This window comes from Hylobates moloch, unplaced genomic scaffold (genome assembly GCF_009828535.3).
Source record: "Hylobates moloch isolate HMO894 unplaced genomic scaffold, HMol_V3 SCAFFOLD_3, whole genome shotgun sequence".
Lineage (NCBI taxonomy): Eukaryota > Metazoa > Chordata > Mammalia > Primates > Hylobatidae > Hylobates > Hylobates moloch.
Window position 1 is genome coordinate 33,326,002 of NW_026652278.1, and position 121,896 is coordinate 33,447,897.

General features: G+C 45.9%; 3 protein-coding genes and 1 pseudogene across 5 annotated transcripts; 2 read left to right on the top strand and 2 right to left on the bottom strand.

Annotated features, from left to right (window-relative positions):
- Positions 1-145, bottom strand: part of LOC131383157 (UPF0764 protein C16orf89-like) — a 2,862-nt pseudogene extending 2,717 nt beyond the window's left edge.
- A 33,568-nt stretch (positions 146-33,713) lies between these two features.
- Positions 33,714-51,199, bottom strand: SCD (stearoyl-CoA desaturase). Its single transcript, XM_032180338.2, has 6 exons — positions 50,761-51,199; positions 49,946-50,228; positions 45,724-45,854; positions 43,592-43,797; positions 41,461-41,693; positions 33,714-37,777 (listed from the first exon to the last, which is right to left on the bottom strand). The coding sequence occupies exons 1-6, from the start codon at positions 50,785-50,787 to the stop codon at positions 37,578-37,580; spliced, it is 1,080 nt and encodes a 359-aa protein (XP_032036229.1). The 5' UTR covers positions 50,788-51,199; the 3' UTR covers positions 33,714-37,577.
- Positions 51,200-68,386: 17,187 nt separating this feature from the next.
- Positions 68,387-108,461, top strand: PKD2L1 (polycystin 2 like 1, transient receptor potential cation channel). 2 transcript variants are annotated; one of them, XM_032180370.1, is made up of 16 exons: positions 68,387-68,746; positions 69,273-69,408; positions 96,657-96,784; positions 97,555-97,808; positions 98,760-98,984; positions 99,155-99,383; positions 100,068-100,238; positions 101,220-101,401; positions 101,688-101,808; positions 102,960-103,058; positions 103,268-103,389; positions 104,906-105,032; positions 105,818-105,936; positions 106,200-106,323; positions 107,555-107,639; positions 108,132-108,461. In XM_032180370.1, exons 1-16 carry the CDS (start codon positions 68,675-68,677, stop codon positions 108,212-108,214), a joined length of 2,277 nt encoding a protein of 758 aa, XP_032036261.1. In that variant the 5' UTR covers positions 68,387-68,674; the 3' UTR covers positions 108,215-108,461. The 2 variants fall into 2 exon arrangements, with proteins under 2 accessions (XP_032036261.1, XP_032036253.1); XM_032180362.2 differs by having other exon boundaries at positions 69,295-69,408.
- A 1,461-nt stretch (positions 108,462-109,922) lies between these two features.
- On the top strand, positions 109,923-121,143 carry BLOC1S2 (biogenesis of lysosomal organelles complex 1 subunit 2). 2 transcript variants are annotated; one of them, XM_058436106.1, is made up of 6 exons: positions 109,950-110,006; positions 110,272-110,303; positions 110,391-110,507; positions 115,568-115,687; positions 116,394-116,498; positions 118,918-121,143. In XM_058436106.1, the coding sequence occupies exons 3-6, from the start codon at positions 110,465-110,467 to the stop codon at positions 118,947-118,949; spliced, it is 300 nt and encodes a 99-aa protein (XP_058292089.1). In that variant the 5' UTR covers positions 109,950-110,006; positions 110,272-110,303; positions 110,391-110,464; the 3' UTR covers positions 118,950-121,143. The 2 variants fall into 2 exon arrangements, with proteins under 2 accessions (XP_032036276.1, XP_058292089.1); XM_032180385.2 differs by lacking the exon at positions 110,272-110,303 and having other exon boundaries at positions 109,923-110,006.
- The last annotated feature ends 753 nt before the right edge of the window (positions 121,144-121,896 follow it).

Genomic DNA, 121,896 nt, shown 5'->3' on the forward strand with positions numbered 1-121,896 from the left:
TAGCTGGGCGTAGTGATGGGCGCCTGTAGTCCCAGCCACTCAGGAGGCTGAGGTAGGAGAATGGTGTGAACTGGGGGGGCAGAGCTTGCAGTGAGCCAAGATCGCACCACTGCACTCCAGCCTGGGCGACAGAGTGAGACTCCATCTCAAAAAAAATAAAAATTAAAATTAAAAAATTAAAAGACCATTTAAAGACGGGTGTGTGTGGTGGCTCATGCCTGTAATCCCAGCACTTTGGCAGGCCAAGGTGGGTGGATTGCTTGAGTCCAGAAGTTCAAGACTAACCTGGGCAACATGGCAAAACCCCATCTCTACTTAAAAAAAAAAAAAAAAATTAGCCAGGTGTGGTGGCATGCACCTGTAGTCCCAGCTACTCAGGGGGTTGAGGTGGGAAGATCACTTGAGCCCGGGAGGTGGAGGCTGCAGTGAGCCCTGATGGTGCCACTGCACTCCAGCCTGGATAACAGAGTGAGACCCTGTCTCGGAAACAACAAACAAACAAACAAATAAAAGTTATATATTATTTTTTCCTTCTTCTTTAAAAAAAAAAAAAAATTTTTTTTTGAGACAGAGTCTTGCTCTATTGTCCAGGCTGGAATGCAGTGGCACAATCTCGGCTCACTGCAACCTCCACCTCTCGGGGTCAAGCGATTCTCCTGCCTCAGCCTCCCGAATAGCTGGGATTACAGGTGCCTGCCACCATGTCCAACTAATTTTTGTATTTTTTTTTTTAGTAGAAATGGGGTTTCACCATGTTGGCCAGGCTGGTCTTGAACTCCTGACCTCATGATCCACCTGCCTCGGCCTCTCAAAGCACTGGGATTACAGGGGTGAGCCACGGCACCCGGCCAGACATATATATATTTTAAAGAAAACTGAAAATAGAAACAAACAAAAAATAATAGAAATATATATATTTACAGTTAGGGTTCCCTCAAATCTTTGCTCAAATTTTACTTCTTCAATGATACTTACTTTGATCATTCTATTATTATTATTATTATTATTATTATTATTGAGACTCAGTTTCACTCTGTCACCCAGGCTGGAGTGCTGTGGCATGATCTCGGCTCACTGCAACCTCCACCTCCCAGATTCCAGCGCTTCTCCTGCCTCAGCCTCCCGAGCAGCTGGGATTACAGGCACCTGCCACCATACCCAGCTAATTTTTGTATTACTAGTAGATATGGGTTTCGCCATGTTGGCCAGGCTGGTCTCGAACTGACCACAAATGATCTGCCTGCCTTAGCCTCCCAAAGTGCTGGAAATACAGACGTGAGCCACCACGCCCAGCCTGATCATTCTGTTAAATACTGCAGCCTACCACCTGCCCATTACTCCTGATTCTGCATTTCTCTCTCTCTTTCTAAGCTAGGAATTCAAGATCAGCCTGGGCAATAAAACAATACCCTGCCTCTAAAAACAAAACAAAACACAAAACCCAGAAAATATTGCATCCATAGAAGCAGACAAGATACAGTAAAAAAGAAACATTCTAGCAGAATCTTTGGAAATTAAAGTATGATAACAGGTCTTAAAAACTCAACAGGGCTGGGTGTGGTGGCTCACGCCTGTAATCTCAGCACTTTGGGAGGCCGAGGCAGGTGGATCATCTGAGGTCAGGAGTTCAAGACCAGCCTGGCCAACATGGTGAAACCCATCTCTACTAAAAATACAAAACTTAGCTGGGCGAGGTGGCGGGCATCTATAATCCCAGCTACTCAGGAGGCTAAGGCAGCAGGATCACTTGAACCTGGGAGGTGGAGGTTGCAGTGAGCCAAGATCGTGCCACTACACTCCAGCCTGGGCAACAAGAGCGAAACTCCATCTCAAAAAAAAAAACCAAAAAACAAAACAAAAAAAACTTAACTCAATAGAAGGTTTGTAAGATGAAGTTCAGGGAATCTAAAAAGCCAAGCAAAAGCAAAAGGCATGGAAAATAATATAGGAATTTTTAAAAATAGAGAATCAATTCTGAAGATTCAAGAGAGAGAACAAAGAAAATGGAAGAGGAAGATGAAATCATCAATTAATCAAAAAACATCCTCAGAAACGAAGGAAAAACATTTCTAGATTGAAATGGACTAGGAAACGTCTTTGATACTGGATGAAAATGGATCCATACCAAAGCACATCATCATGAAATTTTGGGAAACCAAGAACAAAGAGAATATCTTTAAAATATGCCTTTTTCACAAGACTAATAAAGAATGAGTTTCTCAGCTGGGTGCGGGGGCCCACGCCTCTAATCCCAGCAATTTGGGAGGCAGGGGCAGATGGATCACTTCAGGCCAGGAGCTTGAGACCAGCCTGGCCAACACTGTGAAACCCCGTCTCTACTAAAAATGCAAAAATTAGCCCAGCATGGTAGTGTATGCCTGTAGTTCCAGCTACAGGTTGAGGCACGAGAATCACTTGAACCTGGGAGGCTGAGGTTACAGTGAGCCGAGATCACGCCAGCACAGCACACTCCAGCCTGGACAACATAGTGAGACTCTGTCTCAAAAAAAAAAAAAAATAGAATGGGTTTATCCAAATCAAGGGAGTAAATCAAGAAAGAGGAACACAAAGGATCCAGGAACAGGGGATCTAACACAGGAGAGAACAAGGCTGAAGAGAATTCCCAGGACAAAAATTATGTATGCAACAGGTTGAGAGAGTAACCAGTCCAGATTGGAGCATGTGAGGGGGCTCCAGAAGAGATTTCTTCAAGAAAATGAAATTGAAAAAATATCTGATGTGACCAAGTGTATTGAGAAGAGATGTAGACAACTGGGGCGGAGGTTGAGTTAAATTAATATAATAAGTACATAGAAAAATACAACTATTAGGTCCAAAAAACACAAAAAGTTATGCAAGAGAGAAACATTACTCGGCTTACTTGGGTACATTACTTGGCTTATTTGTGAACAATATTTGCACAGCCACAGCAGTATAAACACTGACTTTTTTTTTTTTTTTTTTTTTTTGAGACAGAGTCTTGCTCTGACTCCCAGGCTAGAGTGCAGTGGCGTGATCTCAGCTCACTGCAACCTCCGCTCCCCGAGTTCAAGCAGTTCTCTGCCTCAGCCTCCCTAGTAGCTGGGATTACAGGCACCGCCACCACACCTGGCTAATTTTTGTATTTTTAGTAGAGATGGGGTTTCACCATCTTGGCCAGGCTGGTCTTGAGCTCCTGACCACTGTGATCCACCTGCCTCAGCCTCCCAAAGTGCTGGGATTACAGGTGTGAGCCACCACGCCCAGCCAACACTAGTTAATTAACCGAATTTTTTACAACACAAGTGTATTGAGAGGACAGAGAAAGTGAAGCATGCAGATACCATGTGAATGAGTGAGGATGTGGTAGTGGTGGCACTGGTGATGGTGAAAAAGATAAAATTCTCATCTTCTCTGTTGAGAAGTTCATAAATAATGTAAACATGTTTAATATGTAGTCATATAAGCCTTTAGAGATAAGTCATTTAGAGATACAGAGGTAAATGCCAGAAGGTTCCATTAAGAGAAGTTGAAAGTGGTTACCTTTGAGGAGCTGAAAATGGTGAGGAGAGGAGGCCGGGGCACTGCTATTTCAAAACAAGCCGTATGGCAGGGGTTGGGGAGTGGGGGGGGGATGGGGACAAGCCTTATAAGGCCATTTAACTCTTTAAATCATGTACAAGTATAACTTAGATATAAAATAAGAACAAAATACAAAGAGACTATAGGAGACTTTTCCAAGTGAACAGAGCCCATTGGGAGGCCCCCACCCCCAATCTATTTCTATGACATTGTCTTATGTGGTATCCCACCAATCTTCCCCCAGCCTAGCACTCAAACAAGCGTGCTGACAAGAGCAGAAGGGAGACATTGGTTGAGTCTGGATCTGCCCTGTCAGGCTCTTGTTAGAAGCTCAAGTCAGCAGCCCATTAACACAAGATTACTTCTCTCTAGGCAAGTTAAAGATTTTTCTACTGAAATCACAAATATCAAAACCAGACTGACTCAATCCTAATGTGTTTTTTCTTCCTTACATTCCACTGAACATCTTGATTCCAAAACCCATGATTCTAAGCACACCTTCTGCTCCTTTCTTGAGGTTTTCCTCTGTTCATTGCTAGAATGGCCTTGGAGTCCATCTGCCTTAGGTAGCACTCACACTTGCCAAGTCTTTTAACACTTGGATAACAAAATAGTTTGTTACCCTTTCACCTCACTCTCTTGCCTTCACTGAGGATAAAAGGCAGCGGTACTATTAGCTGTGCTTTTTTTTTTTTGTAAAGAATATTACCTTTACCTAACAAATTCTACGATATTTTTCCTTTTGCTTCACTGGCTATTCTACTGGCTCTGATTCTAAGGCTGGTCCATGACATAAATAAGGAACTGTTTGGGGAACAAAGCTGGAATGACCTTGGTAAACCAGGCATGCTCATCCACTCACTGCTTAGCACTCAAGGGAGAAGAATGTCTCATTTCAGATTAGTTCAAAACAAAACATTTCACTTTGTCCTTGTCTCTGACCTAGACAACCCTCTTATCTGTGATAAAGAAGGCATGCTTATGCTATTTTCCACTAAATAAAGCTAGAAGGGATATTTAATATCTTGGAAAGCTCTCAATAGTTTCCAAAGTTAGAATTAACAAATGAAATTTACTAGGGAAATATATATATATATAATATATAAATATATATTATATATTTTATATAAAATAAATATATATATTATATATAAATATATAATATATATAAATATATATATATTATATATATTTTTTGAGATGGAGTCTCGCTCAGTGGCGTGATCTCGGCTCACTGCAACCTCCACCTCCTGGGTTCAAGCCATTCTCCTGCCTCAGCCTCCCGAGTAGCTGGGACTACAGGTGCATGCCACCCTGCCCAGCTAATTTTTTGTATTTTTAGTAGAGACGGAGTTTCACTGTGTTAGCCAGGATGGTCTCAATCTCCTGACTTAATGATCCACCCGACTCGGCCTCCCAAAGGGCTGGATTACAGGTGTGATCAACCACACCTGGCCAACCAGGGCTATATTTAAAGTCCCATGCTTATGTTCAAAATATTAATTTCACAAACATAGGATGAGGAAGACTTAGCTTAACAGTTCAAGTGAAAAAAGCTATGAGTCTTGGATGACTACAAACTTAAGGTTTTTTTTATTTTTATTTTTATTTTTATTAGTTTTTTAGGCTTAATAAGTTGAGAGCAGGAAGTGGCTGGGGAGTGACTACCAAAATGTAAATACTTCTCTTTTTACCTCTGACAACACAGGCAAGATTGAGTGCATCTATCAGTTCACACATAAATATTTACTGAGGATCTAGTATGAGGAAGAGGCTGTGGCAGTAGAACGAAAGGAAAAACCCAAGGATCTTTGAATAGGTTGGACAGACAACATATACATAAAAATAATAGCAGTAATGATCACTTACATTTTAATAGTGCTTTAATTTATTATGTCTTTCATTTATACCACCTCTTTGTACTTCATAGCTGCCCTATGAGGTTGTAAGTCAAATACAGTTATCATTTTATTTATTTATTTATTTTTTAATTTTTGAGAAGGAGTCTCACTCCGTCGCCTAGGCTAGAGTGCAGTGGCGCAATCTTGGCTCACTGCAACCTCTGCCTCCTGGGTTCAAGTGATTCTCCTGCCTCAGCCTCCCAAGTAACTGGGACTACAGGCGCGTGCCACCCTGCCTGTCTAATTTCCGTATTTTTAGTAGAGATGGGGTCTCACTGTGTTGGCCAGGCTGGTTGCAAACTCCTGGTATCAAATGATCTGCCTGCCTCAGCCTCCCAAAGTGCTGGGATTACAGGCATGAGCCACCAAGCCCGGCCAGTTATCATTTTAAAGTTGAAAAAACTGAGGCTGAGAGAAGTTAAAGCAGTGATTCTCAAACGTTTAGCTCTCAACCCCTTTATACCCTTAAAATTATTTAGGTACCTCACACTACATACAAAAATGAAATCAAAAGGGATCGAAGACCTAAATGTAAGAGCTGTAATTATAAAAGTCTTAAAAGAAAACTAAGTGTAAATCTTTGTGACCTTGAAACAGACAATGGCTTCTTTAATGTGACACCAAAAGCACAAGCAACGAAATAAAAAATAGGTAACTGGACTGCATCAAAATTAAGAAGTTTAATGCTTCAAAAGATACTAGCAGCGAGGTGTGGTGGCTCACGCCTATAATCCCAGCACTTTGGGAGGCTGAGGTGGGAAGACTGCTTGAGCCCAGGAGTTCAAGACCAGCCTGGACAACATAGTGAGATCTCATATCTACAAAAAAAAATTTAAAAAATTAGCCGGGCTTGGTGGCACACACCTGTGGTCACAGCTACTTAGGAGGCTGAGGCAGGAGGATTGCTCAGGCCTGGGAAGTTGAGGCTTCAGTGAGTTGTGTTCAGGCCACTCCATTCAAGCCTGAACAACAGAACGAGATGTCTCAAAAAAAAAAAAAAAAAAAAACATAAAATAACAATAAAAACCTATTACTATTATAACAGTTTTTTTTTAAAGGAAAATAACTATTTTCCAAAGCAAACAAACATTTAGTGAGATGAGAGTTATTTTACATTTTTACTAATCTCATTAATGTCTGACTTAATAGAAGACAACTGGATTCTCATATCTATTGCCATATGTTGTTCGGTTGAAATAGATGAAGAAAATCTAATCTCATTCAAATATGTAGTTGGAAAAGGGAGGAGGATTTTTTTTTTTTTTTTTTTTTGAGATAGGGTCTCACTCTGTCACCCAGGCTGGAGTGCAGCGGGCCAATCTTGGCTTACTGCAACCTCTGCCTCCCAGGCTCTAGCGATCCTCCCACTTCAGCCTTCCAAGTACCTGGGAATACATGCACATGCCACCACACCCAACTAATTTTTGTATTTTGGTAAAGATGAAGTTCCACCATGTTGTCCAGGCTGGTCTTGAATTCCTGGACTCAAGTGATCCGTCCACTTTGGCCTCCCAAAGTGCTGGGATTATACGTGTGAACCACCACAGGGAGGAGGATTTCAATAGATAATTGTGGATATTCTTCTTTGATACTACACTAAAACTCAACAAGTGTAGTGTCACACACGTCCGTGTGAAGAGACCACCAAACAGGCTTTGTGTGAGCAACAAGGCTGTTTATTTCACCTGGGTGCAGGCGGGCTGAGTCCAAAAAGAGAGTCAGCAAAGGGTGATGGGATTATCATTAGTTCTTATAGTTTTGGGATAGGCATACAAAGTACACCCTCAAGGGCTGGGGGATAATATATAGTATCAGTTAGGGTGGGTCAGGAACAAATCACAGTGGTGGAATGTCATCAATTAAGGCTATTTTCACTTCTTTTGTGGATCTTCAGTTGCTTCAGGTCATCTGGATGTACACGTGCAGGTCACAGGGGATATGATGGCTTAGCTTGGACTCAGAGGCCTGACACTCCTATCTTCTTATATTAATATGAAAAACAAAACAAAATAGTGGTGAAGTGTTGAGGCAGCAAACATTCTTGGGGGTGGTATGGAGAGATAATGGGTGATGTTTCTCAGGGCTGCTTTGAGCGGGATTAGGGGTGGCATGGGAACCTAGAATGGGAGAGATTAAACTGAAGAAAGATTTGGGGGTAAGGGGAGATATTTTGGGCTTGTTAGAATGAGTATTTGTCTTATAGAATGATTGTTGATGGCCTGGATGCGGTTTTGTATGACTTGAGAAACTAAATGGAAGGAAGACACAAGGTCTGAATAAGAGAAGGAGAAAAATAGGTATTAAAGGACTAAGAATTGGGAGGACCCAGGACATCCAATTAGGGAGTGCCCAAGGGGGTTCAGCATAATTATTTGCTTGGTTGGTGAATTTTTGGGCTCTATCCTTGAGTTTTTTATGTTGTCATACACCAGGACAGATTGATTTAGGTAAAAACAACACTCTTTGTTTAAAAATATACAGAGTCCTCTTTTTTTAGCAGTGAGTAAGTCGAGGCCTTGGCAATTTTGGAGGAAAGAGAAATGCAAAGCCAGCAATTGTTTGTTAAAGAAGGATTAGAGGGCCGGCATAGTGGCTCACGACTGTAATCCCAGCACTTTGGGAGGCCGAGGCAGGCGAATCGCGAGGTCAGATGGAGACCATCCTGGCTAACATGGTGAAACCCCATCTCTACTAAAAATACAAAAAATTAGCCGGGCATGGTGGCGGGCACCTCTAGTCCCAGCTACTCGGGAGGCTGAGGAAGGAGAATGGTGTGAACCCAGGAGGCGGAGCTTGCAGTGAGCAGAGATCACACCACTGCACTCCAGCCTGGGGGAAAGAGCAAGACTCCATCTCAAAAAACAAAACAAAAAAAAGGATTATAAAATGGGGCTAGGAGAGAGTGAGACTGATAGTGTGGTGGGGAGAGGTAGAGAGTGGCATAAGAATGGGAACCAGAATAAGAATGAGTATAAAAGTAAAGAATAGGACTTCATTAGGGTGAAAGTATTGGAGGGTACCTTGCCACTGAAGATCTGTCCACTTCAAGAGAGACTTAAGGGTGGCGATTTGAGGTAAAACCAGGAGCCACTAAATACCAAGAGCCTGAGAAACTGCTTGGGTGATTTGACTAATAAAGGCCGGTCTGTTATCACACTGTATAGAGGTGGGAAGGCCAAACGGAGGAATTGTGTCTGACAGAAGGGAAGAAATGACCGTGGTGGCCTTCTCAGATCCTGTGGGAAAGGCCTCTACCCATCCAGTGAAAGTATCTACCTAGACCAAGAGGTAGTTTAGTTTCCTGACTCGGGGCATGTCAGTAAAGTCAATTTGCCAGTCCTGGGCGGGGGCAAATCCCCCAGCTTGATGTGTAGGGAAGGGAAGGGGCCTGAACAATCCCTGAGGAGCAGTAGAATAGCAGATGGAACACTGAGAAGTGATTTTCTTGAGGACAGATTTTCACGATGGAAAGGAAATGAGAGGTTCTAAGAGATGGGCTAGCGGCTTGTAACCTACATGGAAGAGGTTATGAAATGACGACAGAATAGAATGGGCCTGTGAGGCTGGAAGGAGATATTTTCCTTGATCCAAGAACCATTTGCCTTGTGTAGGAAGAGATTGATACGTGGAAGTTTCAGTGAGGAAGTAGGTAGGAGTGACCGATTAGAAGGAGAAAAACTGGCCGTGAGGGACAGAAGTTGGAATGCTAGCTTCTTCTTTAGCTACCATATCAGCATAAGTGTTGCCCTGAGTGATGGGATCTGATGCCTTTTGATGGCCCTTGCAGTGAATGACTCCAGCTTCCTTTGGAAGTAAAGCAGCCTTGAGAAGAGTTTTTATTAAAGAGGCATTAATGATGGAGGACCCTTGCATAGTGAGGAAACCTCTTTCAGCCCATATAACAGCATGGTGGTGCAGGATATGGAAGGCATATTTAGAGTCAGTATAAATATTGACGTGTAGTCCCCTTTGCAAGAGTGAGGGCCCGAGTTAAGGCAATGAGCAGGGCAGAGTGGTAGCCATAAGGATAGATGTGGAAGATAGTATAGCATGGCCTGCCTTTGCTGGTGTGTGGCGATTAGGCCTGGTGGAACTGCCATCAGTAAACCAAGTGTGATCAGGGTGAGGAACAGGAAAGAAGGAAATATGGGGAAATGGAGTGAATGCCAGGTGGATCAGAGAGATACAGTCATGGGGGTCAGGTGTGTTATCAGGAATAATGTGGGAGGCTGGATTGAAGTCCGGGCCAGGAACAATGGTAATTGTTGGAGACTCAACAAAGAGTGAGTATAGGCTGGGCATGGTGGCTCATGCCTGTAATCCCAGGACTTTGGGAGGCCGAGATGGGAGGATCACTTCAGGTCAGGAGTTCAAGACCAGCCTGGCCAACATGGTGAAACCCCATCTCTACTAAAAATACAAAAAATTAGCCGGGTGTGGGGCACACACCTGTAATCCCAGCTACTCCAGAGGCTGAGGCGGGAGAATCGCTGGAACCTGGGAAGTGGAGGTTGCAGTGAGCCGAGATTTTGTCACTGCATGCCAGTCTGGGAGACGGAGTGAGACTCCATCTCAAAAGAGTTGAGTATAGCTGAAGGAGCCAGGGAGCGGAAAGTATATGTGCCAGGTATGAGGAAGAAAATAGATTTTGGAAGTTATGAGAACTGTAGAGGGCGAGTTGAGCATAATGTGATTTTGAGGGCCTCTAAAAGTATCAAAGCAGCGGCAGCCGCCACACACAGACATGAGGGCTAGGCTAAAACAGTAAGGTCAAGTTGTTTGGACAGAAAGGCTACAGGGCGTTGTCCCGGCCCTTGTGTAAGAATTCCGACCACACAGCCCTGCACTTTGGCTGTGTGTAATGAAAAAGTTGGGATGAGTTAGGGAGAGCTAGTGTGGGAGCAGCTTTTAGGGCTGTTTTTTAAGGAATGGAAAGGGGAGTGGGGAAAGGATTTAGGATTTATGGGGTCAGCTAGGTTTATCTAGAACAGAATAATGGGTTGTAGAGGGAGGTATTGAGGATAGGAGAGTATATGGGTTTGGCACTCTGGGGTGGATAGGCAAGACAATTTTGTTGACAAGGCACAGATCCTGAACTAACCTGTAAGACTTGCCTGGTTTTTGGACAGGTAAAATGGGGGAATTGTAAGGAGAGTTTATAGGCTTTGGAAGGCCATGCTGTAGCAGGCGAGTGATAACAGGCTTTAATCCTTTTAAAGTGTATTGTGGGATCCTTTTAAAGTGTGCTGTGGGATGGGATATTGGTGTTGAGCAGGGTAAGGGTGATTAGGTTTTAATGGGATGGTAAGGGGTACATGATCGGTTGCCAAGGAGGGAGTAGAGGTGTCCCATACTTGTGGATTAAGGTGGGGAGATACAAGGGGAGGATGCAAAGGAGGCTTTGAACTGGGAAAAAGGGTGGCAATGAGGTGTGGCTGTAGCCCGGGAACAGTCAGGGAAGCAGATAATTTGGTTAAAATGTCTTGACCTAATAAGGGAGCTGGGCAAGTAGGGATAAGTAAAAAAGAGTGCATAAAAGAATGTTGTCCAAGTTGGCACCAGAGTTGGGGAGTTTTAAAAGGTTTAGCAACCTGGCTGTCAATACCCACAACAGTTACGGAGGCAAGGGAAACAGGCCCTTGAAAAGAAGGTATTGTGGAGTGGGTAGCCTCCATATTAAGAAAAGGACAGACTTCCCCTCCACTGTAAGAGTTACCCAAAGCATCTGTGATGGTCCAAGAGTCTTCTGAGGTGATTGGGCAGCATCAGTCTTCAGCCGTTAAGCCAAGAAGATCTGGGAAGGAGTTAGTCAGAGAGTCTTGGGCCAGAGTTCAAGCAGCTCTGGGAGTGGCTGCTGGGTGAGTTGGACAGTCCGATTTCCAGTAGGGTCCGGCACAGATGGGACATGGCTCAGGAGGAATCCTGGCCTGCGGGCATTCCTTGGCCCAGTGACCAGATTTCCAGCACTTGAAGAAAGATCCTGGGGGAGGCGGTCCTGGAGGAACACCTGGCCGCTGCGATTCAGGCATTTTGAAGTTCTTGTGTGCTGGAGATGTGGCTGGGACTTCTCTCACAGTGGAGGCAAGTAATTGCAACTCAGAAATACGTTGCCTCTACTCTATTACTGTACACCTTGAAGGCGAGGTTAATTAAGTCCTGTTGTGGGGTTTGAGGACTGGAATCTAATTTTTGGAGCTTTTTCTAATGTCGGGAGGGGGTTGGGTAATAAAATGCATATTGAGAATAAGACGGCCTTCTGGCCCCTCTGGGTCTAGGGCGGTAAAGCATCTAAGCATTGTTGCCAAACGGGCCATGAACTGGGCTGGGTTTTTATATTTGATGAAAAACAGCCTAAATGCTAACTGATTGGGAGAGGTCAGATGAAGAAAAATGAGCATTAACCTTGACTATGCCTTCAGCTCCAGCCACCTCTTTTTTTTGTTTTTTTTGCCTTGAAATGTTTATTTTTTTATTTTTTTATTTTTTTTGCACACAAAACAATAAACATTTTCTAAAAGTACATACAAACAAAAAGATGTATATCAAACATATTAGGAAGGTTGCACATGGGAAGACGGGGAATAGAAATGGGGGGTGGGAATTAAAGAAAATAAATGAGAGAGGGACTTTGTATGGATCAATGATAATAACTCAATCCTCTATTTGACAAAGAAGGAGAAGGAAGAGGAAGAAAAAGAAAGTGGGATAAAGGATCAGAAAGGGAGGAAAATAGAAAAAATTAGAGTATGACTCCAGGGTAGACCTGTTTTGTTGTCGCTTGGTTGGTTGGTTGGTTTGTCTGTTGTATTTTTCATATGTTTCACCATGTTGGCCAGGCTGGTCTCGAACTCCTAGCCTCAAGTGATCAACCCGCCTCGGCTTCCCAGAGTACTGAGACTACAGGAGTGAGCCACCATGTCCAGCCCCCACATTGCTTCTGGCCTCTGTGGTAGACCTCCCAGACGGGGCGGCCGGGCAGAGGCGCTCCCCACATCCCAGACGGGGCGGCCAGGCAGAGGTGCTCCTCACTTCCCAGACGGGGCGGCCAGGCAGAGGCGCTCCTCACTTCCCAGACGGGGTGGTGGCCGGGCAGAGGCGCTCCTCACTTCCTGGACGGGGCAGCCGGGCAGAGGCGCTCCTCACTTCCCGGACGGGGCGGCCGCGCAGAGGCGCTCCTCACTTCTTCCCAGACGGGGCGGCCGGGCAGAGGCGCTCCTCACATCCCAGACGATGGGCAGCCGGGCAGAGTCGCTCCTCACATCCCATACGATGGGCAGCCAGGCAGAGGCACTCCTCACATCCCAGACGATGGGCGGCTGGGCAGAGGTGCTGCGGCCAGGCAGAGACTCCTTCAGATGGGGTGGCGGCTGGCAGGTCCTCTCACTTCCAGAAGGGGCCGGGCAAGTCTCCACTCCGTGCTGCTCACCTCCCACACGATGGGCAGCCAGGCAGAGACGTTCCTCACTTCCCAGATGGGGTGGCGACCTGGCAGAGGCGCTCCTCACTTCTTCCCAGACTGGGAGGCCGGGCAGAGACGCTCCTCACTTCCCAGACGGGGTGGTGGCTGGGCAGAGGCGCTCCTCACTTCCTGGATGGGGCGGCCGGGCAGAGGCGCTCCTCACTTCCCGGATGGGGCGGCCGGGCAGAGGCGCTCCTCACTTCCCAGATGGAGTGGTGGCCGGGCAGAGTCGCTCCTCACATCCCAGACGATGGGCGGCCGGACAGAGGCGCTCCTCACATCCCACACGATGGGCGGCCGGGCAGAGACGTTCCTCACTTCCTAGACGGGGTGGCGGCTGGGCAGAGGCGCTCCTCACCTCCCAGACGGGGCGGCTGGGCAGAGGAGCTCCTCATAACCCAGACGATGGGCGGCCAGGCAGAGACGCTCCCCACCTCCCAGACTGGGCGGCGGCCAGGCAGAGGCTGCAATCCCAGCACCCTGGGAGGCCAAGGCAGGCGGCTGGGAGGCGGAGGCTGCAGCGAGCCGAGACCACGCCACCGCACTGCAGCCTGGGCAACACCGAGCACCGAGTGAGCGAGCCTCCGTCTGCAGTCCCAGCACCTCTAGAGGCCGAGGCGGGCAGACCACCGGAGGTCAGGAGCTGGAGACCAGCCTGGCCGACATGGCGAAACCGCGCCTCCAGCCAAAGGAGAAAAACCAGGGAGGGGTGGTGGCGCGCGCTGGCAATCGCAGGCAGCCCGCAGGCCAGGACAGGAGAATCACAGGAGCCGGACACAGGGAGTCTGCAGCGAGCCGAGTGTACTCCAGCCTGGGCCACAGAGGGAAGAAAAGAAAAAGAAAGAAGGAAGAGGGAAGGAAGGAAGGAAGGGAGGGAGGGAGGGAGGGAAATGTTTTTAATAGAATTGGTCTAGCAATCGTTCAGGATTTCAGTGTCCCTGTCTGGACACTGCCAACCCACAGCTGGAGGGGCATTTAAGGCACATCATTTTGTGATTAGAATTACAAAAAGTTTGATTAATATTGCAGCTGCAAAATTAACAGACACAATTTTCACTCATAATTTAAAACATTTTGTTTTGATGAAATGCTTTGCTTTCACAATAGAAGATCAATAGTACACAGTATATTGAACTCTGTAGCAAAATTATTTTTTGAGAAAGTATAAAAGTGAGAAATAGTGATTTCCTCAATTTGTTTATAGTCTTATCACAAAGTAGGCCAAAGTTCAGTATTAAATAAATAGATATCCTAATAAAAGTTTGTACGAGTTTTCCTAAGGAAATACATTCATAAGACTGTTTACCTTCTGTTTGACAGCAGTGACAGGAACATGGGGATTCCCACTCATGACGAGTCCCTAGCACTCAGCTCCTGGCACCCACAGCCTAGGTGGGCTGCATCACCTGGTAGGATGCAGCCTGGGCTTCTGCGAGTGAGGTTTCCTCACCTGTAACTCTGGTTCCGTGTTTGTGCTTAGCCTGTGCAATTCTGGTAAACACAGAAAACCTGCCTGTCCACCCCCAGTGCTGAAGACTGGTCAAGGAGGTGTTAGTGAGAGTGTTGTGTTCACCGTGTGGAGATCAGGCGGTGATTACCACATCTTCTTTGCTGACTTTAGTAACTGGGTGTCCAGAGAGGAGCGACCAGGAGTGGCCGAGCGGTTGCCTGGACTCAGCTTCTGATTCTGCAGCCGGGAGTCTGATGCAGGCCCAAGGGTCAAGGGGAGTTGTTCAGCACCTGGAATCGCCATGCACTGCTCTGTGGGCCGCACGACGCTCCTGCTGTGTTCTCCCAGGCACCAACAGGCACTTGGAAGGCAACTTTGCTCCTCTGGCCACCTGGAGACCTCTTGGTGGTGCAGATGGGACAAACTGGGGGCCTGTCAGAACACCCACTCATGCCAGGAAGGCCAGGCACCAGCCTGCTCTGATGAAGTCAGGATGGTCAGCCATCTCTTTAAAAGGAAATTGTTGGGCAGGTGGGGGAGAGCTAGTCGTGGAATGAAACTGTAAGCCATACCGGGTGTGAGGAGGGGAGGTGATAAAAGGATTATAGGGTGGGGGAGCAGAGGCTAAGTAAGAATTGGGACCTGGCTTGTCCTGGTGAGGAGCAGCCTGGGGAGAAGGGGAGAGGTCAGATGAGTCCATTGAAAAGAAGGATTCAAAGGACTCAGAACTTGGGGTGGAGACCGAAGGAACAGACAGGAGACAAAGAAGAAAGATTTGGGATGAGTCACATTGGGAGCAGAGACTAGGGAGGGACCAATGTGTAAAAGAATGCCTGGATGTCAGGCACCTCAGACCATTTGCCCATTTTATGACAAGAATTATCTAGATCTTGTAGGATGGAGAACTCGAAAGTGCCGTTTTCTGGCTATTTGGAATCATTGTCGAGTTTGTATTGGGGCCAAGTGGTGTTGCAGAAGAAAATAAGACACTTAGGTTTTAGGTCAGGTGTGAGTTGAAGAGGTTTTAAATTTTTGAGAACACAGGCTAAGGGAGAAGAAGGAGGAATGGAGGGTGGAAGGTTGCCCACAGTGAAGGAGGTAAACCCAGAGAAAAGAGAGGATAGAGACACGGAGAAGGCGGGTGGGGTGGCGGGGGGCGTTGAGCAGCCCTGGGCTGCAATGTGGGTGAGCAGCCAAAGCAGGTTTCCCCGCAATTGACTTGCCACTAAGGGAATGTGGGTGAATGACCAAGGCAGGCGTCCCCGCGGTGATCAGACACCAATGGAGTGTGGGTGAATAATCAGGCAGGCGTCCCCCCAGTGATCAAACACCAAGGGAAGACTATCTTCCCGAGTCCATGACTGATGCTGGAGTTTTGGGTCCACGGATAAAATGTGTCTCCTTATCTCTACTAGAGAGGAAAAAGAACAGGAATTGGAAGGACAGGGAGATTGAGGGGTAGTGAGAGAGGAAGATTGAAGGGTAGCGAGAGAGGCTGGAGAAGAGTGAAAAGACCACTTACCCAATTTGAAATTGGTGAGATGTTCCTTGGGCTGGTTGGTCTGAGGACCTGAGATCATAGGTGGATCTCCTCATGGAGTGAGGGCGAGGACAGGGGACTGTTCTCCCAAAGGAGTCCTCTTGTCCTGGGTCTTCAGCACCAAATGTCACATGTGTCCGTGTGAAAAAACCACCAAACAGGCTTTGTGTGAGCAATAAGGCTGTATATTTCACCTGGGTGCAGGCGGGCTGAGTCTGAAAAAGGAGTCAACAAAGGGTGGAGGATTATCAGTTCTTATAGGTTTGGGATAGGCGTACAAAGTACATTCTCAAGGCAGAGAGAATATTACAAAGTACCTTCTTAAGGGTGGGGGAGAATATATCGTATCAGTTACGGTGAGGCAGGAACAAATCACAATGGTGGAATGTCATCAGTTAAGGCTATTTTCACTTCTTTTGTGGATCTTCAGTTGCTTCAGGCTATCTGGATGTATACATGCAGGTCACAGGGGACATGATGGCTTAGTTTGGGCTCAGAGGCCTGACATGTAGTATCTTAAAGGTTAATTGCACTGGGAATTTGAAACCATGTCAATGAATTTTTTGTATTCCATTACATTGTAGTTCATTGGTCTGACTTGCATTTCTTTTGTTTTGTTTTTGAGACATGGTCTTACTCCATCACCCAGGCTGGAGGGCAGTGGCACAATCATAACTTCCTGTAACCTCAAACTCCTAAGCTCAAGCCATCCTCCCACCTTAGCCTCCCAAGTAGCTAAGACGTCACGTGCATGCCACCATGCCTGGCTAATTTTCTTACTCTTATTATTTTTAGAGATAGGATCTTGCTGTGTTGGCCAGGCTGGTCTCAAACGCCTGGCCTCAAGTGATCCTCCAGCCTCTGCCTCCCAAAATGCTGGGATTAGAGACATGAGCCACCACACCTGGCCTCATTTGCATTTTCAATGCACCTTTTATCCATGCATGATTTTGTAATATTTTGTTTTGGTCATTTGAAAAGTATTCATTCACTGAGTTATGCAAATCTTCTAAAATGTTGACACATTTTATTCTATAATATTTAAAAATTCACATTTGTGAACATCACCACTAATATAATCAGAAGAGTCTTTAATTATTAGGAAGCTGTCAAGCTTAGTACCACATGCAAGATTACCACAATGCTGAGTTTTGCTTGAAAGCTATTTTTTCTTTTCTTTTTCTTTTTTTTTTTTTTTTTTGACAAGGTCTTGCTCTGTTCCCTGGGCTGGAGTGCAGTGGCACAATCATGGCTCACTGCAGCCTTAGGCTCCCAGGCTCAAGTGCTCCTTCCACCTCAGCTGGTGCATGCCACTGTGTCCGGAATTGGTGGGTTCTTGGTCTCACTGACTTCAAGAATGAAGCCGCGGACCCTCGCGGTGAGTGTTACAGCTCTTAAGGTGGCGCATCTGGAGTTTGTTCCTTCTGATGTTCGGATGTGTTCGGAGTTTCTTCCTTCTGGTGGGTTCGGAGTCTCGCTGGCTCAGAAGTGAAGCTACAGACCTTCACGGTGAGTGTTACAGCTCTTAAGGCGGTGCGTCTGGAGTTGTTCGTTCCTCCTGGTGGGCTTGTGGTCTCGCTGGCTCAGGAGTGAAGCTGCAGACCTTCGTGGTGAGTGTTACAGCTCTTAAGGTGGCGCGTCTGGAGTTGTTCGTTCCTCCTGGTGGTCTCATGGTCTCGCTGGCTTCATGAGTGAAGCTGCAGACCTTCGCGGTGAGTGTTACAGCCCATAAAAGCAGTGTGGACCCAAAGAGTGAGCAGTAGCAAGATTTATTGCAAAGAGCGAAAGAACAAAGCTTCCACAATATGGAAGGGGACCCGAGCAGGTTGCCACTGCTGGCTGGGGCAGCCTGCTTTTATTCTCTCATCTGGCCTCACCCACGTCCTGCTGATTGGTAGAGCTGAGTGGTCTGTTTTGACAGGGCGCTGATTGGTGCATTTACAATCCCTGAGCTAGACATAAAGGTTCTCCACATCCCCATCAGATCAGTTAGATACAGAGTATGGACACAAAGGTTCTCCAAGGCCCCACCAGAGCAGCTAGATACAGAGTGTTGATTGGTGCACTCACAAACCCTGAGCTAGACACAGGGTGCTGATTGGTGCGTTTACAAACCTTGAGCTAGATACAGAGTGCCGATTGGTGTATTTACAATCCCTGAGCTAGACATAAAGGTTCTCCAAGGCCCCACCAGACTCAGGAGCCCAGCTGGCTTCACCCAGTGGATCCAGCACCAGGGCTGCAGGTGGAACTGCCTGCCAGTCCCGCGCCATGCGCTCACACTCCTCAGCCCTTGGGTGATCGATGGGACTGGGCGTGGTGGAGCAGGGGGCGGTGCTCGTCGGGAAGGCTTGGGCTGCTCAGGAGCCCACAGAGGTGGGGGAGGGCTCAGGCATGGCAGGCTGCAGTCCTGAGCCCTGCCCCGCGGGAAGGCAGCTAAGGCCCAGTGAGAAATCGAGCACAGTGCTGGTGGGCTGGCACTGCTGGGGGACCCAGTACACCTTCCGCAGCTGCTGGCCAGGGTGCTAAGTCCCTTATTGCCCGGGGCCAGCAGGGCTGGCCGGCTGCTCCGAGTACGGGGCCCACCAAGCCCACGCCCATCCGGAACTCCAGCTGGCCCACAGGCGCCCCGGTTGCCGCTCGCGCCTCTCCCTCCACATCTCCCTGCAAGCTGAGGGAGCTGGCTCCCGCCTTGGCCAGCCCAGAAAGGGGCTCCCGCAGTGCAGCAGTGGGCTGAAGGGCTCCTCAAGTGCCGCCAAAGTGGGAGCCCAGGCAGAGGAGGCACTGAGAGCGAGCAAGGGCTGTGAGGACTGCCAGCACGCTGTCACCTCTCACCACCACACTTGGCTAATTTTTTTTTTCTTTTTGGAGAGACTGCCCAGGCTGGTCTCAAACTCCTGAGCTCAAGTGCTCCTCCTGCCTCAGCCTCCCTAAGTGCTGGGATTATAGGCATGAGCCACTGCTAAAAGCTCAAATTTTATCATTGGGACAAATATTGCAAGTTGTTACCTTGAAGTAACAATTTTACTTTATTAATGTTCTTGAAACTGCAAAATACCAGTCTGAACAACCAGTTTGTCAGTTATTCTTTCAAACAAAAATGATATTACATGATAAAGGGGTTAATTCAGCTCACAACTATAATGATCACACTAATGTTTTTCCTCAAGACAACCACTGTTCTTTGACATGTAGCAGAAGTACTTTATAAGTACTTCCTACTTCCCATTTCATGCCACGGAATTTTTGAAAGATGTTCTTAAGGATCAAAATTTAATAAATTAATAATTTTTATTTTATCAAGAACATCTTGGCTGGGCATGGTGGCTCACACCTGTAATCCCAGCACTTTGGAAGGCCAAGGTAGGTGGATCACCTGAGGTCAGGAGTTCGAGACCAGCCTGGCCAACATGGTGAAACTACTAAAAATACAAAAATTAGCCAGGTGTGGTGGCAGGCACCTGTAATTTTAGTTACTTGGAAAGCTGAGGCAGGAGAATCGCTTGAACCCGGGAGGCAGAGGTTGCAGTGAGCCAAGATCATTGCATTCCAGCCTGGGGGACTGAATTCCCCCCCAAGTGCAGGGCAGTAAGGAATGTAATGCCCACTGGTACAGTTTGGTGCTACTACCGTGATTCCTATCAAAGTGCAAAGAATTTCCCACCATCAGAAGAAATGTCAACATGATGGTGAAAAAAGGCAAATAACGGCTTAATATCACCATGAACATCATTTTGGCCTTATGGATACCATGGACCACACATTGAAAACCTCTGCATACATGCCTTTCCCCAAAGCCACACATCTATTAAGTAATAGAACCAGTACTTGAAACTGGGTCATATTGACTCCTAGCCTAATGGTTTTTCTATCGCACCATAGTATGCAAAGTGAATGGTATAGATATGAAGTATAATAAGAACTAACATTAAGGGCTGGGCATGGTGGTTCACGCCTATAATCCCAGCACTTTGGGAGGCCAAGGTGGGCAGATCACGAGGTCAGGAGCTCAAGACCATCCTGGCCAACATGGTGAAATCCTATCTCTGCTAAAAATAAAAAATTAGTCGGGTGTGGTGGGCACACATGTAGTCCCAGCTACTCGGGAGGCTGAGGCCGGAGAATTGCTTGAACCCGGGAGGTGGAGGTTGTAGTTAGCCAAGATCACACCACTGCACTCCAGCCTGGCGACAGAGTGAGACTCTGTCTCAAAAAGCAAAACAAAACAAAACAAAAAAGCTCACATTAAAACCAAATAATTAAATTTCTACCAGAGGCCTACTTAGAAATGCAATTAGTATTTATCAGCCAGGTATGATCACTTTAAGCTCACCTAGTACAGATCATAAAGACAGCTTAAACAGATTTGATCAAAACCATGAAGAAATGGGAACTAGCTTGACAATCAAAAGAGATGAGATTGACATCCATTCCATAGACTGAAAATAACATAACTCCTATTACCTTATGTTTGGTTGAAGAGTTTTGATGTGCTTTATATCATAGCCTTAAAACTAGGTGGAACCTAAGAGGTATCTAATCCAGTATCTCATCCCTTTCGGGAACCTGCTTACAGAATCTTGAACGAGTTGAACAAATATAGTGAGAGAAGCAGCTTATTCCTCCCAAGACACTGTAGAACAGCTCAAGTTATTTGAGCTGCCTTCCCGTCCATAGCCACGCTTGCTCTCATTCCCACATAGTTTTATTCCTTTATTCAACCCTCTGGACAATGAGGAATAGGTCTATTTCCTCATCTGTGTTATATTCTAATATTCTAAGTCAGCTACCAAGGCCCCTCATAAACCTTCCCCCCGACCCTTTTTTTTTTTTTTTTTTTGGAGACAGAGTCTGGACTACAGTGGTATGATTGTGGCTCACCAAAGCCGCAACCTCTCAGGCTCAAGCAATCCTCCCGCCTCAGCCTCCCAAGTAGCTGGGACCACAGACGTGTACCACATCCCACTAATTATTTTTTATTTTGTGTAGAGACGGGGTCTCCCTATGTTGTCCAGGCTGGTCTTGAACTCCTGGGCTCAAGCAATTCTCTTATGTTGGCCTCTCAAAGTGTTGGGATTATAGGCATGAGTCACCATGCCCAGCGCTCTTTTTCAGTCTTAAAGTTTTCAGTTTCTCAACTTTCCTTTTTGTCTGGACCCATTCTAGGGTCTTTTATTTGTGGGTGGTTTTGTTTTAGAGGCCCAGGTGTGGTCTTTACCCATACTCTGGGCCTTGCTCCCAGTCTCGCCTCCTCCGTGCTGTGGTCCTGGGTCATCCTTCCCTTCTCTACTGATTGAGCCCTTCTTATATTCCAGGCAGTATGCTCTGGTCTGCCATTTAATCCCCAGGGCAACCCTGTGAAGTGGGTACCATCAACAGTCCCCCTCTTGTTGAAATTAAGGCATTCAGCTGGGCATGGTGGCTCATGCCTGTAATCCCAGCACTTGTGGGAGGCCGAGGAGGGCAGATCACCTGAGGTCAGGAGTTTGAGACCAGCCTGGCCAACATGGTGAAACCCCACATCTACTAAACATACAAAAATTAGCTGGGCATGATGCTGCACACCTGTAGTCCCAGCTACTCCAGGGGCTGAGGCAGGAGAATCACTTGAACCTGGGAGGTGGAGGTTGCAGTGAGCCAAGATCATGCCATTGCACTCCAGCCTGGATGACAGAGTGAGACTCAGTCTCTAAAATAAATAAATAAATAAAATAAAAAATAAAAAATTAAGGAATTCTAGTTTGAGTGTAGCAGGACAAGCCACAGACAAAACCCCTTAGACACCGAGTTAAAGAAGGAAGGGCTTTATTTGGCCGGGAGCATTGGCAAGACTCACGTCTCAAAAACCGAGCTCCCTGAGTGAGCAATTCCTGTCCCTCTTAAGGGCTTACCACTCTAAGGGGGCCTGCGTGAAAGGGTCGTGATGGATTGAGCAGGCAAGGGGTACGTGACTGGGGGCTGCATGCACTGGTAATTAGAATGGAACAGAACAGGACAGGGGTTTTCACAGTGCTTTTCCATACAATGTCTGTAATTTATAGATAACATAACCGATTAGGTCAGGGGTCGATCTTTAACTACCAGGCCCAGGGTGTGGCGCCAGGCTGTCTGCCTGTGGATTTCATTTCTGTCTTTTAGTTTTTACTTCTTCTTTCTTTGGAGGCAGAAATTGGGCATAAGACAATATGAGGGGTGGTCTCCTCCCTTATGAGGAGTTTGGATAATCGTACAGAGCTGTGTAAACATTACCTCAATGAACATATAGAACAGTTCCCTCATCCTAAAAGTTTCCTCATGCCCTTTTTTTTTTTTTTTGAGACAGCGTCTCACTCTGTCACCCAGGCTGTAGTACAGTGGCGCAATCTCAGCTCACTGCAACCTCCGCCTCCTGGGTTCAAGGGATTCTCCTGCCTCAGCCTCCTGAGTAGGTGGGACTACAGACATGCACTACCACACCTGGCTAATTTTTGTATTTTTACAAAATACAAAAATTGTTCTATTTTGTACAACAATTATTGGCTAGGCTGGTCTCAAACTCCTGACCTCAGGTGATCTGCCTGCCTTGGCCTCCCAAAGTGCTGGGATTACAGGCATGAGCCACCCAGCCCTCTGCCTTTTTGCAGTCACATATGTAATTTAAAAAAAATGGTACAATTATATATATATACACTATTTTTTTTTGAGATAGAGTCTCGCATTGTCACTTGGGCTGGAGTGCAGTGGCACAATCTCTGCTCACTGCAACCTCTGCCTCCCAGGTTCAAGTGATTCGCCTGCCTCAGCCTCCGGAGTAGCTGGGATTACAGGCACCTGCCTCCATGCCGGGCTAATTTTGTATTTTTGGTAGAGACAGGGTTTCACTACGTTGGCCAGGGTGGTCTCAAACTCCTGACCTCGTGATCCACCTGCCTTGGTCTCCCAAAGTGCTGGGATTACAGACGTGAGCCACTGTGCCCAGCATATATACTATTTTTTAACCTGAGTGTTTCTAAGATGCATTGGGGGGAAAAAGATGCATTGAACATCTCTTTATGGCAATTATATAGTTTTACAACATAATTTTAATGGCTGTATTCTATCAAATGAATGCTTTATAATTTATTTAACCAATGTCCTACTGTTTTGTACATATATAAACAATGTCCTGCTTCCTCTTAGTTTGCTTTTTTTTAAATTTTTCATATCTTTCTGATACTTCTTTGTCTGTTTTGCTAGCTCTGTGTCCTCTTTTTTTTTTGAGAGGGAGTCTCACTCTGTTCCCCTGGCTGGAATGTAGTGGCACAATCTCAGCTCACTGCAACCTCTGCCTCCCATGTTCAAGCCATTCTCCTACCTCAGCCTCTCGAGAAGCTGGGATTACAGGCGCCCGCCACCACGCCTGGATAATTTTTAATAGAGACAGGGTTTCACCATGTTGGCTAGGCTGGTCTTGAACTCCTGACCTCAGGTGATCCACCCACCTCAGCCTCCAAAGTGCTGGGATTACAGGCATGAGCCACCACACCTGGCCTCTGTGTCCTCTTTCTACCTTCCCAAGTTTTTTTCTTTAATTTTTTTTTTTTTTTTTTTTTTTTTCTTTTGAGACAGGGTCTTGCTCTTGTTCTGTTGCCCAGGTTGGAGTGCAGTGGTGCTATGTCAGCTCACTGCAGCCTAGACCTCCCCAGGCTCAGGTGATCCCCCCACCTCAGCCTCCCAAGTAGCTGGGATTACAGGCACGTGTCACCACACCTGGCTAATTTTTGCATTTTTTGTAGATTCGGGGTCTCACCATGTTGCCCAGGCTGGTCTCGAACTCCTGGACTCAAGCAATCCTCCTACCTTGGTCTCCCAAAATGCTGGGATTACAGGCATGAGCCACCGTGCCCTGCCCGAATCTTCTTATTCTATAATTTCTCTTTAGGTCATCAATTTCTCTCCAGCTCCACTATAAACCTTTTGGATCTCATCTCTCCTTTTCTTCTCGACACCAGATCCTAATTCCCAACTGTCTACTGGGTATTATATCCACAGGGATGTACTTCTTGCAATTCAAACGCCACATGTCAAAAACTGAACTCCTATTCCCTTTGCAAAATCTCTCTGCTTCTCTCTTTCTCTCTCCTTTTCGCTGCCTATTTCAGGTAGGGGAAGTGCTGCCCTTCCAGCCACTCAGGCTAGAAACCTCAAAGTCCTTTTCGGATTGCTGTCCTCACTCATCTCACACATCCAGTCAATAAAGTGCTATTGATTCTCCTCCCAAATGCCTCTCAGCTTGTGCCCTTCCTTTCCATTCCCACCGTGACTATCCCAGCTTTTGAGGTCCCATGACTCTTCACCGGAGTGGTAACGATAGCCTCCCAACATCTCCCAGCCCCCATCCCCCTGCTACTCTGCTCTGTTGCCATGAGAGTTAACTTTGCGAAACAGAGAGATTATTTTCCTCTCCTGCTTGAAAATATCTGATGACTGCTTATCACTTACAGAAGCAAGTCTAAACTTTCCACTGTCTCCTCCCACTCTCCCACCACACACCACCTTCCTGCGCCGGTTGCGTCAGCCTCAAACGTTCCTGAACGCTTTGCTGTTCCTGTGCTTTTACTCACGTTCTCCCCAGTGACTGCCCAATCTTTAGTGTGTTTTGCTGACTCCTGGCGCTCTGCCTCTTCTGTAAGAGGGGTTTTTGCACGATTGCAGACAGGAATAAAAATGAGCTCTGCCTACTGGGCCGTCCTGGTTAGCAAGGTCTACACCACCTCAAAGGCAGCTATGGACTAAGAGCCCACAAGGAATCTCGGGTTATGAGGGAGGGGCTGGTCTTGGAGACAGCTAAAGCGCCTCATTTGTCTTCCCAGCAGGGAAGCGATGGGACCTCGGCGGGCAGGGAACGCGATCTCCACCCGTCTGGAAAACTCTCTGAGTTCTGGAGCACTGTTCGCGGCCGGAGTGAGTGGCTGTCCGCATTTTCCCCATTCCAGGGTAGGGCAGACTGAGGTAGGAGAGCAGAGCCCCGAGGCCGACTCCCCGGAAAAAAAAAAAAAAAAAAAACAACGAAAAAAGGCTCCCGCCGACCTGTGATTCACAGGAGCAAGAGGCTGGAAGGACCGCGCCTCCTGATTGGAGCAGACAGAATCAGACAAGCTTGGGGGCCGCTGATTGGCTCCGGCGTGGTCAGGCGCTGGTGGGCTGTTGTAGGTGTAAATAGCTCTTGAAGGCCCGGGTCTGTGACCGGCAGTAACCCCGGCGAGAGTGGGTGGAGAGGGAGGCCCTTCCTCTCCATTCATGTCAGCTGCCAGCCAGGCCCGGGCAGGCCGGCCCTTTAGCGGAGGGGACTGGGCAGGACAAGGCGATGGGTGTCTTCGGAGATCTTAAGCTTGGGCTGAAAGTTAAACACTCACCCGCAGGGCTGAGCCAGAGCTGGCACCTCCCACACCGAGCCCCTTCCTATCTGCGCTCAGCTTTGACTGTTTAAAAGTTTAATGTGATGTTCTGGGTGAGGACCGAGGCGTTGGAGGTCGCTAGGAGGGTAGTTTTGTGGAGCCGCGTTAATGGCTGTAGTGGGTGTACCTTAGTGACCACAGGGAGGTGGCAGCCTGTCCTCGCTTCCTCCTGGTCACCGTATTCTATTTGCAGAAAAGGTAAGAATGGAGGCTTAGGATAGTCTTTCTATTAGAGATGCAACTTCTCCCACCCTCTACTCCAGGGGAGAGAGAAGTCCTTGGGGAACTGGCTTTCTAAAAAGTAGGGAAGAGGAAACGGACAAATGGGTACACATTAAGAAGAGGGTGACTCTCATACATTGCTGGAGAAAATGTAAAGTGGTGCAGCCACTGGAGAAACAGTTTGATGGTGCCACAAAAAGTTAAATATCAAATTAGCATCTGACCCAGCAACTCCACTCCTAGATATAAACCCTAATAAATTATAAACGGGTACTCATATTTGCACTCAAATGTTCATGGCAGTGCTATTCACAATAACCAAAAGGTGGAAGCAACTCCAGTGTTCATCAATTGATAAATCAGTAAACCAACTGTGGTATATTCATACAATGGAATATGAATAGGTAATAAACAGGAATGAAGTACTGATAATATGCTCCAACAGGGATGAACGTTGAAAGATTATGCCAAGAGAAGGAAGCCAGACACAGAAGGTCACATATTGTACGATTCCATGTAAATGAAATATCCTGAAGTGGTAAATCCATAGAGACAGAAAGCAGACTGATGGTCACCAGGGGCGGAGTGTGGGTGGGAAGATGGGGAATCACTGTTGAATGGGTTCAAGTTTTCTTTTGGGGTGAAAATGTTTTAGAACCGAAGGTAGTGTTTGCACAATATTGTGAATGCACTAAGTGCCACAGAACTGGTCAATTTAAAATGGTTAGTTCGGCCTGGTACGGTGGCTCACACCTGTAATCCCAGTACTTTGAGAGGTTGGGGCAGGCGGATCATCTGAGGTCAGGAGTTTGAGACTAGCCTGGCCAACATGGTGAAACCCCGTCTCTACTAAAAAAAAAAGAAAGAAAGAAAGAAAGAAAGAAAGAAAGAAAAAGATGGGCATGGTGGCAGGTGCCTGTAATCCCAGCTACTCAGGAGGCTGAAGCAGGAGAATCGTTTGAACCCGGGAGGCGAAGGTTGCAGTGATCTGAGATCATCCCATTGCACTCCAGCCTGGGCGACAAGAGCAAAACTCTGTCTCAAAATAAATAAATAAAATAAAATGGTTAGTTTAGCCGGGCGCAGTGGCTCATGCCTGTCATCCCAGCACTTTGGGAGGCCAAGGGAGGAGGATCACTTGAGCCCAGGAGTTTGAGACCAGCCTGGGCAATATAGGGAGACCCCTGTCTCAGTAAATAAAGTGGTTAGTTTTATATTGTGTGAATTGTCTCTCAATTAAAATGTATCTCTCTCTCTCTCTCTCTCTCACACACACACAAACAAACTGACAGACTAAAAGGTGAGTCCTTCCTGCTGTCCATAATTCTCTAAGAAAGAAATAAGAAACAGCAATTCTGAGTCCTCTGCTGCCTTTCACTTCCACTTTCCTCTCTGTTTTTTGAAGTCTGGCATGGTCCTGGTTACTGACTGCTCCCCATGGAAAATGGCCAGGAGGGAGAGGGCCCCTTCCACCCCTCTGAGAAGGTCCTCGCCTGGGCCCAGAACCACTGTGAGTCAGCCCAGCATACACACACTGAGCCTTTGTGAGCGCTCTGCGGCCAGGGTGTAGCTGGCTGGGCGGGACTGGGTGGGGGAAGGGCAGGTCCTGGTCCTGAAAGTGGGAAGGCTTCTGCCTCCAGCAACCCCAGTATGGAATCTCAACTCCTTGGAGCCTGCAATTAGGGCCTGTGGCATTTGTTCCAAAGTCAGTGTACAAGAATCAGCTCTTTGCCTGCGGCACGGAGAGTTAACTACAGGTCACAAAATATGACTCCTACTCCCTGTGACATTTCACACAGTTTGTAGCAGTGACAGAATTTAGAGCAAGACATGAGCTCATTCTGTCGTTTCCAGTGCTGACTGTTTAGGGGCAGGGAGACATTTCTGAAAGAGGAAGATGCTTTTGAGGAGCTCAAAACCTTATAGGAGGGTGAAGTGTGGTTTAGGAAAAGTAGACAGGAAATGTTGGGTATGTATCTATGGCTTAAGAGGAAAGCTTAAAACCCAGGTGTGACTGAATGTTAAGACGGGTCAGGAGGTGGAGTGAGCTGGGTTCTTCTGGAACAGTGGGTGCATCTGCTGTTTGTGCAAAAGTTGAGCTCCCTGCCACTGCCACCCAGGGAGGAGGGCCACATCACCAGGCTTTGCCTCTGAGTATAACTGAATATTGCCAGGCATACAGTTGGACATATGACAGATTACGACATATTTAGTTTGTCATCTACTCCACACCCAGTAGAGCCAGTAGTTAAGACCATAGCTCTGGAACCAGATCATAGCAACATTACACATTTTCTCACAGCTTTTTCTCCAAGTGCACTCAGTTACCTCATCAGTAAAATCTAGGTAATAATAACACCTGCCTCTGATGCGGTGTGATAACACACTGCCAAGCATTCAGTACAGTGCCCAGCTCTAGTAAATATTGTTATTGTTATTATGATTGTATCCACAAGTCTGATGGACTCAGAACTTTAATTTCCCACTCAAAAGGAAGTTAAGTCTGTGTTTATGCAGTTGCCTAAACCCCTTTAAATGTAGAACATGGTATCTGGATTTTTCCAAGTAACTTGGTACAGCCAAGTTGTCATATTATACTCCAGTTTATAGCAGCTTGCCTTTTCTCATGTGGCTAGTCTTTGTCCCTTTGAAGTTTGAGACTAGAGACTACATCACTGCATAATTAAGAGAACATGGACTGGGCGTGGTATCTCATGCCTGTAATCCCAGCACTTTGGGAGGCTGAGGTGGGCAGATCACTTGAGGTCAGGAGCTCGAGACCACCCTGGCCAACATGGTGAAACCCCATCTCTACTAAAAATACAAAAATTAGCCAGGCATGGTGGCAGGTGCCTATAATCTCAGCTACTTGGGAGGCTGAGGCAGAAGACTTGCTTGAACCCAGGAGGCAGAGGTTGCAGTGAGCAGAGAACGTGCCACTGCACTCCAGCCTGGGCAACAGAGTGAGACTCTATCTCAAAAAAAAAAAAAAGAGAGAGAGAGAGAATATGGAGCACTTCCTTTAATCAAAAAATTTATTTTCATCAGTACTTCCTTAATATATTTGGGTTTGCGTCTCAGCTACAACTAGTGGTAAAACATTAAAATAGAGGGCTTTTTTCTTATATAATTTTTTATCAAGATATAATTTATATACCATAAAATTACTCTTTTAGTGTATGATGCAGACATTTTTAGTATATTCACAGAGACATGCAACCCTTACCAAATCTAACTTTAGAACATTTTCATCACTCCCCACAGAATCCATGCACATTGGCAACCCTTCCCCCAGTCTCTAGCAACCACAGATCAATGTTCTGACTCTAGATGTCCCATTCTGGACATTTCATAGTAAATGAAATCGTATGTTATATAGTTTTTTGTGTCTGACTTCTTTGCCTTCTTTGACTTTGAATAATGTTTTCAAGGTCCATCCCTATTGTATCATGTATCAGTACTTCATTCTTTTTTATGGCTAAATAATACTCCATTATATGAATATCCCACATTGTGTTTATTCATCTGTTGTTGGGAGTTTGTGTTGTTTCCACTTTTTGGCTATTATATAATGCAGCTATGAACATTCATGTGCACGTTTTTGTGTGGACATATGTTTTCAATTCTCTTGCCTATATACCTAGGAGTAGAATTGCTGGGTCATATGGTAACTATGTTTTTAACCTTTTGAGGAACTGCTATACTATTTTCCAAAGCAAATGCACAATTTTAGATTCCCATCAGCAATGCATGAGGGTTCAAATTTCACCACAGCCTCACCAACACTTATTAACTTTTTTAAAATTATAGGGCTAGGGTGTGGTGGCTCATACCTGTAATCCCAGCACTTTGGGAGGCCGAGGCGGGAGAATTGCTTGAGCCAGGAAAGACCAGCCTGGGCAACATAGTGAGACCCTATCTCTTAAAAAAAAAATTATAGGCATCCTAGTAGGTATGAAGTAGTATCTCATTGTGTTTTTTTTTTAAAAATTTTTTAAATGTTCAGCTCTTATCTGTACCAGGTTATTGTGGTCCTAAAGTAGTTTCTTGATGACTAATAATGTTGAGCATTTTTCATGTGCTTCTGGTCATTTGTGTATATTTTTTTGAAAAATGTCTGTTCATATATCAACTACTTAGGAGGCCAAGGCAGGAGGATCACTTGAGCCTGGGAGATCAAGGCTGCAGTGAGCTATAATTATGCCACTGCACTCCAGCCTGGGTGAGACCCTGTCTCAAAAAAAAAAAAAAGAAGTTTTAAATTTTGATAAAGTTCAATTTATCTATTTTTTTTTTTTTTTTTTTTGAGTTTCATTCTTGTTGCCCAGGCTGTAGTGCAATGGTGTGATCTCAGTTCACTGCAACCTCCACCTCCTGGGTTCAAGCAATTCTCCTGCCTCAGCCTCCCAAGCAGCTGGGATTACAGGCATGTACCACCACGCCCTGCTAATTTTGTATTTTTAGTAGAGACGGATTTCTCTGTGTTGGTCAGGCTGGTCTTGAACTCCTGACCTTAGGTGATCTACCCGCCTTTGCCTCCCAAAGTGCTGGGATTACAGGTGTGAGCCACCACGCCCGGCCTATTTTTAAAAGTTTTGTTGCTTGTGCCTTTGCCGTCATATCTAAGAAACTATTGTCTAATCCAAGGTGGTGAAGATTTACACCTATGTTTTCTCCTAAGAGTTTTATAGTTTTTGTTGATCCATTTTGAGTTAATACTTGTACATGGTGTGAGGTAGTGGACCAACATTCTTTTGCATGTGGATATCCAATTGTCCCAGCAACATTTGTTGAAAAAAACTATTCTTTCCTCATAGAATTGTCTAAGCATCTTTGTCAAAAATCAATTGGCCATAGATGTACGGGTTTATTTCTATACTTCCAATTTCATTTCATTGATCTATATGTCTATCTTTATGCCAGTACCACACTGTCTGCATTACTGACCCTTTGAAGTAATTTTGAAATCGGGAAATGTGAGTCCTTCAACTTTGTGCTTTTTTTTGTCATTTGTTTTTGGCTATTCTGGGTCCCTCGAATTAGAATGAATTTTCCCATCAGCTTGTCAATTTCTCTAAAAAAAAAGGAGCTGGAATTTGACAAGGATTGCCTTGAATCTGTAGGTCAATTTGGGGAGCATGACCTCCTTAACAATACTGTCTTTTATCCATGAACATGGGATTTCTTTTTATTTATTTAGCAGGCCTTCTTTAATTTCTTTCAACAGCATTTTGTAGTTTTCAATGTGCCAAACTTATGTACTTTTTTTGTTAAATGTATTCCTATTTGTTTTATTCTTTTTGGTGTTGTTATAAGTGGAATTCTTTAATTTCATTTTCAAATTATTGATTGCTAGTTTAGAAATACACTTGATTTTTTGCATATTGATATTATTATATCCTGCAACCTTGATGAGCTCAATTATTAGCTTTAATACGTGTATGTGTGTGTATTCCTTAGGATTTTCTGTATACAAAGTCATGTCATCTGCAAATAGAGATAGTTCTTCCTTTCCAATCTAGACACCTCTTCTTTTTCTATCCTGGCAGACATCTTTAGGAACTATCTTGGTTCTTCTAGGGAAACGTGAAAAAACTGGTGGCCATTTGGGCACTGGGAATCTCATTTCTATGCTCTTCCCCATTATTATCTTAATCTATTTTTTGCCCTTTGGCCCCATGCTTAATCTTGATTCCTAAACAGAACCTTAACTTCCTTATACCTTCCCATATGAAACATATCAAAATCAGGGTTCATTACTTTGTCCCCCTAAGAGCTCTTACTCTACAAATCACCCTTTCAGGTAAGCTCATCACATGTTCCTTCTCTGTCTTGAATTCAGTTGACCATGTTGATCAACTCTTTTCCACCTCTCTGATATATCTTTTTTCTTCTTCCTCTTTGGAATTTTGCAGCTAATAATAAGAAAATAGCCCCAGGATGAATAACAGAGATGCAAAATACAGATTCTCCTGGAGGAAGCATAGAGGTGTGTTTAATCAGAGGGCGCTCAGCCAATTGTGAAATAAGAGGAAATAAGAAAGTAGCAAAGGCCACGTGTGGTGGTGTGCACCTGTAGTCCCAGTTACTTGGGAGGTTGAGGCAGGAGGATCGCTTGATCCCAGTAGTTCAATGCTGCAGTGAGCCATGATTGCACCACTGCACTCCAGCCTGGGTGACAGAACAGGACCCTATCTGAAACAAAAGACAAAAACTAAACAGAAAGCAGCAAAGAGAACAGTGAGGATAAATTGTATAAATCGTATAAATTGAGGCCGGGTGTGGTGGCTCACACCTATAATCCCAGCAGTTTGGGAGGCTGAGGTGGGTGGATCACCCGAGGTCAGGAGTTCGAGACCAGCCTGGCCAACATGGCGAAAACCCATCTCTACTAAAAATACAAAAGTTAGCTGGGTGTGGTGGCAGGCACCCGTAATTCCAGCTACTTGGGAGGCTGAGGCACAAGACTCGCTTGAACACGGGAGGCAGAGGTTGCAGTGAGGTGAGATCACACCACTGCACTCCAGGCTGGGTGACAGAGGGAGACTCCGTCTCAAAAATTAAAATAAATAAATAAATATATTGGATCCCAGTTAATGGGAAACAAAGTAGAGACTTGGAAGAAACTGTGCAGTTACAGAATGGCTAAAAAAATATTCTGGCTTGAACATGTTAAGAAAAATAAAGAGAGAAAGGGACTCATGGTAGAAAACCAGATATTGAGGAAAATGTCACCATTAAGGTCTAGCAAGGCCTCCATGTACATAGACTTTTGAGTTTGGATACTCTGAATTACTCTGAGAGACTCGTGCTTCTTGTCCAGGGTGAGGGCAACCTTAGATTAGAAAGCAAAGTGAGCTGGAGAACTGGCTCTGGGGAGCTCTCAGAAACCCAGGTATTGCTCGAGGTGGCTCCTGATGGAATATGGAGCTTCTTCAAACTGTAAGAGTCTGCCCTTCTTTTTTCCATAAGAGGATTATCAGATAAAATATAGTAAAAGCTAGGCTGGCTGTGGTGGCTCACGCCTGTAATCCGAGCACTTTGGGAGGATCGCTTGAGCCCAGGAGTTTGAGAACACCCTGACCAACATAGTGAGACCCACCTCTTCAAAAATAAAACTAAAAAAAAAATCAGCCAGACATCATGGTGCATGCCTGTAGTCTCAGCTACTTGCGAGGCTGAGGCAGAAGGATCACTTTTGCCCAGGAGTTTGAGGCTACAGTGAGCTACAATCACACCACTGCACTCCAGCCTGGGCAACAGAGCAAGACCCTGTCTCAAGAAAAATAATTTTAAAAGTATTAAAAGCTAAAAGGAAAAACCAAAAACCAAAACCGTTTCCACTTTGTGCACCTGTGAGCATGAAGCCCTCTGCTCCAGGAACATACAAGCCTTTCCTTGGATTGGTTTTCCTTTCTTCCTGCTGCTGTGCATATCAGCATTCTCAAGAAGCCATTTTACTCCCTAGAGGTGACTACATTTCAGAAACAGGAAAAAGATGGACTGCCCAGCCTGGGTTGCAAGGTAAAGAACTGCTTTTGGCTGGGCGCAGTGGCTCACACCTGTAATCCCAGCACTTTGGGAGGCTGAGGCAGGTGGATCACCTGAGGTCAGGAGTTCAAGACCAGCCTGACCAACATGGTGAAACCCCATCTCTACTAAAAATACAAAATTAGCCGGACATGGTGACATGCGCCTGTAATCCCAGCTACTTGGGAGGTTGAGTCAGGAGAATGCTTGAATCCAAGAGGTAGAGTTTGCAGTGAGCCCAGATCACGCCATTGCACTCCAGCCTGGGCAAGAGCAAAAAACTGCTTTCCCAGGGAGTGCTTCTCCTGCTGGTCTCTTCCTCTCCCAGTGTCTTTATCTTAGGGCTATGTGACCAGCCACGTGACACAGCCGAGAACCCTGGCACTTCCCCAGGGCCAAGTTGCCAGCTGGTGTTAATGTGTTTGATTTAATGGCAGCAGACTCCTGGCTTCCTGCTTCCCAGAGTTTAACCTAAAGTTACCTTTAGGACAGCAGGGCAGGTTACTGGGGTATGAGTCAACCATTGTAACTTCTACTTCTTTTATGCTCTTAAAGGTACAGACATAGATATGAGCCAGAGATAAATCCCAAGACTTTGAATCACAGCCAAAAGAAACTCCCAGACCCAGTGCAATCAGATTCACTTCACTTTTATTATGAACAAACACAATCTCAGATTAGTACAATTAGCTTCAGAGTTGATATTAATAGAAATTATTCCAAAATTATTCTTGTCACAAGTAACTACTATATCCCACATAAAAAGGGAAAAAATCCCGCCCAATCACAGAAAAGGCATCCTCTGTATGTTTCCGTGGCAATGCGTTGTTTATGCATTCTCAAATTTTGTCTGGCTAGTTATCCACCGCTTCTCCAATGGATTCATTCAGTTTCTTGGAGAACCATATAGACTAATGACAGCATCTGGGACACACGGACATATCAAGTTCATGGTGGACACTGCTATTACAAAAAATACTCAGGTCTTAAGAATTCCTGTGCTGAAGGATCCCAAAATGCTTTCTAAAAAGCATTAGTCACGCCTCAAAACTGCCCTTTGAGGTAGGTCAGTATTATTATCCCCATTTTAACAGAAGGAAAACTGAGGCACCTTATAGTTAAGTGACTTGCCCAGGGTCACACAGCAAGTCAGTGGCACAGTGGTAGGAGAGGCCCTGGCCTTAACCACCAGCATAACATGGCCACCTTGCTTTTTTAACCTTCATGATGACCTATTTGAGCTACACTTACAGAGAATACACCCAAGATACTAGCAAACCAAGGAGAAAATTTTCCATTTTAAATGCTACAACCATCTTTTAACCTAAAAAAAAAAAAAAATTATAAATCAAATACATTCAAATTACTTCCACCCTCCATCAAATGTGGGCACTTAAGAAAAGCAGCCCAAACAAAAGTTTCCAGAATGAAGCCCAGAAGGGAATCCTGCAAATCGTGATACTGATAATCCTCCACTCAGGCCCCTTTTTCTACCAGCCACTTCAGTAGGCTCTCAGGTGCAAAGGGATTCTGCAGAGAGAGTGAGGGCAGGCTCATATGCAACACTGTGATTAGAAAAGATGTAAGGCACCCGAGTTAAGTTGTCAGCACACCCCCAAAGCAAGGACTGTTAGAAATCTGGACTCTTGATCAGATCTGAGTTTATCATTAATGTGTCACTTGAATTGAGCTTTAGAATCTTGAAAATAGTGTTCCTTACTCAGCAGACACACCCCCACCCACACCCACAGCCACACATACATTGGGGCCCTCAGCCTGAGGTGCCATCCAGCCTTATGTAGGGTCATGGTACAGATCAGATCCATGGCACACGATTACAATAGGAAGTGAAAGTTGTTTTTATTGTTCATATATTATCAAGCAGGCATCTGATGACCTGTGGAATTAGAAATACCAGGACATTTCCAAGGGGTAGGTGCACAGGTCAACAGAACTAAACTACAGTGATCTTCCCTTAGATTCTTTTCTACTGAGGTGAATAGCTCAAAAGACAGGATGCCTGTAGTCCAGGCTAACCCCTGCAGCCTCTATGCCATTAACACAGGAAGGCCCTCCTCCCTTCCAGCACTGGGGCTCAACAGTGGACTGAGTGTTTGGTAGTGTACATTTCCAATCTTAATAGAGCAAAGCCAGGCTTCTGCTTTGATGACTGAGCTACAGGGACAGGAGTGGTCCAAGGTTCTCAAATTCTGTTTTTGTTTTTTTCCACACTTCTATACTATTGTCTGCCCTAGGCTGTAGGGAATGCTGCTTAGTTTGCTGAACAGACACTGTGTTCAGCAGGGTTTGTGGTATCTCAGCCAAAGCTTTGCAGTTCACCCTGACTCCAGGGAACAGGGCCTCCTTTCGAGGTGAGGCACTTGGGTTCTTGCCGTTGCTTCTTCCCAGTGAGAACTGTTTCCTTCTACTTCTACAAGCATTGCACTGCCAGCTGAGAGCACTGACTCAGGCGGGGCATCCTTACAGAGCAAGCAGGGGGCATTCAGCATGCTCTCTGGTTCTGACCCAGAGAGAGGGGACTGAAAATAAACCCTCTTTTGCTCTGTGGCTGGCCCACTGGCTCAACGTGAGTGCTTGGCTTGGCTGTGCCTCATGAGAGAGGGTGGGAGAGAGAGGCTTTCTGGGCCAGAGATGTTTCTGGGAGGGTTTGCCAGCCTTGTCTTGAGCCATCAGTGTGGCAGGGGAGCACAGGGGTGTAGGTGGAGACACTCCAGAGGCCACGTGAAAGTGGCAGCTAGCTCTACTTTCAAAAGAGAAGCAGTGGTTCAGTGACCCTGAGCATTCTGTCTGCAGGAGGGAGCTGCCTGGACAGCAAGTCATCACTGCCTCTGAATACACACAAAGGAGGCTGCCTGTCCAGGGAAAGAAGAAAACGTTCAGGAAAGAAAAAGATCTGGTCAAAGAAAAGGGACAGACAGGGTAGAGCCAGGAATCAAGAATCAGGGTAGTGAAGAGATTCCTAACCCTGCCCCCCAGGCAGTTCTATACCTTAGGCTAGATGTTAACAGAGACCCCCTCCAAAAAAAAAAAAAAAAAATGAGTGAAGGGGCACAACACTGTGGAGAGAAGCCTTCTAGTTTTTACTCATTTCAAGGAGAAACTGGAACTAATTAATGAATGGACCTAATATCTAGTTTATTTTATTAAGACTCCCAATAACTCAGCAACCTTCTCAAGCCCCTGGCAACGTGTTCTCAGATCCCTTCCTATGTGAAGTTCACTCTTAGAAGCTGCCTATAGATCCTGTCCCTCAACCTCTCCATCTCATGTCCAGCAGTGGAGAGGAAATTGGCATCCCAACTAATTCCTCCTCTCCTTCAGAGTTTTTTTCCAAACATCCCTCTTTGGGAGGGAAATACTCTAATAGTTCAACATTCTAAGCAATCTATATATGTATATATATTTTACGTTTGACCCGACTCCACCTCCTAAAATCCTTCCCTTTTTTTGGATGTTTGGAAATGCCACAGCCATCTTATTACTATGAGGGGAACAACCAATATCCTGAAGATAGCAGAGCAGAAAGAGGAAAGAACGGTAATGAGCAGCTCATGGAATACTCAAAATTCTATGAGCTGCTGTTGTTATCAAATCTGGAAACACCCAACTTCAAGACTTCTTGATATATGAACTAAGAAATCTCCTTGTTATTATAGAAAAAAAGAAAAGAAAACCCTTCCCCGCAGAGACCACTTTTACTACGAACTTAAAATGTCTCTTCTTTATCCTCGGCCTCAACTATATGTTGCGGCGTTGAATTAGCATTGCCAAACACCACAGCCACTTCTTACCCCGAGCCAGGAGAGAAAGGAAGCATGCTATGTGGTGGGGCTTGAAGTCCTCACTAGGTAGGCAGCTGCATGTCTGATCATGGCAAGAGGTTCCTCTTGCTTAGCTTCCCTCATCCTTACATTCATACATGCTAACTCTCTCCCCCGACAATTTACCTGCTTTAGAAGCTTTGTGTCAAATGAAGTTGATTTTCCATTCCATCTAGCAAAAGCCTGGGCTGAAGATAATTAACAGGGGACTACCCAGAAGATTCTGTTTTATCTCTAGCTCAAGCCACCTACTTCAAAGCTCACAACAGCTCAAGGAAAGAGAGTTATCTGGAGCAAAGACCATTCGTTTTAGGCTACAGAAAGGTTGTCTAGGCTTTGGAAGCTGGACACTGAACAAAGACTGACCAGCTGGCTTGCCTGGGAGGCAATAAGAGAAAGGAGGGCGATAGCAACAAAGTGAAAAGGAGGACAATGGGCCTAGAAGAGAGAGAGGATAAGAGAAGAAATAATATCAGCTTAGCATCATAAAGGCAGAGTTGTTGGCTTTCAATACTTTTGAATTTTAAAAGAATACTGTACTGGAATGGGTTAACATCATCTTTAGCATCCTGGTAGCATTATTCAGTAGTTAATAAACAGACATTAAAACCTCTGCCTGGCTGGCTTTTGAAAAAGGAACCTGAGGGACCCCAAACTCAGCCACTCTTGTAGCTTCCGTCTCCGGTTCTTTTAATCCTGGCCAAGATGGCAGCCTTGGAGACTTTCTTCCGGTCATAGGCCAGACCGAGGGCGGCCATGCAATCAATGAAGAATGTGGTGAAGTTGATGTGCCAGCGGTACTCACTGGCAGAGTAGTCATAGGGAAAGGAGTGGTGGTAGTTGTGGAAGCCCTCACCTGAAACAAAAGCAAGAAGAGAAGTTATGGAGTGACGGTGCATTGAGGTTTTTTTGATTTGTGCACACCAGTTAGCTAGCTAGCAGGGTACCTCACACCTGGGAGAAACTCGCTATTGTTGAATGGATGAATTCAGTCTCTTTTAATATGAACCAAATAGATCCCCTCAGAGGCATCTTTACTTTTATTATTTTACTTTTTTTGTAGAGACGGGGTCTTGCCATGTTGCAAGCAACCCTCCCACCTTGACCACCCAAAGTGCTAGGATTACAGTCATGAGTCACTGCGCCCGGCCAAAGGCATCTTAAGGAGTGATTGGAGACACCGGTCACCCATGGCTGTCTGGGAGCCTTGTGGGAGGAGAATTGAGGATAAAATGACTAGAGAGAAGCTCCTACTTTTGGGAATGGATATCAGATCGGAAAATTCCAAATTCACTCTTGGCCTTGCCCTCAAGGCTCTGTGTGTATGTGCACGTGCTTGCAGAATGAAGCACTCTGGCTATGACTCTTAAAAAAAATGTGTAAAGAAGCACACCTTTCCCCACCACACTGGAACCACCTCTAGGGGTGGGAGGTTCCAAAAGAGTGGGCCCTGCAGCCAAAGATCAGAAGAAAGGCCAGCCCAGGGGTTGGAATATCCTCAGCCACTGCAGTTCCCAGGGGCTGCTCCAACTTTTTTGAGCTTTGACCCTGGTGTGGGGGAGGTGCTGATAAAACAGAAGCTGTCTGAGGAAGAAAAATGGAAATGCTTAGATACCCTCTAACCTCTGAGATTTTGAGGACTCTTGGGATAAGCATTTCACTTTGCTGGAGGGAGGAAAACAAACAAATTCTGGATTCACAGCAATTTCTCTAACGTGTAAAGCTTTGGAAACTCGACAGATAGAGAGTTTGCCAACTCTTGGCAGGATTCTTCTTTCTGAATCACAGCCAAAAATAATACTGACCCTAATCAGGCATGGATAAAGAATAGCTACTAAGAGCTAATATTTGGTTCTTTGTAGATAACAATACCCTCAGACAGACCAGTCATGACATTAATCAGAAGCAAGGCAAGGAAGTCCTGCAAAGTAAATGACATCATCTAGGGCATTTCAAGGTATGTCCTCCCTCTGTGACATCTGATGATCTGCAGTGTGAACTGGGGAGGAGGGGGGTAGAATGCCAGGAATAAAGGTACTGAGGATTACTAATGTCCATTAATGGTTTTGCAGCTGGGCTCTGTGTAAGCACTAGCCAGGCCTTTAGTTACCAGATTTAAAATGGAATCAGATGCACACAGAGACAAGGGAGAAAAAAAAAGAGGAAGAGGGTTAAGGGGTAGAAAGAAGACAGGACTTTGCAACTGGGGCAGCAAGAGATAGCCCAAGAGAGGCTCAAGGGAGAAGGTTAATTTGGCAGAGAAGATGAGCTTGTGACAGTAAGGGAGGTAATTCAAGAAACAAAAAGATTAGGGTGGCAGGAAACAGAGCTGGAGGAGAACAAAGGGTGAGGTGATAAGGGACGCAAGCAGCAGGCAAGGAGGAGTGAATGATAACAACGACAGGTCAGATATTGGCAGGCACTTTGAACTGATAGTCACCCAGAGGCTGGAGGTGGGGAAGGTCATTATAAATCCATTTGTGATACAGGACACATCTCACGCCAGAAACTCCATTCCTATGATAATCTCTGATTTATACAGTGTATGTAATTTATTTTAATCATGGGTTAAAGTAAGAATAGGCACAATGGCAAGAAGGTGTCTGAGAGGAGATACGTGAAAGTTAAAAAGAGAGAAAAAAAATGCTTTTATTTTTATTAGATATTTTTGAGATGGAGTGTCTGTCACCCAGGCTGGAGTGCAGTGGCACAATCTCAGCTCATTGCAACCTCTGCCTCACGGGTTCAAGCAATTCTTTGCCTCAGCCTCCTGAGTAGCTGGGACTACAGGCGCGTGCCACCATGCCTGGCTAAGTTTTTTGTACGTTTTTTTTTTTTTTTTAAAGTAGAGACAGAGGTTCACCACATTGGCCTGGCTGATCTCTAATTCCTGACCTCAAGTGATCCACCCACTTCGGCTTCCCAAAGTGCTGGGATTACAGGTGTGAGCCACCACGCCTAGACAAATAAATCCTTTTAATAAACATAGCAGGCCAGGCACAGTGGCTCACACCTATTATAATTCCAGCACTTTGGGATGCCAAGGCAGGAAGATCACTTGAGCTCAGGAGTTCGAGAACAGCCTGTGCAACATGGCAAAACCCCATCTCTACAAAAAATAGAAAAATTAGCCAAGCATGGTGGCATGCACCTGTAATCCCAGTTACTTGGGAGGCTGAGCCCAGAGGATCGCTTGAGCCCAGGAGGGTCATAGCTGCAGTGAGCTGTGATCACACCACTGCACCGAAACCTGGGCAACAGAGTGAGACTGTCTCAACAACAATTTAAAAGATAATAAAGATGGTTAAGGTTGAGAATATAAAGAAAGATTTTAAAGAGAAAAAGAAAATGAGTGTTAGGCAATGACCTGAATAAATGTGTGGAGTAGTGTGGTTGTCTAGATATTATTGAATGACCAATAGCACCAATTACTGGAGAGAAGAGGTCACCAGATCTATTTAAGGAAAACTCATTCAGGGCCTTGGTGAAAGTCTATATTCAGTTGGAAAGAGGGACAGAGAAAAAAAATGTAGATACTTTGGGAGGCTGAGGCAGGAGGATCACTTGAGCCCAGGGTTAAAGACCAGCCTGGGCACCACATGGTGAGACCCCGTCTCATTAGAAAAGAAAGGAAAAGAAAAGAAAGAAAAGGAAAGGAAAGAAAAGAAAAGAGAAAAGATAAGATCAACATTAGAGAATTGAGCAGGAACTTGTGATCACACTGCTTTACTGGGAGTTTCCTGAAGGCATGTTGAGGGAAGGGATGTTCCTAGCCCAGAATAGAAGTAGAAGAGAGAAAACCAGAGGACAAGAGGAGACAAGAGGGTAGGTGGTAGTAAAGGGCCACCAGCAGTTATTTTGATGCCCTGCATAATGGCATCACCAAACAGTAAGGCATGGCACACTCTTAAAGCAAGGCATATCTGAGTAGAGTGGAAAGATAAAAAATACTTTGTGTGGCATACTTGAAGTTCATAAAACACCAGGCTTACTGGCCACTCAGATGATCCCATTGTTCTATTTATGCATTCCTTGCCTCAAGCAAGACTGCAGACCAGCCCAGAGCTGATGAAAGAAAGGAAAACTCCAAGGTGCTCATCATGTATGGCATTTGGTTTTCTGGGGTTTTTTTTTGTTTGCTTGTTTTGCTTTTTAATAGAAACAGGGTTTCACCGTGTTGGCCAGACTGGTCTCAAACTCCCGACCTCAGGTGACCTGCCCACCTCGGCTCCCCAAAGTGCTGGGATTACAGGCATGAGCCGCTGGGCCCGGAGCATACATGGCATTTGGAAATTGTTTTAGAACCTGGAATCAAAATCAGTGTTTTTTTGTGTTTTGTTTCTTATCCTTTCATTTTTACATAAAACATGTTGCCTGACTCTCAAAAGGGTTTTCCAGTATACTGCCCCCTAGTTTTATAGTGGAAAAACAGATACAAAGTAGCCATAAAAAACAGATTTATCTAGTTTTTCTGCCTCCTAGCCTAATCCCCTCATCAGCAGACCACTGGATGTAGTCTTGCTTGGACAGCTGACTTACCCACAGCTCCAAGTGAAACCAGGATATTCTCTCGGGGGCTAATGTTCTTGTCATAAGGACGATATCCGAAGAGGTGGGCAGCACTGTTCACCAGCCAGGTGGCATTAAGCACCACAGCATATCGCAAGAGGGTGGCAACAAACACGCTGTTTTGAAAAGTTTCACCCCAGAAACACCAGGGCACAAGCGTGGGCAGGATGAAGCACATCAGCAGCAAGCCGGGTTTGTAGTACCTACATTGACAGACCAGATACCACCAGGTCAGTGGAGGGGGACTCCACACCTACATGGATCTTCCACACTAATTGGGATGGGCTGTCTCTTTCTTCCATGTTCAATTGCTTGTCTGACTCTAAGTTCATTGTTTGATTTATTTTTGTTTGTTTGGTTTTTTTGACAGGGCCTCACTCTGTTGCCAAGGCTGGAGTGCAGTGGTGTGACCATAGTTCACCGCAGCCTTGAACTCCTGGGCAAAGAGATCCTCCCACCCCAGCCTCCTGAGTAGCTGGGACCACAGGCATGAGCCATCATGCCCATTTAGTTTTTAATTTTTTGTAGAGATGAGGTCTCATTGTGTTGCCCAGGCTGGTCTTGAATGCCTGAACTTTCAAGCAATCCTCCCACCTCGGCTTCCCAAAGTGCTGGGATTACAGGCATGAGCCACCACTCCCAGCCATCGCTGATTTTTACTAGAGCATAATACCACATTGGTAAAATAGGTGAGGTCCAAATTACAAACTAATGAACAGACGCCTCTCTGGCTGGATTTCCCATCTGCCTTTGGGCAACTTTCTCTTTCTCATCAGCACTCTTTTCCAGTCTGTGTTTAGTGTCATGCCTCCATTTTCTGCTAGCTACCCCCTAATTCTTTGGTCTTCTTTTCCGTCAGGGACCCATTGAGTGTCCTTGATCACCTGAAGCTCTCTGTCCCTCAGGAAGCCCTTTCTCAATCTTCATTCTCAATGTAGACCAGGCTATTGACATTCCAAGGGCACTGATTCCCTACATTCCTTCAGCAGTCAAGTCTTTGACTTTTACGTCACTGACATTCCCTGCACCCAACTTTTTTTTCCATTTCTGCCACTGTTTCGCTAGCAGGGGTCCTCATTACCTAACTTATCTCCCTACCTCTCACTTTGGCTCAATGGTTTCTTACACTTGTTCTAAAAGCGGCCTTCCTAAAGCACGTCTCTAACTATGCCACATTGCAGTTCGAAAGATGTAATGGCTTCCTGTTGCTTATTGAATTAAATCCTAAGTCTGCTTTTAGGACGACAAGAATGGCATTAGTCTCTCCAGTCTTACTTCTTCTCACACCCTATACTTCAAGCAAAAGGACTCTATTGCTGGAACATGTTTCATGCTTTAGCTCATTCTGTTTCTTCTGTTTGCACTGTCTGTCCCCACACATAGTTGTAAAAATTTCTATCCGTTGGTGGATTCCAACACTATTTATTTTATAACACTTCCTTGGTGTTGCCCATTGAGCAATCTCCCTCTCCTTTGTACTTCTCATAGTACAGAAAATATTCTACCTTATGCCATGGTTATCTGGATACTTAGCTTATCTCTCCACCCCCTGATAGGCTACAAACTTTTTGAAGGTAAGAACTAAGCTACCGGCCTGGGCAATATAGTGAGAGTGATCTCGTCTCCACAAAAAATTAGCCAGGCATGGTGGTGTGTGCCTGTAGTCCCAGATACTCAGGAGGCTGAGGTAGAAGGATTGCTTGAGCCTGGGAAGTCAAGGCTGCAGTGAGCCAAGATTGTGCCACTGCACTCCAGCCTGGGCAAGAGAGAAAGACTCTGTTGAAACACAAAAACAAAAACAAACAAACAAACCTAGGCAACTAGGCTATAATCATCTTTGAATCTATGACTGTCCTAGGACAATAAACATCTGTTGAATGTGATGGGTTTATTTAGATAGCTCAGAGAGAAAGAAATGGAGCAATAGTCTATGGCTGTGGGCCTGTGGGATGTTAAAAATTGGGATTTTAAATTGTGATTGAGAACATGCAAACCCAGCAAATTTCTCAGCTTATATTTTGAAAGTCTTAGGAGAAAAAATGGGGTCCCTAACGACCAGGTGCCAGGGCCATATCCCCACCTCCATCAGGGCTTCACTCACCTCCTCTGGAACATCACCAGTTTCTCGGCTTCTAGGTCAGACAAGTCTAGCGTTCTGCCCTTCTCTTTGACAGCTGGGTGTTTGCGCACAAGCAGCCAACCCACGTGAGAGAAGAAAAAGCCACGTCGGGAATTGTGAGGATCAGCATGTGTTTCTGAAAACTTGTGGTGGGCACGATGGTCACGAGCCCATTCATAGACATCATTCTGGGGAGAGAGAGAAGAGGAAAGTAAGGCTTGAGGATAGACACCCTATTAGGAGAATCCCAATGGACAGGTATCAAGAGCCCAAGGCGCTCAACCCAACCTCACAAAATACCCAGGAATCTGGGCTCCAAAGGAATCATGGAGTTGCCTCCCTTCTTCTCCCAGCTTGCCACTGAAGCTTAAGTGGAAAAAGCAACTTAAAGTCCCAGGACCGTAGCAATAGGACTGCTGTTTCTTGAAAGTTATATGGTGGGTGGAACAGAGGTAAGTCATACAGCGCTCAGAGAGTTTCAAGAAGTGAGAACATTGCAATTCTTTAAGCAAGGAATGTTGGAAAAGATCCTCATGGGGTACCTAATCCCTGGGCATGGAGAACATGAGGCAGGCAGCCTTGTGTCCCAGGGTCTCAATCAGTAGATAAGCTGCAGCTGCAGGGTACACCATTCTGGTGCCTTGCAAAAGAGCTCATGCAACCCAATAACAAGGCCAGGCATGCAACTCATGATCATGACTGCATTTTCAAATGACCTCTGGGTTTCTTCATGACTTTTTCCATCCCTTAAAGAATGTACCAATATCTCTCTTCCTTCCCTTTGCTCCGCAGGACAACCTTGGAAGCCTTCAAGGTATAAGCTGCTATGGCAGAGATGGTTATGCAAATGTGGCAAGTTCTTGGGATATTGCCACCACTAAGTTGGTTTCCTTTCTTCCTTTTGCTCCAAGCTAAGCCCCATGCCATATGCTATCATTTGCCCATTGCTACAGCTTAATGACTGTGATGCATTCCCTTTCCCCATTTCCCTTCATTCTGTCTTTGCTGTATCTTTTTTTGAGATGGAGTCTCACTCTGTTGCCCAGGCTGGAGTGCAGTGGCACGATCTCAGCTCACTACAAGCTCTGCCTCCCAGGTTCACGCCATTCTCCTGCCTCAGCCTCCCAAGTAGCTGGGACTACAGGCGCCCGCCACCACGCCCAGCTAATTTTTTGTATTTTTAGTAGAGACGGGGTTTCACTGTGTTAGCCAGGATGATCTTGATCTCCTAACCTCGTGATCTGCCCACCTCAGCCTCCCAAAGTGCTGGGATTATAGGCATGAGCCACCACGCCCAGCCTTCTGTAAACTTTTTGCCTCAACAAACCTCAATGTTTTACTTAGCCACCATGGCAGCCCAAGAAAGGGCCACAATGTTAGGTTGGTCTATCTAATCTCTGTGTAACTTGTTTTCCTCATCTGTAAAATGGGGATAATAGTACCTATTTCCTAAGATGTTTGTGAGGACTTTATATCAAATGCTTAGAATAGTGCCAGGCTCATAGTCAGTGCAATAAAAGTGTTTGCTCTCATTATCTGAAAATAAGAGTTCATGAGTCTGGGAACATCAACTTCAATCCCACTGTGGTGGAGTCCTAAGTTATTCACTTTTTAAATTTTTTTTTAAAAGTTGGGGTCTTGTCACCCAGGCTGGAGTGCAGTGGTGATATCATGGCTCACCGCAGCTTCAAACTCCTGGGCTCCAGTGATCCTCCCAGCTCTGCCTCCCTAAGATATTTACCTTAAATAGTGAATTTATTGTCCAATGTCTGCCCAGGAATCTAAGGTCAGTCTCTGGCTTATGTGCCAAAGCCCCTTATGATGAAGAGCCACAACAGCCAGATTGTGTGACAACACAGGGACCTTAGGATCAAAAATATTCCTACACATCAAGAGTATTTTCCAATTATCTTCCAGTTCCCTTTTCCAAGACTCAGAAGTCTCTTCATGCTTTATGGACTTAAGGACTGAACTGGAACTTGAGGTGACCACAGGAGAGAGGAAAGTGAAATGGCTGTCCAGGTGTGGCTCCTCTCTGGCGCTGATAACTCCTTTCTGTCCCCGGATCATTGATAGTGTGGAGGACAAACAGCTGAGCAGAGACAACTTCTTACCTGGAATGCCATTGTGTTGGCAATGATCAGAAAGAGCCGCAGGGGCAGCCGAGCTTTGTAAGATCGGTGGCTCCACAGACGATGAGCTCCTGCTGTTATGCCCAGGGCACTGACAAAATAGTAGAATACCCCTGCCAGGAGAAGACAGTGGGGGAGTCACCAATCAGTGTGAGTTCCATCTGAGAAAGGATGCCAGAGACACTCTCTGGATGCTAGAAACTGTCTTCTTCAGGCTTTGGGTGAGAACTGGCTTTACCATGAACTCTAGGGATAACCACATCCCTTAGATTTTACCACTTGAAAAATATCATCCCCCCCAACCTCTCAACCCAGGAAAAAAAGATAAGCTAAGGAATCCCAGGAACTAAGGAGTCAGAAAGGCAGGAGAGAGAATAGTGCCCTTACCACTCATTCTTCATCTTAAAGGCATTCTCCCAGGGACTAGCTATCTCCTTTCACCTCTATCTAGGCCTTCTCTAAGGTTTTAAGGGCCACAAACTACTCCTGCAGAGCTCAGGACCCATAAGCAAGGGTGTTATGAAAATAACAGCAGAGGGCAAGGTGTAGTGTGAACCACTTTGTCATCCCAGCGTTTTTGGGAGGCCAAGGCAGGAAGATCCAGTTTGAGACCAGCCTGGATAACATAGGGAGACCTCGCCTCTACAGATAATTTTAAAAATTAGCTGGGCATGGTGGCACCTGCCTGTGGTCTCAGCTACTCGAGAGGTTGAGGCGGGAGGATCTCTTGAGCCCAGGAGGTTGAGCCTGCGGTGAGCCATGATCGCGCCACTGCGCTCAAGCCTGATCGACAGAGCGAGACCTTATATCAAAAAATAAAATAACGGCCAGTACAATCTGGGCACTGACCAATTTGAGAAGCCCTTAGTTGTAGGGGACTCTTAGGGGATTCAGACTATGGCCATTTATCAACTGGTATAAAAAAGCATTTAAATATTCTAGCAGGCAGTGTGGCCATATCAGGGAAAAATTAGCCCTGTGCATAAATCCAATTTGCACAGTGTCTTACGCTTTACCAAAGATTTCACGTTCCAGCTATACCATCCACCTCCCCCAAGATACACGCACAGCTCCTCCGTCTCGCCTTTGCCACATCCCTGTCAGCCCATACTCTCATCGGGCAACGCTCACTCTAGACAATGGTGGGATATTCTTCAAGCTGGCAGTGGAGCACCCCACCATTGTCTTCCCTCACCTTCCTGGAGGCCTACAGGCTCAGGAGGTGCCAGATATAATCTCTAACTGGGAAGTGGGCTGCTGGGCGTACCCATCTCTTCCTCTGTTCAGAAGCTCTAGCAGGCAGAAGCTGTGGCCTTGGTAGAAACTGTTAACAATGTTTCATTCCTAGGAATGAATGTTAACAATGTTTCATTCCTAGGGAAACAGCTAGAAACAATAGATCCTCAGTGGCCACAGAACTTAGTTGCAGTTGGAGACACCACACATTGTAACAAATTGTCCTGTGTTCTTTTGCAGCCATTGATAGCCATTTCCTAAACAACCTCCTTTTCCCCCCAGCCCTACCTCCTTTCTTCTCTCTTATTCCTCCTATAAGATCTCCAGGAGAGCCATAGAGCCAGTCAGCCCCAAGAAGAGCTCTCTCCACATTCCCTCAGAGTGGGGATTGAGGCTCAGGTGATCTGCCCTCAAGCCAAGTGGTGACTGACATCTCCCCAGATACAGTATTTAACCTGCATCTTACTCGGGAAACCATCAGTTGAGCCAGAGCCCTCTCTAATGAGCAAGGGAGCTTCTAGGGTTGTTATTTGCCGCAAGGCCTTAGGGCAGTGTTGACTCAGATCGTATATAAGATCCTATATTGACAGGGAAATTGGGGAAAGAACTCAGGCACTCTGGTGACTTTTCTAGAAACACCTCTAAGCCTATCAAATAGGAGGGCTTAAATCAGTTGGAGATTTATTTCCTCTCTCCTCCCCGGGGGAAGAAAATGTCCAAATTGATGGTTAAGCAACATCTCATTGCTCTGGCCTTAAGAAAGAGACTTGAATGGTTTTGCCTCTGGTTCTCAGTGTTGCCAGAGGCATTCTCCTTAATCCTACCCTAAGGGCTCCTTTGGGAGACTCCAAAATGAAAGAGATTTAAGGCTCTCAAAAGTGCTCAGTCATAAGAAATGCTGGAATCACAACCAGTTGCTAATTTAACATTGTCCATAGGGATTAAACCAAGAAAGGTGAAGCTCCTAAATTCTGAAGGTGGGAAGAGAAGATGTCCAAGTTGAGACCTCTGATCCTCCTCCCCTCATCCTCGTTTCTCAAGACAGAGGAGTTCTGATATCCCCATATCAACATGGTCATTCTTTCTGCTACGCCATCCACCAAAAGGCCCAGTAAAATAAGTTACCATCCAGTCTCTGTGAGCCACATTTATCTGCCCAAGGGCACAGCACACACCCATGGGCAGGTCATCAAAAAAATGTAGCAGGCACAGCCTTGACTTTGGGATGGAATTCTGCTCCCTGCACTAGCAACTGAGGGTACCAAGCAGAGGCAATCGGGTCAAACTCTGGGCTTCAGGAAACCTACAGGGAGTGCTGAGGCTGGAAGGAGCTTGCAGGAGAGAAAACTACTTGTGAAGACTATCCTCTTGGGGAGAAGGGGTGGAGAGAGGCATCCACAGACTCCCTGGGGAATGCTATCCCTCCTCCTCATGCCTCGTCCCTCATGCTGCAACTGAAGTTCTGCTGGATCCTCAGAGGGGCTAGACAACAGATGTCGCCCTCCCCTCACAAATACAAGAGCTCTTCCTGGTATGCAGATGAACTGATCTGCACCTGGCCTGTTCTGTCTCTGCCACAGCTGTGACACATATGTAACCCAAGGAATGCTCCCTTCCCCATCCTAAAAAAGTACTGTTGCCCACAGGTGGTACCTAGAAAAACTGAGATCCTGACAAAGGGGCTCTTCTCAGTTGCATTTCACTGTAGCACCTGGAGGATTCTGGAAACAAAAGCTCAATGAACCAGATCTCACCATCTTCAGAAGACCTAAGAGGTCCTGACGGAAACACCTAAAACTTGGCCTACCAGCCCTTCTGCATAACTACCCTTCAAGAGCGAGCTGTCAGAAAGTATCCCACACCTGAGGCTGCTCTGAAAAACCTCAAGTTGTTTTCTGGAGAAGTCCTGGCTCACCACCCCTTAGAGAGTAGCAATGCAGGGCCCCTGGATCTGCAGAGCTCCCTGCTTTCCCTTCCCAACTTAGGCTCATAGTGGCAGAGGTGAAAAAGCCTGCAAAGCACATGTGTGTATCCAGGGGGCAGGGCCATGTCATCAGGCCACACCAACAGGTCCCTGGAAGAGCTGAGCTAAGGGCAGGTCAGGGACAAACTGGGAACTGTCTCCCTCATTACAGCAGCCTCAAGACCCGGCTCTCTTTTCTGGCCTGGCCTCGATGTCCCTGGCAAGGAGGGATGGGTAGGACTGGTGTTGGAAGGTGCAGAATTCTTGGCACTTCATGGCATCAGGAGAGGGGCCTGAAGCAGGCTGGATGGGGGATGGAACATGAAACATATCTGCAACCTGATTTCATTCTAAGAGCATTTTGTTGACTGGTATGTGCAGCACCCTGGAATGCAGAGTAACAGAGCAACACATATCTGTGTGACTTGGGTTGCACTGGAGCTTCATCTTCCTCCGTAACGAAGAAGCCTGGTCTGGCCAAGGGGTCAGGTCAAAATAGTTTTGTGGATAACGACCTCTCTGTTCCTCCCTTTCCAATGAGCTCTCTCCTCCCTTTCCAGTAAACTCTCTCCCTGAGTAGTTTCCCCCCTTGTGCTAGCCCATGACTGCTCAACACAGACCCTAGAAAGCCAATGGTTTAGTACCATGTTCCCATGCCTCCCAGGTAGAGGGGTTTGATTCTTTTCTGGCTGGCAGGGGTGGGACAGGCAGCCAAACAAATGACTCAAACAGAAAAGCTCTTTCAGGGAAAGCTGACTCCCCAGCACAGGTCTACACTTCAAAGCCCACAAGCACAAGGTCCCAGAGCTCTCAATCCCCAGCACTGACATTCCTGCATCTCAGTACCCCCAGGCTCTTCCCAGCCCACTAGGCCTGAAGCAACCAAAGAGAAATGCCTGAGAAAAACCCCAACCGGGGGGCTGGTGTCCTGTGTAAGATCCTACCTTATTAAAAGAGCAGTGAGTACCTGGAGGACTAGGTCAGGAGGACAGGGAGGCTGCTTACCCCAAAGCCAGGTGTAGAACTTGCAGGTAGGAATCAAAGTGATCCCATACAGGGCGCCCAAGTGTAGCAGAGACATAAGGATGATGTTTCTCCAGACATATTCAACCTTGGGGCTTGGGCCTTCCTTATCCTTGTAGGTGGGGTCATATATATCATCTTTTATATCGGGGCGAATGTCTTCTTCCAAGTAGAGGGGCGTCGTCTCTAACTTATCTCCTCCATTCTGCAGGACCCTGGAGGGAGGCGCTGTAATGGTGGTGGTGGTGGTATAGGAGCTAGAGATCTGGAAGGGGGAGGAACAGGAGAGTCAGGAGAAGAGACACGTGGAGGCAGGTGGGGCCACTCCGCTCTCTAATCGCGCTGGGGGAAGGGTGGACAGCACAGACCCTTCCCCAGCGCCGTAGTTCACTGAAGGTAGGGTGTATCCGAGATGCAACGGAGAGAAGTTCCCAGAAACTGTACAGATACATTAGGGGCGGAGGGCGAGGGGGGCGAGGGGCGCGAAACCTATCGGGAGGAGGCAGTAGGAAGGAGAAGTAAAGCACTCACATCCCCACGAACACAAAGGAAACCCCGCATAATTCATAAAAGCACCAGCACGACTGGATTTTTCTTTAAAGCTTAAGAAACAAAAGTTGGAGACTCAAGTCCCCAAATTACAATCCACATTCCCAATTCACTGAAGGCAGCACAACTCGAAAAAGATGACCAAGTCCTCCGCGGAGCTCTCCCCTCTCTTCTGACACCAACCCGTCCCCTGGAAGCCCAGCCCGCGCTGGCGACCCCGCGGTACGGGGCCAGGCTGGGACACTCACATCGTCCTGCAGCAAGTGGGCCGGCATCTTGGCTCTCGGATGCCGGGATCACTTTCCAGGGGCTGAGGCTCCGGAGCGTAGTTTGGGGTCGCCGGAGGACTGCGGTTTCGAGGCCCGCCGGTGCGCGCTGAGCCGCGGCGCCTTGCACGCTAGCTGGTTGTCGGCGCCAGCCGCGGTGCGTGGAGGTTCCCGAGCCGGGAATTTAAAGGCCAGAGCTGGCAACGGGTGACCGTGTCCGGTATTTCCTCAGCCCCCTTTTATCCGCTGCCAAGCAGGGGCAAAGTGCGCGGAGTTGATGGCGCGGGCAGTCCCGCGTGGAGGTGAGGGCGGGAGGGGGAGGAGACAGAGGCCGAGGCTCGCGGCGACCGCAGCAGGGCGCTGGGGATGCTGCCGACACCGACACCACACCACCCGGCCCCTGCCCCTGCCCCTGCCCCTGGGGAAATGCTAATGAGGCTTCTGTAAACTCCGGCTCGTCATTGGCCGAAGGGAATTTGGTGCCACCTCGTCCTGCCGTTGCCATTGGCTCGGCGCAATCTGCTGTTCCCTCTGCCGCCAGCTCCTCGCTCCCCCTCCCTTCCCTTTCTCCTTCTCAGCTTCTCTTCCACCCGCCGCTGGGCCTCTGCCCGGCATCCCGAATCGGGAGCTTTCTCTCAGGAAGGGGCTGGGGACCCGGTTTGGGGCTGGGGCGCGGAGCCTAGCCCAGGACCGGCCCTCGGGCACACGGAGAACGGGTGGGTGGGCACTGGGGAAGTTTCTCAGGAAACAGTGGGGAACGCTCGGGGGGCGCCCACCACTAACAACTCCGTCCCGTCTTCCCGTCGCCCCAGGCGCGTGGCAGGGAGACGTGGCCGCCACCCCGGGATCGGGAGCTCGGGGGACGCGGGAAGCCCCGCCTCCCTCCCGGACGAGCGCTGGGGGCTCGGTCCGCCTGCGAACAATGGCTCTGCCCCGCCCACCAGCCACGCGCTGCTCACCCGGGACCGCACCGGACTCCGGCCGCACACACAGGCTGGCTGGTGTGTGTGTGCCTGCGCGCACGCATCCTGTTCAGGACCCGGGCGGGCAGTCCCATCCCCAAGCCCGCGCCTCCAGGATGCGTGCGGGAGGTTTTGGAGATTCTTCAGACTGGCAGGTTGTAATTTTGGAATCTTCTTTGTGGAAACAGTCAGGAAACACTGACATGTGTTTTCACCCAGCAGCAGGCGAAAGGACTTGGATGTGGAATAAGAATAGCTGGCAGGTATTGAATTATTATTGCAAGCCAATTCACAAGAATCGTTTTCTGTAAGCCTCTCTGTGACCCTGGGAGGTGGGTACCCCATTATTCCATTTTAAAAGTGAGGAAAGAGATATGGAGAGATGGAATAACTTGCCCATGGTCACAGCAACCTATAAGTGATGGAGCTGGCAGTTGAGCCCAGAAAGGCCATATGAGAGCCCAAGCTCTTAATCCCTGCTCAGGACCATATTGCCCTTGGTCCCTGAGATGCTCTGACCCTACTGATCTGTCCCTGTGCCGCCATCTTTTCCGGGTCTGTGGGAGCCTTACCATGAGAGCTCAGAACCAGGCAGGCTATGCATTCACCCGGTCTCCTTCCATGCCCATGTCTCCCCCAAATACTGCCCTAGGATCCTTCCTCTGGGAAGAGGAGAAAATACGGAGTGCCGCGCCAATGATTCACTTCCCAGGAAGAGAAGCACCTGGGATTTCCTGGGAGGAAGACTAAGCAGCTCCCTTGCTGACCACTGGTCTCAGGGTCAGGCCAACTCTCTGGCCAGTGACCAGGAGACTGCATTCCAATCCTGGCTCCCTGTCCGGTGTGAAAGTTCTGAACAAGATTGGATGATTTCAGATGTGGACAGCTCTTGCCTCAGAAGTACTTGGCATGTGGCACAGAAATCTGTACGTGGTCTGACCCCCTTCAGGGTCTCTCTGCAATGTCTAATTTGCTTAATTCTTTTGTTTTTTGTTTTTTTGAGAGGAAGTCTCGCTGTCTCCCCCAGGCTGGAGTGCAGTGGTGTGATCTCGCTTCACTGCAACCTTTGCCTCTCGGGTTCAAGCAATTCTCTTGCCTCGGCCTCCCAAGTAGCTGGAATTACAGGCATGCGCCACCACACTCAGCTAATTTTTTGTATTTTTAGTAGAGATGGTGTTTCACCATGTTGGCTAGGCTGGTCTTGAACTCCTGACCTCAGGTGATCCACGCGCCTTGGCCTCCCAAAGTGCTGGGATTATAGGCGTGAGCCACCACGCCTGTCCCGGAGAATATTTTCATTCTATTTCTCTTTCGAGCAGAGATCACCTCTAGTCCTGAGGCCCTGGTCACACTGTGGTTCTCAAGTGACAGTGGTCAAACCAACACACTGATTTGGATTCTAAGATTTATTTTTTCGGTCTGGGGGCCCTACCTCAGCAAAAGGAACAATAGTTTGAACAATTATGACAGCAAATAGTTTGAGACCAGCTTGGCCAACATAGTGAAACCCCATCTCTACTAGAAATACAAAAATCAGCTGGGCATGGTGGGAGGTGCCTGTAGTCCCCGCTACTTGGGAGGCTGAAGCAGGAGAATCGCTTGAACCCGGGAGGCGAAGGTTGCAGTGAGCTGAGATCACGCCACTGCCCTCCAGTGTCACCTCCAGGGTGACAAAGCAAGACTCCTTCTCAAAATAAAATAAAATTGTGATTTTTATTATTTTGTTTACAGCCAAGCTCCTTAATTTTAGTATTCAAAGTGCTTCATGATTTTACTCTGAACACCCTATTCCAGCCTTAATTCTCACTTCCCACTTAGTATAACTTGTACCTTCGTCAAACTGCACATTTGTCAACAGAATATAAAATAAAACTCCAAAAAACCCCTGCACTCTTGCTGATTTCTAAAGATGCTTCATTTTCCCAAGTTTTTCTTCTCCTGAACTCTGCCTGTCAAAATATTACCCATGATCCAGCAATTCCACTCGTAGATATAAACCCAACAGAAATGAAAACATATGCCCACACAAATGTATATATGAATATTCACTGGAGTATTATTCATAATCATCAAAAAGTGGAAACAACCTAAATGTCTGTCAACTGACTAATGAACAGATAAGATGAGCACTTTGGGAAGTGGAGGTGGGGGGATCATGGCAACATAGTGAGACCTTGTCTCAACAATAAAAATACAGCCTGAGCAACATAGTGAGACCTCGTCTATACTAAAAATCATTTTTTAAAACTTAGCTGGGCCTGGTGGCACAAGCCTGTAGTCCCAGCTACTCAGGATGCTGAGGCCAGAGGATTGCTTGAGCCCAGGAGGGGAGGCTGCAGTGAGCTATTATTATGCCACTGTACTCCAGCCTGGGCAACAGAGTGATACCCTGTTTCAAGAAAAAAAATATCAGCCAGGCATGGTGACACGTGTTTGTAGTCCCAGCTACTTGGGAGGCTGAGGCAGGAGGATCACTTGAGCCCAGGAAGTCAAGGCTGCTCAGCTGTCACCATGCCACTGCCCTCCAGCCTGGGTAACAAAGTGAGACCCTATCTCAAAACAACAACAACAAAAAAGAAAGAAAATAAATACATAAAATGAAAATAAAAAAATAAAAATTAGCCAGGCATGGCTGTGTGTGCCTGTAGTCTTAGCTACTCTGGAGGCTGAGGTAGGAAGATCACTTGAGCCCAGGAGTTTGAGGTTACAGTGAGCTATGATTGTGCCACTGCACTCCAGCCTGGGTGACAGAGTGAGAACATGTCTCTAATAATAAGATGTGGGATACCCACACAGTGGAATACCATTTGAGAATAAAAAAGAATAAACTACTGCTAAGTACTATAACATAATGAACCTTAAAAATAGAATGCTAAGTGAAAGCAGCCAGTCACAAAGTCTCACGTGTTGTTTGCTTCCATTTATATGAAATGTCCAGAATTGGCAAATTTATAGAGACAGAAAGTAGATTGGTGGTTGCCCAGGGCTTGCAAGGAGGATGGAGGATGTTGGGGGGTGATGGATAAGGAATGCAGGGTTTATTTTTGGAGTAATAAAACTGTTCTAAAATGGATTGTGGTGATGGATGCACAACCTGTGAATATACTAAAAGCCGTTAAATTGTATGATTTAAATGGATGAATTCTATGGTATATAAATTATATCTCAATAAGAAAAGTATTAAAAAAAAGACAAAAACTAAAGGCTGGGCATGGTGGCTCACACCTGTAATGCTAGCACTTTTGGGAGGCCGAGGTGGGTGGATCGCCTGAGGTCAGGAGTTCCAGATCAGCCTGGGCAACATGGCGAAACCCCATCTCTACTAAAAATACAAAAAATTAGCCAGGGGTGGTGGCGGGCACCTATAATCCTAGGTGCTCGGGAGGCTGAGGCAGGCTGAGGCAGGACAATCACTTGAACCCGGGGGGTGGGGGTGGAGTCTTGCTCTGTTGCCCAAGCTGGAATGCAGTGGCATGATCTCAGCTCACTGCAACCTCCACCTCTGGGGTTCAAGCAATTCTCCTACCTCAGCCTCCCAAGTAGCTGGGATTACAGGTGTGCACCACCACACCTGGCTAATTTTTGTATTTTTAGTAGAGATGAGATTTTGCCATGTTGGCCAGGTTGGTCTCAAACTCCTGACCTCAAGTGATCCACCTGCCTTGTCCTCCCAAAGTGCTGCGATTACAGGCGTCAGCCACTGCGCCTGGCTGGAGATCTTATAACTCTAGATGATTGAGCTATAGGCTCCAGAGGAAAGGTACACTCCAGACCAGCTCCGGAGAACGAGAGAAGACTTCCTGGAGGAGATGGTGGTGCTAAATCTGAAGGGACCATTAAGGGTGAGAGTGGAGAAGGGCAGTTGGCAAGTTCAGAGACCTAGAGGAGAAAAAGACTGAACTGATATTCTATGAACGAGGACCCTCGAATATGGCTCCTCCTGGGCCCCAGGCTAGATAGATGGTGCAGCAAGTCTTTCCCCGGTGGAGAAGAGGCCAGTGCACTAGCCCCACCCCTCCCTCTGTTGGCAGACATCTGTCTCTCCACACTATCCACAGAGCCATGGTCTTCCTCTCACTCCAGCCCTTTCTGTGTGTGCTCACACACTGGAATGTCTGCACACACAGGTATGCGTACTGGGGGACAGTCCTCCACCAACTTATTATTACCTATCCCTGGGGCCGTGGGGTAGGTCCACAGATCAGATAGTGCGTGTGACTGGAAGCAGTTTATGTCTCAGGGGCAGAATGTGTGAGATGGGTACTGACGGTGCCGGCAGATGAGGCCTGGGGACAAATGTCTTAGGACCAGGACCAGGGCCAGAGATTTCTGCAGTGGTCTGACCTTACAAAGATGCCTTTTCCCAGGCCACAGACTACTCCCTCCCTCCTCTGGAGGCCCATAGGGGATCTTTCCCCAGCCTGGAAGGCTACCCCATTCTGAGCAAGCCATCTAGGATGAACACATGGAGAGGAAAAGCAAACACAGGTCCAGGGCCTCCAACAACAAATAAACAAGCTGAAGGGAAAGTCTCTCTTCCCCTGACTCAGCTTCTGAGCCAAAGTAAAGAGAGAAGAGGAGCTTGCCCCCGCGTTGCCTTTTTTCTTTCTTTCTTTCTTTCTTTTTTGAGATGGAGTCTTGCTCTGTTGTCCAGGCTGGAGTGCAGTGGCACAGTCTCGGCTCACTACAACTTCCTCCTCCCAGGTTCAAGCAATTCTCCTGCCTCGGCCTCCCAAGTAGCTGGGATTACAGGCACCCGCCACCACACCTGGCTAATTTTTGTATTTTTTTTTTTTTTTTTTTTTGAGATGGAGTCTCGCTCTGTCACCCAGGCTGGAGTGCGGTGGCGCGATCTCGGCTCACTGCAAGCTCCGCCTCCCGGGTTCACGCCATTCTCCTGCCTCAGCCTCTCCAAGTAGCTGGGACTACAGGCGCCCGCCACCACGCCTGGCTAATTTTTTGTATTTTTTTTTAGTAGAGACAGGGTTTCACCGTGGTGTCGATCTCCTGACCTCGTGATCCGCCCGCCTCAGCCTCCCAGAGTGCTGGGATTACAAGCGTGAGCCACCGCGCCCGGCCTAATTTTTGTATTTTTAGTAGAGATGGGGTTTCACCATGTTGGCCAGGCTGGTCTCAAACTCCTGACCTCGTGATCTACCCGCCACAGCCTCCCAAAGTGTTGGGATTACAGGCATGAGCCACCGTGCCCGGCTCCCCTGTTGCCTTCCCGGTTGTAGAGAGGTAAACTCCCATTTGCCTCCTGCAGTTGCTAAGAGTGCTCCGAGGAAAGTCACACTCTCTTCCAGAGTTCTGAACCCACGCCTCTCTCCCTGCTGTAGGTGAAAGGAACAGACAGGCTCTGGCCATTCCTGGCCCTTCACCCCTTTTGCTTCTCTCCTCCCAACTGCCCCTCCCAAGCTGCTGCTTCCCCTACAAGGGAACTGTTTCCTGAGTCCATCTAGCCTCGTGCCCCAGCCAGCCATCTCTCCCTGGCCTTCCCTTTGCCTGACAGTAACCTCTCCCACAGCTGATGTCACCCTGGCTTTGCACTGACACAGCAGCTGAGCTGGGCACAGCAGGGCTGCGAGGTCCAGAGGGCAGCTGGCTATGTCTGTGGCCAAGCTTCCCTCAGTGCTCGCCCAGGGCTTTTCCTCAGCCAAGAGCCTGCTTCTCTCCCATTCTGTGCCTCTAAGCCAACGTAGCCACATGGGGATAGAGTGTTGACTGAGCCTCCCCTGTGCCCAGCGGAAAGTCAATTCTCTGCTCTGTGTGGGGGAGAATGGAGCCAAAGTTCTGCTCCCACCCCTGGGGAGCTCACAGATTTCTAAGAGAAACAGGACAAAGCACAATAGCAAACTGGGCAGGCTAGCATCTGATGAAGGCAGAGTGTAAACATACTATATTAAACAGGGTCGGAGTTCAGGGAAGAGAGAGGGGCGCCCTTCCTAAGAGGTGCCCCTAGAATTGGGTAGGGGAAGAGAATGGGCTGATGACAGAGTCATTTAGTGGTTTTTTTTTTTAATTAATTTATTTTTTTTTAAGCTTCTATTTACGTGCACTGTGCTTTGACAATCTACTAATATTTGCCCACATATTTACCTGTATTTTGCAAGGCTCAGAAAAGTTGTACCAGCCTGGGAGCACTGAGGTGGCAGATGTGATGGGGATTTGTCTGTACCTAACATCTGCTAGGTGCGTACTAGGTACTTCATATATTTTGTCTAGTAACTCGTTCTTTCCAGCCACAGAACAAACATGCTGAGCAGAAAATCAGAAGGACACTTGCTGGGCACTGCTTCTCCCCTGCCCTGCCACCACTTACCACTTCCCCCGTGATCACATTCCCTGCTGCAAAGCCTAGGAGGCCTGGCCCCTGGGCAAGTTACATTCTGGAAGGCTCCCCAGGTCAGCTAAAAGCTTCATCTTTCTACTCCAGCCCCCAACTCCACCTTTCTTCCCCATCTCTCCCTACCCAAGAGAGAAAGGGAAAATCCCATGCTAGCCCTCAGCTTTACCTTCAGCATCTAAGGTGTAAATTAATGTCATCAAGGTGAATCTCCATGCTGTTTTTCTGCTCCTCCCACACCCGGGCTTGGCTGGATTCTCTTTTAAAGGCCAGAGTTATTCCCTTCTCATGTCCTGAGGGACTCTGGATTTGCAATGTCATCTGGCCCAGATATGTTCTTGCAGAATATTTGGTGTCCCCACGTCCTCCTTTCAGGCAACAGCCCAGAAAGCCAACTACCTTTATCCCATCCTTCCTAAGCCTGCAGTTGAGGACCAGCCAGGGAGATAAAGGAGCCAAGCCTGGAGCCCCATGCACCGCAGGCCCCTCAGCCCCACCTCAGTTCCTGCAGCCTCAACAGCACTCATGGAACCCCAAAGGGGGCTGTGGACCCTGTTGTTCCCCAGGACACGCCAAGAACCCATCATTCTTTCCCCCTAATATTCACTTTACCAAACCACTGCTTTCCCCAGATAAGTGTCAATGTCTTTTTTCTGATCCCCAAGAGCTACTTGGCTCTCTGAGCCACCTGGCAAAGCTATGGCTGCCTATCGCATAGTTCAGGGAGGTCTATGAGGCTCAGCTGAGTGTGGGACCTCACCACCAACTCTGGCACCAGAGGATAGATGGTCACTTGAGAAACAGGGACCCCAGGAAAGGGATGGGGCCTGGTGCTGGCCAGCTAGCTTCCAGCCAGGGCAGGCTGACACCCGGGATCCGGGCTGAAGCCAACACTCAGGTAATCCCATTACCTCCTTCATGTTTTAGGGCTTCTAAGCAAGAAGCAGCCAAAGGCAGAGGCCTGGAAATGTAGGGCTTGCTTGGGAGGGTGAGTGTGCCTGAACGCATCCAGGAGCAGGCACAGAGTCTCATCCAGGGCATGGGAGGAGCCATGATGGAGGGTGGGGGCATGGGGAGAAGGAAATGAAATTGGGGAGTGAAATCAGCACATGAGGTGAGAGGTGAGGGTTCAGTTGTCTCCTTGAGAGGGGGAGAGCAGGTGTGACACTTGGTAGAAACCCCAGAGGGCTGAGGCTGTCACTTCTCCAAAGGAAGGCATGGAGGCAGTGCGAATGGGCCTCAGAGACCGCAGACTACAGGTAGGGTAGCTGACCAAGACGTTCACCTGGGCCACACTGCCCCAGGCCTGCTCCCACCTAGAGCAGCCTCGCCAGTAGTTGAGTGTGGCAGGGATGCGAAGGAAAGCCCATTCCTGGGGGACACAGAACTCCCGATGGCCTACTGTGGCTCCCAGAAGGTTTCACTGAACCTCTCTTCGACTACGCCACAGCTGCCCTCCCAATCTTCCTACCCTATCTCCTTCACTCAGGCAGGACTTTCCTCACTTCTGACAGCGCTCTCAGCCTCACTCAGCTCCCTGTTTTCTCTCACAGATGTTTCCCCCACGAAAAACCACACATAGTTGCCCAGCCTTGGTGCCTGCTTCTCAGAGGAGCCAGTTTAATAGGGGCCATTACTAGACCTCTAGAATGATAAAGCCCTGTAGGTTTAGGACCTGTTAGCAGGCCCAGATCTGAACCTGCAGAGTTATCCAGAGGGGGGAAAAAAAAAAGGTAAGGTATAGGAAGAAGCTGTGGAGAGAAGTGGTCTCTAGATTGAGGCCCCTCTGAGGGCTCGGCCCCTCTAAGGGCTCAGCCCATCCAAACTGGATTATCTGCTCTTTTACATCCAGAAAAGAGCAGGCTCTCCATATTGACATACATGGGGCCAGGGTCCTTCTGCCACCCAGTGGCCCTGGTGGGTAAAGCACCTTTGTGGCCTCCCACTGGGTCCTGTGATTGCGCTGGTGAGGGTAGGAATGGAGAATTTGTTCTGCTGGTTGGGGTCCTCTCTGTCTCTCATTTACAGCATAAATTACAAAAATCCTGACTTCCAAACTTAATTCCCAAAATTTCCTCCTTTAAAATTAGCACCATAGTCGGCTGAGCACAGTGGCTCACGCCTGTAATCCTAGCACTTTGGGAGGCCGAGGCGGGTGGATCACCTGAGGTCAGGAGTTCGAGACCAGCCTGGCCAACATGGCGAAACCCCATCTCTACTAAAAATACAAAAATTAGTCAGGCATGGTGGCGAGCGCCTATAATCCCAGCTACTCGGGAGGCTGAGGCAGGAGAATCGCTTGAACCCGGGAGGCGGAGGTTGAAGTGAGCCGAGATTGTGCCACTTCACCCCAGCCTGGGCAAAAGAGCAAAACTCTGTGTAAAAAAAAAAAAAAAAAATTAGCACCATAGTCACACACATCTGTGAATGTACTACAACCATTGAATTGTCTGTTTTAAGTAGGTGAATTTTATGGCACGTGATTCTGTCTCAGTAAAGCTGTTTTAAAATCAGCACCATAAGAAGTGGGTGAGGCTTTCAGTACGTGAAGATGAGGATGGTTGTTTCCGTTTCTTAGGATATCCCCAAACTGATATGAAAGAAGGTCACACAGTAGGTACTCAACAAATCTTTAATAAATTACTAGTGTTGTTAAATGGAGCCAGTTTTTTTTCTTTTTTTTGTAATTTCTTTTTTTTTTTTTTAGCCACTTTTTTCATTGCCTCACCACTTACCCTTGAAGCTGTACACCTTCATTCCCCCAAATCTGTAGGCATCAAAAGCCTTCTTACTTTCCAAGGTCACCTGAGATCTTCTAGTCTAAACATCCAAAAGCTTTTCATTGATCAGAACCCTCCTTGAACTTTTTTATTTTTTTGAGACTGAGTTTTACTCTTTTTACCCAGGCCGGAGTACAATGGCGTGATCTCGGCTCACCACAAACTCCACTTTCCGGGTTCAAGCTATTCTCTTGCCTCAGCCTCCTGACTAGCTGGGATTACAGGCGTGCACCATCACACCTGGCTAATTTTGTTTTTTTTTTTTTTTTTTTTTTTTTTGAGACAGAGTCTCGCTTTTTTTTTTTTTTTTTTTTTTTTTTTTTTTGAGACGGAGTCTTGCTCTGTCCCCTAGGCTGGAGTGCAGTGGCGCGATCTCGGCTCACTGCAAGCTCCGCCTCCCGGGTTCACGCCATTCTCCTGCCTCAGCCTCCCGAGTAGCTGGGACAACAGGCGCCCGCCAACACGCCCGGCTAATTTTTTTTTGTACTTTTAGTAGAGACGGGGTTCCACCGTGTTAGCCAGGATGGTCTCGACCTCCTGACCTCGTGATCCACCCGCCTCGGCCCCCCAAAGTGCTGGGATTACAGGCTTGAGCCACCGCGCCCGGCCTAATTTTGTATTTTTAGTAGAGATGGGATTACTCCATGTTGGTCAGGCTGGTCTCAAACTCCCAAAGGTGATCTGGCCCACCTTGGCCTCCCAAAGTGCTGGGATTACAGGTGTGAGCCACCTCGCCTGGCCCCAAAAAGGATCTCTTTAAAGACATGGGGCTGGGTGCAGTGGCTCATGCCTGTAGTCCAAGCACTTTGGGAGACTGAGACGGGAGGATCACTTGAGGCCAGGAGTTTGAGACCAGCCTGGGCAACATGTCTCTACAAAAAATACAAAAATTAGCCAGGTGTGGTGGTATGCCCTGTAGTCGTAGCTATCTGGGAGGCTGAGATGGGAGGATTGCTTAAGCCTGGGATGTAGAGGTTGCAGTGAGCTGCAATTGTACCTCTACACTCCAGCCTGGGCAACAGAGTGAGACTCTGTCTCAAAAAACAAACAAATAACAAATTTTACTATTTTTCCCACACAGATGACTAGTGGCATATTGATGAAGCTTAAGGTCTCATGCCCAGGATGCTTTCTTATAGGTACATGATTCCCAATGTTTTCCATTAAGAATCGTTGTCATAGTGAGTCATGGTTATTAATGGACTGTGTCCTATGGTTTACACTTACTGATGTGGAAACAGTTAAGAATCAGTATGTAGTCTACAGAAGGGTGGTTTGAAGCTTGCCTCTCCCTGTAGAACTTGGAATGTGAATCACCCCAAGATTCTTTTGTGTGGAATATGGAGGGCGACTTTCCCCAGGGGTTCTTTCAGGAGAACTTACAAGGTCATGGGCCCCAAGTTTCCTTCCTATAGACTTTGCTATTTCTGGATCTTTATTGGAGTGCAGTAGATCTGGGGGTCACTGAAGAAGCTTGTTGGGATGGGCATGCTGTGAAAAGGGAGCTCACTGGTGGCAGAAATGGGGTGATCCTCACCCCAGTGTCTACACTTGGATGGCATATTACCAAAAACCACATCCCAGTGAAGCCATGGGACCAATTCGCCAAGTGGGTTAAAAAGCTTCCTGATGAAGCTGGGCGCGGTGGCTCACGCCTGTAATCCCAGCACTCTGGGAGGCCGAGGCTGGCGGATCACAAGCTCAGGCAATCAAGACCATCCTGGCTAACACGGTGAAACCCCGTCTCTACTAAAAATACAAAAAAATTAGCCGGGTGTGGTGGCGGGTGCCTGTAGTCCCAGCTACTCGGGAGGCTGAGGCAGGAGAATGGCATGAACCCAGGAGGCAGAGGTTTCAGTGAGCCGAGATCATGCCACTGCACTCCAGCCTGGGCGACAGAGCGAGAGTCCGTCTCAAAAAAAAAAAAGCTTCCTGATGAAGAGGTGCTTCTGGCTTTGATGGGCCACAAGGCTTGTCATGTGGTTATAAAACTCATCTAATAGGTGCTGTCACTCAAAGATTACCTTTGGAATTCTCTCCAGGCCAAATGGTATCACTCCATTCTACTGGTGTCAGCTGCTTAAAATAGTGTAGACACAGAGAGTTCTGGGACCCATGTTGCTCAGAAACAATGTCAAAGTCCTGGCTGAAGGTATCTACATTACCCACGAGTTGCTGTATATGAGTGGAATGTACAAGCACGAACGCAATAGCAAGAGAACTAAATTTGTTTTGTGCTTCAAAGTACACAGTTTATAAAGACTTCTATATTCTATTATCTAAATCCTAAAACAGTCCTTAAAGTCAGCAGGGCAGGCATTGCTATCAACACTTTGGAGATTTGCAGATAGGTAAACTGAGTCTCAGAAGCGACTTGTTCAGAACCATATACTAGTAAGTTGCTGAGCCAACTGCTAAACCCAGGGACTTTATTCACATTTTTTGTTTGTTTGAGACAGAGTCTTGCTCTGTTGCCCAGGCTGGAGTGCAGTGGCATGATCTCGGCTCACAGCAACCTCCGCCTCCCAGGTACAAGTGATTCTCCTGCCTCAGCCTCCCGAGTAGCTGGAATTACAGGCACATGCCACCATGCCCGGCTAATTTTTGTATTTTTAGTAGAGACAGTGTTTCACCATGTTGGCCAGGCTGGTCTCGAACTCCTGACTTCAGGTGATCCGCCCGCCTCAGTCTCCCAAAGTGTTGGGATTACAGGCATGAGCCACCGCGCCTGGCTGACACTGGTTTGTCGATGGCATCGACAAAAGGAAAAGTCAAGTGCCAGTAGGAGCTTGAGGACATGGAGAAAGGTACTGGACACAAGAAAATCAGGAGATGCTACTTGATTACCACATTTGCAATTTCTTGAGCAAGTTTAAACATCGTAAGAATGCAGACAACTTTTTGAGAAAATTTCTCAAGCCGTGTTGCATAAGCTGTGCTCCTGGGGCCAGTACGGGTTGATCCACACACATGGGGAATGCTTAACACTAAGCAGGAGAAAGCAATCGGATTTTGCCCAGGTAGGTGACCAAAGGTGAATAAAGCAGTCCACTGGTGGCCTTGAACTATCAGAGATGTGAGACTTGTCACATGATGACCCTCCTTTAGCACAGTCAAACCCCTGCTGGTACAAGCCTCCTCCAGAATTCAAAATTACCCAATGGGAATCATATACCATCTCCTGTTGCTTTTCCTGCTTCTCTGGACCATACTGTTAGCTTCCTGTTCATCAACCCTATCCTAAGGTCCAGTTATGCAAGGCAAGGGTCTTTACGCAATTATTTAAAAGGCTTGTAGGTGAGAGGTAGTGGCTCCCTTTTCCTTTGTCATCAGCTTATCTAACATAAGGTGGTTAATTCTGGCACAGTTCCTCCTCCTTTTTCTTTTTTTTTTCTGGGGAGTTTCCAAATTTATTGTTTATCAATTGACTCATCTTGGAAATTGAGCTGTAAAACACCAGGATAGAGGATGGTCTTCAAATCTGTTCCCCCACCAGGGCAGTGTTGTATACTTCCAAAACTTTCTAGGTCTCCTCCAAGTGACTCAAGGGAAGGGAATTTCACCACCTCTCATGGGAGGTTGTTTTATAGCCTCTTACGTCTTACCCATTATGAAAGTTCTGATGAAACATTTTTTTCCCCTTTGGTTCATTCATTACCCTTAGATAATCCCCTAAAGAGCACCTTCACAATCCCTCTCCTTCTTTGGGGCTTATGCCTTCAACTATCTGCACATGGCTGTCAGGACCCCATCCCACACACATGCACCTGCACTCCTTAGCTCTTCAGCCAGGCCTACCCACATGCAATTCTTTTCATCTTTCCTCATACATCAAAACCTCAAGTGAATTGGAAAGGGGATTATGGCTCCCTTCTCAAGATTTTCTCACGTCAGCTGCATCCCTTCTCCTCAACCACATGTCAGGTTTGTGTATGCCAACAGCCGTTCACCAATGGAAATGAGGTTTTTCTGGAATGCTGTGTTCTATAGTTAAAAAAAAAAAAAGATTCCTCCTACCCATAGCTCATATCTAGGTTGGATCAATATTTATACAAACTATAATAAGGAGGAAAAATCTAAAAGAAGTCTGGGACTACCTTAAATCTCCAACCACCAAGAAACTTTTAAACTACAAACAAAAATCTCTAAATAATATATTTCCCTTAAACATAGGCTATGAATTAATAAAATAAATTCAATCACCTTTTGGTAAAGGAAGCATGAAAGGATTGACTACTCATTTGTTTATGGATGAAAAATTAGCATGGATGAGTGCCCCAAATGAAAAAGAACCCTTCCTTTTCTTCTTATTTTGTTATTTCTTCCCACTGACTTGGTCAGAAGCCACCTCCTTTTGTTCTTCAACCACTCTGAATAGCTGGTGGTTTCCATGGTCTCTGAAGGGATTCACGCACACCACAGTCCTCGGCGGCAATAGGGACCACCAGGAGGTCCTCACTCTCGTTATGCAACCTCACGCCTTCCCTCTCCTCTGTTTTCTCCCAACTGCACTAAGGGCCAGTCTTCTACAACCCTAGGGGCATCACAGACATCTTCAGAGCCCCAAGACCTCGCCTATCATTCCTATGCTTAGAAGGAACCTCTTCTTTTCCAAACCTTCCCATCCAAACCTGATGGGGCTCTTCCTTCCCAAACCTCACCCATCCATCAAGATCTAGCTTCTGTTTCATTTCCTCCAGAGGAAGCTGCCTTTTCCTCTAAACTTCATAATGTTTAGTGTCTATACCACTAAAATATGCTACCTCACATTATTCATGCCACCATTTGCTGCTGCTGCTTTTTTTTTTTTTTTCTTTGAAACAAGCTCTTGCTCTGTCACCAAGGCTGGAGTGCAATGGCATGAACACGGCTCACTGCAGCCCTGACCTCCCAGGCTCAAGCAATCCTCCTGCCTCAGCCTCCTGTGTATTTGGGATCATAGACATGCATTACCATGCCCTGTTAATTTTTTGATTTTTTTGCAGAGACTGGGTCTCACTTTGTTGCCCAGGCTGGTCTAGAACTCCTAGTCTCAAGCTCGGCCTCCCAAAGTGCTGGTGATAGCCACTGTGCCTGGCCCATTTGCTCCATTTTTTAAAGTTTTATTTTATTTTTAATTGATAAATAATAATTCTATATACTTATGAGGTACAATGTGACATTTTGATACATGTATACATTGTGGAGTGATCAAATCAGGTGAATTAGCATATTCATCACTTCAAATATTTATCATTTCTTTGTAGTAAGAACATTTTAAATCCTCTCTGTTAGCTATTTTGAAGTACACAGTACCTCATTATTAACTGTAGTCACCACACTGTGCAACAGAACAACAGAACGTATTCCTCTTGCCTCACTGAAAGCTTTTATCCATCAACCACTCTCTTCCCCTCTCACCCACCCCTCGCCCCCAGCCTCTGGTAACCACCATTCCGCTCTCTACTTCTACGAGTTCAATTTTTTTAGATTCCACATATAAGTGAGAGCATAGGGCATCTGTCTCATTATGCCTGGCTTATTTCACTTAACATAATGTTCTCTAGGTTTATCTATGTTGTCGTAAATGACAGAATTTTCTGTGTATTTTTTCAAGGCTGAATATATTATATTGTGCATATATACCACATCTTTTAAATCCGTTCGTCTGCTGATGGATACTTAGATTGTTTCCATATCTTGGCTATTGTTAATAATCCTGCAATGGACATGGGAGAGGAGACATCTATTCAACACAATGATTTCAATTCCTTTGAGATTCCTGGAACATATGGTAATTCTATTTTTAGTTTTTTGAGGAACCTCCATACTGTTTTCCGAGATGTCTGTACTAATTTACAATATAGCCAAGCATACAAGGGCCCCCTTTTCTCCACGGCCTCGCCAACACTTGTTATCTTTCTTTCTTTCTTTTTTCTTGAGACAGGGTCTTGCTCTGTTGCTCAGGCTGGAGTGCAGTGGTGTGATTTCAGCTCACTGCAGCCTCACCGCCTCAGCCTCCCCAGCTCAAGTGGTTCTACCACCCCAGCCACCTGAGTAGCTGGGACTACATGCACGCACCGCATGCCTGGCTAATTTTTTTGTTTGTTTGTTTGTTTTTTGTAGAGGCGTTGTTCCACCATGTTGCCCAGGCTGGTCTTGAACTCCTGAGCTCAAGTGATCCTCCTGCCCTGGCCTCCCAAAGTGCTGGGATTACAGGTGTGGGCAACCACACCCAGCCAAGAGCTCTTTATAGGGACACTCAAGACTGATTATTTTGACAAGGCTGATGTTTTGCTGAATGTGAAGGTGGGCTTCAGGCCAGTGAGTAGCCCTAGGTGGGGAGCCAGGAGTTGGGAGAGGAAAGTTTCTCCTCTAGCCTCAAGGAGGAGAAACTGCAGGGTGACCACCACCACCTGTGGGACCAGCCCCATTCTGGGGCATCATACATGCCTATAGGGGAGCTGGGGCAGGTGATCAGAGGCTGGAGCAGGGCATAGGCAGGGATGTGCTTGGGGGCTCATGCCACAGTTTTAATTCAGAGACCTGCAGTTATAAAGAAAGCAGATTAATCCTGATATCATGCATAGTTCCACTTTGTGCTCAAGCTTACAATTCTAGGCCCAGGACTAAGCAGAGCCATGGGAAAAGGTTCCCAGCTCAGCTTTAGACCCACTCCCCTTTAGTCCCATGTCACACTGTCCTTGCCCTTTGTTCTCTGATCCAGCCTCCCAACCAGGTCTTAGCCTTTTTCCCATACTGAGCCCCACACCCTTAAGGAACCCCCTCTCTTGGTGTATCTCACCTGTAAGCCATGGAAAGGCAAGCCTCAGAACAAGAATATACACAACCTAGAACTCTGTGGTCCTCTCCCCTGCCCTCTCAGTGCCCTGAAGTATGTGAGACTGGGGTTCCTCCTGCCACTGTCCTTTCCCCACAGCTGAGAGGGTGAAGTGAGGGAGGGGAGCTGCCCGTCTCTACTCCACCAGGGGACAGCTCAAGGTGAGACAGGACAGGAGCCTCAGACTCATTGGCTGAGCCTGGGAGGTGGGCAGAGCCTGGGAGGGGGACAGCACTCTTCAGCTTTCCTCCTGGCCTTGGTCCCCACCCCAATCCATGTCGGCCCTTTCAGGAGCTTTTAGTGGGAATGAGCTCAGACCCGCAGAACAGGCCCCCGGCTCCCCTCCTGTCTCAGCTCCTCCCATTGCTCTTTGATCGTCTCTTCTGTCCGACCTCTGGGCCATCTCTCCATCAGGCACATCTCCGAGCAGCTGTCTTCATCCCCAGCATCGCCTCTTCCTTCCGTTTCTCCTTCCACTCCCAGCTCCACATCCTCCTTCTATTCTCCCCTCTCCCCTCTTCAGACCCCCACCTTCCAGTTCCCTCACCTCCCCTTTCTGCTCGTCCCCTGGGGCTTGCAGCAAGAGGGAGACAGAGCTCCTGACAGGATTGATGGTCTTTCCCCACCCTATCCTCTCATCCGCTCCCTCCCCAGCAGGCACAGACTTCCCCTACAAAAGGCAGGAGCCCAGGCTGTGTGGAAACAGCTGCTCTCAGACGCCCTTCCCTTTGCTGTCTGCTGGCTAGGCTGGGCTGCGCCTCTGCTCCCTCTTCCTCTAGCTGACAGTGGGCACCTGGGGTACCGGGCCCCCCCACCTCATTCCCCATGAATGCTGTGGAAAGTCCTGAGGGGCAGGAGCTGCAAAAGCTGGGGAGTGGAGCCTGGGACAACCCGGCCTACAGTGGTCCCCCTTCCCCACACGGGACGCTGAGAGTCTGCACCATCTCCAGCACGGGGCCCCTGCAGCCCCAACCCAAGAAGCCTGAAGATGAACCCCAGGAGACGGCACACAGGACCCGAGTGTCCAGCTGCTGCCTCCATATCTGTCAAGGCATCAGAGGTACCAGATAGGGGGAGGGTTCTCCTGGGATATTAGAGTCAGGAGAAGGAGTCACCAAAAGCTTTTGGGCAGGGGGTGGGGGTGGAATGTGATCTGAAGAAGAGGTGACCTTTCAGTGTCACTTTGGGGTGTGTGAATTGCCCGTGGTAGTGCTGCACGATCCAGAACACAGAGGCCAGCTGAGCGGTCTACCAGTTGTGGGGAGCCTGGCATGGTCATCACCTGGGGACCCAGAGGGGTATGTGGGAGCTGGTTTGAGGGAGAACATGGATGTGATGATGCCCTAGACTACCCCACCTGGAACAGGTGCCTCCTTTCCATGCCTTCATTCTCTACAAGCCAGGGCCTTCACCCCTGTCGACCTCAGGGAGTTGATGGGAAGGGCAAGCCTGGGTGTGGGTAGAGTAGCCAGATTCAGCTGAGGATGAAGGTGATGGGCAAGGAAGGGCAGGGATGGAAAGGGGCTAACGTCCAGGGACAGATGGGTGGGGATGACTGGGAGGAACACTGCCACTGAGCATCCCAGGCATCTCTCCCGTGCCCCTTAGGACTTTGGGGAACAACCCTGACTGAGAACACAGCTGAGAACCGGGAACTTTATGTCAAGACCACCCTGAGGGAGCTGTTGGTATATATTGTGTTCCTGGTGGACATCTGTCTATGTGAGTAGCATCTGTGATTGTGTACATCTGTCTGTGAGAAACATCTATGTGTGCACTATCTGTATAAACATTCCTGTGGGCACCATCTGTGGAGCCAGCATCTATCTGTGTAAGCAGGCTATATCCAGGAACTTTAGATAACAATATTCCAATCCCATCTATTTACCTTTGCAGCTTAAGATATTTTGTTTAAAAGGAATTTGTCAGCAGAGGAAGGCAGTTTGGTCAAGAATTACAAGGGGAAACCAGTTTTTGGCAGCCATTGTTTTCTATTGGCTGAAAAGGTGAAAGGTGAAAATATTTTACCCTTCTGTAGAGAGTGGGCTGGCACAGTGGCTCATGCCTGTAATCCCAGCACTTTGGGAGGGCAAAGTGGGCACATCACCTGAGGTCAGGAGTTTTGAGACCAGCTTGGCCAACATGGCGAAACTCTGTCTCTGCTAAAAATACAAAAATTAGCTGGGTGGCAGGTGCCTGTAATCCCAGCTACTCAGGAGGCTGAGGCAGGAGAATCGCTTGAACCCAGGAGCAGAGGTTGCAGTGAGCCAAGATCGCGCCACTACACTCCAGCCTGGGGGGACAGAGCAAGACTCTGTCTCTCTGTCTCCAAAAAAAAAAAGAGTGGAAAACCACTCCCTTCTGTTTGGAAAAATAGTTTGGTGGGCTTCACATAGTTATTATACTATATCCTATTCATGTTTCTTTAGAGGCAGAAAAAAAATGGAAGAAAAAAGAGAGGAAGTAAAAGATCCAGGTGATCTTAGATCTCAGATCCCTGTTAAGACAGGAAGGGACACATATGGTGTGGTGATGGTCCCATGTGAGAGACCACCATGCCACATGCCATTGGAGGAAGCTTATTGAGGCTCTAGCTATAGACACAAACTGAGAAGTTTTGATCTCTAAGTTGAGAGAAGCAAGTGAAAAGATAGGAGGGCGACTGTAGAAAGAGAGAGTCAAAGAACTGTAAATAATAATAAAACTGGACCAAACAGATGCTATTAGACCTGTAGGTAATGACAGCAACTTTGTATTTGGTTTATTACTTCTTTCAAAAATTGCACAAGTGATGTTTGCCTAGTTTAATATAGCTATGTGTGGGGTTGTGTTTTGATTAAAGCTGTAGGTTGGACCATACAACTAAGATGCCCTCATTACTAGGTGTTCTAGGCTCCACAATACTCTGTTCTTGTCAGGGTGCATAAATCTTTTGAAAGTGGAGTCAAAGAGTCTCATAACATTAATGTTGATGGAAGGTTTTCTGATTTTTCGAGCCACCCACATTTGTGCGAGCCCTCCAGGAAAGCTGGCAGAAAGCACTTGGTTCTGGCTGTGCTCTATCGGAACTCATTCCATGCTGGACAGAGGGGACAGTCCTCTGTGTTGGCCACTGGCCACTCGGCAGGGAGTGAAAGGACACAGTGCGTGTGAGGAACAACAGCCGGCCCAATGTACACTTTGTGGGGCCCTTTCAATTCCTTTCAGCGAATGGCTGTCAGAAATTCATTTGTGACATATTGATTTTTTTTGTCCTAACCATCTGCTAGCAAGAAGTCATCTCCTTTTTCAGATCCCGTGACAGCAGCTGAAACCCACAGGCAGAGCCTTTCTCTATAAATGACTTAAACATCTCTCTTTCCAGATTAGCCTCTGGAACAGGACTGTTTCTAGCTCCCCAGAGTTACAGTGAACCATTTCCAACTCCATTGTATGGAGCTGGAAAGGGTGGAAGCTTGGGTTCTGGAAGTCCAGGAGTCCAATCCACTCATGTTCTCTGCTTTCTGTGATCTCAGTGCACTAATGCATTGCCGGATGGTCTGTGACTTGCCAAAATCCGAGTCATAGACTTAGTCCAATAATTACAGAATCCTTGAGTGGACGGGGACTTTAGAGCTCATCTAATTTTAGGATGCAGAATATGTGGAATCCTTTCTCTGTGATCCTTTCCATGGTGCTCTGTCAGGTGGCCAACCAGCCCAACCTGGGGAGTGTCAACAGGGCTGTCACTGTTTCATGAGGCAACCCATTCTACTATTTGGCAACTCTGTTTCCTTCCCCTTATGGAGCCACCTCCTCTGAGCCAGACGTTGGACTGAGAAACACATAGATGGCAGATACTTGGGCCTTTCCCCTCAGAGGCTCACTTCCTTTTCAGAACTTTCTTCTATTAAGCCAACTACTGATGTGTCCCTGTTACTCTCTGAAGTGACAACCTTTCAACTGTTTGAATGAATATAGCTTGCCCTTGGTCATCTGTTCTCTAGGTTAAATAACTTCTATTTGAATATAGCTTGCCCTTGGTCATCTGTTCTCTAGGTTAAATAACTTCTATTTTGTCACTAAATTAGTCATGATACTATGGTTTTCAGAGGTGGTATTATGCAGGGATTGAAGGCATGGGCTCCAAATTTGCACAGGTTTGGGTCAAACACCATGCACTACCGTTCACCATTTGAGGGCCCTCGAGCAATTTGCTTAACTTCTTTGAATTTCAGTTTCCTCATCGTACTTACCCAATCCAATAGGATTATGTGAGATAATAGCCATGAAATCATTAACTCAGTGCCTGGCATATATTAAAAGCAATTTCAGAATGCTCTCCATACTGGTTGCCTGCCTGCAGGCTTCATCTATGTGATGCCTGGCACTGGACAAAATATGCCACGGACAATCTGACCAGTACAGAGTACTGTGATGCCATTATTTCCGTTGTACCCAGATTTCGAGGATCTGTGAGGAAATGCAGAGGAAGTGATATCTGAGCTAAAACCTGAGAGATATGGAGGATTTATCCCCTTGAAAGGGAGGTGAATAGAAAGGAAGTCTCTGGGAAGAGGGGACAGCATGTGCCAAGGCCCAAAAGGGACAGAGGGCACAGTTTAGTTAAAGTGCATTAACGTGGCTGGAGCAGAGAGTTTGAGAAGCAAAGCGGTAAAAGACGACAAGGCTGGCCTTATAAGAAGGGGCCGATCATGAGGGGCCTTATAAGGCATGAGAAAGAATTTGGACTTTATTCTGAGGGGTACAGGGAGAGCTACTGAAAAGTTTTAAGCATAGGAGTGACATGACAAATTTTAAGTTCTCCTGAGGAGAGGGCAGAAGTATAAACCTTGGATCACAGAGGTATCTCTGGGAAAGTTGAGTAGGGGAGATAATAGTCCTGTGCTAAGGATATTAATGGGATTTTTAAAAACAAAAATCTTACCAGGGCCACTGAGTCAGTCTGGTGGCAGTATAGCATGCTGGTTAAGCAGTGAAGCTCTGAAGTCGACTATGTGGGCTCAAGGTCTGGCGCTTCCCCAATTATCAGCTGTGTGATCGTGAGCAAGTTTGCTAACCTCTCTTTTCCTTGGATAATGATCATACCAACCTGAGAAGATTCTTATGCAGGTTAAATAAAATAGCTCACTAATATGCTTAGCACAGTGTCTGTCTGGCACATGGTAAATAGTGTCTATTGTCTTCAAGTCACAGCAGGCACTGTAAAACTATAAATGTGGCATCATAACCCAGCCAGCAGTGGAGGGTGAGGAAGGGAGAATTAATCTGATACCTTTAAACCTCAGAAAACCTCCAAGTCCTATGGAATTGGGCTCTTAATAAAGACCCTGAAATCGTTAGACTACCTGAAAATGTGCCATTTAACTGCGTTGGGCCTTGAGAATTAAAGTCCGCACCCACAAAGTGCCGGCCCCACGAGAACTTTTTATGAAACAGAATTAGGAGGCCTTCACATTCTGATGATTCCTACAACATCTAGTAAGATAATACTAATACTAGTTTCCTAGCCCCTGCCTCTACCTGCCTCTTCCTTTCAGACATATTTTCAGGCAACGTGGAGCCTTGGAATGGCCTCAGGAGGGCCACTTCGGCGCTCTCCAAGGTCCTGGCCTCACCTCCCTGGTGTCTCAGCTCTCCGTTAGGCTCCGTGAGCTCTGGCCAACTGCATCTAGACCATAGGTTCTCAGTGGGGATGATGTAGCCCCCAAGAGTGTAAAAATAGTTTTTCCAAGGGCAAAAAGAATCCTTTAGGTATTATAATGGCTTTTGGGCCACTGAAAAGCCACGGTACATAAACAAATGTAGAGTCTGTCTGTGGTATCGGAATTGGGAGTGATTAGGAAGAAAATGTCTAAAGAGACTTCTGGGGAGATGGATAATGCAAAAAAGGTTAAGAAACAGTGAACCAGATCCACTTAATTTGGCTAGTCAGTATGCTGACTGAGCTCTCCTGCCTAAGGATTGGGAATACACATTATAAGCCTGAAAGCTGGCACCAAGCGGGGTGGCTGTTGTGTTGCTCTATCAGGATGCTGTTTTCTAAGAACTGGAGTGACGTGCAGTTGGATATGCAGCTGTGCAGTGTGCTTTTCCATGTCAGTTCCCGTGACTGGGTTCAAATGCTCCAGGACCCGTGTTTATTATTAGGTAAACACAGTGCATGATGAAAACATAAAAACACTGGAGTCAGACACACTGGATTCAAACACTAGCTCCTCTACTTCCTGGCTTTGTGACCTTGAACACTTTTTCTACCAATAAGGATAATAAATTTATCTTCTGGAGATAACATGCATAAAGAACCAAACACAATCACTGGTAGTAGTTATTTTTGTATTATCTAGGAGAAAATCAAAACCCTCACCTGGTCCTCTAGACTGTTCATTAAAAAAATACCTTTCAAGAGAGAAGCCAATCTGAAAAGGCTACATACTGTGTGATTCCAACCATATGTCGTGGTGGAAAAGACAGAACTATGGAGATACTAAAAGTTGTCAGTGGTTTCCAGGGGTTGGGGAAAGAGAAGGAAGAATAGGTAAACCATAGAGGATTTTTAGGGCAGTGAAACTACTCTGTATGGTGAATACCTGTCATTTTACGTAAAACCCATACAATGTACAATACCAAGAGTAAAACCTAAGGTACACTGTGGACTTCGGGTAACAGTGATGTGTCAATGTAGGTCCATTGTATAACAAAGGTACCACCCTGGTGTTGGATGTTGATAGCAGGGGAGGCTGTGCTTATTTGAGGACAGGGGATCTGTGGGAAATCTCTGCACCTTTCCTTCAATTTTGCTATGAACCTAAAATTACTCTAAAAAAATAAAGTGGGCTGGGCATGGTGGCTCATGCCTGTAATTCCAGCACTTCGGGAGACCAAACCGGGCGGATTGCCTGAGGCCAGGAGTTCGAGACCAGCCTGGCCAACATGGTGAAACCCCATCTCTATTAAAAATACAAAAATTAGCAAGGCATGATGGTGGGCACCTGTAATCCCAGCTACTCAGGAGGCTGAGACAGGAGAATCGTTTGAACCTGGGAGGCGGAGGTTGCAGTGAGCCGAGATCATGCCACTGCACTCCAACCTGGGCGACAGAGAAAGACTCTGTCTCAATAAATAAATAAATAAATAAATAAAGTTTATCTTAAAAAGTGAAGTGTATTAAAAACAACTTTTCAGTGCTGCTTGTGGAAACTTGGAAAAAACAACTTTCATGATTACAGTTAATAATAATGTATTATATCTTTCAAAATAGCTAAAAGAGAGGATTTTAAATATTCTCAACACAAAGAAACATTTGAGGTGATGGATATGTTAATTAGCCTGATTTGATCATTCCGTGATGTATACATCTGAAAAAACATTACATTGCACCCCATAAAGATAGAGAGTGGGCCAGGCGCGATGACTCACGTCTGTAATCCCAGCACTTCGGGAGGCCGAGGCGGGTGGATCACCTGAGATCAGGAGTTCGAGACCAGCCTGGCCAACATGGCAAAACCCTGACTCTACTAAAAATACAAAAATTAGCCAGGTGTGGTGGCACGCTCCTGTAGTCCCAGCTACTCAGGAGGCTGAGGCAGGAGAATCGCTTGAACCTGGGAGATGGAGGTTGCAGTGAGCCGAGATCGTGTCACTGTACTCCAGCCTGGGTGACAGAGCGAGACTCCATCTCAAAAATAAAATAAAATAAAATAAAAGCAGTAATTATTTGTCAATTAAAAGTAAATCAATAAATAACATAAAATTACCTTTCAAAGTCTGTAGTTGGCTCCACATATAGGGAGAGTATTATTTGAGTAGCATCCTTTAAGTGACATCAGACCTTTAAGTTAAAGTACTTTCTCTGGAGGCCCTCAGTTTATCACAACCACCACCATCATCATCATCATTATTAACAGCACAAACAACAAACCTTTATTAAATAATTTTTCAATGCACCTAGCACTATATTATGTACTTTAACTCACTGACTACTTCCAATGACTCTATGAAATTGGTTCTGCCTAACACTCCCATTTTACAAATCAGAAAGATTTAGAAAAGTCAAACAGCTTGTTCAAGGCCACACATGCAAGCAAGTGAAGAAAGAGGAATCTAACTTAGCAATTGGTTGCCTGACTTGAATTCCGAGGCTTTTAACCACTGGAGTCTACTATGGCCTCTCTATCTGGAAATGTATTGCCCATAAATTTACTAATACCCATCAACATCTTAGCAAGGACCACTCTGTGCCCTACCCTAATAGAAGCAGAGTATTGAGAAATTCTACTAGCTAACTACTATTCTTTCTTTTTAATACTGTATTTAAAAGATGATATAAAAACATCAAAGAATATTTTAAAATATAGTTGGCTACCACTACATTAAAGAATTTTTCATTTTTCTTATTACCAGTGTTTATGCATACATTCATACCTAGTTGTATTATATTGTATACTTTCATCATTTATAACATTTCATCATATTTCTAAGTAGTTGTTTTTTATTTTTTGAGACAGTGTCTGGTTCTTTCACCCAGGCTGGAGTGCAGTGTCCTGCCTCAGCCTCTTGAGTAGCTGGGATTACAGGTGCCCACCACCATGCCCAGCTAATTTTTGTATTTTTAGTAAAGACGGGGTTTCACCATGTTGCCCGGGCTGGTCTGGAACTCCTGACCTCAAGTGATCGGCCCACCTTGGCCTCCCAAAATGTTGGGATTACAAGCATGAGCCACCGTAGTTTTTGTTTTTGTTTTTGTTGTTGTTGTTTTGAGACAGGGCCTCGCTCTGTTGCTCAGGCTGGTATGCAGTGGTGTAATCTCAGCTCACTCCAGCCTCAAACTCTCAGGTGAGCCTCCCACCTCAGCCCTAAAAGTAACTGGGTCTACAGGCATGCACCACCACACTTGGTTAATTTTTGTATTTTTCATAGAGACGGGGTTTCCCCATGTTGCCCAGTCTGGTCTCGAACTCCTGGGCTCAAGCCTTCCAAAGTGCTAGGATTACAGGTGTGAGCCACTGTGCCTGGCCTCTCAGTAGTTTTCATATTTTCTTTCTTTCTTTCTTTTCTTTCTTTCTTTCTTTCTTTCTTCCTTCCTTCCTTCCTTCCTTTCCTTTCCTTTCCTTTCCTTTCCTTTCTTCCTTTCCTTTCCTTTCCTTTCCTTCCTTTCCTTTCCTTTCCTTTCCTTCCTTCCTTCCTTCCTTCCTTCCTTTCTCTCTCTCTCTCTCTCTCTCTTTCTTTCTTTCTTTCTTTCTTCTTTCTTTCTTTTCTGCTCTCACTCTTGCCCAGGCACCCAGGCTGGAGTGCAGTGGCACGATTTCAGCTCACTACAGCCTCAACCTCCTAGGCTCAAGCAATCCTCCCACTTCAACCTCTCAAGTAGCTGGGACTACAGGTACACACCACCACACCCTCTATTTTTTGTAGAAATGGGGTTTTGCTATATTTTCTTTTCTTTTCTTTTTTTTTTTTTGAGACAGAGTCTCGCTCTGTCACCCAGGCTGGTGTGCAGTGGCGCGATCTCGGCTCACTGCAACCTCTGCCTCCTGGATTCAAGCAGTTCTCCTGCCTCAGCCTCCCAAGTAGCTGGGATTACAGGCATGTGCCACCACGCCCGGCTAATTTTTTTGTATTTTTAGTAGAGACGAGGTTTCACCATATTGGCCAGGCTGGTCTCGAACTCCTGACATTGTGATCCACCCACCTCGACCTCCCAAAGTGCTGGGATTACAGGCATGAGCCACCGTGCCCGGCCGGGTGTTGCTATATTTCCTAGGCTGATCTTCAACTCCTGAGCTCAAGTCATCCCCCTGCCTCGGTTTCCCAAAGTGCTGGAATTACAGGCATGAGCCACCATGCCCAGCCAGTTTTTATATTTTTATTTTAAGGACTACAGTCACACCGCAATTAACTAAAACATTTCTCTGGTTGTTTCAGTATTTGCCTATCATCATAAATGTATCTATAGCTGCAGCTTTTTTTTTTCACTTCTGTTAAATTATTTCCTTGGGAATTGCTAAGGAGAGAGATTACCACGAGGGCAAAAGATAGAAATATCTCCTTAGTATTTGCTATGTGTTGTCATTTTGCCTCTGTAAGGGATTATACAAATTTATTGTGCCACTAGTGCTATAAGATCACATCAATTTTGTCACAACCTCATCAAAATTGGATGTTCTCACTTATAATTTTTATTATTAAATAGGTATAAGATGGTACAACTCACATTAATTTACTTGCCTTTTATTACCAATGAGGTTGAACACTTTTCTCATGCTTTAATGTATAATGTGTATTTATTTTTGTGTAAATTGCATGAGATGTTTTCAGGGGGACAAAGGAGGGAAGGGAAAGTGGGGAACTTGGACCATTAGACCCTAGATGAGGAATCAACCACCAGCGACCTCATTTCCAAGATCTGGGCTCTTGGGAGTGGAAAGAATAGCCAACAAAGTTAGCCATCACCTGCACAGCAATTTGGCGGGGGACAAGCCCTAGTAGACTATCATGTCAGCCATACTGACCATGTTTCTTCTCCCTTATGCTTTATTCTAGGAACTGGTGGACCTATAATCCAAGACTATTTGGAATCTCATCTGGCTAAAATAGAGCTATCTTTTTCATGCAGGCAATATGGGTGACCCATCAATTGTCTGATAATAATAATGTCAATTGTGCAATCCTTTAAACTTTACACAGAGATTTCACACGTATCATCTCATTCGATCCTGACGGCAATCCTGTAATGGTTCAATATTTTTACTTCCTTTCTGCAGGTTAGGGAAATGTTATTATTGTCATTATGAATAGTTCAGGAATGATTAATCACTCAGAGCTCTTTCTGAGGGATGGAGTCAGTCCTGTCCCAGCTATTTCTCAGCAGAGAAAGTGCTGGAGAATTATCTTCCTGGCTCTCCCTTCCCACTGGGCCCACACCATCATCATGATATTTATGAAAGGGCTTCCAGCCCTTTGTCTTCTTGGAGGGATGGCTGTAGCCTTTTGTTGATGGAGGAAACATTGAAGGTCTTTGTGTAGAAATAATGGCTGTTTGTTTTAGGAGACATTATTGTTATCTCAAAGGTGCACCTGGGATTGGCCCTGTATAGGAGAGGCTCTAAGCCAGGAAATGGCTGGGTCTGGTCACCATGGAGCTGGGGAGGAGGGCAGAGACCCTCAATCTTTAATGCCTAATGGCTACATGCCAATTAATATCAATTGGATGCTGTTAATCCATCACCAGTTGTAAAGAAACACATGCCTCTCTTTACTCTGCTTTCTTTTAGTGGATTTCAAGGTTCTATCCATAGATTGGTGGAATTGCACTAATAGGAGAGGTTGAAGTGAGCTTGTCAAGAAATCCTGACAGTATTTCTAGAATCAACAAAGAAAGGAGCAGAAATATATTGGAGGTTCAGAAAGTGTCCGTGGCTGAGTTCCTGTGTGGCTGTAATGATGTCAGAAGATACTTTGTCATATAGAACCACGATTTTAGTGAAGGCACAGTTGTATAATGGAAAGAGCGTGTGACCTGGAATAAAGTGGCCTGATCCAAATGATGGTGCTACCAGTTATTAGCCACGCATCTTTGGCAAATAGGTCAAGATACTTAAATCTTTCTAAACTTTGATTCCTCAAGTGAGAATAACACCTGCTTTTGTGAGGTTGGTGGAAAACAAATTAGGTATTTAGTAGTACAGTGCTTGGAATAAAATAGGCTTTCAATAAATATTAATTGCCATTCCCTGTCAAGATATAAATTAGGAAAATATTGAAATACATCTCAGCCAGGCTCAGTGGCTCACGCCTGTAATCCCAAAACTTTGGGAGGCTGAGGCAGGTGGATCATGAGGTCAGGAATTCAAGACCAGCCTGGGCCACATGGCGAAACCCCATCTCTACTAAAAATACAAAAATCAGCTGGGCACAGCGGTGTGTGCCTGTAATCCCAGCTACTTGGGAAGCTGAGGCAGGAGAATCGCTTGAACCCCAGAGGTGGAGGTTGCAGTGAGCCGAGATCGCACCACTGTACTCAGCCTGGGCGACAGAGTGAGATTCCATCATCTAAAAAAAAAAAAGAAAAAAAAAAAATAGAGAAAAAAAAAAAAAAAAAAAAAAAAAATAGAGAGAGAGAGAGAGAGAAAAAAAAAAACAGGCTGGGTGCGGTGGCTCACGCCTGTAATCCCAGCACTTCGGGAGGCCAAGGCGGGTGGATCAAGAGGTCAGTAGATCGAGACCATCCTGGCTAACACGGTGAAACCCCGTCTCTACTAAAAATACAAAAAAATTAGCTGGGCGTGGTGGCAGATGCCTGTAGTCCCAGCTACTTGGGAGGCTGAGGCAGGAGAATGGTATGAACCCAGGAGGTGGAGCATGCAGTGAGCCGAGATCACGCCACTGTACTCCAACCTGGGTGACAGAGCAAGACTCCGCCTAAAAAAAAAAAAAAAGAAAAACATCTCAATACTCTGGATTGTTGTAGATGAGGCCAGGCTGGAGTACTGCTGATGTAAGTGGCTAGCAAAAGAGCATATAACTCGTATTACAAGGCGTGAGTTTGAGCACTATCTCTGCCTCTTGCCCTGAGCAAATCATGTACACTCTGAACTTCATGATTCATAGGAAGTTTTGTTCATGGGTAAGATGGAATCAGCAGACAGGTCTGATAGGCAACTGGGAGACATTACATAGGAAAACTCTTTGAAAACTATGAAATAAGGTACACAGGCAGGGGATTATAAGGATATTGACAATTATGTTATTGGGTGGTGGCAGCAGGATTGCTGAGATTTTAAGTTCAGACAGAACCTCCAGACTGGGCAGAGGTTCTACTCACAAAAATAAGGAATGAGGGCAATCTTTTCTTTTCTTTTCTTTTCTCTTCTTTTCTTTTTTTTTTTGAGACAGAGTCTTGCTCTGTCGCCCAGGCTGGAGTGCAGTGGTGTAATCTTGGCTCACTGCAACCTCCACCTCCCAGGTTCAAGTGGTTCTCCTGCCTCGGCCTCCAGAGTAGCTGGGATTATAGGTGCGCACCACCACGCCCGGCTAATTTTTGTTTTTTTTTTTTTTAGTAGAGATGGGATTTCACCAGGTTGGCCAGGCTGGTCTCGAACTGATCTCAGGTGATCCGCCCACCTCAGCCTCCCAAAGTGCTGGGATTACAGGTGAGCTAGAGCACCCGGCCCATTTCAATTGTTTTCTAGACACATATAAATATACATGAATTTTAGATAAAGAAGCTTCTGTTGGTTTACACTAGAAGGATGTGTAAAGTCAACAGCAATGCCGTCTGTGAGGTGGAACGTCCGCTGATTGTGATAAACGTAGTGTAGGAGGCTCCCCTAAAGTGCTGGTGGCTAATGGCAATAAAGTCAGTGAAGGAGGCTCTCTGGATGCACTTTGTGAAAGATAAATCACACTGCAGAGAAGCCCAGGATCAGAAACAGTGCTTCTTGCTGGATACTTCTCGGTCCTGGACTGGCTCTCCCCGTGCCTGCTTCCTTCTCTCTCTTCTCTCTCCCCAGGCACTGGTCCGTTTTGCTTTCTTCTCGCCTACCTCTGCCCACAGCTTTTGACTCCTCTTCTTTTCTCCCTGGTCCTGTCTCACAGGCTTTTCCATGTCTTCCTGTTCCGGATACAAGCCTATGGCTTCTTGAGATTTTTTTTTAAAGGGCTCTCCCTGCTGGGAACTCCAGGGAATCACATTTTCCACTTTTGGTTCTTGAACCCCAGGAAAAGTTTGATAAAGGTGTTTCAGGAAGTTCATCCCCTTCCAAGTGGTGATAACATAGTTTCTGTTTAAATTATTTGCAGGCAAGGCATGGTGGTTCACGCCTCTAATCCCAGCAGTCTGTGGGAGGATTGCTTGTGTCCAGGAGTTTAAGACCAGCCTGGGCAACATAGCAAAACCCCATCTCTATTACTAAAATCAAAAAGTTACACATAAATAAATTGTTTATTTTATTTACTTATTTATTTATTTATTTTATTTATTTATTTTTTTTGAGACGGAGTCTTACTCTGTCGCCCAGGCTGGAGTGCAGTGGCGCAATCTCGGCTCACTGCAAGCTCCGCCTCCCGGGTTCACGCCATTCTCCTGCCTCAGCCTCTCCGAGTAGCTGGGACTACAGGCGCCCGCCACCACGCCCGGCTAATTTTTTGTATTTTTAGTAGAGACGGGGTTTCACCGTGGTCTCGATCTCCTGACCTCGTGATCCGCCCACCTCAGCCTCCCAAAGTGCTGGGATTACAAGCGTGAGCCACCGCGCCCGGCCAAATAAATTGTTTATAAATCAAGCAACTATTAATTACTTAAATATGATTTCCCTTTATATGGAACCATTTGAGAGCCTCCTGTTGTGTACTGAGTGAGAAAGCCCTTGGTAAAGAAGGTGATGTATCTCTCTGGGGTGACCAAATCTGTCTGCATAAAGTCTTCTCGGATGGCCTTTATTTTGCAACACTTCATGAAACAATGATGAGTTATTGATTGGTTATTGAACCAGTGCCAACAATCAATTCTCTCTGGAGTTAAAGGGTCTATTGAGGGTAGATAGATATAACTCGAATAAATGAAAACTGTTTGCACTCCTCAAAATGTTGAGAGTAGACCCAGTAACTCCAGAGAGAATTGATTATTGGCATTGGATGAACATACGGTTCGGTTATGGTGTTGATTATCCTGTAATCCTCACAGAATCTTATTGATCCAGGTAGCTTATACTGCACAATTACAGGTAAAAGCCAGGAGTTCTCTATAGTGAAATCACTCATTACCAACTCTATTAACTTAGTTACCACTCTCTTATCATTTGTTAAGACAGTGCATGAAACTGGCAATCCAATCGGGGTAACCCCTTATGTATGTAATCACTAGGTTTTTCCTGCCTGGTTTCCCGTATTTTCTGAGTCCGTATGTTCAAAGACTCCAGCTTGGGCACTTTTTAACAAGGGCCACTCTTCTCAGTCTTCCTTGGTTTCTAGCACTAAATACATTTTTTTTTGGTTCAGCTAGATTTAGGCAGCAAAAAATCTCCAGGTCTCAGCATTAGTATCCTCTCTGTAGCTTTAGTTTTTCCAAAATGACCAGTCTCTGGGAGATCTTGAGCAAAATAGCTCAAAGAAGGACAGTATGAGCAAGTGCAACTCTTCCTCTGTAACCTTCTACAGGAGCGTGTGGAATCACTGCTGCCTCATCAGCCAGAAAAATCCCTGTACAAAGACAGGCCTTTTATGTTTCACTGCAGTTGATGTCTTCGGCTCTTTTGAAACAGTGTGCCCTCCTTCGCAGAGACCATAGCTACCGAAATGTTACCTTATCTCTTATGACATTAACTGAAGTCCATGCTATGTCTCGAGGTTTCTGAGCCACACAGAAGCAATGCTATCTAGGGGGCCATATTTTTCCAGGATGACTCTAGAGAAGAAGACTCTTCATCTTCCTCAGGACTGTTGACTTCCTGGTTTGATTGCTGTCTTCGTAAACTCTTTACGCAGTTCTGAAACCACATGAGAATTTACAAGCCATCAGCTAAAGCCATACTGAATCTGTAAGAATCGATTGCTTTGCTCTCCCTTGATTCTGCATTCAGAATGGAATAGAACAGGGAAGTTCCAGCAGCCTCCTTGTTTGATTGCCTGATGCCCTGTCCTCTACTCCTATCTCCAGTCTTCTAGGTATCTGATTTCAGTATGCCATCCCCAGAGAGAATCTATTATATTGATTCAGCATGGACAAGTATCTATAGGACTATTCTTCCAGCTGGGCTAAGATCTCAGAGCTACCAGAAACTTCAGGGGGATCACTAACAGGATCTTGAATTCATTTCCGTTTTTTCCAGAATAATCATCCTCAGTCTGATTGTTTTTCCTTCAACATCAACTCATAAAACCTTTTGGCTCTGAATCTAATTTCCCAAGAAGAAACTGGCCATGTGTCATAGGTTCTCTAGAACCAGAATCTTCTGAACCTAAGCCCTAAAAAGCTTAATAATGCTCATAGACTTCGTTACTGAAGCAGATGTCAGTGAATCTAGTTCTCTCAGTTGTAGTCTCTGTACACACACTGATATGAAATGCATGGTTTCAACAACCTTCAGCGCATACTCTGAGGATCTAACCCTTCTCTCATTTCTAGGTTCCTACTTTCCTCTGCCTACTCTCTGTCTTAAGACACATGAACTGTTTGGCATCCAACTTGGAATGACCCAATAACATTCACCAGAATATGTGGTGGGATAGCAGCAAAGATAATGGAAGGAGGAATTGCCCAAAGAGGAGGGACTGTCAGGGGACGGATTGGGGGTGGAAGACATCCCCAGATTTCTAGAGAAGCATCCTTAATGCTTCTCTTCAGAGCTGTCCAGCTTAGGAAGGAGCGGTTGACTTTTGAGTGTCAAAAAAAGTGTATATATAATAGTTCCTTTATGTGTTCAACTAGTATAGACACATAAAGGAACTATGTACACTTGCTGGCAGACACACCCCAGCCCTCCGATATTCTTTGTCAACAAGTTGAGGGAAGGGATCCCATTCCTTCCCAGGGAGAGTGCTGTTGGAAAAGGACAACTGTGTTCCATCACATATCACATATTAGGGGCAGGGAAGAAGTTCAGTAGCATACAATGGCCCATATGGCAATCACCTGGGAAACGAGATGTACAAAGTTTCCGACTGAAGTCAGCACTGGTGACTTCTTACTGCCCTGAGCTGGGCAGGTCTTCCAGCAGTTCAAAAGAAAGCACAAGAATATTCAGTCTCTACTGTAAACATAGGAGTGGATAAAATTTGGTTATTACCCAAGCTCATGATGTTAATGATTAATAATAATTATTAGTCATACTTCTTCAATAACAATACATTTATGCTCCACCTATATCTAAAAGGGATCAGAGCTTATGTTAAAAAGTGCAGATACAGTAAAGTATCGCCTGTTAGAACTACAATTAAAAACGACTTAGCAAAACAAGTGGGAAAAGGTTAGAAGAGGAAAAAAACGTGTACCAGAACACTCAAGATTAAACAAGAGTACTGAAAATGATAACAAAGCCTGAGGTTCCTAGTGGCCAAAGCAAAGAAGAAAACACAAATAGGTTTCATAGTTCTCATTGCTGAGTAAGAAAAAAGCACACCAGTTAATAAGGAGGTGCTAACTCTGGGAACAATTGGCCTTGTTGGTTTTTATATAAGGAGCATGGAATATCATAAAGGATAAAAGCAATGTTAAAAATTGGAGCTTCTGGCAGGGCACGGTGGCTCACGCCTGTAATCCTAGCACTTTGGGAGGCCAAGGAGGGCAGATTACCTGAACTCAGGAGTTCGAGACCAGCCTGGGCAACATGAAACCTGGGCAACAGGAAACGTGAAACCCTGTCTCTACTAAAAATACAAAAAATTAGTTGGGAGGAATGGCCCATGCCTGTAGTCCCAGCTCCTTGAGAGGCTGAGGCAGGAGAATTGCTTGAACCTGGGAGGTAGAGGCTGCAGTGAGCCGAGATTGCGCCACTGCACCCCAGCCTGGGCAACAGAGTGAGACTCTGTCTCCAAAAAAATAAAAAATAAAAATTGGAGCTACTTTTCATTTGACTCTTTTTAATATCTGTCTTCCTTAAAATTCATATTAAATATTCATTTTATAAGGGCAATTTTAGGAGTGAGAAGTGTGTTTGTGCATGTGTGCCTGCACACACATATATAAATGTATGTGTGTGTATATAATATACATTTTTCATGGTATTTTAGAGATCTTGCTTTACCCAGAAATAAACCTTGAAGAGCCTGAGGGCTTAATGATAGGCATGTTTTTAGAATATCATCATCAGTTGACTTGCTCAGCAAGCCCCTTTTAATATAGGATAAAAAGGTATTTTAATTAATGTAGGTTTTGGCGTCCATTGCCCTCTTTTTGCTTTTGTTGTTGTTGTTGTTGTTGTTTGTTTGTTTGTTGTTTGAGACAGAGTCCTGTTCTGTCACCCACACTGGAGTGTGGTGGTGTGTACACAGCTCATTGCAGCCTCAGCCTCCTGGGCTCAAGCACCCTCCTGCCTCAGCCTACCCGAGTAGCTGGGGCTACAGATGTGTGCCACCACATCCAGCTAATTTTTTCTCTTTTTGTAGTAATGTTGCCCAGGGTGGTGTTGAACTCCTGTACTCAAGCAATCCTCCCGCCTTGGCCCCCTAAATTTCTGAGATTACAGGTGTGAGCCACTGCGCTAGACTCGCTGCCCTCTTTTCTAGCTCTCTTTTCCTCAGAAATAGTGCAACCTTTTTGGAAATGTTATGGTTGCCATATAAATAAGGACCTTGTTACAATGAAGGACAACCCAACGAAAACTGGCTTAAACCATAATGGGATTTATTGTTTGGGTAATGGGATTTATTGCAGGGTTCAGTACTGATCAAGCTAGTGGCTTAATGACATTGTCAAGGATCTATCTGTTTCTATTACTCCGTTTTGCCAGGGGCACAATCAGTTTCATCCTAAGGCTGACTCTTCTGGGGCTTTCTCATTCACATCTAGTAGAAAAGAGAAGATCCCCAAAGTTCCCGAAATCTCTCTTTATGAATTCTTGGCCTGAAATGGGTTACAAGGTCATCCCTGAACCTGTAATTGTGCTAAGGGAAGAGTCTTTGCAGATTTGCTCTGGCCTGAACTGCTTGTACAAGTCCTATAGCCAGGGTTGGATTTAGCTTCTGCCAACATATGTGAGATGATCCGGAGAGGTGTGATACCTCAAATAAAATCATGGCATTAGCCAAGAGAGGAGGGAACAGGTCTTAATGAAGCAATAGCAAAGTTAGTACAGCATCCAGCACCTGCAAACTTCAGCCTGTAGCTTGGAAACATACAGACGAAAAAATTTTTAATGATTTTATAATTTTTATATTGTTTTACTATTATTGTAGTATAAGAATATCCATGAGAATGAAAAGAAAGAAAATCCAGCTATTAAACCACTGGTTTTTAAAAAGTCGGTTTTTCCTTCAAGTTTTTACACTTAGTGTTTTTAAAATAATTTTCATTGTATGGATACAATCATTGTATGGATACAGTTTTGCATTTTTTGTTACTATTTCGATGACTGCATCATATTCCATTAAGTGACTCAGTGATCTCATAATTTACTTAATAATTGTCTCTAAGATTTTTAGGTTGTTTGCACTTTTTTTGATGTTATAAATAACCCAGGTATCATTTTTGTGCATGTGACTTTTTCCTTCCTTGGGACTTATCTGTGTCAGAATATGGTTCCTGATACAGATTTAGATACTGTTACTCATTTTACACCAGAATGGAGCTTCTTTCAAGACGGTGATCTTTTGAGTTTAACAAGTGCTTTTGCAATTCACCTTCAGACTCAGATATTAAACTCTCAAAACAGAGTTTGCTTATAAGGACATCTTATAGACTTGCACAATCCTAACTATTTGGAAGGAATTTTGAAAGGAGAGTCAGAATCCTTAATCAGAAGGATTTAGGGTGTTAGGGTGATAGCTTGATATATTAGCGTAGTGTAGAACAGTGGTTAAATTACGGCTTTTGGAGTAAGGCAGACTTGAGTTTGAATCCAAGTTATATTAATACTTGCTTGCTATATTATCTTTTGACAAGTTATTTAATACCATTCTGGGGCTTGGCGCAGTGGCTCATGCCTGTAATCCCAGCACTTTGGGAGGCCAAGGTGGGTGGATCACCTGAGGTCAGGAGTTTGAGACTAGCCTGGTCAACAGGGTGAAGCCCCATCTCTACTAAAAATACAAAAATTAGCTGGGTGTAGTGGTGCATGCCTGTAATCCTAGCTACTTGGGAGGCTGAGGCAGGAGAATTGCTTAAACCCAGGAGGCAGAGGTTGCAGTGAGCCGAGATGGTGTCATTGCATTCCAGCCTGGGCAAAAAGAGAGAGACTCCATCTCAAAAAAAAAAAAAAAAAAAAAAAGCAACATTCTAAATCTGAGTTATCTGTATAAAATGGAGATGGTATTCCTATTTTATTGGTATTTTTCAGGATCCTGGGAGAAAATGTATATAAAGCCTGGTGAATAATGTATCAATAATGGTGGTTGTTGTTACTATTGAGCAATTGTGAATTTGATCTGAGGACAAGATTAAGAAGCATGATATAGTGTGTGCAGAAGAATTTCTGTCCAAGAAAAAAAATCAGATACTCTCTATATTTGACATGAAACCATCACCTAGTCTCTGAAACCCCTTCGCACATTCTCATGTAGCTATCATCCAGTCTCCAAAGAGTTCCTGGAATGAGCCCATTTCTGCCTCAAAATGGTAGTGACGTACTGGCATTTGACATACTGAGTCAAATCCTGACTCATTCCACCCTCTGGTCTAGTGTCACCTTATGAAATACAAAGGGCAATTCCACTCTTTCACTGTATCTTACAGGAAGGAGCTGGGAAGGCCAGCCCTAGAACCCCCTCCATGTGAGCCTCAGATGATCCTCAGCTGACAATCCTTTGCTGACACTCCCAGTGGTGAAAAGGATGTTTGTGAAGTGGCCCATTTCATAATTGAAAGCACTAGTGGTGAAGAAGGACTGCCTTTTATGTAGCTAAAGTTTCTCCCCTATAACTTTTTATTTTTATTTTTTGAGACAGGGTCTCACTCTGTTGCCCAGGCTGGAATGCAGTGTCACGATCACTGCTTACTGCAACCTCAACCTCCAGGGCTCAAGCGATCCTCCCACCTTAGCCTCCCAAGTAGCTGGGATCACAGGTGCCCACCACCATGCCTGGCTAATTTTAAAAATTTTGTGTAGAGACAAGGTCTCCCAGTTTTGCCCATGCTGCTCTATGAATTCCTGAGCTCAAGTGATCCTCAAGCCTTGGCCTCCTAAAGTGTTGGGATGAGCCACTGCACCTGGCCACCCTCTGTAACGTCTATTAATTCTGGGAGTGATACACAATCAGTCTACTATGGAGGCAGACAGATTTGCATTTTAATCCTGGCTCCATTAGTTGTTTTTCTTGGGCAAGTTACTTAAACTCTCCAAAACTGGAAAGCATGGATAATACTGGCACCCACCGCACAAGGCTATAGTAGGATTAAATGAAATAAGCATGTCAAGCACTTAACACAGGACACGTAATAGGTGTTTTGAGGCAATAGGTGTCTAGTCTTGTCCTTTCTTTCTCCTGATTTGGAGAAGGGTGATGATGAAATGGATATGTTGAGCCTCTGTCAGATTCGGAAATCTTTGAACCAGGTGTTACAGCTAAACAGGCTGGTTCTTGACTGTAGAGTCAAACTACTATACTTATCACCTGAAGAGAATAGAAACTAGTGGGGATGTAGGGGGAGGGAAACACCAGGAAAGATCATCAAGTTTTTTGTTTCTCTCTTTCTTTCTTTCTTCCTTTCTTTTTTCTTTCTTTCTCTTTCTTCTTTTCTTCTTTCTTTCTTTCTTTCTTTCTCTCTCTTTTTTTTTTGACAGGGTCTCACTCTCTCGCCCAGGCTGGAGGGCAGTGGCACAATCATGACTCACTGCATCCTTGATCTCCTAAGGCTCAGGTGATCTTCCTGCCTCAGTTCCCCGAGTAGCTGGGACTACAGGTGTGTGCCAATACACCCAATTTTTGTATTTTCAGTAGAGAAAGAGTTTCGCCGTGTTACCTGGGCTAGTGTCGAACTCCTGTCTCAAGTAGTCCACTCACCTTGGCCTCTCAAAGTGCTGGGATTACAGGCGTGAGGCATCGCGCCTGACCCATCAAGTTGTTTTCAGTTTTCTTCTGCAATAATGCACCTGAGGGATGTGATCCCCTTACATGACTACCAGTGGTTCATGTGAACTCAGTGATTTTCCCCTGGAGTGGGAAGCAGGTGTCCTAAGTGGTCTGTGTAGTTTGTAAAAGCATCTTGCAATCCCTGGGGAGTTCTGAGAGCCCTCTGGAAGCTTTTTTCTCTTTTCTACTCTCTATCTTGAGAATCACCAAAATAGATACTGGGAAACCCACTACCTTCTTGACATTTCTACTGAAATGTCAATAGAACATTTCAATAGAAGTTTTTGTATTTTCAGTAGAGACAGGGGTTTCACCATGTTGACCAGGCTGGTCTTGAACTCCTGACCTCAAATGATCCACCTGCCTTGGCCTCCCAAAGTGCTGGGATTACAGGTGTGCGCCACCACACCCAGCCAAGTGAATCAATTTCAAACTGAGTAAAGCATTATTACTCCATATTTGACCCATCACAGCAATGTCATGGGTCATTCTATTGAAGACAAGTAGGACTGATTGCTTGTCTGATTGCAATAGGTCAAGGCAGCAGTTCTCAAAGTGTGGTCCCATGACCACGAGTATCACTTTGGAACTTATGAGAAATGCAAGTTGAACCCCACCTAAACCTACAGCAATCCATGTTTTTTAGGGGTTGGTTTGTTTTTGGTTTTGTTTTTTGAGATGATCTTGGCTCACTGCAGCCTTGACCTCTCACCTCTCACCGAGCAGATGGGACCCCAGGTGCACACCACCATACCCGGCTAATTTACGTATTTTTTTGGTAGAAACAGGATCTTGCCATGTTGCCCAGGCTGGTATTGAACCCCTGGACTCAAGTGATCCACCTGCGTCAGCCTCTCAAAGTGCTGGGATTACAAGAGTGAGCCCTGTACTTGGCCAGCAGTTTGTGTTTTAACAAGCCTTCCAGGTGATTCTGATGCATGCTAAAGTTTGCTTATCATTGGTGGGTTAAGAAAAGGGGAGAGACACAGGAGCCAAATCATCACCCCATGAACAACCCTGGACTTCCTCTGCCCTGCTTTTAGATTCAGATTCCCGCAGCCTCCATGCCTGATGCCCATCTGATGCTCTCAATGGGTGACTTATTAGAGAGACTGAGTTCTGCCAGCACCATTTCTACCCTCATGCTGTGTAGGGAGGGGTTCCTGGTAAACTGTGCTTGCTTGCTAGGTCAGTCAAGGACTGGCTTTATTTCTCTTACCCGAGACTTGTATGAATGTATTGCTCTCTTTGGACTAAGGAATATTCCAGCCTCTTTCCAACATTTACTAAATATAAGTTGTCCTTCACTACTTTGATGACATTGCTGTGATGGGTCAAATATGGAGTAATAATGCTTTACTCAGTTTGAAATTGATTCACTTGGCCGGGTGTGGTGGCGCATGCCTGTAATCCCAGCACTTTGGGAGGCCAAGGCAGGTGGATCATTTGAGGTCAGGAGTTCGAGACCAGCCTGGTCAACATGGTGAAACCCCTGCTCTACTGAAAATACAAAAAATTAGCCAGGCGTGGTGCCAGGCACCCATAATCCCAGCTACTCGGGAGCCTGAGGCAGGAGAATAGCTTGAACCCGGGAGGCAGAGGTTGCAGTGAGCTGAGATCACACCACTGCACTCCAGCCTGGGTGACAGTGCAAGACTCCATCTCAAAAAAAAAAAAAAAAAAGGAAAAGAAAAGAAAATGATTCACTTATTTCATTTCTACCCTTTATTATAGTATTATAGTTATTTTTAATTTTTCCACTGTTGGTTCAGCCAACAAACACTTATTGGGAACCCACTCAACTACTTGGTGAGTTGCCTAAAAGGTATTATATTCCCAGTTTTACAGATGAGAAAGCTCAGACTCAGAGCCCAAGTCTATACTGTAAGTGGCAGAGCTGGGATTTGAACCTAGATCTGTCTGGCTCCAGTGCTCATGCTCATTCTGCTACATCAAGTTCATTCTGGGAAATGTCTTCGTCAATAGAACTTTTTAAGGATAGAAACTATGACACTGCTGGTCATGGTGGCTCACGCCTATGATTCCAACACTTTGGGAGGCTAACAGCAGAGGACAGCTTGAGCCTAGGAGTTCAGGACCAGCCTGGGAAACATAGTGAGATCTTGTCTCTACAACAAATAAAAAAAGGGGTGGCACGCACTTGTGATCCCAGCTACTCAGGAGGCTGAGATGGGAGGATCACTTGACCCCAGGAGGTTGAGGCTGCAGTGAGCTATGATAGTGCCACCCCACTCCAGCCTGGGCAACACAGCCAGACCCTGTCTCAAAAAAAGGAAAAGAAAAGATAAAGATAAAAGAAACCATGACACCTAGCAAGGTATTTTATACATTGTAGAATTTGAATAATGTTCGTTTAATGAATATAAAATGTGTTTTTGAATAATTCAGGTTGATAGGCTGATAATATGGGCTACTAACTATGAACATCGGAGGTATTAGAAATACTCAGTTTGGGTTTCATAAAATGGTGGGAAAGTACCCCTCATCTCATGGGATGGAGTACAAAATTCACAGATGTAAGAATTAATGAGGGAGAAAGAGTGTTTGTATGGGGAGAGAATGTTGAATAGGTACTAAACCAAATTTAGATTCTAATTCAGAAAATTTTTAAGGTTGCTTCTTGGTCTTTTCTGTACCTATGCCCTTCAATTTAAAAAGTTACAAATAGTGAATACTGAATTTCTGCCTGTCAATAGGCATTTTACCAGGTGAAGCCGTTTTTCTCAGAGGATGTAGTATTTGCTGCCTCGTATAATAATCAGAGATATTATGCATCCATAAATAGTTGACAGGCCATTCAGAGCAATGTCAATTCTACAAATTGGAAAAGAGGAAAAGCTGTAGCAATGAGTACCACCTAGTGGCTACTCAGAAGATGTGACAATTTTCAACCTAGTTCATTAGGAAAGGTTCAGCTTGCTATCAGTTTTAACTGTGATGGGCTTTCCGCACACAGAAGTTTGATTTCCAGCGGGACCCCATTTTCCAGATCCAGAAGAATTGAGTCCAAATAACTAATGACAAGTAATCACAGATTCGAGTTAGAAGTAAAGCCATATCTTGGACTTAACAGTGTGGAATGGGGAAATGTGAATAATAATGTTTCCTTCTTTGCTGTTTTCCCCCCTGAAAAAGTATAATGTTAGTGCCCGATCTGTGATCATTCCCCTTCCAGATGAGGAAGTGGGAGAAAATATGGCCCAAGATCTGAAAAGGAAAATTCTTAAAGGGAATTGCTCATAAGAGGCTGACAAATTCTACTTCTAAAATGTTTGATGTGGGCTGGGCACAGTGGCTCATGCCTGTAATCCCAGCACTTTGGGAGGCCAAGGTGGGCAGATCATCTGAGGTCGGGGGTTCGAGACCAACATGGAGAAACCCCGTCTCTACTAAAAATATAAAATTGGCCAGGCGTCGTGCTGCATGCCTGTAATCCCAGCTACTCGGGAGGCTGAGCCAGGAGAATTGCTTGAACCCAGGAAGTGGAGGTTGCAGTGAGCTGAGATCGTGCCATTGCACTGCAGCCTGGACAACAAGAGTGAAACTCCGTCTCAAAAAAAAAAAAGTTTGATGTAATTATGGACTTACAGAAAATTTGCAAGAAAAAGACAAAGAATTCTTGATACACTGCATATATTTCACTCAATTTTCCCATATATGAACATGTTACCATGCTTGCTTCTCCTTTCTCATTCTCTCTCTTTTCCCCATCCTCCACACACGTGCGTGTGCACACACACAAACACACACACACACAAGTTTGAGAGTAAATTATAGACATAATGCCCTTTTGTTCCTAAGTACTTCAATACGTATTTTTTAAAAACAAGGATATTATCAAAGTCAGAAATTTATCAGCAATCCAGTACTATCATCTAATGAACAGACCTTATTACAATTTCACCAATTATTCCACTAACAGCCTTTATAGCAAAAGGAAAAAAATTATGGTCCAGGATTAGTTTTCAATTTTTTCTTTTTTTACTTTAGAACATTTACATCAAGTCAAATTTCTTTAGTCTCACTTAACCTGGAACAATTTTTTTTTTTTTGAGACGGAGTCTCATTTTGTCACCCAGTAGTGTGATCTTGGTTCATTGCAACCTCTGCCTCCTGGGCTTAAGTGATCCTCCTGCCTCAGCGTCCCAAGTAGCTGGGACTACAGGCATGCAACACCATGCCCGGGTAATTTTTGTATTTTTGTTGTTGTTGTTGTTTTGTAGAGATGGGGTTTGGCTATATTGCCCAGGCTAGTCTTGAACTCCTGAGCTCAAGTGATCCACCCACCTCCACCACCCATAGTGCTAGGATTACATGTGTGAGCTACAGCACCTGGCCAAACCTGGAACGATTCTTTAGTTTTTCTTTGCCGTTTATTACTTGGCCAAAAAACCTGAGTAACAAAATAAATAATAAATTATAACCCATAGGGAAAAAAAGCTGCCAAGAATCCATAGGTTCGAATTGATATATGTGTGTGTGTGTGTATCTATCTATCTATCTATCTATCTATCTATCTATCTATCTATCTATTATCTATCTATCTATCTATCTATCTATCTATCTATCTATCTATCTATCTATCTATCTATCTATGTATCTGTCTGTCTGTCTATTTATCTATCTATCTGCATGAATACATGAATTAGGAATAAGGGAAAGCTCTTCTGAAGAGAATGTCAACTAATAAATGGAGAAGGATTTGTGGAATTTAAAAAAATCACCATTTGAGGCTGGTGCAGTGGTTCATGCCTATAATCCTAGCACTTTGGGAGGCCAAAGTGGGCGGATCACCTGAGGTCAGGAGTTGAAGACCAGCCTGACCAACGCGGAGAAACCCCGTCTCTACTAAAAATACAAAATTAGCTGAGCGTGGTGGCACATGCCTGTAATCCCAGCTACTTGGGAGGCTGAGGCAGGAGAATCACTTGAACCCAGGAGGTGGAGTGTTGCAGGAAGTCAGGGACCCCGAACGGAGGGACCTGCTGAAGCCATGACAGAAGAACATAAATTGTGAAGATTTCATGGACATTTATCACTTCCCCAATCAATACCCTTATAATTTCCTATGACTGTCTTTACTTTAATCTCTTAATCCCGTCATCTTCGTAAACTGAGGATGTATGTTGCCTCAGGACCCTGTGATGATTGCATTAACTGCACAAATTGTTCGTAAAGCATGTGTGTTTGAACAATATGAAATCTGGGCACCTTGAGAACAGGATGACAGTGATTTTCAGGGAACAAGGGAGATAACCTTAAAGTCTGGCTGCCTGTGGGCCGGGCAGGACAGAGCCATATTTCTCTTATTACCGAAAACAGGTAAGATAAATATTGCTGAATTCTTTCCCCAGTAAGGAATATTAATAATTAACAGCCCTGGGAAAAGAATGCATTCCCAGGGGGGCCTCTAAAATGGCCACTCTGGTGATGTCTGCCTTATGCAGCTGCAGATAATGGATGAAACATGCCCTGGCCACCTGCAGTGCCCCCAGGCTTGCTAGGATTAGGAAATTCCAGCCTGGCGAATTCTAGTCAGACTGGTTCTCTGCTCTTGAACCCTGTTAAGATATTTATCAACGACAATGCACGCACAGCAGGACATGGAAGTTCATCAGTGATTCTAGTTTCACCCTGACCTTGTGATCTCACCTTGACCTTCTGCCTTGTGATCTTTTGCCGCCCTTGAAGCATGTGATCTCTGTGACCCACACCCTATTCGTACACTCCCTCCCCTTTGAAAATTGCTAATAAAAACTTGCTGGTTTTACAGCTCAGGGGGCATCACGGAACCTGCCGACATGTGACGTCTCCCCTGGACACCCAGTTTTAAAATTTCTCCTTTCATACTCTTTCCCTTTATTTCTCAGACTGGCTGACACTTAGGGGAATAGAAAAGAACCTACATTGAATTATCAGGGGCAGGTTCCCCCGATAGCAGAGGTTGCTGTGAGCCGAGATCGTGCCATTGCACTCCAGCCTGGGCAACAAGAGTGAAAAAAAAAAAATCACCATTTGACAATATTAGTAATAATCAGGCAAAAATCATCAAGGGATGCTAAAACTAGCATTCATTGATGCTAAGTGAAAGTGAATGATTGAGGAGTAACAGAATATTTACACAGTTTGAAAGGGTCTCCCCACAAAAACACATATTAATTACAAAAAGAAAAACAGTAATTTTATGTTGAAGAAACTGGCAGACACCACCTTAACAAAAGATCAAAGTTAATCTCACTAGTAATGAGATGAACAGGCAATATGTAGTTCCTGATATCATGCACTGAGAAAGACACAGTATCACTTCTATAGTATTCCTCCCAAAAATGCATAACCTGAATTTAAAAATAAGAAAACATTAGGCTAACTTAAATTGAGGGGCAATCTATTAAATAAATGGCTTATACTTTTAGAATCCTGCTTTGTAAACAAAACTTAGAGCTCCCTACAGCCCTACCGGCACATGGGACTGGATGGATATGTTAGGGTGTGTGAGGGAGATCAAGTTCTTCAGGGTAAAGGCCAGGTCTTTTTTTTTTTTTTTTTTAATTTAACTTGCACACAATGTGTGCACAGGGAGAATCGCAGGGTGATTGCTCCTAGGTCTTTTTTGGTCTGGGAACACTGAGTCACTCTCTCAGGAGATGACTGTGCCCATCTGATCACACTAGTCATGCCAGGGACAGAGGTGCTGTGCCTACCTGCCACTCCCATGGCTACAGCGACTGACACCAGGGGCCATGAGACCATATCTCTATTGTAAGGTGTTTGACCAAAGCCTTGAACTCTAGAGGGAGTACTCTAGACTTTGGGGGCACTTTCCAAAAGGCATCACTACCTTTTGGAAGCGGACAAAAGGGATCACTACACAGTGCAGAAGGCAGAAATATCTTTGCTCTGGGGAGTAAGAACTGGGAAGTTAAGCTGGTTCAGGAACAGAAAAGTGTATTTTCATAATGACAATGTAAGAGACAACTACTGAGTGGAGTTCAGTCTTTCTGAGGTGGGTTGGAAGAAGAGGAGGAGACATTGTAGCTACAACCCTTCCCTAATGCATTTCCTGGCTTCCTCATGCCACCATTAGGCTCCTAACCAAGTCTAGGGGATGGGTCCAGATGGGGGATGGGCTTCCATCTTAGAAGCATCTCTGGCTCCAGGGCAATGGGCTTTCCTGTCTCCTCTGGGGGAACGGTGAGAAGGACACAGCCTCTTGGGTTGTTTTCTAGTGACCTATGGAATGACAAGCTCCAGTGCTTATTACTACACCAAAGTGATGTCTGAGCTCTTCTTACATACTCCATCAGACGCTGGAGTCTCCTTTCAGGCCATCAGCAGCATGGCAGACTTCTGGGATGTGAGTATAAGATCTTTTCTACCCCTCCTCTCTCTTTCTCAATGGCCTGAGGCCACAGGTCAGACAATGGATCAGACCTTATGCTCGGAAATCAGGTCAGTCAGGGATCAGACTGAGTCAAAGGGCCAGGCTGAATTAATGGGTTAGGCTAGAGTTCAGATGGAGGTGGGTAAGGGATTAATACAGCGATCAGGGAATTAAACCAGAAGTTAGATTAGTATCAGGAGTCACAGGTAAGGCTGAACTTCAAAACGAATTTTAAATAAAGAGTAGGGCCACTTCAGGTCAGACTCTGGTCAAGGTTCATTAGTCAATGGAGGAGTTTTAAAAAGCAGGCCAGGCATGGTGGCTCACACTTGTAATCCCAGCACTTTAGGAGGCTGAGGCAGGCAAATCACCTGAGGTCAGTTGTTCAAGACCAGCCTGGACAACATGGTGAAACGCTGTCTCTACTAAAAATACAAAAATTAGCTGGGCGTAGTGATGCATGCCTGAAATCCCAGCTCCTCGGGAGACTGAGGCAAGAGAATTGCTTGAACCTGGGAGGCAGAGGTTGCAGTGAGCCGAGATTGTGCCACTGCACTCCAGCCTGGGCGACAGAGCGAGACTCCGTCTCAAAAAAAAAAAAAAAAAAAAAAAAAAAAAAAAAAAAAAAAGCAGACTAGAGACAAGCTAGGGAGTCGGAGGATGAGGGCAAAGGTCATCTGGTCATCCTAAGGGTAGGGGGTCAGGAGGAGGCTGGGTAAGGTTCAAGCCAGCTTATGGTTCAGTTTGCCCAGGGCCCACTACTGGACAGTTTGTATTGGACCAAATGGTACAACAACCAGAGCCTGGGCCATGGCTCCCACTCCTTCATCTACTATGAGAACATGCTGCTGGGGGTTCCGAGGCTGCGGCAGCTAAAGGTCCGCAATGACTCCTGTGTGGTGCACGAAGACTTCCGGGAGGACATTCTGAGCTGCTATGATGTCTACTCTCCAGATAAAGAAGAACAACTCCCCTTTGGGCCCCTCAATGGCACAGCGTGAGTGAGCCTGTCCTACCAATTTCACAGGGCTTGCCCCTCTAAACCTGACACCATACCAAGGTCTGGGAACCACTTCCACTGAGGCTTAAAGAGCCTCAAGAACACTTCAGGGGACTTCGGGGGGCATTTCCCTGAATCCCAGCTGTGACTGTTTGGGGACCTTGGTCTGAGTCACTCAGGAACAGAGGAGGTACGTTAGCAAACACAGCCATAGCCTCCAGACTTGTTCCCACACACAGGTCGCAATCACACTTGTCCTACCTTACACGTAGTCCTTTCAGGGAAAGCTTCCTTTCTTGCCTAGAGGTTGGTTAGGGGTATACAGAATGGGTGAAATTGAAGAGCCCAACCCTTGAGATTGATACGTGGAGCAGCAAGGGGTCAAGGATGGATGACAAATTAGGGAAGAAGGGGGAAAGGGTGGACAGGACAGAAGAGGGAGGAAGTAAGCACCCAGGGTAGAAAGTTTGGTGGATAGAATAGAGAAACATGGGGTGAGGGAGCCTGATGTGCAGATCACAGAGCGGGACGATCTCTTCCTCCTGGTCCAGGTGCTTCCCTTAGGGGGACTATTCAAGGTGGGCCAAAAGTGGGGCTTGGCTTTGTCATCCAAATCTTTGAGTGACATAGTGAAAAATCAGATTTACATTTGAGTTTCAGTTCTGTCATTTATAGCTGGATTATCTCAGTAACCTCTTTCATAGTTTCCTATTCTGCAAAATGTGGATAATATTCACTCTCCCTTCTCAAATGGTTGTTAGTATCAAACAGAATAATAAATGATACACTATATATGTATATATCACATATCTCATATACACACACACACACACACACACACACACACACACAATATGTAAACCCGTAAAGCCCAGACAATGATAAAGCATTGTCATTGCCTTGGGAGATGAACTTTTGGGCTGGCTCAGCTGGCATTTTCTGTGGCAGGTGGACATACCACTCTCAGGATGAGTTGGGGGGCTCCTCCCACTGGGGCAGGCTCACAAGCTACAGCGGAGGTGGCTACTACCTGGACCTTCCAGGATCCCGACAGGGTAGTGCAGAGGCTCTCCGGGACCTTCAGGAGGGGCTGTGGCTGGACAGGGGCACTCGGGTGGTGTTCATCGACTTCTCAGTCTACAATGCCAATATCAATCTTTTCTGTGTCCTGAGGTGAGCCCCCTTTCCCTACTTTATCCCCCTGTCCATGGCTCCTGGTTCCCGTCTCTTGTGCATGAGACCCTTCCCTAAACTCATACCCTGTGGTGGGGGTGGAGAGGAGAGGAAGTGGGAGGAGCTGTCCTAGCCCAGGCTCCACTAGACATCTCCCCCTCCCCCTATAGGCTGGTGGTGGAGTTTCCAGCTACAGGAGGTGCCATCCCATCCTGGCAAATCCGCACAGTCAAGCTGATCCGCTATGTCAGCAACTGGGACTTCTTTATCGTTGGCTGTGAGGTGGTCTTCTGCGTCTTCATCTTCTACTACGTGGTGGAAGAGATCCTGGAGCTCCACATTCACCGGCTTCGCTACCTCAGCAGCATCTGGAACATACTGGACCTGGTGGTCATCTTGGTGAGGGACAGATATCTAGGACTTGGGACATTCTGGGGTGAGGAGGGGGTTCCACCCTAATAGGGGCTCCAGGTTCTTCCTTTTGGAGCCCTAAGCCCTCCTTCTGACTTTTGGTCAAATCGTCGTTTAACAGCCCCCTAAGTGAGAGGGAGATGTTCCCCTCTCTCAGCCCTTGGGAAACCCTGTCTCTCACATCTCCTCTCCTCCTCACCTGTCATCTGAGCCCTGCTTTTTTTTTTAATGTACTATATTCTGCTCCTCTCTTGTCTTTTGTCTTTATGACCTGTTCTGTGGAAACCCATGCCTTTTGTCTTCTATTCAAATATTCTGCCCCTTCATCTTCATCTCCCTCCTATTAACAAGACACATTCAATTCCTGACCAAAGCTTGGAAGTGGTGGGAGCGGAAGGAAATGACTGGTTCCAGTTCCCCACGGCCCTTTACAGTCTATACATTAATATTTACCACTGTCCCCAAAGCCTTCTCTTGGGCTTTGGAACACTTAAGATGCTCCCCAGTCATCCTACCCAGTTCCATTTGAAACTGAGAGAGTGAACAAGTCAGCAAGGAAGGCTTTTTTCCCACCTGTCTTACCTACCCTGGCTCTCCCTTGGGGCCTCATCTTGGAACTTCCCTTGAGATCCCCTTGCCTTCTCTGACACCCCCATGACCCCTGTGTGACAGCTCTCCATTGCGGCTGTGGGCTTCCACATATTCCGAACCCTCGAGGTGAATCGGCTCATGGGGAAGCTCCTGCAGCAGCCAAACACGTATGCAGACTTTGAGTTCCTCGCCTTCTGGCAGACACAGTACAACAACATGAATGCTGTCAACCTCTTCTTCGCCTGGATCAAGGTACCTGGGATTCCCACACTCAGCTTTGCTTCAAGGTGCACTCATTCTCCCTCCTTTTTTCCTTTTTTTTTTTTGAGATGGAGTCTCGCTCTTGCCCAGGCTGGAGTGAAGTGGTGCGATCTCAGCTCACTGCAACCTCCACCTCCTGAGTTCAAGTGATTCTCCTGCCTCAGCCTCCTGAGTAGCTGGGACTACAGGCACCCACCACCATGCCTGGCTAATTTTTGTATTTTCTGTGGAGACGGGGTTTCACCATGTTGGCCAGGCTGGTCTCGAACTCCCGACCTCAGGTGATCTGCCTACCTCAGCCTCTGAAAGTGCTAGGATTACATGCATGAGGTACCACCCCCGACTTTTTTTTTTTTTTTTTTTTTTTATGAGACGAAGTCTCACTCTGTTGTCTGGCTGGAGTACAATGGCACGATCTCAGCTCACTGCAACCTCTCCCTCCTGGGTTGAAGCAATTCTCCTGCCTCAGCCTCCTGAGTAGCTGGGATTACAGCCATGTGCCACCACACCCAGCTAACTTTTTGTATTTTTAGTAGAGATGAGGTATCACCATGTTGGCCAGTCTGGTCTCGAACTCCTGACCTTGAGCGATCCACCTGCCTCAGCCTCCCAAAGTGCTGGGATTGTAGGAGTGAGGTACCATGCCCGGCTTTTTTTTTTTTTTTTTAATGGTCCCAGTATGTCCCTCAATCAGTTGCCCAGACTGGAGTGCAGTGGTGCAATCTCAGCTCACTGCAACTTCCGCCTCCCAGGTTCAAGTGATTCTCTGCCTCAGCCTCCCAAGTAGCTGGAATTACAGGTGCGTGCCACCATGCCCAGCTAATTTTTGTATCATTCTCCCTTCTTCAATATGTGTCTCATTTTCTTTGTCTGGCTTGGCAACTCCTGTGGCCTCCATAGGCCCTTGGCATGGACTTTTCAATGCTTTTCCCTTTTCCTTCTTCATCCCTTGGTTCAACATGGTCCTTCCAGATATTCAAGTACATCAGCTTCAACAAAACCATGACCCAGCTCTCCTCCACGCTGGCCCGCTGTGCCAAGGACATCCTGGGCTTCGCCGTCATGTTCTTCATTGTTTTCTTCGCCTATGCCCAACTCGGCTACCTGCTTTTCGGGACCCAAGTGGAAAACTTTAGCACTTTCATCAAGTGCATGTGTGTGTCCTGCCCCCTTCACTCCTCCCTGGCCCCTCACCTTCCAGCTCCATGGGTGTATATATCCTTGGGGAAGATGCGTACGTGCGTGTGGGCATGTCTGCGTTTAAAGCATCTGCGTGAGGGTCTCCAGAAGCCCTGGTGTGTGTGCTCAAATAATCTAAGCACCCTGCCCCGTGTCTATCAGATTGGGGTGGACGTATGGTGAGGGGTCTGTCTGTGATTAGGAAAGTGGGATGGGGGGTGTTTGTCAGGCTCTAGGTAAAGCCCAGACCTGGTCTCTCAGTTTCACTCAGTTCCGGATAATCCTCGGAGACTTTGACTACAATGCTATCGACAATGCCAACCGCATCCTGGGCCCTGCCTACTTTGTCACCTATGTCTTCTTCGTCTTCTTCGTGCTCCTGGTGAGGGTCTCTCTGAGGGGGTGGGGACAGAGAGCCTGCAGGGTGGAGTTTTGGTCCCAGTATGTCCCTCACTCAGGATTGATAAGTTTCTCAAATCAAGGATGGAGAGTGAGTGGGGTGGGCAGATGTCGATCTTCTGAGAGATTGTTAATGTAGTATAGCCAGCATGGTTAGTTTGCAGGTTTGCAGAGTATAAGGGAACCTGCAGACTTCCTCAGTAAAATCAAACCCTCACTCTCCAAGGATAGAAATGGGGAGAAAAGTGCCTCATGAGGAGCAGTAGCTGCACCTGGAAGCTTCTACGACTGTCCAAGACTCCCCTTCCACTGGGGATCTCATGCTGATTTCTACTGCCACTACTTGGTAGTTCTCTCTCCCTGCCAACCATGAAAAATCTGGATTTTTATTTATTTATTTTAGACAGGGTCTCACTCTGTCACCCAGGCTGGAGTGCAGTGGTGCAATCTCAGCTCACTGCAACCTCCACCTCCCGAGCTCAAACTATCCTCCCACTTTAGCTTCCTAAGTAGATAGGACCACTGGTATGGTCAGGAGCCACCACATCCAGCTAATTTTTGTTTTTTTTTTGTAGAGACAGGGTTTTGCTATGTTGCCCAGGCTGGTCTCTAACTCCTGGACTCAAGCAATCTGCCTGCCTTGGCCTCCCAAAGTGCTGGATTACAGATGTAGGCCACTGTGCCCAGCTCTTGGACTTTATTCTTACTAACAAGGCCAGCAATTTTCTTTATTTGATCAATGGATGGGGATACAGATATGGATTGGGGGGTAGATAGTAAAGAGATCACAATTGTACTCTCACCCTGAAAAGCTTCTAGTTCCAATGATTGATGGGCCCTTATACGAAGGAGGTCTGTGGCATATGTTATTGTATCTCTGTGGTCAGAAAGGTTACCACAGCAACTGAGAGTGGGGACACCAGGTTGGTCAAGAAGCATGATCCATCCCTAAGAGAACTGTGCTGAAAGGCTGGGCTCTGGGGACCTTGAGACCAGGGATTGGTGGGCTGCCGAACAGGGGTTGAGAGCACTGACCCCTTTGGAACATGTGTCTTGGACATTAATGGGGTCAGTGGGCTCAATCCTTTCAGTGGGTCTGGGGGTGAGGACCCAGGTCCCCGCTTTATTTTCCAGAACATGTTCCTGGCCATCATCAATGACACATATTCAGAGGTCAAGGAGGAGCTGGCTGGACAGAAGGATGAGCTGCAACTTTCTGACCTCCTGAAACAGGTGACTGCTCAGTCTCCTTGAGCTACACATTTCCATCAGTGCCCCAGTCTAAGGCTCTGTGTCCTGGTCTGTTCCTGACTGATTGAGGTGCCTGTGCCCTTGTGTGCCTTTAATTTATCTTGGAAGCCTGGCATACTATGGGTGGGGCTGGGGACCAGGGATGAGTGAGCAGCCTGTAAGAACTTGTGCCTATTTCCTTTCCCTTTCAGGGCTACAACAAGACCCTACTAAGACTGCGTCTGAGGAAGGAGAGGGTTTCGGATGTGCAGAAAGTCCTGCAGGGTGGGGAGCAGGAGATCCAGTTTGAGGATTTCACCAACACCTTAAGGGAGTGAGCAACCAGAGACCCAGCCTTCTCTAATACCAGTCTCTTAAGTCCTCAACCCTCAACCATACTTCATTTGCTTATAAGCCTTTGGTTTTAGTTTAGGGGCCTCTGATCTTGACTTGCAGGCTTCAGATCTTTGCCCGTAGGTCTCCGCTCCTGACCTTCAGAACTGTGCCCTTGGTTTAAAGATCTCTGACCGTGGTTTATAACATCCTGGATCTTGTTGAACAACTCTTAGGAACCAATGTAATAATTCCCTAATCATTGAATACACACCCCACTCCCACAAAACTCTGATTTTTGTTCTATGCTTCCCCACAAACACTCATCTATTCCTTTAGCCATTCACTCCCTAATTCCCAGTCAAACATATTAATACACATTGAACAAATACATTGTGAGCACCAGCTGCAGATCAGGCACTGAGTAACAGACAACATAATTTTTTTTTTTTTTGAGACAGAGTCTTGCTCTGTTGCCCAGGCTGGAGTGCAGTTGCACAATCTTGGCTCACTGCAACCTCAGCTTCCCCTGGGTCAAGCAACTCTCATGCCTCAGCCTCCTGAGTAGCTGGGACTACAGTCATGTGCCACCACACCCGGCTAATTTTTGTATTTTTAGTAGAGATGGGATTTTGCCATGTTGGCCAGGCTGGTCTCAAACTCCTGGCCTCTCAAGTGATCCACTCACCTTAGCCTCCCAAAGTGCTGGGATTAGGAGACAACATAATTAAATCGGACAAAGTCTTTGTTTTCTAAGAGCTTATAGACTTGCAAATAAACTGAATCACAGAATATGTTCAACAGAAGTGACTAGGAGTAGAGGGTGATCAATTCTATCTCTGAGCTTAAGGGAAGGCTTCCTGGAAGAGGTAATGTCTAAATAGGGTATTGGAGGATGAATAGCTCACAAGTGGACAAGCAGAGGAAGGCTCTTCCAAGAAGAGATGAAAGCACATACAAAAGCATAGAGGTCTGAAACCAAGCAACATACACAGGAGGAATAAGTAGTTGAGCATTGCTAAAGTATTAAATAAAGGGGCGGGGATGAGGGGGTGGTCATAGCAGGAGATGAGACCAGAGAAACAGGCAAGAACCACACTGAGAAAGGCCACACTACCACTCTGCCAAAAGAATAGGGTGCCAGAAGGGATTTTAAGAAGGGACATTTTTAGATCTGAATATTAGAAAGGTTAATTACTCTAGTTGTATTACGGAGGATGGATTTCAGGGGTAGGGAGTAAAGGGGAAGCTGGGGGATAGCAGTTTATTTAGAGGCAAACAGATTTTGCAATAATCCCTGTAGGAGGTCATGAGGCCCTGAACCTAGTGAGCAGGAGTCAGGGGAGGAAGAAGAAATAGAACAAAGTGTTTTCCTGGGGGTAAGATTGCTAGACTTTGGAGAACCTTCTTTTCCAGAAAGCAAAACTTTTGCCAGAGTCAAGCAAAAGAGTGAGGAAGTCCATAACTGAGGTCACAGCCACAGCTGGGCAGAAATCATTTCATCATCCTCTTCTCAGACTGGGACATGCAGAGCATGAAATCACTGAGCTCACGGCCACCTTCACCAAGTTTGACAGAGATGGGAATCGTATTCTGGGTGAGAAGGAACAGGAAAAAATGCGACAGGACCTGGAGGAAGAGAGGGTGAGCCGGGGTGATGGGTGGAGAGGCAGTGTAAGGAAATAGCTCACCCTCCCCTTCCCCCAACACACCTAGAACACAAACCCACCCTGAAAACTCTCCCACAGATAGACAGTAAAGAACTCTCTAGAATAGTAGTTCCCAAACTGCTGCACATTAGAATACCCTGGGGGGCCTTTAAAAATCTTCATACTCAGGACACACACTCTAGACCAATTAAACCAGAATCTCTGGGTGTGGGGCCTAGACATCAGTACTTTTTAAAACTCCCTAGGTGATTCCAATACATAGCCAAGGTTGAGAATCATGCTCTAAAACACAGGCTTAGGGAAAAATGACCAATTGCCCAAGAATCACTGATAATTCCCTCCGAGGACTTGCCTTCTCTTGGGAGTTTTCAAACTTGGATTCTTGGCTGTCCCTGCTGTGCCTGCTCCATCCCTATCCAGTGTAGACCAAAAAAAGTCAAAAGCAGGGTGACAGCAGCCTAGAAAGTGCCAAGAACACTGGTAGTGTCCCTCCTCTGCTAAAATGAGTTGGCCTCTAGTAAACACCTCATCCATCAAGGCTTTTAGGATCTTGTATTTACTTTGAGAGGTGACTCCTCCAGAGGTTGGTCCAGCACCACCACCCTGACCCTATTGTCTCCAGAGTCTGGGAGGGAAGGGGAATAGCAAGAACTAGAACCTGAGCCTTGGTCCTGAGATCCCAGTAGAGTGGGTGATAGAACAGGAGCTGATGGCTTCCCAGAGTTATCTCCTCCCTTCTAACCTCTGCTTCCTTAGCAGGTGGCCCTCAACACTGAGATTGAGAAACTAGGTCGATCCATTGTGAGCAGCCCACAAGGTGAATTGGGTCCAGAGGCTGCCAGAGCAGGAGGCTGGGTTTCAGGAGAAGAAATCTATATGTACGTGCAGCGAAGAAGGGCTGGTTCAGGGCTGGCAACACTTCTATTATGATACCCTATCTTGTACTTTTTCCCACAACTTTCCAATTCTCTGTCCTACCCCAGGGAGAACCTCTGCTCCCCTTTAATTCTGCCTACAAGGCTGGGTCTTCCCTTCCTTGTTCCAATCCAGACACATGCCCTTCTGCGAACCCTGCGTCTTTAGACATCCAGCCCCCAGACACAGATTTCTGCTCCATTCGTCTCTCTCAAATCCCACACAGGCTCACAAGGAGAGTTCTGCAGCTGGAGACTGTCCTGGAAGGAGTAGTGTCCCAGATTGATGCTGTAGGCTCAAAGCTGAAAATGCTGGAGAGGAACGGGTGGCTGGCTCCCTCCCCAGGCGTGGTGAGTGGCCCTTCACCTGGTCCTCCTAGTTCCTCACAGCTGAACTCTGCCATCTTTTCCACTCAGTGGGTGGGGCAAGAACTTTTTTTTTTTTTTTGAGACGGAGTCTCGCTCTGTCACCCAGGCTGGAGTGCAGTGGCGCGATCACGGCTCACTGCAAGCTCCGCCTCCCGGGTTCCCGCCATTCTCCTGCCTCAGCCTCTCCGAGTAGCTGGGACTACAGGTGCCCGCCACCACGCCGGCTAATTTTTTGTATTTTTAGTAGAGATGGGGTTTCACCGTGGTCTCGATCTCCTGACCTCGTGATCCGCCCGCCTCGGCCTCCCAAAGTGCTGGGATTACAAGCGTGAGCAAGAACATTTTTGAAAGACGTATGTTTTCAGGCTCCTGGGGAAACATGTTTACAGCGGTTAGTGTATCAGCAGAGATGGGTCATGGAGATAAGGCCTGGAAGTTGCTTGCCCTGGCCTAAGGGCTGCCTTGGCCACTATGAGATGGTCTGTATCAGTCTGTTTGGGCTGATGTAATAAATTATCATAGACTGGGTGGCTTATAAGCAACACAAGTTTGTTCCTCACAGTTTGGGAGGCTGGGAAGTCTAAGATCAAGATGCCAGTAGATTCAGTATCTGTTGAGGGCCCACTTCCTGATTCACAGAGAGCTGTCTTCTTGCTGTGCCCTTTCATGGTGGAAGGGGTAAGGGAAGTCTCCTTTATTTTATTTTTAAATTTTATTTATTATTATTATTTTTTGAGATGGAATTTCACTCTTGTTGGCCAGGCTGGAGTGCAATGGCGTGATCTCGGCTCACTGCAACCTCTGCCTCCCGGGTTCAAGTGATTCTCCTGCCTCAGCCTCCCAGGTAGCTGGGATTACAGGCATGTGCCACCACACCCAGCTAATTTTGTATTTTTAGTACAGATGGGGTTTCTCCATGTTGGTCAGGTTGGTCTCGAACTCCTGACCTCAGGTGATCCACCCGCCTCAGCCTCCCAAAGTGCTGGGATTACAGGCGTGAGCCCATTCATAAGGGCTACATACTCACTATCTAATCCCCTCCCAAAGGCCCCACCTGCTAATACTATCACATTGGGGGTTACAATTTTAACAGATGAATTTGGGAGGGACGCAGTCTATAGCAGTCTGAGTTCTCTGGAATCAGATACAGAGAAAAGAAAAGTGGTACACAAACTATTTCTTCAAATGATTTGTCCCTTTCTTCTTCCAACAGAAGGAACAAGCTATTTGGAAGCACCCGCAGCCAGCCCCAGCTGTGACCCCAGAACCCTGGGGAGTCCAGGGTGGGCAGGAAAGTGGTGAGGAAGGGGGCCTAAAGCATCAGACAGCAGGCTTCCCTCCCTCTGCCTCCGCACAGGCCCCCTCGCCACATCCCCTGCACTTCTAGGACAACAGGTCCCATCATGGCTGCTGCTGAGCCCCACCCTGCATCTGGCCTTTTGAGCCAATGTTTCTGTGTGTGGTGGGCATCATGCTTAGGCTTGTGACTCAGTGTTTCTGTGTGTTGCCGCATAGCTCTGTGAAATAACATCTTCCACTGGGCCTTTTACTCCCGGTGTACTTAGCTCTGTGTGTTAATTAAAAAAAAATGTTAACAAACAGGATAAAGAGAGGGAGGGTAATGGCTCTTCCTAAGCACCTGGATAGCCATGGTCTGTGAAAAAGGTAGAAACCAAGAGAGTAGGCAGTATCTAGAGGTCTTCCTACTTCCCAGGTGAATCTTATTCTTATCCTTTGTGCATCCCAAGATTTATTGCTAGCACCAATGGCTTTCTCGTTTTCCCCCATAGAGGTTCCCTATAAAAAAGAAGAGGAAGCCTTAGAGGAGAGGAGACTCTCACGTGGTGAGATTCCAATGTTGCAGAGGAGTTAAGTGTGAGGCACTCCCGGAGCAAAATCTATGAAGGATCTTCTGCAAGAGGCTGTCTCTTGGTCCACTGAACCTGGAAACTGAGTGGGCTTTAACCAGGAGATAAAAATGGAGCCTGAAGGGAATCAGGCAAGGAAATGACCTCAGGATTCAGAGATCTTTGAATTAATATGTGGTGGGTTCTGACATTATTCTTCCATAAGACCATGTGGGTTTCCATGGTGGCTATCAATAAAACTCCTTAGGAAAACTTGGACTTTGCATTTGCTTCTGGTATTATAGAGGGAAGAAAGGCTGAAATTGTGGGCCATCCATGTGCCTGGGCTAGAAAAGGTTCATGCTCTCTAGGAGGTATAGATTAGGTGCAGTTATGTGAAGGAGCTGGGCTATAAGAACTTCTAGGCCCAGCACAGTGACTCACGCTTGGAATCTCAGCACTTTGGGAGGCTGAGTTGGGTGGATCATTTGAGGCCAGAAGTTCCAGACAAGCCTGGGCAAAATGCTGAAATCCTGTCTTTAATAAAAATACACACAAATTAGCCGGGTGTGGTGGCGCGTGCCTGTTATCCCAGCTACTTGGGAGGCTGAGGCATGAGAATCGTTTGAACTCGGGAGGTGGAGGTTGCAGTGAGCTGAGCTGAGATCACGCTACTGTACTCCAGCCTGGGTGGCAGAGCGAGACTCTATTTCAAAAAAAAGAACTTCTGGCTCGCAGGAATGGCTTGAAATAGTGGCTACTATAGTTGCACCATAGGAAAAGTGGGGACAGGTGACAAGTGAGACTCAGTCCTCAGGGTGGAGACAGTCAGGGCAGGAGGGCTGGGGATAAGGGGTAGCTGGTGTGTGTGTGTGTATGTACTGGCATTGGGGTGGGGTGAGAGGGTGCAGAGGGAGGATAACCAGGGATAAGATAAGAAACTACCAAGATTTGGGTTGTCCAGGAGCCTGCCTGAGGCCTGCTGAATATCTCCTATCCCTTCTCCTGTGGCCTTTATCCCTCCTCATTTTGCACCTTCGATTGCTCCCCAGTCACTTCTTCTCATCCATCTCTTTCACTCACTCCTGTTCTCCCATCCCATTAAGTACTCTGTACACCTAAGAGGCTTGTGAAACAGCTTAAATGCAATTAAGATAACCAGAGTGTATCCTCAGCCCTAAAAAAGTTACAGTCCAAGCTTTCTTCAAGAAAGGCTGTATCAACTGAAGAGAAGTAGATGCCTGCCTGCAGTTTAAGCAATAGGGGCCAGTGAGTTGGTGTTAACCCAGGACATTGGGAGGGAGAGTATTTAGGACCAGGGATCAATGCCTGAAGGTTTCCCAAAGTGTGGACGAGACAACCTGTAAAACTTTGGATTCCCTGAGCAATCGTTTGATGACTAACTCCAGTGCGGAGTGTCAGGAGAGGGGGCAACCCGTCTTCAGTGGTTTTGGTCAGCAGGCCACAAACAGGGTTGACTATCCCAGACGGGTCGTGAGTGGTACAAGATAAGTGATCCCTCCAGGGTGTGACTGTAGGGATGAGCTCGCCCTCAGTCCTAGACGTCGCGACTGTTGGCAGTGGATCAATTCACAACAGCCTGGCGTAGCTTCAATTTCGGCTCCGGAATCGCCCTTTGCGGTGTCATAGACCTGAGGCTGTACTGGACCGCTAGGCGCCGGACTGCAGAGCCCGCCGGGTGGGCGGGGCACACCCAGTGCGCATGCGCAGCACCCCGGCCCGGAAACAGCGCAGGGTCCGCTATGGCGGCGGCAGCCGAGGGCGTCCTGGCTACCCGGCGTGATGAGCCCGCCCGAGGTACCCGGAATGGATTGGGAGGAAGCGTTCGGTGGGGCGCCTGGGGCTCCGTCTTGGGAGGGCGAGGTTGAGTGTGTGGTGGCTCACCTGGCAGGAACGGGCTGGTGAGAGGAGTGCACTTGTCTCTGCGTGCGAGTGTTTTTCCTGTCAGGGTGACTGGGATGGTTTAGCGGGGGTGCCGGGTATGGGCGAGGGGCGATGCGAGGGAGGCGAGTTGGTGTGTCAGATGGGCAGGCACGCAGTGAAGGACTTGAAATTATGGCAGATGGAGAATGGAGCCGACTTGATGGAATGAAGGCAAGTGGAGGGATGTCGGAACAGGCTGCTTTGGCTGGATTAGCACCGGGTGTAGGCGGGACACTTAGTCATTCTCCCTTGGCCCAGACGATGCCGCCGTGGAGACAGCTGAGGAAGCAAAGGAGCCTGCTGAAGCTGACATCACTGAGCTCTGCCGGGACATGTTCTCCAAAATGGCCACTTACCTGACTGGGGAACTGACGGGTGAGGCGGGGTCTGGGTTGATTCGGGTGCGGTTTGGCCCAGGAGGCCTGGGAGATGGTTAGCAGCATCAGTCTGCAGCTCCCTTCCTACCCTGCAGCTCCCTTCCTACCCTGCATGCCCTGAGACAGGCCTGTTGGAAGTTTGGGGAGGTCATGAATGGGAGAGAAAGAGAATACAACTCTGCAGGGCTCTGTAACATAGACTAATGAGAAAACAATAACAAAAAAGAATTCATATCCAGCAACAGTAATCAAGAAGTGCTTCCTTGGGGAAAGTGTATTTTGAGCAGGGTTGTGAAGGGAATTATTGGTGGAAAAGGGGGAGATGATACAACTAGTGAATGAGGTGGTATGTGCAAGCAGTGTGTTTGGCTAAAGCAGAAGATGTGTTTACCGGGATAAAGAGAAATGAAATTGAGGAACGGGGAGTGACCTGCAGATTTAGGGACCTATTAGTTTGGTCTGAGGATTTGATAACCCATCCTTTGGGACATGACTAGTGTTTGATCGTTTCCAAGTGGACACATGACCTATGTGTGGAGGAGGATCAGAAAGTGAAGTATGGGCCGGGCACAGTGGCTCATGCCTTTAATCCCAGAGGCCAAGGCTGGTGGATCACTTGAGGTCAGGAGTTTGAGACTAGCCTGGGCAAAATGGCGAAATCCTGTCTCCACTAAAAATACAAAAATTAGCCGGCCGTGGTGGCAGGCACCTGTAATCCCAGCTATTGGGGAGACTGGGGCAGGAGAATAGCTTGAACCCAGGAGGTGGAGGTTGCAGGTTGCAGTGGACTGAGATCACGCCACTTGCACTCCAGCCTGGGCGACAGACAGAGTGTGACTCCATCTCAAAAAAAAAAAAAAGAAAGAAAAAAGAAAAAGAAAGAAAGTGAAGTCTGGTCCAGTACAGCATCTCAAAAACATTTATTAAATTGTTTCACTTCCCCAGGAAATTACTGTAAGCTAAATTTGTGAACCAGAATCTATGAGAAAAGGCTTGATACAGAATAGTAGGGGTTGTGAATCTGTAATTTTTTTTTTTCTTTTTCTGTTTTTAAGAGACAGGGTCTCACTATGTTGCCTGGGCTGGTCTTGAACTCCTGAGCTCAAGTGATCCTCTTTCCATCTATTTTGGTTGATGGCACCACCCAGGCTTAAAACCCCAGATACATCTTAGTCTGCTTCCATCCCTCAATATCTACTTGAACAAGTCCTATAAATTCCACTTTTGTAATGTTCTTCCACCCATGCTCTCCTTTCCATTCAGTTTACCACCACTCTGCCTGAGATCTTCATTACTTTTCTTTTATTATTATTATTATTTAAAAAAATATGGCCAGGCACGGTGGCTCACGCCTGTAATCCCAGCACTTCGGGAGGCCTAGGCGGGCGGATCACCTGAGGTCAGGAGTTCCAGACCAGCCTGCTCAGCATGGCGAAACCCTGCCTCTACTAAAAATACAAAAATTAGCCAGGTGTGGTGGCGCACGCCTGTAATCCCAGATACTCAGGAGGCTGACACGGGAGAATTGCTTGACCTGAGAGGTGGAGGTTATAGTGAGCTATGATCGTGCCATTGCACTCCAGCCTGGGTGATGGAGGGAGACTCTGTCCTAAATAAATAAATAATAGAGATGAGGTCTGCTGCATTGCCCAAGCTGGCCTCAAGTGATCCTAACACCTCAGCTTCCCAAAATGCTGGGATTACAGGTGTGAGCCACTGCACCCAACTGTGACTGTAAGTTATCAGCCTGATTATTTATTTGTTTGTTTATTTTTGAGCAAGAGAAACCAAGTAACAAAATGTAGGTTTTTGGCTTCTCTTTAACAATTCCAAAGATTTGGCGCTACTAGCCTCTGCATTCTTTCAAGGCTATAATTGGCTAGAGCTGAGCAGCTGCCTCTTAAAAGGACTAGTGCTATCTAATTTGTCCTTACCACTTCCTGTTTTCTCCCCTTTACTGGGAACTAGTGTTAAGTGCCATTGATCACTGTTCTCTACTGTTATTTTTATTAGTAGCAGTACAGAAATGGTTTTCTATACCAATGGCTCTATCAAAACTGGTAAAGTAAATGGTAGGCTAAGAGGATCGCATATTCCAAGAAGGGGAAGCACATTTCTTCATGGAAGTGAATAATTTTCTTATGCATTTAATGTGCAAACACTTGGCTTACTTTACTCATTTACATTATCTTGCTGGCTTCTAGGTGTTTGAATATGTCACCCTTGTTTTATTTTATTTTATTTAGACGGAGTTTTCGCTCTTGTTGCCCAGGCTGGAATGCAGTGGTGCAGTCTCGGCTCACTGCAACCTCCATCTCCCAGGTTCAAGCAACTTTCCTGCCCCAGCCTCCCAAGTAGCTGGGATTACAAGCACACGCCACCACGCCTGGCTAATTTTTTTTTTTAATTTTTGGTAGAGATGAGGTTTTGCCATGTTGGCCAGGCTGGACTTGAACTCCTGACCTCAAGTGATCTGCCCACCTTGGCCTCCCAAAGTGCTGGGATTACAGGCATGAGGCGCAATGCCTAGCTGTGACCTTTGTTTTAGAGAGACTAATTTGATAGCAGTATAAATATGAGAGCGTAGATATGGGGGAGAGAGAACAGAGAGAGATGAGCAATAATTCAGATGAAAAGTAATAGAGGACCAGGCACCATGGCTCATGCCTGTAGTCCTAGCACTTTGGGAGGCAGGAGGATTGCTTGAGGCCAGTAGTTCAAGACCAGCCTGGGCAACATAGCACAACTCCATCCTTGTAATCTTGTCTTTTCCCCTACCATCCAGAGGTTACATGCTCCAAGTAATCTAATAATAATAAAAGAAAAAAGTAATGAAGATCTGAGACAGAGTGGTGGTAAAAGGAATGGAAAGGAGAACATGGGTGCAAGAACATTACAGAAGTGGACTTTATAGGACTTGTTTAAGTAGATATTGAGGGATGGAAGCAGGCCAAGATGTATCTGAGGTTTTAAGCCTGGGTGGTGCCATCAGCCAAAATAGCTGGAAAGAGGAACTGTGTTTAGTGTGAAAATGTTTGCAGTTTTGGGTTGGCTGCTTGTTGATGTAACTGGGGAACTCAGGTGACTTGTACATTGGATTCCAGAGCTCAGAGACTGATCAGGGCACAAGAAACAGATTTCAGAGTCACTTTCATAGTGGTGTGATTGGAGGCTGTGCAGGATGAGATTGCCAAGGAAGAGCTTAGAAGTAGGTAAGAGAGCCTAGGCTAAAATGTCAGGGAATGGCTGTGTGGTGCACTTAATTTGTTTTTAATAACACTTAAAGTACCTAGGTTTCCAAATGATTTATTATATAATTAATTTTAAGCAAATTGTTATTTTCCTATGATTGTTATTCTTACTTGCACAAATGCTTTATTGAATTTAAGAGTAAATTGATATTTCCTCTTAAACTATGCTAGTTTCTAGCATAAGCCTGGGAATGCCCATAGGTATGTGCTACCCATGTAAACATCAGTTATGTGTTACAGCTGAGAAAAAGTTGAGAACTGATAGTTAAGGGGGTCTGATAAGAAAGGATCTGGCATAGACATCTAAGAAGAGCAGTTAGAGATTAGAAAATCGGTGTAGTACAATGCCATAGCAGCCAAAGGAAATGAGCATTTCCCAAAGAGAAAGAGATCAGTAGTGTCCAAGACAATGGAGAGGTTTAGGAGGATAAGAACTGAGCAAATGCCATGGTTAGCAGGGCACGGATGACCTTGGAGCATGTAATCTCTGGATGATAGGGCCAAAAACCAGACTACAAGGTATATGCAAGTAAATGGTAAGGAAGAGGATGTAGTGAGTGTCAGCTACTTTTTCAAATTGTTTAGCAGTGAAGCTCCTTTGCTTTACTGAGCAAATGATATAGGTGTAGCAGAATAGAGAGAGTGCTTTTGAGCTGGAAGAAATCTGAATATATTGCTATATGGAGAGGAAGGTGCCAGGAGAGAGGGAGAATTGGGAAATGCAAGTGAAAGGAGATGATTGAAGAGAGGCCCTGAAGAAGTAGAAGTGTTTGGGATCAAGGCCGCAAGAGGAGGGGGTTGTCTTGTCAAGAATAGGAACACTTCTGCCTCTTGGGAAGATATTAAGATCCAGAGAAGTTTAGAAGTAAGGCAGAGAGAAAACAAAAAACAAAAGAAGTAAGGCAGACAGGTTGAAGCAGCTTATGTTAATGGACTTGGCGTTTAAGAAAATTGGAGTAGAGACCATTTGCTTTGAATGGGGTTAGGGAAAGAACTGAGGATATGAGAAGCAGACAGATGGTTTGGAAATGTCACTACATAAAATGCAATATAGAATTATACATGGTAATAAACGAGTTACTAAGAAGTAGTGAGGTCCTAGCTGATAGTATATGTGTGTGTGTATATATATATATTTTGTTTGTTTGTTTGTTTGCTTCTTTGTTTTTTGTTTTTTGAGATGGAGTCTCACTCTATCACCCAGGCTGGAGTGCAGTGGCACAATCTCGGCTCACTGCAACCTCCACCTCCTGGATTCAAGCAATTCTCTGCCTCAGCCTCCTGAGTAGGTGAGATTACAGGTGCCTGCCACCACACCCAGCTAATTGTTTTGTATTTTTAGCAGAGATGGGGTTTCACTATCTTGGCCAGGTTGGTCTTGAACTCCTGACCTCGTGATCACCTGCCTTGGCCTCCCGGAGTGCTGGGATTACAGGCATGAGCCACCGCGCCCAGCCTGATAGTATATATATTATATGTATATAATTTAAATGTTTTCATGCTGTAGAAGTACCAAGACTATTTTACCTCCCTTTTCTTAGGACATGAGTTTATCATTTCCCTTTGTAACCATGATCCTGAACCTTCTGGATCTTGTTTGGTTTAGATAGTTTTCTGATTGTTGCCTGAATTTCTACTTAGACTTTCAGAGTACATAGGCTGAGTTATAAATGTCATAGATCAAAAGTGGCCCACTCTTTTGACACTTCCTTGGTCCTGCCTTGAACTACCACTTAGCTTATACTCCCACATTCTAATGATCTAAGACAAATCTTAAAGACATTACATCTTCTGTTTAATTTTCAAGCCACCAGTGAAGACTATAAGCTCCTGGAAAATATGAATAAACTCACCAGCTTGAAGTATCTTGAAATGAAAGATATTGCTATAAACATTAGTAGGAACTTAAAGGACTTAAACCAGAAATGTAAGTAATAATATTTGTAATTAAACATGTTTGTATTTAATGTTCTTTTGTGCTTGGGGCCATGGAGAAGAGGAGGGAACATGACATCCTTGTCTTGTGGGAGCTTGTTTTCTAAAAATGAATTCCAAATTTAAGATTAATTTCTTCCATTCTGAGGATTAGCATGTTTTGTTTGTATGGTTATTTTTGCTTCTAAATCTTGATTTTATCAGTTTATTCCTGGAATGGGAGGGGGCAAAGGAAGGGTGGCCAGATTCTAATGAATTGATTTACAAATCCATAAAGGATTACTCTATAAGCAGAAAACCAAAAACTCTATAATGGAAAACACTAATTTAGAGTAGTCGAATATATTTTTTCCATTGACTTATTATTTTTGTGTTCCTTGTCTCTAGGGTGCTCTTTCTTGGTATGGGAATACCCAAGAAACAGAATCAGTAATGGAAAGATTGCTCAAGGAGCAAGAAATTAAAAAGAATGGAAAATTAGTAGATGAGAGACACTAAGTCCTGGGCCACAGTCGTGCCTGATCAACTAGCTACTGTCTTCTAAAGCACCTGCCCTGCTAGTGCTCAGAATCATGTCACGCCACCTAATCTGTCTTAGCATAGCTGGAGAGACACTAGCATTATTACTTTTCCACTCTTTTCCTATATTCCTTGTTGATAAAACCACATAAACATGAGGTTTTTGTTTGTTTTTAAAGATGCTGGACTGCAGCCTTATCTGGATCAGATCAATGTCATTGAAGAGCAGGTAGCAGCTCTTGAGCAGGCAGCTTACAAGTTGGATGCATATTCAAAAAAACTGGGTAACCGTTTTTACTTCTGTTTTGATGTAATAAAGAGTGCTTCTTGCCAGCATACTCTTAGTAACATAATAATTAACATTTATGGTGTGCCTACAGTGATCTATTAATCTTCACAAAATCTTATTAATTTATTATTATATTAATAAAAATAACATTTCCTGATTACTTAATGACATATCAGGCACTGTTCTTAGTGCTTTACATGTATTATGTTTGGTTTTTGTTTTTGGTTTTTTTTGAGACAAGTTTCACTCTTGTTGCCCAAGCTGGAGTGCAATGGTGCGATCTCGGCTCACCGCAACCTCCACCTCCTGGGTCTGGGTTCAAGCTATTCTCCTGCCTCAGCCCCCTGAGTAGTTGGGATTACAGGCATGCCACCACGCCTGGCTAATTTTGCATTTTTAGTAGAGACGGGGTTTCTCCATGTTGGTCAGGCTGATCTCGATCTCCCAACCTCAAGTGATCTGCCCACTTCGGCCTGGCCTGTATTATGTTTTTTATCTTCCCAATAATCTGTGAAGTAAGTACATGATTTTTTTTTTCTACTTTTAGTAGAGATGAGGTTTCACCATGTTGGCCAGGCTGGTCTTGAACTCCTGACCTCGTGATCTGCCCGCCTCAGCCTCCCAAAGTGCTGGGATTATAGGCGTGAGCCACCACGTCTGGTTCAAGTACATGATTTTTATCCGCATTTTGTAGGCAAGGAAACTGTGGTTTAAGGGGATAAGTAAGTTGCTTAAGGACACAAAACCAGTACAGGGAAGAGCCATATTTCTAAGCAGGTCTGTTTGCTTACAAAGCTCAAGTTCTTATTTATAGTTGAGAAGGCAGAAGCACCTTTAATAATGTAGATAAATATGTCTTAAATGAATAGTCAGTTGAGGATTTTCTTGAAAGATCACTTTTCCTTTGAGGAAGAAACTAGTATTTTTAGTACTAGTGGTTTGCTAACTGGCTCTGGCTCTTACGTACATGGTTAAAAGTAAAGAATTTAGTGGGTTTTTTGGTGTTGTTGTTGTTGTTGTTTTTTTCTATAAGAGATGAGGTCTTGCTGTGTCACCCAGGCTAGGGTGCAATGACGTGATCATAGCTCACTGTAGCCTTGAACTCCTGGGCTCTAGTGATCCTCCTGCCTCAGCCTCTTGAGTACCTGGGACTACAGGTGTGCACCATCACATCCAGCTACTTTAAAAAATTTGTTTTTGAAACAAGGACTTGCTGTGTTGCCCAGGCTGGTCTCGAACTCATGGCCTTAAGCAATCCTCCCACCTCAGCCTCTCAAGTAGCTGGAATCACAGGCCTGAGCCATCACATCTGGCCTGAGTTTGTTTTTGTCCTTATAACATTTACAGATTATTTTATTTTCATCATTTAACAAGGGCTGACTACTTCAAGAAAGTAGTTTGTAGTAGGCTGGGATTCGATATGGGTAGTGATTAACAATCAGTTTTATTTTCTACAGTTACATTTAGCCAGTGATTACCGTGAACCTTACTGTGTAGAAGGCAGGGGTAACCTTACCACGTAGAAGGTATCCTGGTTCACAGTAACCATTTGTGACAGAGTCCCTTTTTCTGTTAAAATTGTGAAACCAGGTGCTTTCATGGTTTTAATAGAAAAACGGAATGTCACAGTAAGAGGCTTATTTGATGGCCTTTTAAATCTCTGTATCTTTCAAAATTGCTTTCCTGGAGTAAGGTGTAAGGATAAGAACATAAAGGAGGAAACATACATTTATACCTCCTGAGGGTTCCAGTCTGGTTCCAGAGGGCACCTGGGACAGTGCTGAGAGAGGCAGTTTTTTAGTAAGGCTCTTGATAGGTCAAGTGACAGATCTGCCCCATCCTGGTGGAGCTGTCTAAGTAGGTGCTGTTGACAGGGTGGGGACTTCATGAACCTGTGTTAGGCTCTCAATTCTGAGTGTCTGTGCTTGAATTCTTTTTTTTTTTTCTTTTTTTTTTGAGACAGAGTCTCGCTCTGTCACCCAGGCTGGATGCAGTGGCGCGATCTCGGCTCACTGCAACCTCCGCCTCCTGGGTTCACGCCATTCTCCTGCCTCAGCCTCTCCGAGTAGCTGGGACTACAGGCGCCCGCCACCACGCCCGGCTAATTGTTTGTATTTTTAGTAGAGATGGGGTTTCACTGTGGTCTCGATCTCCTGACCTCGTGATCCGCCCGCCTCGGCCTCCCAAAGTGCTGGGATTACAAGCGTGAGCCACCGCACCCAGCCTGTGCTTGAATTCTTACTCCAAGTTTTACAGATCAGTGATCTGTATATTTGGACAGATGATGAGATTGAAGCTAATAGATTTTTAGCAATATTATACATATTTTTTTTAACTTGACTGGAAATGCTAACTAAAAACTGTCTTTGTAAGAGCCAGTTTTAAAATATGTAACTCTCCCTCATCCCTCACAGAAGCCAAGTACAAGAAGCTGGAGAAGCGATGAGAAACTTATTTCTATGGGATGGAGTCTTTTTTTTTAATGTGGAAGAATGTCTTATAAAACCTGAATCCTGAGGCTGATGAATTGTGAAAATTCCTCAAAAGGAAATTATGCTGGTCATCCCAGGAACATCTCAACGTTCGAGTAAACTGGAGGACTGTGGCTATTCCTGAACCTTCTTTGAGGCAGAATCCCTCAGAATCTCACACTTATAACTTCCTACCTTTTACTTGAATGCTTTGCCATATTCAGGACAGAGACTCTCACAAAGTTCAGAAAACAGCTGGACTTACCAGTAAAATCAAACGAGAGGACCTATGTTCTCTGGTACTGGTTGATTACTACATTATTTTCTTAAGTGGCTTGTTTTTTAGTTACTAGGTAAATGGTCGTTTTTTTTTCTGTTAATGATGCTAATGTGTTATAAACAAGATTCTAAATTTAAAAAGGAAAACAAAACAAACTTGTTCTCTGCAGCTTATTACCTTGTGAATGTCGGTAACTTACTTTTCCATAATATTGCAAATAACATAAAATCTTAAAATAATTCTAAGCTGAGTCTTCTAGATTGAGCAGAAATAGTGAAAGGAGTATTGATAACTTGGTGTATGTGATGGGCCCCTCTTGTTTATTTTCTACGTGAGTCACATTAACATGCGGTCAGTTTGGGAAATGTGATGACAACAAAGACTAGATGGGTATGTGTGTTTATGTGTTGGGTAGGGAGGTGACGATTGCCACTCATAAAATAAAGGATTTTATAAAATACCTTCCTACTGTGTATGTAGGGTTTGGGGGGATCTTAGGGACCTAATCGACTTCTTTTCACACTAAAAACATCAGACAATGGGATATACTGACTGACCAGTCTAGGTTGAAAGATAGGCAGCCTTACCCAGAACACAACATTAGCAGCTGGGAAGGTGTCTGAGGTCCCCAATTACATGTCCCGAAGAGTTTCTTACTTCTGTTTCTGTCATTTCTCGTGTGTTCCAGACAGTCATCATTTATCCTCTGTTCTTCCTGGACTGTTGCTGTGGTCTTTTCTCATCTTAACTGTCCCTCCAAACCACCCTCCACACTGCTGCCAGAGCAATCTTAAAAATGTAAACTGGCCCTATTACTCCTGCTTAGAACCCTATAGTGACTTATCATGGCCTCTTTGAAAAATCTAGGCTTTCATTACGCATACAAGTCCCTTGTGTTTTTTTGTTTGTTTATAGACAGGGTCTCTATTGTCACCCAGGCTGGAGTGCGGTGGTGTGATAATAGCTCACCTTGACCTCCTAGGCTCAACTGATCCTCCCACCTCAGCCTCCTGAATAGCTAGGACTACCAGCACACTCCACCATGCCTTGCTAATTATTTTTTATACAGATGGAGTCTCACTATGTTGTCCAGGCTAGTCTTGAACTGGCCTCAAGTGATTCTCTTACCACAGCCTGCCAGAGTGCTGGGATTGTAGGCATGAACCACCGTGCCTAACATAAGGCCCCTATTTAAACATTTTTCTTAAATAAAAAACAAAAGAAGAATTAAACTGTAACTCTACTATCTCAACATAGAATCAGTCTTACCCCTTCTTCCAACCCTTTTCCTTTTCCGTGCATGTATTGATCTATTTTTTTTTTTTTTTTTGAGATGAAGTCTTGCTCTGTTGCCCGGGCTGGAGTACAGTGGTGCGATCTTAGCTCCCTGCAACCTCTGTTTCCCGGGTTCAAGTGATTCTCTTGCCTCAGCCTCCCGAGTAGCTGAGATTTACAGGTGCCCTCCACCACGCCAGGCTAATTTTTGTATTTTTAGTAGAGACGGGGTTTCACCATGTTGGCCTGGCTGGTCTTGAACTCCTGACCCCAAATGATCCACCCACCTCGGCCTCCCAAAGTGCTGGGATTACAGGTGTGAGCCACCGCACCCAGCCATGTTGATCTATTTTTAAAAAGTTTTTATTTCCTGTTACACTGTGTTCAGCTATCTTCAGCCACCTTAAATTCCCATGGATGAGTTTTCATAAACTTTTTAAAAATAGATTTAGATTTACAGGAAAGTTGCAAAGATAATACAGAATTTAATGGATGAGTTTTTTTTATTGATGTGTAATAGATGTATGTATTTTCAGAGTACATGTGATAATTTAATACATGTATATAATGTGTAAATATTAAATCAAGAGTTATTGGGATGTCCTTCACCTTAATATTTATCTTGTCTTTATGCTAGGAACATTATTTGAATTATTCTCTTCTACCTATTTTGAAATGTACAATAGATTAACATTAGCTATAGTTACTCTACTGATCTATCATAGGTCTTATTTCTTCTGTATTTGTGTCCACTAATCAAACTCTTCATCCTCACATCCCCACTACCTTTCCTCGCCTCTGGTAACCACCAATCTACCTCCATCTCCATGAGATCCACTTTTTTAGCTCCCACATGTGAGTGAGAACATGTAATATTTGTCTTTTCTCTGCTTGGCTTAGTTCAGTTAACACGATGACCTCTAGTTTCATCCAAGTTGCTGAGAATGACAGAATTTCATTCCTTTATGGCTGAACAATATTCCATTGTGTATATATACCACATTTTCTTTACCCATTCATCCACTGATGGGCACTTAGGTTGATTCCATATTTTAGCTATTGTGAATAGTGCTGCAATAAACATGAGAGTGCATATATCTCTTTGATATATTGATTTCCTTTCTTTTGGATACATACCCAGTAGTGGAATTTGCTGGATCATATTGTAGTTCTATTTTTAGTTTTTGGAGGAAACTCCATACAATTTTCCATAGTGGCTGTACTAATTTACATTCCCACCAACTGTGTACAAGAGTTCCTCTTTCTCTGCATCCTTGCCAGCATCTGTTAATTCCTGTCTTCTTGATGGGAAATTTCAAGTGGGATGAGGTGATATCTTGTTGTGGCTTTGATTTGCATTTCTCTGA

Coding starts and splice junctions, on each gene's coding strand:
- SCD (XM_032180338.2), bottom strand. CDS start 50,787: ATGCCGGCCCACTTGCTGCAGGACGAT. Junction 50,229..50,760: donor CCCACTTGCTGCAGGACGAT/GTGAGTGTCCCA, acceptor TCCCCCTTCCAG/ATCTCTAGCTCCTATACCAC. Junction 45,855..49,945: donor GTTCTACACCTGGCTTTGGG/GTAAGCAGCCTC, acceptor TTCTCCTGGCAG/GGGTATTCTACTATTTTGTC.
- PKD2L1 (XM_032180362.2), top strand. CDS start 68,512: ATGAATGCTGTGGAAAGTCCTGAGGGGCAGGAGCTGCAAAAGCTGGGG. Junction 97,809..98,759: donor GGGCCCCTCAATGGCACAGC/GTGAGTGAGCCT, acceptor TTTCTGTGGCAG/GTGGACATACCACTCTCAGG. Junction 106,324..107,554: donor TGGCTCCCTCCCCAGGCGTG/GTGAGTGGCCCT, acceptor TTCTTCCAACAG/AAGGAACAAGCTATTTGGAA.
- BLOC1S2 (XM_032180385.2), top strand. CDS start 109,952: ATGGCGGCGGCAGCCGAGGGCGTCCTGGCTACCCGGCGTGATGAGCCC. Junction 110,007..110,390: donor GCGTGATGAGCCCGCCCGAG/GTACCCGGAATG, acceptor CCCTTGGCCCAG/ACGATGCCGCCGTGGAGACA. Junction 110,508..115,567: donor CCTGACTGGGGAACTGACGG/GTGAGGCGGGGT, acceptor TTAATTTTCAAG/CCACCAGTGAAGACTATAAG.